The sequence below is a fragment of the Parasteatoda tepidariorum genome, chromosome 3 (assembly GCF_982258835.1).
Source record: "Parasteatoda tepidariorum strain Cologne lab strain chromosome 3, Ptep-v5.0, whole genome shotgun sequence".
Lineage (NCBI taxonomy): Eukaryota > Metazoa > Arthropoda > Arachnida > Araneae > Theridiidae > Parasteatoda > Parasteatoda tepidariorum.
The window spans coordinates 37,075,695-37,216,831 of NC_141757.1; the positions used below are offsets into that span (position 1 = coordinate 37,075,695).

The 141,137-nt window shown below is 30.7% G+C and overlaps 2 protein-coding genes across 4 annotated transcripts; one reads left to right on the forward strand and one right to left on the reverse strand.

Moving 5' to 3' along the window:
* The first annotated feature begins 6,244 nt into the window (after window positions 1–6,244).
* On the forward strand, window positions 6,245–67,856 carry LOC107445366 (nose resistant to fluoxetine protein 6). The gene is made up of 16 exons (XM_016059746.4): window positions 6,245–6,374; window positions 7,621–8,042; window positions 16,488–16,702; window positions 19,433–19,547; window positions 21,287–21,383; window positions 22,151–22,251; window positions 24,616–24,774; window positions 29,055–29,148; window positions 29,959–30,042; window positions 33,376–33,541; window positions 36,890–36,969; window positions 40,683–40,805; window positions 45,616–45,736; window positions 60,005–60,194; window positions 63,613–63,755; window positions 67,649–67,856. The coding sequence occupies exons 2-16, from the start codon at window positions 7,721–7,723 to the stop codon at window positions 67,787–67,789; spliced, it is 2,151 nt and encodes a 716-aa protein (XP_015915232.3). The 5' UTR covers window positions 6,245–6,374; window positions 7,621–7,720; the 3' UTR covers window positions 67,790–67,856.
* Window positions 67,857–73,771: 5,915 nt separating this feature from the next.
* LOC107445357 (nose resistant to fluoxetine protein 6) lies at window positions 73,772–129,611 on the reverse strand. 3 transcript variants are annotated; one of them, XM_087159089.1, is made up of 16 exons: window positions 129,483–129,611; window positions 126,500–126,877; window positions 122,470–122,657; window positions 120,166–120,271; window positions 116,134–116,224; window positions 115,694–115,794; window positions 110,220–110,387; window positions 108,376–108,469; window positions 104,727–104,810; window positions 102,577–102,742; window positions 99,947–100,026; window positions 97,785–97,907; window positions 88,008–88,128; window positions 82,582–82,771; window positions 80,220–80,362; window positions 73,772–74,082 (listed from the first exon to the last, which is right to left on the reverse strand). In XM_087159089.1, the coding sequence occupies exons 2-16, from the start codon at window positions 126,801–126,803 to the stop codon at window positions 73,924–73,926; spliced, it is 2,118 nt and encodes a 705-aa protein (XP_087015215.1). In that variant the 5' UTR covers window positions 126,804–126,877; window positions 129,483–129,611; the 3' UTR covers window positions 73,772–73,923. The 3 variants fall into 3 exon arrangements, with proteins under 3 accessions (XP_087015215.1, XP_087015216.1, XP_087015217.1); XM_087159090.1 differs by lacking the exon at window positions 129,483–129,611 and adding an exon at window positions 127,170–127,312; XM_087159091.1 differs by lacking the exon at window positions 129,483–129,611 and adding an exon at window positions 127,008–127,193.
* Between the last annotated feature and the right edge of the window lie 11,526 nt (window positions 129,612–141,137).

Genomic DNA, 141,137 nt, shown 5'->3' on the forward strand with positions numbered 1-141,137 from the left:
GTTCGTGAAAATCCAATCATTAGAACGAAAGTTATTCGGGTTTTTTTTTTTTTTTTTTTTGCGGACTGTACAATAAAAAGAGTAGGCAATTTGAATTTGAATTTCAAAGAAATATTTCTCATCTGACAATAACAGATTTTACATCAGGCTAGGTTTTAAATTTCCGATATGTTATAGCCCTGAATACAGAACACTCTGTTTAATTTCATATATTAATCATTAAAAAAAAAAAAAATTCTATAGAAAAAGAATTTCCAATCAAATCATAAAAATGTTGCCTTAACCTTTGCTATTTTAATTCATGCAAAATTTGTAAAGAAAATGCTTAATTTTTCGCAAAAATAAATATATAATTATCGTTGTTATTCAAAAATATGTAAAATTTTTTTTAAGAAATTCGAAAAGTAAGTAAAATTACCAATAAAATCACTTATTTCAAAAGGAAGTTTTCCGCTCCGAATTATTTTCTTCCGTTTAGCACAGTCAAAACAATTTTTATATGGATGTTTATAACACCAATATTAACAAATATTAAAAATATTAATTGATACGAAATATAAATAGCATGAATTTTAAAATGAGTTTTCAGTTTTGACACGCAAAATTTTTCAGGGTCATTGTGTGACGTTCGATTATGCTTCAAAATTAATAATTACAGTTCCAGTTCTTAAAATTCATAGATCACTATTACGAGTAGTTAGAAACATACAAACTGGACTCCCCTCTTTATTTGGTCAGATGTGAGTTTTGAAAAATCTTTAAGAAATCGACCACAATCCTAAGAATATATTCCCTGATGAGGGTAGTCAGATGAACAGTAGAAAAGATATAGGTCTCTTAATCTACTTTTTAAGTTAGTGTTTATCGTCATGATTATAAAAGGGAAAACTATTTATAGGCTATATTAATCTCACTATCAATCTCTATCATTGTAATATATCTATCTATCTATATCTATCTATCTACACACACACACACACATATATATATATATATATATATATATATATATATATATATATATATATATATATATATATATATATATATATATATATATATATATATATATATAATGTCTCATGCGAATCTTTGTATATTAAATCATAAGCTTAAAATAGATTTCGTAGAAATCGTTCTTTCACCAAGAGCCTTAAAAAGTCAAGATGCCAATTAAAAGATTATTTTCTGAAGTTAATGGGTTCTTCAAAAATACTCATTAAGAAAATCCCAAAAATTTCCTATAGTCTGAATGGCGTCATGTTTTGAAACATATCAAATTCCGTAAATTTTCCCGAAGTTAAGGATATTATTGCAACCAATTCTCTTTCAGAATTCCTAGTTAATGCAACTAATATAGAGTCTTTAATTTTTTTTATCTGTAGGCGTTTCTCTCAGTAAAAGTGAATAAAAAGTAACGCCTACTTTCTACTAGAAGTGCTAACTCGAATGGAAACAATTTGTTCTGATGATTTTTCTGGTGTACAAGGGCGTGTGGTAGGATTTTTTCTTTTAACTTTAATTTTAGGGTGCAAAAAAAATTATAAATATGATTTAAATCATAATCAATTTATTTATAATCTCCATACTCTCTTAATTTTTGTTCGTCTGGAAACTATGTAAGTTCGGTATTATTGCCACATAAATTATGAAACAAGATCTAGATAAAAAAGGGTTTGCATAATCCCGTGCTTAACAATAATGATAGAAATGGATATTTGTGATATTTAGTTTTTAGTAATAGTTAATATTTTTATAGAAATAAAAAATCACCGCAGTGAACGCCTAAATAAAAAAATTATAAAGAATTTTGTTAGAAAGTGTTCTAAATTTTACTCCCATGTAAATAATTGTATATATTTTCTCTATTATTTTCTATTTTATTATACAAGCGTAAACATCAATATTATTCATCCCTCTGGCAGTATTATTATATTCCAAGCTAGTTTAATCTCAATTATGTTTAATTTCCCATCGATTTCATCAAGTGTTCAACAGACCACTCGAACCACTCATGACTTTACTTTTTGGTGCTTGGCAACCTCTCTCCCCCTAATTCTGTTACCATCTCACACATTATCCTAATATATGTGTCGAGCGCACTGACATTTCAGCTATGTTTTAATGATTTTATTCCTTTTAATATAGTATTTCTGTTTTTTATTGTTCACCATTGTCTTCATTTAAAAGCAAGTGTATCATTCTTGATTGACGGCAGCCAGGTGGCCGAGTGGTTAGCGTGCCTGACTGCGAAGCCAATGGCTGCTGGTTCGAATCCGGCTCTGGGCATGGATGTTTCTCTCTGCGTTGTCTTCTGATGTGTGAATGTGCCTCCCCCCCCTATGAACGGGTATTTGTGGCAGTGTCACGTGGGTAATGTTGCTCGCTTCCCTGACTTTGCCCACTGGGTAACGATAAATGAGCAACACTTCCGACATCTTCTAAAGCGAAGAACGAAAGTTCAGTGCCTGCCGTTATTTAAAAAAAACAACTCTTGATTGACTTGATATGAAATTTCACAGAGTACTTGTTCACTAGCGCACACTTCACCCCTTTATTTATGACGTGCCCTTGATGGGTAACTGAGACAAAACGGAGCGATAAACGAGTCACATTTCGTTGTTGTGGAACTGGGAGTCTGAGGCCTTATACGAGTCACATTTGGAATCAAAAACTATATAGGCTAGCTTCCTAGAATACTTTAAGTGGTAGTCAAAATATAATTTAAATTAAATAGTTTATCTCTGCTTAAACTTTAAAAAAAATTACTACAGAATTTATTGTTCTTACACGAACGTTTCAGTTATTCGCATGTAATGGTTAAAAATATGATTTAAAATTTAACTAATTAAGACGATAACAAAGTGTTAAATAATAAAATTTACTACCACTAAAAATTTTTCAAATAAAAAGTTCGTACGCATGATATCTCAAAACAGTTAGACATTTGCCTTTTTTGATGCATATGACTTAATAGACTTATGGAATATGATAAACTATGACTTTATAGAATACCATTGCATTTTGGTACAAACAATTTAAAAAAAAAAGTGAAAATGGTTGTTGCTTGTATTAAGATTAATAAACTTTTTCTATTGACCGTGTCAGACCTAACTTCAGCAACTTTTAATCTTTACATTTAAAATATATATATACTTAACAACTACAAAGTAACAAGGTATAACTAGATCAATAAGAGTTGGTTAAGGGAACGCTATTTCGCTTGAAAATCCATTTATGGCAAATTCTCCTTCACTTACTAAGAAGACGCTACACCAAGGGAAAAACTTTTTATTGCGAATTCTCTATCACCTCCATAACTAATTCAAAATTTAAAGTACATACAATTGAGTTTCGACATACCTTGAGTGAACCATGAAGTTTCAAATATCGAGACGAAATTTTCAAAATATCAAAATGAAAATAAATTATGAGAAGTTCTTTTCCAACAATTTGTTTGCATTTTTATATTTTGAACTTTTTTTCCCACATTAGAAATGTATCAGCAGCAAAAATACTATTTCGGACTAGATATTTCTTGATTTTCAATAATTTGAATTTAGTTCATTATGGATCGAATGATTTTATGGTTTTGTTAATTTTTCTGGCATAAAAACTAAATTTAAATTGCCAGTTGGTGCATTTACCCGATCTCGCAGTTCTACATTGTCTTCAACCTGAACGAACTTAGCATTTCCGCCAACGTGGAAGTGTTAGCTCACCAGAATAATTAAACTTAAAGCTGTATAACAATTAAGGTAAACTGAACCAATTAGCACCCAGCGTCATTTTTATAGGACAGTTTCATTATTCAAAAGTTTATTTAGCGAAGGGCTCGAAACTTCCACGCTCCTGCTCATCTTTGGTGACCGAAAATTTATCACTGGAAAATAAATTACATACTTAGACACTAATGAGACAGAGTTTGACTCTAATGTAACTGAGTTTGACTAAAAAATAACAGAGTCAGAGAATTACTGATTTTGACACTAGAGCTGCAATCCACAGATTGTATTCGTATTAACGTGTGGTGTTAAAGATATGGGAATATTTCAGGTATTTTAATTTTCTGAAATTTTCTATTTTTATTTTAATGATTTTAAATGATGTGTAAAAGCAGTTGAAACCGTCGAGACCTTATGACAATCTTATTTCAAGTTATTATTATTAGTAGTATTATTTTGCAATAAACATGTTTGCATTTTTCAGCTTCTACGCGCTTTTTAGGTTTTGGTCACTAAGTTCTTTACAGAAAATCTGCAAACATTTAAAAATAAATATTTTTTTTTTCGTGTTTAACCCCTTGGGGACGGGTGATTCAGAAAAGCATTCGTACAAAATCAGGATCAGGACGTAATTAAATAAAAAAACGGCAACCTAAATGCAGTCGTTTCTAATTTGACAGACTTACTTTGCTTTTACTCTAATTATTGTTAGTTTAATCATATATATAATCAATGTTAATTCAGAGTATAACTAAATAGTTTTATTTTGAACAAAGTAAGGGTGAATTAAATAAATCAAACAATTATAACTCCGCCCACAAATAAACTGCTTAAGAATTACTTTGATTACCAGTTTTATCTTTTTACCCTGGTTGATACGATTTTATGCTGTCACGTATTTGTGACAGTCGGCGCGAAAGGGTTAATTGTGGTGAGCAAGAGTTTAGTAGATTCTTTAGAATTGAAAATTGATGCTCTGATATAGGGGTAGGTAGGACTATTGCCTCTAAACTATCATTTGTCTGTAAGTATCAAAAAATATTTATCCGCTATAATTTATTAATGATTTAGGTGTTGAAGATAGGGTATACAAAGTGCTAAGTGATATAATAAAGCAAAACAACACAAATAAAGAATATGGTTTATTTTCGGTTCTATTAACAAGACCCATCCTCTGTTTTAAAATGCAAAGTGACAGAAGGAAATACAAAACAAACAAGTTGCAATCAGGAAAAAGTGATTTTACAAATAGGGAAGAGGAACAATCTTGAACAAGGAAATATAAAGAATGGAGCGAAAGAAAAAAAACAGGTGTGATGATAGGATTGGATAGGATCTCAGTTGTGCAAAATGTAGAAATGAAATCGAAATATATTTCGAAACGCTAGAAAAGAATGGGATACTACATTAATAAAAATATTTAATGATTCGTAAAAAATCGGTTATAAAACAATATTAAAAATATTTTCGTATTATTCTGTCAAAGAGCATTTTTCCTTTTTGAAATTACTAACAAAATATAGCATTATATTTAAGTTTTCAATTCATCGTTTTAATAATCTCAACTCTATGAAGAGATTTCTATACTTTATTTCATGTTTCTTTGAGCAGGTAAGAAGTTAAATAAGAATTATAAAAATTCAGTTATTTCTCCCTTTAATAAAAATATAAGAGAGATTACGTAAAATCTCGCATGCATTATCATAATTTGTTATGGAATCAATTTTACTGATTCCATATTGGCATTTTACTGATTTTAAATAAATTGAATATAATTGGACATTTAATATGTAGATAAAAAAAACTATACTTATTGAATATTAAATGTTGGTTCTGAAATAAGCGTAAAATAATAAAAATAAAAATAACATATTGCTGTATTTTACAAACATAAAGGAACTTTGAAATTTCGTCTGCAGTATCTTACTTCATTAAGGATAAAATTCAATTTCATTATTTATAATCTATAACTAAAAATTCCAAACATTGATATAAAAAGTCTGTTTTTTAATTAGTGTTATGTAAGAAATATAGAAAAATACTATCCTACTCTATTTAACAAAAATATAATGCAGGTACGTCAAAATGCTATGTCTATTACCTTAATTCATTAATTATCCAATTCAATTTTATTTTCTTGAACGTATAGTAAAAATTCTACACATTGATATCGAAAGTTTGTTTTCGGATTCGTGTTAAATAAATAATATAAAAAATACTATTTTACTCTATTTAACAAAAATAAATGAAGGTACCTGTAGAACGTCGAATGCATTATCTTAATTCATTCTAGATTCAATTCGTAAATTAAATGTTTTTAAAAATATATACTAAACATTCTATTCATTATTATCACATGTCTGATAACAGAGAAGTGTAAAAAAATATAAAAATACTATCTTGATATATTTCAGAAAAATATTACATAGATATATGTAAAAAGTCGTGTGAATTATCTTAAATCGTATGATATACGTATTTAATTTAGTATTGTAACAGGTGTACTGACATTTTCTAGAATAGGAATTGTGATAGAAGAATTAGAAAGTTCACGCAGTTTTTATCTTTCCTTTCATCGAAAATAATATAGATTGAATCTTTCGTTTTGGAGATGGCCTAGAAAGTACTTATGCAATAATATCCACGAAGGTAAGAAACATAATTGTTTTCATAATTTCATTTTTTTAGGAGTTATATTTGTACTAAAATATGAACTAAAAAAGTAGCTTGAATTTTTTTTTTTCATTCTTTCAAAAATTTACCAATAATTGATTTTGTAAACTAAAGAAATTTCAATGATGAATTACTGTTTCTCTTAGATTTATACAACTGCAAATAAGCGTAAAATTGAAAAATTATTTTTTGGAAGTGAGCTGTGTTAGGACGATCATACCTTTAACGCAGAAAAAGAAACCGGTTTTTTATGATTTATTTCCTAACCATAAATTAGTAAAATGGTGAATATAATATTTTTCACTTATTTTGAACTAAATTTATACAAAATATTGAAAAAAGTATGGAAAACATGCTCAATGTTTATGATTTATTTCCTAACCATATATGTTCATGAATATGTTCATGACTTACTTCCTAACCATAAATTATTAAAATGTTGAATATAATCATATATTTTTCACTTATTTTGAACTAAATTTGTACAAAATACTGAAAAAAGTATGGAAAATATGTTTAATGCTCATTATTTATTTCCTAACCCTATATGTTCATGATTTATTTTCTAACCATAAATTATTAAAATGTTGAATATAATATTTGTCACTTATTTTGAGCTAAATTTATACAAAATATTGAAAAAAGCATGGAAAATATGTTTAATAAATATTCTGTGTCAAACTGCGTTATAACTGAAAAACACAGCAAGAAATTTATGTATTTTTCAAATTTCATTTAAAAATTGGATTTTTTTCTCATTCAAATAGTTACTGTCGAAAATGGAACAGAGGATAGTTATAGATGAATAAAAAAACTATAAATATTTCAAATTCTCCAATTTTTTTAAAGCTTTTATGTGTAGGTGCTAATTTTTGTGTATTTTACGTAAGTACTGTTACCGTTAAGGCACCATTTACATTAAAGTACCACCCAGTAAAAAAATCACAGAAAAATATTTTCTTTTATAAAATGTATTTGGGCGAAGCAAACTTTAGAATATTTAAAATTTAGAAATATAAGTTTTGATGTGATATCACAATGTTGAGATAAACGACAAAAAAACAAACAAAAAAAGACGTGTTAGGATATTTTTTTTATTTAAAACTTAAGAATAGTGGTCTAAGCAGCAAAGCGAATTTATTTTTAAACCGAAACAAATAGCATTTTTGGAATACCTTGTAATTGTCTTAATACTTTGATAATATATTTTTCCCCCCAACAGGATCTGTGAATCAACAGACTGAGGAACTCCGCAATAAACCTGAATCGCATTGCTATCAACCTTTTTTTTTGTCCCTATCGATATTTACACTTTAGTAAACATGAAGCTGGTCTTCCTATTCGCTTTTTTCCCTTACGTGCTAAGTGCTGATTACAGACGAAATGTTTATCCGTCTTTCGAAGGTAATATCCAGAACAACCATGAGTATCAAACACAAAGTATTCCAGAAAGCGTGGACATTGTTGTGAAAAGCTGGTTGGCAACAGATTTAAGCCTGCGAAAAATCTCCGAAAAGTTAGTACAAACCTTACTACCTTCCGCCTTTAAGTTGCTCACAACATCGAAGCTAACTACGGACTGTTCAAAGGATATTGTCAACTTCCTGAGGGGTATTGCTGAAACCAAGATTTGGGCCTATCAAAGTAAGTACCTTCTTGTTTACCCATCGCTATGAATAACAGATATTGGTTCTAGTTTCAGAATCAGGTCTATTGCAGGCTTTTAAAAAAATTTTGTAATCAACGTATAAATCATATTGATATAATGTAGGTACTTCAAAAATAAAAATTTTATAAAAGTGGCAGAGAACTAAAATATATAGTTTGCAGAATATCGGATGATTTTGAAAATATTTCAAAAGCGTTAATTATTGAGGACAAATAAGTTAATGCCACTTCGCAGCAGTGTACTGAGATAGTTACCCTATACCAACACTATGTTTGTACATTATGTTTCAACACTATTTAAACATTATACCTCAACATGTTTCAACATTATGTTTCAACAATATTTCAACATTGTGTCAACATAATTTTTACATTATGTTTCAAGATTACTTCAACATTATATTTCAACATTAGATTATGTTCAAACATTAGTTCAACATTATGTTTTAACATTACATTATGTCTTAACACTACATTATGTCTTAACATTACATTATGTCTTAACATTACATTATGTCTTAACATTACATTATGTCTTAACATTACATTATGCCTCAACATTATGTTTTAACATTATGTTATGTCCAGCATCATGTAATTCCAACGCTATGTTATCCCAACTTTATATTATGTCCAGCATTATGTTATTCTAACATTATGTTATTCCAACATTTTGTTATTGTTGTTGTAATGAAATTCCGAGATCAGTGGATCGGAGAAAGACATGTTTATTAGAACACAGAGAGTTACACAGTTGGAACATACATTGGGAAAGTAGAAAAGGAAAAGAACATCTGATAAACAAAGTTACTGGTATTTATAGCCTTTTGGGCTCAAGAGTTAACGGCCAATCAGAACAGTCTGATAACTATAACATGCGGAAGTAGAAGAAAACTGCTTCAGAAAAGTGCGATTACTGTTTTTCCTCAACACCCGCCCTTAATCGCACAATACATAAATACAATTAATATATAACATTATAAAGAGGCAAAATTTCTGACAGTCTTACTCTAGGCAAAGATTTTGTTAACATATCAGCAATCTGAAAATTAGTTGGTATATAATTAACTTTAATATCATTCTCAGTAATAGTATTTCGAATGTACTTCAATTTGATATCGATATGTTTCAGCCTGCCATGAGAATTTTCATTGGTTACATATTTAATACAAGACTGATTATCTTCGAAAATGATAATATTATCAACCTTAATAATTTCATTTATAAAGTTTGTTAGTGGTAACAAATCTTGAACACCTTTGCATAAAGCAAGTACTTCTGCCTCTGTTGAAGAAAGAGCTATACAATTTTGTTTATTACAACGCCACAAAATAGGATTATTACAATACATAATTACATAACCAGTTATAGATTTTCTGTCTTTTGGATTTGATCCCCAATCTGCATCAACATACATAGATAAATTAGATTCTTTGGTAATGCTTCTTTTATACTCAATTTTAAAAGCTTGAGTTCCCTTCAAATATCTCAACAATTTCTTTAAAGCACACCAAGCTACATCAGTAGGATTTTCCTGAATTTGACTAAGACAATTAACTGCAAATAAAATATCAGGTCTAGAAACATATGCTAAGTATAATAAAGAACCAATTAATTCTCGATATGGACCTACAAATTTATCTCCTTTCATAAAACTAGCAGATGTAGATTTGGGTTCAATTGGTAGAGAGCAAGGATTGCACTCAGACATGTTAAATTTATCTAGCAATTTTACTATATATGATTCTTGATTTAACAACATTCCATTAGAAGTTAATTCAATATGAATACCTAAGAATTCAGACATTTTTCCTGATTTAGACATTCTAAATTCATTAGATATTAAAGAAATAATAGTGTTTACTTCAGTATCATTCGATCCCGCAATTAAGAGATCGTCAACATACAAAGCTATCAAAATTCTCCCATTACCAGAATTTCTTTCAAATATGCATGGTTCATTAACAAATTGTTTGAAATTTAATTTCAGAATAAAATCAAGAAATCTTTTAAACCATTGGCGAGGTGATTGTTTTAAGCCATACAAACTCTTATTAAGCTTACATATCTTATTACTGTTATCATTATAACCTTTCGGTTGTTCCATAAAAATAGTTTCATTTAACTCACCATTTAAGAAAGCACATTTAACATCTAATGTATAAAAATTCATATTCTCATTTAAAGCAATAACAAGCAATATACGTAATCCAGATAAACTTACAACAGGAGAAAAAGTTTCTTTGTAATCTATGCATTCTTTCTGCATGTAACCCAAGGCAACAAGCCTTGCCTTGTACTTACCGTCCCTTTTTTTTCGTAACACCCACTTACAGTTTATAGTTTTTCTTCCGGGTGGAAGTTCAGTTAATTCCCAAACTTTGTTTACTTTCATGCTTTCCATTTCCTCGTCCATAGCTCCCTGCCACAACTGTTGTTCTTGTGGGGGGAGGGATGCGAGGTCATCATAGTTCAACGTGTCGCAGAGAGTGAACATAGCGAATGTCTCAGGTTTGGGGTATCTCACTGGGGGTCTTTTATCCCGCTTGGATTTTCTAACGGTTTCTTCTTTAGGGGTGTCATCCTCTTCTTCGTCATTCGAGGGGGAAGGGTCATCAACCTCGGAATGATCACTTTCACTTTCCTTCTCGGAAACACTAGAATCTGAGTTGTAGTGCACATATTTTTCGTAGATCACTTTACCTTCATTGAATTTCACGTTTCGCGATACTGTTATACGTTTTGTAACGGGATTCATTAGGCGGTATCCCATAGTGGAATATCCTATGAATAACATTTTACGGGATTTATCATCCAATTTCTTTCTTTGTGATGGTGGTACGAGCATAAATGCATCACAACCAAACACTTTTATGTTGGATAAATCAGGGTGACATCCATATTTTAAATTAAAAGGCACATTGTTGTTAAGTGAATTATTCGGCAATCGATTTGTTACGTAAGCTGCAGCACGAATTGCTTCACCCCAAAACTGCTTTGGAAGATTAGATTCCATCAGCATTGCCCGCCCTTTATCTAATAGAGTTCTATTCGCCCGTTCTGCAACACCATTTAAAGATTGCGTATAAGGAGGAGATGGATCAATTAAAATTCCAGTTTCTGTTGCAAAATTCACTATATCATTAGACAAATATTCCTTGGCATTATCACATCGTAATTTACGTACTGACGGATTAGCCTTTAGGAAACATTTTAATTCTTTATTTACATCACTTTTACTTTTAAGAAGTCGCACCTCCATAAAACGCGAATGATCATCAATAAGAGACATAAAGTATCGCTCACCTGCATGTGTTTTGGGTTCAATGGGACCACAAACATCTGTATGAATCATAACCATAGGTTTATCTTTTCTTTTTCTTGGACCTTTTCCCATCGGGTCAGCACTCTGCTTGGCACGTACACAGATTTCACAAAAGGATGTTGGAACAGGTAATCCCATCTTTTTAAGGACTCTATTTGAAGGATGACAGAGACGACGATGCCAGAGGTCACTTTCACAGGCAGTGGTCTGCAGGGCAATTTCATGCTGTGGCACAAATTCACTAACATATTGTCCACTTTTATCCCGATATCCAAAAGGGATGTATTTTCCTGAGCTTTCAATATACACTTTTTCACTTTTAAATGTAACACTGAAGCCTGCTGCTTCAATATTTCGCACAGAAATAAGTTCGCAATTTAATTCTGGAACGAAAAGGACATTTTTAAGAGTTATTTCAACTCCAGTTGAAATTTTACCTTTAATTTCTCCAATTCCTTCGATATTGAGAGAGGATGATTTCGACGCACATTTCACTGTTCCAGACATTGGTTTAAGAGACGAAAACCATTCCTTATGCGAACACATGTGTGATGTTGTTCCCGAGTCAATGATAAACTTGTCGCAAATGACATCTCCAATGACAAAGGAAAATGCTGCCGATGAGCTGGCTTCATTCTGTTTTAAGTTTTTGCAGTCTCTCTTCATATGACCTGTTTTGCCACAATTAAAACAGGTAATCTTTTTACGACAATATTTGGCAGTGTGTCCTTTACGCTTGCAAAATGAACAGAGCAAGTCACAGCGTTTGTTGGAATTTTCAGATGATTTCAGGGAAAAAGTCACATTTTCCGAAAGAAACTTATCTTTTTTTATTTTACTTTCCCCTTTGAAATCAAGCAATAAAGCTTCCGCGTCTATCAGTCTTTGAGAGACAAATTCCAAAGAAAGACTTTCATTCGGTTGATTCTCTAACGCAACTTTAACGTTTTCATATTCCTGAGGCAGGGACATCAAAAGGTAAACAACTGTGTCTAAATTGCTCACCTCAGCACCGGAGATTCTCAGATCACTCACGAGCTTGTTGACATCATCAATGTGTTGTCTCATGGAAACATCGTGGCTCTTCCGCATCGTAGCCAGGCGCTTCCGGGTGAGTATTTGACAGACTGCACCCTTCGCCTCATAAATTGAGTGGAGCTTTTTCCATACAGCTGCAGCTGACTTCTCACTAGAAAGGGCGGCAAGGACTTGATCATTCAACAAGGAAATCAGCATGGCATATGCTTTCTTTGACTTTACGACCTCAGTTTCTCTGGTTGGGTCGGGTTCTTTTTCTAAAAACATCTCTAATTCTTTAGCAGAAAATATGGCTTCTACACGTCTACACCACATCGGAAAATTTGTACCATCAAAGGGAACAACACCGAACTGCTCTTTGTGCAGTAGGTTTGCCATTGCTCGAAAAAACAAAATAAAAACCCTCGAGCAATAAAAAGTCCTGAATTACTTTTATTCAGCTGCTATTTTTTTTTGGAGATAAACTAAACAGTGTTTTGGAACCACGCTCTGCTGTTGTTGTAATGAAATTCCGAGATCAGTGGATCGGAGAAAGACATGTTTATTAGAACACAGAGAGTTACACAGTTGGAACATACATTGGGAAAGTAGAAAAGGAAAAGAACATCTGATAAACAAAGTTACTGGTATTTATAGCCTCTTGGGCTCAAGAGTTAACGGCCAATCAGAACAGTCTGATAACTATAACATGCGGACGTAGAAGAAAACTGCTTCAGAAAAGTGCGATTACTGTTTTTCCTCAACAGTTATTCCAACGTTACGTCCTTCCAACATTATGTTATTCTAACATTATACGTATTAAGTCCAACATTTTGTTATTCCAAGATTATATTAAGTCCAACATTTTGTTATTCCAAGATTATATCAAATGGATATTTATTTTTGTTCCTTTACCATTTTAGCTTCAAAAACAGTGTACTTTAACTTCAGATCCAATTATATATAATTATAATATATTACAGTCGACCAGACTAACTTGTTTTTGAAAAAAAATCTAATAAAGTAAAGCTAATGCTACTACTTTTTTCTTTTTTTTTTACAAAAATTTAACACTCCTTTTAAAAGTATCTTAGGTACAAATGAGTCAAGAAAGCAATGATTGTTTCATATTTGTAACTGAACATTTCAGTTTATTAAAGCGTGTTGGAACCATGTAGATATAATTTTTTGTTTGCAAAAAATTAAAACCCTCCAAGAAACTGTATTTGTTTAAAAATTATTTAAAAGATTTAATTGAATTTATTTAAAAGATTCAATTTAAATTGTTTAAAAAATATTTAAAAGATTTAACTGAATTTATTTAAAAATTATTTAAATTATTTCATATCTTAAAAAAATCACTTTCGAACGATTATGTTGTGTTAGAAGTTTTAAACCAAAAATAAAAAAAAACATCGTAAATGCACAATTTTTGAAAATTAAAATAAGTTAAATGGTATACGTTTAAAGCGAGTTAATATTTTCTAGTGTTGGCGACCACTTTATGCTTTGAGCTAATTTCATTAATATCCAATTAAATGTATCGGCTAACCTCTTCTAGAACGCGAAAATAGTAATTTTATTTATTAGTATACATACGACAGCAGGTTTGTGAGCTCAATTACGTAAGCACCGCTTATAAGCTTTTGTCAAATCGAAGAACAAACATTGGTATTTTTACTAACGCATGTATCGGATTCACGCAATTCTTATGAGGTCACACGAAATGTTCGTAAATATTATGAGGTCGCCACACCAAAAATTTTAAGAAACTTTGGTCTAGCACTTTACTCTAAAATATCTCAGATTCAAAATTGCAATTGTAATTAAGGATATTTAAATTATTAATATATTATGGTTAACATAAACGTCTTATTTTCCAGAAATCAATTTCAAGAATGAAATAATTGATTCTTTTATCAATAGTAGAGCAACCAATAATTGAGCTTTAGTACTTAGTAGTACTTTCGTTTTCACTTAAATTTGATCACAATATATAATGCATCTCATTTAGAAAATATACGCGGTGATTTAAAAACATCATCGCTGTCTTACTCCTTGCTTAATTTTATAACAAAACAGTTCAGCCAAATTTTTTGTTGAATTTTAGCCTGATAGTCGGTCTTGGAATTGTTGTAACAACAATAATAAAAATTCGTGTCATGAAGCATTAGTTTCAATATTAAAAATATGAGTCATTAATATCAAATACATATGACACATCAATATAAAAAAAAAAATTCGTGTCATGAAGCATTAGTTTCAATATTAAAAATTTGAGTCATTAATATCAAATACACATGACACATCAATATATAAAATTTTCTACATTTTTATCTAAATTATACTATATTTAAATTATGATATTTTAGTGTCATTGTATGAAATATCAAATGTAGGTATGTATAAAATCTTAGTTAAAAATATGACAAATGAACATAAAATATATATGTCAATTTCAAAAATTTGTTTGATATATTAATATTCATAAATATTAAAAAATTTCAGTATTTTTTTTTACAAATTATGCTAAACTTTTAAATCATGATACAAATGCACCATAAATATAACATATCGATTTCAAATATATGAGACATCAATTTAAGTAATTTTCTTTTTTCTTACTCAAGTAATGTTACACGTAAATTATAATATTTCATCACCGTAAGTGCAACATATGGATTTCAAATATATGAGATATCAATTTAAGTAATATTTTTTTTCTTATCCAAATTATGTTATATTTAAATATTCAGTATCATAAATATGATATAAAATTATCCAAAACGTATTATATTAATTATAAAAAATATGATATTTCAGAATAAAAAATGTATTACAATTATATCAATATTATAATATTTTAGTGTAATGATAAATTGATATAGAAAGTATGATAAATTAATATCAAAAATGTTGTTTTACCTCAGTCTCAAATTAGTTGCTACATTTTAATACTTTTTTTATTGATATTGATGATTTTATTCGAACATTTTTCGGAGTTTTTAGGGTGCTATGCTATTATTCAACAACATTTACTTACCAAGCATTCCCTCCTTTCCAAATTAAATCAGTACCAAATTAATTTAAAAAATACAGGGTTCTCACACTTATTGGCCACGCTCTATTTTATAAGGCCCTTTTCACCAGTAATCGCATAAAACTATCTTCTAGATCAGGGATGGGCAAACTGCGGCCAGCGGGTCAACTGTGGCCCGCTGAAGGTTTTATTCGGCCCTGGGATAGAATTTTAACTTGTCAATCCGTGACGAATATTAACAATATACATCCATTTTCTTGTCTACTTTGTTTAAAGCTATTTTTGTTCTTACTTCTTTAACAAAGTATTGATGATCTTTTTACTTTCTCTATTTTTGTTCTACAAAACATAAATTGATGGAAATAGGTAGCTTCAATTGGTAAAATGTTGAAAGCAAACGTTTTTTATAGAATAGCCGTAGATTGGCGCCATCCATCTGAAGCAGTTGTTTCTAAATATGCCGAAGTTAGAGTGTTACAAATCATTACTAAAAGCCAGTTTCCCAAATTTTATATTTTATGCCCAGAAAATCAGTGCTGTGTTTGCTTCATCTTATATATGTGAACAAGTGTTTTTAACCATAAACCTTTGAAAAAATCATTTCAGAAGTAGACTAACAGGCAAACATTTAACCTTGAGTATTAAAATAAGTACATCTCACTTGGAACCTCAATATAAAAAACTTTTAAAAATGAAATCGCAATTTCATTTATCTCATTAAATATTTAAATTAAAACTTGCATATCGTTTTTCTATTTTAGAAGTTTTTACTTGGCCACCAAACTTTTTTTCTTCGTTTTTTCGCCCTCGGTCAAAAAAGTTTGCCCACCCCTGTTCTAGATGATGAATCGTGAATTTATTAACAGCAATATTTTAATAATGTCGATCTACTAAACGGCATTGAAAGTTATTTATGTCTCCCCTTTAAATGTAGCAATTGGTTTGGGAAAAAAAATTTTCGATCTGAATGTAGCAACTGATTTCGGAAGGAGTGGATATTGATTGTCTAACAGTTTCTTACTGCTATATTTTCTGACAGTGGTGGATTCATTCGGGAAAATACCTACTGGAATGGTCATGGGAACCGTGAGCTCATTGGGTGACTATCAGACCTGTTTGAATGCAACTGCCCCTGACTTATTCATTGGAAAATACTGCCTTGTAGACTTCGAAATACCTCTTCCAGAACAGCGTTACTTTCATCTTTGGAAACAGGATGTTATTAAAGCTTTTAATCTCTCACATAATGACTCAGTAAGTCCTTATTATAAATTATTATTGATCTATACAAATATTTTTCTTCGTAAGCCAGCACCTCATAGAAGTGAGAAGACCTCAGCACAAATCAATTCAGTTGTCCAACGTAACGAATATAAACTGTGCAGTGGAAGCAAAATAAGAGAGATGTCACTACGCTCGGACAACTAAGCTACGCAGTGGGGGTTCATGCAAAAGATGTCATTAGGTTTGGACTATTAAGGATCAAAATATCTTGTTTATGGTAATCCGCGATGAGGCCTTGTCTCTTCTAGGAGGTAATGCTTAAACGCACAATTAAATCTTGAAAACCGACAGTTTAAACCATAAAAAACGACTTTGAAATGTAACACTCTGTTGTTTGTATAGAAAGAAGGCAAAATGAAATACGATATAAAAGTAAATAATTCTCGACTAAAATCCTCGGACCAGATTTACTAATAGAAAGTCTTGATGGTTCAAGAGAAGCATTGCAAACATGATTATTAATTAGTGTACACGAAAACTTAATAGTACTTTTTTCAAAAAATATTCCTGTTCATGTTTTTTTTATTAAAATGAAAACCTGCAAAGACTATAGTTATTGAAATGCTTTTTTTCAGAAACTATTAAATTATTGTTGAAATTTTAGCTTTAAACTTTAATCATATAGAATTGCGCTGAAAAACATAATGTAGATTAATACCTTACAATTCTAAATTTTATTATCGTATTTAAAATGAGCATTAAAATAATATTAAAAAAATAAATTTTTTATGAAACTGTTTTAAATCTAAGTATAACTGTGTTCAAAAATAATCCCAAACGTACAATTAGTTGGAGGAATACGGTCATTCCAAAGATCGCATTCATATTATCATTCTTCCTAACAAACTGTTACAAGCATTTTTTCGACATTGCTTTAACCGAATCAGAATGCTTTTTCAGAAAAAAATTAAGTTTTTGTGTCTGATTTAGTAATTGAAATTATTGTATCTTCGACTTAATCAGCATATTTAATTCTATCCCTATCTCTATCTAAGCACCTTACTAACTAGCTTATACTTAAAGTGATAAAACCAACTGAATTAGAAAGGCTCTGGCCTATATTAGGCAGTAATACTTATAAAGAAGAAGAATCTATACGATTGATAGTTTTGAGGGCATTGCTTCGTTTATCAAAAGTTTCATAATTATCTATTTATTTCTCTATGTTAGCATGGAGCTTTTTCATGGTTAAGTTATGGTGTTAGTGCTTATAATTAGGTTATGATATTTTTCATGTGTTATTATTTTGTGTGTGAACATTTATGCTCTAAACATTTTTTTAAAAAAAAGTAATCCTGTTAAAAGAAGCTAATTGTATTATTGCTACTAACGAGTATCAAAATTTACAGTATCAACCTGCAGTCCAATTTTCATGAATTGAAATATGTCTGCGAGCGAGCATAACACAGTCAGCCAGAGATTATTATACTAAAAAATTAGATATAATGTAACATATAATGATTTAATATTACATTAAAAAAATTTTGTTAAAAAAATTGTTATTCTTGTTAAAAGATTATTTTGTTGAAACTCTTGTAAATTAATGGAGTAATTTAAATAATGACATTCTTCATTTTTCAAAATTCTTTTAAGTAAAGAACAACGTTTTGAAAATTATAACTCTTCTTTTGCATATCTGCAGATAATGAACTAGCTAATGAGAAAATATAGCAACACAAATTTTGTTAAAAATCTGTAACAAATAGTAGTTATTGTGTTTCATAGTTAAAAGGGATTTTTCTGTTTCACCCATCAGTTATATTTTAGGATTGCTTAATTAAAGGAGATGAAAATTAATTTGCAAATTATCTAGTAAATCTGTAGAGCCCGCTGCCATGCAGGATAATCATTCGGCGTAACTAAATACAGCTATACCAACCTGCTCCAGACAGCGGATAAATATTTTCAAGTGGCAGTCATTCAATATTTTATTCTTGGTTTAATAAATTCGATTTATAGTGTTTTTACTCACTACTACTTCTAAATAATTCAAAGACTTATGTAATATGCCGCCGTGTTAAATTTTTTAAAAAAATACCAAAATTAGCAGAAAATCTGCAGATTTTAGTTTGCAGTTCTCTACCGTTGTTTAAAATGTTTGGTGATATCCGGAAGACTTGGTATCGCTGTGGATAACTACATGTAATTTGGATCTATTCTACTGTCAACCAATCAGCCCCAACTTCATGAAAATCAATCCTATTCAGGAATTTCACGAAAGTTAAGAGAAATCAGTCCAATTTATTTAGCCTCGTAATAGTTCTAATTTTGCAAACTTCCAAAAATCGCTTTAATTTAAGATCGAAAACCGTACAAGTTTTATAGTGCATACGTTTTCGTGAATGACTGAAATCAAGAAAATGTCGACATTCACCGGTAAATGTCAACAATCACACATTCGCTTTAGTGAATGTCTGAAATATTTGTCATATCCGATTTGATACTAATTACTTCGTTGATATAATTATTCGATATTTTAATATATGCTGAGGATAGATTAGAAGAAATATCAATGTTCGGAGTACCGGGCAAATGTATTACACCGGGAGGTGGCACTGAGCCTTAAGAAACATAAGTGTAGGGTATACAGGGCAGCGGCACTTAACTTTATATATATATATATATATATATATATATATATATATATAAAATAAATTTATTGAAACGTAATTTTCTTTATTTTTTTGACAACAATTCTAGATTGCGAATGAATTTTTAAAATTTGGAGAGAAGCTATACATGCTCCATCCTCGGACATCTATTTGTATTCCTTCAACATGTACAGACGAAGACGCTAGACTTATTGCAAGAAAAGGTAAAGTATACTTTAAACTATTAAAAACTAAACAAAAGCTAACAAGTTCAAACGACCGGGAACAAATGCAAAAAGTGTCGGTTAATTTAAACAAAAAATAAATGTTTGTCGTCTTTGTAACATATTATTCCCTTTAGAAAAGAAAAACATTCATGCATTCGAATTTAACATTTCCCGGTAAGGTCTCAGTTAAGCCTCTGTTACCCGGTTAATTAAGTCTCATCTTTAGACATTAAAGCAAAGGTTATAATTGATTCTCACTAATCGAAAAATTGCTTTATTTATTTAAATTTTTTTTTAGATGGCCTCGATAAATGTAGTTTGAAATGATTTGTACCACCGCGACATGCTAATGTTTTAAATAGGATAATTCAGGATATCTGTTAATCATGTTGGAGGGACGGAAAGAAATCGCAGAAATATCTGTGACAAATTTTGCTGCTATCTCACATTTGCACTGAGAAAAAATTCTAACATACAGCATAAAAGTTGATTGCTGTGGTTTCAGTAGTGGCAAGTTTGAAAAGGAAATAATTGTTGCTATTTGCTGCATTTTATAATTGTTTTACAATTGCTTTAATCCTTGGACGCTAATGGGATTCCGGTGTACTATGGGGACACCGGTGTGTATTTTGTTTTCTGATGCTCTTATTACCAAAAAATATATTTAGGTATTTCCTTAATTATGTATGACAGTCTAATAGTTACTAAAAAAAACTGTTAGATTATTGGAATTTTATTTGTACTAAAATATAAAACCTAATCCCCCAATTTTTACCCTCCTTATCCAGATAATGCAGCAATGGAGAAAAATTTGTAAAAGTTAAAAAATTAAACCACAGTGCTTTTCATTTTTCCGAAATTGTGACTTGCTCCTGTTGATGCTTTGCGCCATTTTCAAAATAAGCATAGAGTGCACAGGTGACATAACAGTCATGAGTAGCTGTTGCAAATAAACTCACAGCAGTTATGAAAATAGCATATGATTCGCAAAAAAAAAAAACATCATTTCATACAACTGGCTCATCTCGTTTAATGTTCAGTCCCGTTTTCTCAGTTACTTAAAGGGTTAAGCACAATTTGGCTACCACTCCTTAATTTTTGATAGGATGATGTGGTCAATTCTTTTATGTATAACTTAGGAGACATCTCCAGGGGAGGCGAGGTAGTCTGCCACAAAAACCCCTTCTCTTTCTTAAATTTGTTTGTTTAATCTCGCTAGTTCATTTTAATTTTCTTTCAGTAAATGTTACTGAACCCCAACTTTCACCTTTCAGTTGCGCTTCGGCGATTTATTATTTATTCCCACTCAGATGAATTAGTTAGAGCCTCTATCGGGGCTGATGCTAAGATAACCACCACATATGAGATATGATGGATAACTTAGGAGAGATGTTTATCAAAACGTTTACTATAAAAACTTAGTTTAGTTTATTTGGTCCTTTTAAATCTATCAAATGCGAAGAAGAGATTTGACAACTACTCCGCATTTTTCAAAATATTTTGAGTCAACAAGTAAACACTAAAACTTTTAAAATTTTAGTTAATTTTGCCAACATTTCAAAAGCCACAGCCCGAATGAACTTGAACGCAGAGATGTTTGCAGCATTCACTTATAAAGATGTGAAAAATAACTTCAAATCAAATTTGCTAAACAAAAAATCATGCATTAAAAGATAAACTTTTCCACAAAGAAAGTTGCAAGCCCTGGAAATATTGATTTTTTTTTTATTTTTTAGCCATTCAGCTTGCAGGTCTTCAATTCAACACTAATATCAAGAACTGTGAAACGAAACTAGATCCATTGGAAGTGACGTTTCTTGATATTTTGTTAGGGTGAGTTGACACCAAAAGATTACAATTCCTTACACTTATTTAAAGAGACATGTGTTCGAGAAAAGAAGATAAAATTATTAATCAATAGCAATTACTTCATTTGGTGAAAATATGGATATTGATGACAGCATAAATGCATATTTAGTTATCTTTTTTCCGCTTTCGTCATTATCATACACTTAGCATATTTTTATATTTCCAGTGATTATTTTACACATGGTTTTCAAAAAAAAAATCGAGTGTTACCTATTGGGAAAAGGGATATCATGTCTTTATTAAGTTTCTAAATCTTTGTGGTGATCAAAAAAATGCAATGTTTTATTTATAAAATCATGAAATATATTTTACAATATAAATTTAGCACAATTTGAATATTTTTGGGAACTCCGTCTATCAAAAGTCGGTACGAACTTATCGGACGATCCAATGATATGGATTAAAAAGTCTTCTTATTTAAGAATCACAATGCCTTATATAATGCTGTCATCCTTTCCATAGCATTTCAAATTATATTTAAATGGTAATCAAATTTATAAATCATTTTAAATATTGATAATTGAATTTGATACGATTTTGACCAGCGCTACAATTAAATAACTTAATCATCGTTACAAATGCTAGTTATAACTTAATCTGTGTCGAATTTTAAAAAAAATATTTCGACTTTAATTGCATTATAAAAATCTATTTATTACTAAATGTGAAATTCTCGAGAAGAGTTGGCAGATTTGCCAATGGATTTGATATGTTTCTTTTCTATATGGTAGGTTATTGCTGATTTCCTTGGTTCTTGTTGTGTTGGTAGCCACGATTGTAGATTTCTACCAACGAGTAACTTCCGATATTTCCGAACGAGAGGAAGGACTAAGTATGTATTTCTTTATCCCGCAGCTCGTTTTGTTCCATTCTTTACCTAACAACTTCACCAACACTCTTGCATTTTTACTCCGTTCAAATATTTATATATTTTCCTTTCCTATCATCTTGTAGTCACTGACATCTTTTTTTAGAAAAAGTGAAACGAAAAATGAATTAAACATTGACATTAAACTCAGGACCAAAGAGGTTTGCCGAAATTATTTAAGCTGTTGCAAAATTTGTAATACAAAGCATGCTCTTGTTTTATATATCATCAAATATTTCTGATCTACACACTTATCTTTAAACACCAAACATATGCGTAGTGATGTGGTACATTTAAAATTAAGTGATTGCTATCAGAGAATATAAATATAAAAAAAATAGGGTTAATGAAATAATGTTTTATTTGCTTTGATTGGTAGTTTACTACTATTTGAATGTTTTTGGTGGATTACTGCACAGATGCCAGCTTGCTCTGGACAGTGAATGAATATTTTTGAGTGGTAAATTTTTATGTACGATTCTTGGTTTAGTAACTTCTAAATAATCAAAGGATTAAGTGATAAGCCGCTTTGTTACAGAGCTGAGTTGAGTCATTTAAAGAGTTGGCAAAATTGACCGAAAGTCAACACATTTTAGGTATAAAAAGAAATAAAAATTTAAATTTTAAAATATTTTGTCGTATTTGGAGCAGTTGACATCTCTGATTACTTGGAGCTCTTTTAACTAAACAGGGTGGAAAAGTCGAAAAACTTAAAACGATGGAAACAGTTTTGCTATTTTTAAAATGTATTAGGGGTTACATGTCTGTCTCATTTAAATTGCAAATATATTTTGGTAGATAGGAATTGTGGCCTCCCTGCTGTATGTAATTTTCTTTTCGTGACTTAGTGTTATATATATATATATACTTCATACAGAGACGTCAACTTTTCATTGCGAGGAAAACTTATGTTCGTAGTCCAAAGAATGTGTTCTAACGTAAAAAGGGGTGATTGATAAAAACCAAAAATGTATTCTAAGAGATTAAAATTAGTAAAGATTTTTAGCATATTTTTTTTAAAATTTACTATTGAAGGTGGTTACATAAAACCTTTTTGATTTAAATATGAATTATTTAAGCGGCCTCAGGTGCCCAGATGTTTCTAATACAGATCAGTTCTGTCATCACCTCCTACATCAGAAAGCCTCCACATGGTTTCTTATAAGTAGTCTGCGCAGACTGTTTAAAAAGTGAGCAGTTTGAGCGCATGAAACCAAATTCTATATTAAAATTTGCTTGCTTTATTTAAATAAACTGGGCACCTTCTATCTCATTCTTCATTAAATTACATACAGTAAGGTAAAATACATTGATTTGTCAAAACATTGTGGTAGCCATAAAAAATTAAGCCGTTTGCTTGAGGTAATAATAAAAATTCAATATGACAAATTGACATTTTTAAATAACATTAGAAATATAGCTATATTAAAATTGACTGAGAGGAATTATCATATATATTTGAGAATTGAATCTGTAGTGGTAGACAAATAAGTAAGAAAAACTAATAATATTTATAAGTTAAAAAATTTTTTAGGCATATATTTGCTACTACTTTCTTATTTTTACTAGATTATCCATTAAAGGGCTCTTTCGTTAACTGGTTTAGCTTCATAATGATCTGATCGGACTACTTATAAAAAACCGCGTGGAGGCTTTCAGTTGTAGGAGGCGTTGATTCAGTTAATTTGTTGGCAAAATCAGTGTTCTGGCATACTTAAGGTTTTAAACGTCTTCTACTTGATAAAATTTTGTATTCATAGAGGAGCAGTTGGCATTTCTTTACATTCTCCGAAATTTGTCAATCCTTATAAAAATATCAAGTATAATTCAAAGATGCTATCTTGCTCCGGACAACAGAAAAATATTTTTCGAGTGGTAGCAATTTCGATTTATTGGTTTTTTATGTACCGCTACTTCTTAATAATTCAAAAACTTGTGTCATACGCTACTTTGTTACAGTTAGGTCATAACCCCTCATCTAACCATTTACTTCTGTTTAATTAAACCTATAGAGTCAGCAACTACCATATAACTACTGAGGTGGCCTCATTAGCTGGATACTCGTAAGCATTATTACTTAGTTTCCGCAATTAAGTCGTGTTCAGTCATTTAAAAAGTTAGAGAAAATTAACCGAAAATATGCACATTTTAGTTACTTTAGTATTAACTCTACAGTTTTTTAAAGTATTTTGTTGATTCCGGAGCAAGTTGGTATCTTTGATAATTAAAATTATTCCTTTTGAATACCAATGTGTTATTATTAATCTACTGTTGTTGTAATCTTTATTTTGATTAAATTTATTACGATTATAATGATCTCTTTTACAGGTCCATTTCTATCCTTTTCATTTTTTATAAATGCACAAAGATTAGTCAAGAATGATGATAGTCCTGATTCCATTAGAGTGTTCTATGGCTTACGAGTGATAACAATGATTTGGTTGATCATGACTCATGTTGGACATGTTGATCATGTCGAAGCATTTGGTATGGAAATAAGCAAAACTATGTAGCATTAAAGGCCTTGGAGCAGAATACTGATAAGCCACATTTTTTTTTCAAAGGTGACCTTCTTACATCGAATTGTTCTTTAACAATGTTTCCAGATAGATACTTTTCAATTTTCCGTAATTTAGATGGATAACACTACAATGCATAGAAACATTATATTGCCTGTCTGGTAATTGGGGTATTTAAGGAAAAAAATTTTCCCTTAAACAATTTTAAACCGTGGCTTATCAATATAGTGTTCCAAGTCTTTCTAATGTTATTGATAATTACACATATATGATGCTTACAAATACTGTATTTCACATCTTTTTCTCTGAACGATGTTAAATCATAAACGTTAAAGTATATACAGGGCTGGATTATCTGTTAGGCCAGATTAGACCATGGCCTGGGGCCCCCAATGATTAGGGATCCCTTTAAAAAAATTTTTTTGAAAATAAATTTTAAAAAATTAAGAAAAGCAATGATTTTTTTAAAAAAAAAATCAATTTCAAATATATATTAATAAAATACAATAATTTTTTAGTTCTAATTTAACAAAATAAAATGTAATTTAATTTATTATTATTTATTTTAATTTTAAATTTGCTTTCTTAAATGAAAAGATATATAAATACTTTTATATTTGAATAAATAAAAAAAAAATTTAGTCTAAGGGCCCCAAAAATTTGAATGGTCTAGGGCCCCGCTTACGTTTAATTCGGCCCTGAGTATAGATAAACTTAGAAAAAAAATTTTGTTCCAAGTCATTAGTAAAAATAAACTAATTAAGATTTAAAGTTCAAGTCACAAACAATGAAGAAACAAATAGCAAACAATGGTACCTAAAAAAGTCATATATTACTTTAAAAAAATGCCGTACAAATGTAATTACGATACAGTTCTTGAAAATATATTTTATAATGCCATCTAACTATTGAATTGCTACTTAATTATTAGGACAAAAAACTTTTTATTTTACTTTAGATCTTTTTTAAAGATAAAGAAATTATTGCATTGTAATAGTTTACATTCGAAATCTGAATTCATTCTTATTTCACTTGATCAGTCATAGAAAATTTGAATCTAAATTTCTTCTCTTCAACATTATAGTTTCAATGCATGTATTTCGAAATAATAGTTTTTTGTGTGTGCATAAGATACTTACATATGCTTTAATGTGAAAGTACTGAACGAGGTACCTGCCTTGCGGCACTGCCTCTTCATTTAATAATATTTGCCAAAGACAACTGAAGTATGGGGTCGAGAGTAATTAAAGATATTTATATTTCTCAGAGTTGCCAACTTTTAAAGCTTTTTGGAGAAGTTTCTTCGAGCGGAAGCTAAGTTTACATTTCAATGTATTAATCGCTGTTTTGTATGCTTAATTTCAAATATTTATCCATATCATTACAGTGAAATGATTCGAAAGTTAATAAGAAACGCCATTTTGTTTCAGCTCTACCACTCTAAAAATATTTTACGAAAAACGTAGTAGTTAGCAGCAATGACGTATGAAAGTAAATTATAAATTGCAATTTTTTTTTCACGTTGGCAATAAAGCACTGAAATAACAAGGTAATGAACATGAATAATTATTTCTGGCAAAAGTTTTTTATCACGTGGTCAACAAAACTCACCTCATCCTCATTTCAAGTGATAAAAATAGAATGTTTATACTAGGGAATAGGGCACCTGTTATTCTAACATCCTGTTATTGCGTGAATTTCTGATCGTCTGCAAATACTGCTCTCTCCCGTTAAGAATACGAAACACGGTCGAGAATAAAGTCAAAAGGGTGACAATAAACTTTTTACCTTTTCTGCTCATGATAACCAAAGAAATTTGTCGCTCAAGTGGTTGAACATGACGATTTTTTCTGTTACATTTTCACTGTTAGTAAATCATCGCGGATAAAATAGCTCCTAATTGGTCATGCGTGATACGGTACAGTGCTTTTATTTATGTCACTAGAACTGCACAATTTGCTATTGGCGACTGTCTAAACATCCCTGAAGATGATCCGGTGACAACATTCTAAAGTCACATACCGTATTACAGGGAGGGCAAATTCGCACACCATCCAGCCACAGATCGGAATTTCAACCTGAACCAGAAAACATTTCAATCTCCGCTCCAATTTCAACAGTGCTATTAATTTGTTCAGTGGTCGGAAAACTACATAATTTTTACTATTTACTACAACTGCTTTATTCCAAATGTAATTAACAACTACAAAAAATATTTTTTTTTAAATACAGTGAATACAAACTACTATGAAATTAGTTACTATTCACTACTTTAAGGAGGCGAACTTTTACTGGAAAACTATATTTACACATATGTTCAAAATGGTTTTGAATACGAAATTGGCTTACATTAAATATAAGGGAATAATTAAGAAATGTTTATTCAAGTACACATGAGCCAGTTTGTTATTCCAAAGCACCTTTTTTTCTCATTTGTTCACTTAACCTTCAACTTTTTATGCCTTTTTCGAAAGCGAATTTTTAATTTAAGAAAAGCGAAATTATCAAACATTTGCAATTTTTTTAATTGTTTATTACTCTTTAATTTCCTCTAAGAAATTAAATACATCGAAAATACGTTCCCATACTTTGAAAAAACATCAATGTTTCACCAGTGTGCATTGGCGTGTGAAAGTGTAACCAAAGTGATAAATTATCTATTTTTCGCAATGGCTAGTTTAAATGTTAGCTACACGCGATTTGAAATACGTAATTTCTGTTAATGCTCAACTGCAGCCGCAGGGTCATTTTCATAGCATCCATTGTTGGACCCGCAAAGATTCATGCCCATCAAAATCGAAAAATAAAGTTGTGTTGGAGCCGTGTTTCTTTTCTAAACTAACGTTAAAAGTAGTTGCCAGGAATCGCTACAAACTACTGATTAATTGTATCGCATTACTCACTACACTACTTTTTCAATAAAGTAGCACACTACACTACAAACTACGAAAAAACGTAGCGACTGCAGTAGTTTCACTACTTATAGTGCGCTTTTTCCGACAACTGGATTTGTTATGGAAAATCGGAGAACTTTGTGAATCTAACAGATTTAGACTAACGTTAAAAGTAGTTGCCAGGAATCGCTAGAAACTACTGATTAATTGTATCGCATTACTCACTACACTACTTTTTCAATAAAGTAGCACACTACACTACAAACTACGAAAAAACGTAGCGACTGCAGTAGTTTCACTACTTGTAGTGCGCCTCTTCCGACCTCTGGATTTGTTGTAGAAAATTGGAGAACTTTGTGAATCTAACAGATTTAGACTAACGTTAAAAGTAGTTGCCAGGAATCGCTACAAACTACTGATTAATTGTATCGCATTACTCACTACACTACTTTTTCAATAAAGTAGCACACTACACTACAAACTATGAAAAAACGTAGCGACTGCAGTAGTTTCACTACTTATAGTGCGCTTTTTCCGACAACTGGATTTGTTATGGAAAATCGGAGAACTTTGTGAATCTAACAGATTTAGACTAACGTTAAAAGTAGTTGCCAGGAATCGCTACAAACTACTGATTAATTGTATCGCATTACTCACTACATTACTTTTTCAATAAAGTAGCACACTGCACTACAAACTACGAAAAAACGTAGCGACTGCAGTAGTTTCACTACTTATAGTGCGCTTCTTCCGACCTCTGGATTTGTTGTGGAAAATCGGAGAACTTTGTGAATCTAACAGATTTAGACTAACGTTAAAAGTAGTTGCCAGGAATCGCTACACCAGGAATCGAGCACCAGTCATCATTTTGCACAAGGGGAGTTTTCGGCCGACGGGCTATGAACTCATGACTTCTTGGAATTGGGCATAAAGCTTTATCCTGGCTATTAAATCTGCCACTGCTGGATTTCGAACCTTTGACCTTTGAGATGGTTATTTGCGATAATTGCTTTAGATTTTATAGCATATTACAATATAATTTTACATTGCCTTTCCAAGAAACAAAACACACTTCGAAGCAAAAAGATGTGATAAAAAGAACTTTAATATAAAAATTCATTGAAATTTTTGAAATAGAACGTCATTATATCAATGAATGATAGAGTTTAATTAAAAACATTTGTAGCATTGATTATCAGTTTTGTCTCAAAAAAGCACGAAAGTTGGCGAAGTAATAATACTTATAACGAAAACAATGAGTTTTTTCTGAACAAACTATCAAATGAGTATTGCACTTAATCTTCAAAAATGTTATTAATAACATTTACGTTGTTTGTGCTGTTAATATTTTTAGGTGGTTTGAGAACATACTTTGATCTGACAACAAAATTTTTGGCGCAAATTGTGCCGAGTGGGGTTGTAGCTGTGGAAACCTTTTTCTTTATGAGGTATAATATATCAGTTTTTATTGTCTATTAATTTTTTTAAGTATGTTAGTTATTATTTAGTTATTAATTAAGTAAATAAGTTATTAATTTACTTAAGCAAGTAAGTTACTATAAATTTTTATTTGTTGTTATTTTCGTCAGTTTTCATATGCTATCAATTATTATAAGAGTTTCATTTGTTATTTAATACTATTTATTACTTTTGTTTTGCATTTATTAGCTATTAATTACTTTTGTAATGTATATCTGCTTTAACATGCTATTAATTATTATATTACATCAGTTTTTTATTTGCTAATAATTTAAATTTTTCTTTTTAAATAAGCTACATTAACGAGAAGAATCTTTATGTTACTAATGAAATTTTTTTTTAAAAAAAGGGGTAGTAAATGGAAGAAATTATTGGGATTTGTTGAGAGTAAATTAGACTGAAAGTCACGTAGAACAAACTGAAAACTTAACTTTATTTACTTCAGAAAGAATATAAAAACAAGAAAGATGTTGCCAACACAGGAAACTCAAAACTATCTAACTAATCTCGAACTCAACCGGGTTTCGGCACCAAATATTGGGATTCGTTGAGAGTAAATTAGACTGAAAGTCACGTAGAACAAACTGAAAACTTAACTTTATTTACTACAGAAAGAATATAAAAACAAGAAAGATGTTGCCAACACAGGAAACTCAAAACTTTCTAACTAATCTCGAACTCAACCTCAACAGAAATTATCCATTTATTCTAAAGATATCTATAAGCTTGTAATTTATTGATTTTTTTATGTGTTTTTATTATTTTTTTTACCATTACAGTGCTACATTATTATCTTATAATCTTGTGAGAGTATCGGACCAGAAGATGAATTTTGGTTTGATATTTCTAAGGCGTTATGCTAGGTAAAACATTTTATTATATTTCTCTCTTTTTTGCGCTATTATTATATTTATAAAAAAAGTATTGTAGTTAGAGTGAAATAAAATGTTCACATTATTTTAACCCCTAAAATAGTGGTTAAGCGTTTAAAAATGCAAAATGTAGTGATTAATGAAAATCGATTGTGATTAATGAAGATGAATAGTGATTAATGAAGACTTAAGAATTCGCAATTTCTTACTGGCACATTTATTTCAATTTATTATTGATAGTGACTGCGAAGAAAAAACTTCAGAAGTTGAAAAATAGTGCCTACGAGTACCCGGCCAACGAGGCCACCTCAGTACTTATGTAGTAGTTGTTGACTCAATAGGTTTAATTAAACAGAAATAGTTAATTAGATTAGTGGTCAGTCGTTGATTGTGGAAATATGGGCAGTGAAAAGAGGAGAAAGAAAGGACAACGCAAATATAGAATCAATACAAAAAAAAATTTTAAGGGTAAATTAATAGATTAAAAAACAAATAATGCATTTTTTTTTATAAATATGTAAAATAAAGGTTAGTAAAAATTAGTGAATTAGTGAAAGACGCACACGCACTTTTTATAGATCAAGGAATTAAATGGTTTTACGTCTATTTTTTCTCATTACACTTAAAAATAGTTTTTCTGAGTTACTAACACAAATGACCTTTGTTGTTTCCTTTGCGTTGGGCACCATTATTAAAAATGTCGATATCTAGGATCAGGAAATTCACAGGGCTGCCAACTTTTTAAAATTTTTGCATAATTTTCGTCGTGAAATAGAAAACGAAAACTTATGTTTTTAAGCGTGATTCTTTGTTTTGAAAACTTAATTTAAAGTCGAACTCTACCACTGCATGCAAACGAATATATAGTTCATAAATAACACCACTTAATCCCAGGTAATAACTGATGACGCTTTTAAAATGCCAGCAAAACTGTCAAAAATTCTGAAATCTTTAATTTCTAATTGTCGACCTCTGAATAAAATACTTTGCGAAGAAATTAATAACTCTCATATCAAATTTCATATATTTATTTTGTTATCTCGTGTTGTGTACGAGCCTGGTAACACATTTGTCATTTTTTTCTTAGTATTTCAAATAATTTATTTTACTAACTAGTAACTTGCTTTTTTAAAACGAATGAGTTAATTCTCTTTCTCAAAAGAAAAAGGAGTGAAACTTTTTTAGAACTTGCATTGAGTTAAAAATGTCTTCCTTTGAGTTAAATAGATACTAGAATCGGATTGGAGTCGAATAATTATTACTTGAGTCATTTTTGATTGACCTTAAGGAGCGATTAAGCCTAAGGAGCTATATATTGTAGAAATTACTTGTTTACTAACACTGATGGAGCAAAATGTATCATAAAATCTCGAGGTTTTTTTTTCTTTTAAACTAATCTGATTTTTGTTGTTGTTGTTGTTGTTGTTGTTAATTTACGTCGCACTAGAGCTGCACAATGGGCTATTGGCGACGGTCTGGGAAACATCCCGGAGGATGATCCGAAGACATGCCATCACAATTTTGATCCTCTGCGGAGAGGATGGCACCCCCGCTTCGGTAGCCCGACGACCTGCGCGCGAAGTCGAGCACTTTACGGTAGCACAGTTTAACGAGGACCAATACCGCACACCCTCGGTCCCTACGCAGACTGATCCAAGTGGTTACCCACCCGCACACTGACCGTAGCCAGTGATGCTTGACTTCGGTGATCTGCTGGGAACCGTGTCTTAACGATCAGTCCACTGCGGGACTAAACTGATTTTTAATTTTATAGTTAAAATGTGGCAAAAGTGCTAATGAAAATAAATTCTCCTATTTTAATATATCAGTATATGGAAATAAAAATATTTCCTGAATAATTCTCGTGTATTTCGATTAAAAATTACTTTTTATTTGGAAATAATGAAGTACCAGTAATAAGAATTATTTCATCTTTTCATGATGAATTTCATTATGAATATAGCTTTTGTTCGTAAAATTACTGCCAAGTGAACATAGATTGTAATTGTTAAAATGCTGTGGTGTTTAGTAACAGTTTTATTCTCTGAAACAAAAGAAGTGGAAGCGAAATATTCTTATTTTCAATTTATTATTTTTAAAGATTTGATAGCAGAGCTACTATGAAAATCAATTGAAAATATAACCTCAGTGCTTCACGGTAGATTTCGAGAAAAGTGGCTTGGCAACTATTTTTTTCTATTACTAATGCTATAAACGCTAAAATTGCATTTCAAAAAACTGATAAAGCAAAATGTACTTTTGAAGGAAAAAAAAATTTTTTTGTTGCCATAAATAGCTTATAGGAAAATGCCAAATATATGAAAATCTCAATTTTGAATATTTTGTCGCTTACATGGATTTTTTTTCCTATCGTATAGCAGCGTTGTTATAAAGTGACCATAAATTCAACGAATCATTAAATTATTGGAAACTTTGCATATCCACCAAAAGAACAGTTAAACCAATTGAATAATAAAACATGAGTCATTTCTCTAATTCAGAGCCGAAAGTTCATTATTTTTCAACAGGCCTCGTACGGACCTTAGAAAATTTAAAAAGTCGTGTTATTATAATAAAGAAGTTGCAAGTCACTTTTTGCTATCTTCCACTTTAAAATTTTGTCACAACAAATTTCGCGACTAATCGTATTTGTTTTTAAATGTTAAGTACAGTAGTGAAAACAAACTTATTCAGATAATGTTTTTTTCCCTGTAATAATACCCCTCAATAAATTCTCTAAGGATCGAATTAACCCTAATTTTATTGTCCTGATACTGCGGGACGAGTAAAATATCCATGACTACGAAACTTTGTTTAAAAAAGTGAAATTAAAAATTATATAAGTCGATTTTACAGTATTATTCATGTTGTGCTAACAGTTATAACATGATTCAAGGTAGTTATGAATATTTTACTCCTAAATGCCAGAGATGAAATGGTATGAAACGTTAAGCAATGTTTATTCCATCACTTTTTCGAGAGTTATGACTACGAAATCCCACATACGTTTTAAATTCCTGATATTTTTAATTCCTTAGTCTGATATACTAATATCGAATGGCACCCGTGAGTAATCACTTTTTGATTGACACGACTTGCAGCAATTCTACTGTATATTTGTAGTGTTGTCAATCGCTTCTACGAAGATTACTCTGCTGACTGCGAAAGTGATCAAAACTGCAAAAGTGATTGCCATTTTGTATGACATTAGGAACCAATACCAACAATTCATAATTGTCTATCTAGACCTCTACCTCTCAAGCATGATAATCTTAGAGAGAGTCAGTTTATTGAATAATAAATACGTTTTCGGAAAATTTTCAGGACCACTATTCCTCATTTAATGATGATTGCTGTCACCTCTATTCTGACATTTGTGGGTACAGGACCTCTTTTCAAGGAAATTATTGGAAAAGAAGCACAGAATTGTAAAGAACGAGGATGGATGAACCTACTCTATATAAACAATTTCATACCTTTCGATGATATCGTAAGAATTAATATTTATAATCATGTTTGCAATTTAATCATTCCATTAACAGGATTCAAATTCCTATAATTTCATATAGAAATAAAGGCAGATAGTTTTAAACAATGTTTACGTGTGATTTACACTTAATCCATTTTTGTTACTATCATGAGTTTTACTCTTTTAAAAGCTTAAACTTGATAAAAATTGTAATTAGTGTGATAATACCAAGACTTATTTTCAACAAAAATATTTTAACAAAAATATTTTGACAAAAAATATTTCAGCAAAGTAATTTTTTAGTTGTATTTAAGTCTGAAAATAACGATTGTTATGAGGGATTTGCAAAAATGTTATCTTTTGTGCATTGTATTGATTAAAAAATTAGCTTCCTTATGCTATTTTCGTTAATTATATGTAATTAGATTAGGCTTTTCGAAATAGCTATCACTTTAGGATTTAAAATTAAATGCTAATGTTATTTTTATTTAAAAGAATAGACTTTAAGTTATCTTCGCCATTGTATAGCAAAATTAAATTCTGGCTTCTTTTATACGGCCGAACAATGAAGCAAAACTATTTTTAACGATCATTTTCAATTTGGCATATTATTAGCAGTCATCAAAATACAACTTACCGCAAATTACTTCTGTAGTGGTGCCTCTTTCTCCAAGATACAAAATACATATAACTTCACTCGTAGAGGAAAAATGCAACTCTTCTACTCCATTTGCATTTCGACAACCACACAAGATACAAAATATATATAACTTCACTCATTGAGGAATAAGGCACCTTTTCCACACCATTTGCAGTCCGACAACTGCACAAGATACAAAATATGTATAACTTCACTCATTGTGGAAAAAGATACCTTTTCTACACCATTTGCAGTTCGACAACCACACAAGATACAAAATATGTATAACTTCGCTCATAGAGAAAAAAGGCACCTTTTCTACACCATTTGCAGTCCGACAACCACACAAGATACAAAATCCGTATAACTTCGCTCGTATAGAAAAAAGGCACCTTTTCTACACCACTTGCAGTCCGACAACCACGCAAGATACAAAATATGTATAACTTCACTCATTGAGGAAAAAGGCACCTTTTCTACACCACTTGCAGTCCGACAACCACGCAAGATACAAAATATGTATAACTTCACTCATAGAGAAAAAAGGCACCTTTTCTACACCATTTGCAGTCCGACAACCACACAAGATACAAAATCCGTATAACTTCGCTCGTATAGAAAAAAGGCACCTTTTCTACACCACTTGCAGTCCGACAACCACGCAAGATACAAAATATGTATAACTTCACTCATTGAGGAAAAAGGCACCTTTTCTACACCACTTGCAGTCCGACAACCACGCAAGATACAAAATATGTATAACTTCACTCATAGAGAAAAAAGGCACCTTTTCTACACCATTTGCAGTCCGACAACCACACAAGATACAAAATTCGTATAACTTCGCTCGTATAGAAAAAAGGCACCTTTTCTACACCACTTGCAGTCCGACAACCACGCAAGATACAAAATCCGTATAACTTCGCTCGTATAGAAAAAAGGCACCTTTTCTACACCACTTGCAGTCCGACAACCACGCAAGATACAAAATATGTATAACTTCACTCATTGAGGAAAAAGGCACTTTTTCTACACCATTTGCAGTTCGACAACCACACTAGGTATAAAATACTTTACTCATTGAGGAAAAAGGCACCTTTTCTACTTTAATAGCATTCCGATAACTACAATGTCGTGGGAATAGGATAAATGGGTGATGAATGGAAATAGATCCCCTAAACAGGCCCTAGATACCCAATTGAAGGAATATCGGAAAAGAAGACCAGTAAAATCAGAAATAGAATTCACTCCTAAAGTAAAAGCTATTAGAAATAGAAGATCTTTGTTACAATATTAACACCAAATTTTATGTTCTTGTGAAACTTTTTTTCCAGTAGTTGTGAACTAAAGCAAAAAGGTCGAAACCTTAAGGTTCCTTGCAACACCTTTTCAAATCCTCCTTCTGGCATTTCTAAACGCAATTCCCTAGATAGTTATAGAGTACAGGGTAACCATAGTCTTGAAAAATATTAAAAGTGGGGGGAAATGTTTCATAAGATTGTTGGAAATTTTATCGATTTTAATTTTGAGAATTCAAGTGATTGGTTTTAACATCCAAATATATTTCCTAAAACGTAAAAATATTTTTGGTAGATGAGAATCATATGAAAAAATTTCTCTCCACGAAATTTGTCTTCCACTTTGAAATTTTTTCTTTTCTGGAGAAATGGGAGGAAATTCCCATGTAGCCGATAACCATAATTTTACGTAAGCAAAAAACGTTTATTTAACTATTAAATTTCATTTAGCATTCATACATTATTTTTTACATTTTATTTTAATGGTAAATTTGCTTCGTCAATAATACGTAAAGTACACAGAAGCATTTTTGCTAAATCTAAATAGTAAATTCACTTCATCAATACGTAAAACATACAGAAATATTTTTACTGAAATGAAATGGTAAATTTGTTTTGTCAATATTACGTATAGTATACGGAAGCTTTATACCGAAATCTAAATGGTAAAATACGAGCTGATTCATAAATAAAACAAGATATAGATATTTTTAACTTATGAGCTGTCATTTGCTGTTACGCCATTTTCTTAAATTGAGTCAAATTTCAATAGGTCATTCAAATATCGTTTCTCATCGCAGTTGACGGCAGCGAGATTTTTATTTCAGTTGATTTCGCTTAGAATCTTTTAGCCCTGAGTAATAGCGTGCAAGGATTGAAGACCCCTAGTTAGTTATATGAAAATCTCTATCTATACAAAAATAGATTAAGGTTGAATATTTTAAAATCTATTCCATTATAATCAGCTGGGTGACGCAGTTGGTTTGTCGTCGGCCTTCTGAGCCCAAGTCTGCGGGTTCGATCCCCGGCCCAGACACCGGACTTTCGGGATGCAGAAAATCCTAAGCGGCCATGTCGTATGTTTATGCGGCATGTAAAACATCCCTGGAGTGCCTTATTGGCTCTTGGCATTTCCGGCAAAAATTAAATACCTAGTGCACTTTAGCATCCAAATAAGAGTCTCGGTGCTGCCATCTAGTCTGGCAGAAACTAGACGTCCAAATTAACATGGCCTAAGGTATCTCCCATTGTGGTGGTCCTGAAAGAGTGGATACCACTTCTGAAGAACGCACTAGGTCTGCTCATGTGTGCGCACTTGTGCAGCTCATTGGAAATAAAAAAAAAATAATCAGCTTATTTCGGTGGATTCAGAAAATAATTTATTCTATTTGTATAGCAGATGTTTTATATATCTCTTTTATTTTGTCTTAGTGTATGCGAAATTCATGGTATTTGTCAGTGGATATTCAGTTATTTCTTACAGCAATTTTGGTCATTGTACCTTTCAGGAAGTGAGTATGAAATTCTACTGTTTATTATATTGACGAATGTTAAATCTCTTTTTAAAATTATTTATACTATAAGAAGAATCATGAGTTTCAATCAAAAAAGTATAATTAAAATACGTAAAGGAATCAAGTCTTATACTTCATTTTTAGTATAGTAACGTATGCTAATGTCGCACAATGTTGCAAAGGTAGAAAAAGGAAATAAAACTAGAAAAAAATATCATAACATTGCTTTTTATTTATTTTTATTGATAAAGGACTGAAAGTGAGGTATTAAATTTGGCGCCTCTGCATGCATCAAAGGGCATACAAACTTAACTACACTAAGCTACTCATTGACATTGATTTCTCTCAATGGTCGGCATCAGAAAGTTATTTCTGCAAAACAAATCATCCGAAGATGCTTTCAAGTTCCATAGGTTGCCAGAAATTTACTCCTTTCAGAAATTTCAGACAGAAATTACATTATCTTTTACGTTACATAATCTTAAAATTATTTAAAAGAAGGTTATAGTTTGGTAGTCTTATTGGAAATCTAACTTGGTGACACATTTCGATAAATAGGGAAAACATTCGTTTCGGAAAAAAATCCCCAACTATTTGATGTTGCTCATTTGATTTGATTGGATCACTAAAAATGGCGCGTCTTATGCTGACAGGCCCTTAACAAATCAAAGTAGAGATGAAGAAATTTTTATGTTTCGTTCACTGTTGTCGTCAGTAAGAAATGTTTGTGAAATCGTCAGTAAGAAATGTTTTGTGCATAAAGAATAGCAGTTTTTATTTTAGAATTATTAGAATTAGAAATAATAGAATTATTATTTACTTCAAATACACATTCTGATTCATTTTCAGAAAAATAATTTCAATGAAATTTAAATTTAATGCAATATTCTAATTTTACGAAAACAGAACAGATTTTATTCAATAGGTTTTCATTTTTTCATTTCAAACGATTGAAGAGAGCAGGCAAAAAGAAGGCTGCGCAATGTCGATTCAACAGTTGGCGATGTTGATATAGGTTCGCGCTAGTAGAGCTTGGCATTCATTGATCCAAACAGGCTCCCCTTACTAAACTTTAAAGTATTTGTAAGGTTTATTTGAGGTTATTTTGAGGTGTCAATGTTGATATGAGGTTTATTCGAAGTTGATTTAAAAAAAACCCTTAAAAGATCAATCTTCCAGGGTGTATAATCAAGGTGTATGAAGTTTTTTTTATTCATGATTGACATTGTTTTGAGGTTGATGGAAATCTATTTTAGAGCAAGTAGCTTAAAGAGGTTGTTTTTGAGGAGTACGGATTATTTTTTCTTCATTTCAAGCAAATAGATGTATTTGAGGTGTGAATGATTTCACCTGATCTAAAATAAATTATTTCTGAATTATATATGAGGTTGATTTTGTGAAGCGTAAATGAGGTTTATTAATAAGGTTAATCTTGGTGTAAAACATAACCTCATTATCTATTTTAGATGTATTTTTTCACAACTGACAATTTTGAAACAACTTGAAAAACACCTCATTTTTTTTGTAAGGGTCTTTCCATAGGGATAAGGATTTGTTCTTAACTTGCAACGGGGTATAGTTATAAGAGAGTCCCTGATTTTTTATTTTAGAAGAGAGTTAAATTTATCTGCAGTTGAAATCTACTTTCAGTCAGTAGAAATGGAACGAATAATGGATGAGAGTTTATTTCATCCATCCTTTTTTAAAATATTAAAAGACTAATCTAAAACAGAAAAACTACTGACCTTGTTATAAATAACGCCAGTGATAAAAAGTGAAAAAAAAAACCGTGGCAGTTCTCATGCACTTAATTACCATGTTAAACAGGGTTTTCAGTTGCTACTGTCTTAAAGAAAACAAAGAATTCCCCCGAAAATAAATATTGAAAAATAATAGCTGCATCAAGTTTACAAAGCTACATCAAATTTAATACCTTGATTTGAGAAGCTAAGAAATGAACAGTATGTTTACCCAATACCCATAACACTAAAGTGCTCCACGTCTGTCGCGAGTCTTTGAACTGGTTGGGATAACAGATTACTTTTCTTTTTAGCTTTTAATTTTAAGGACATTATTTTTTCCTCTATATTCTGAAGCGGCGTTCAAATCGGCAGCTAATTTTTTCGGATCAATATTATCCTAAACTTCAGAACCATGAGAATCTAGTTCTTTTCAATATTGCTTTAGAATTTCAAAAGGTTCCGCTATGACATCCAAATCTACTTCATTTTTCTCAAGTTTTTCTAAAGATTTTAAATGCCTTGTAATATATGCTAGTATACCTATCTTTGAGTTCAATCTACACATAGTATATAGTCAGTGATTATTCTCATAAACTTATACAACACTGCTATACATTAGAAGGTGAATAAAATATCAAACAACAACTCATTTCGTATCCCGGCAAGGATGTCAATTGTAATATTTCATTTCTTATAAATTTAGCTTTATTAAAAGTATCTGCTCTTTTTCTACAGTTTAACACAGAAGTCTTAAAGTTCAGTTCGAAGAAAGCATGTCTGACTTCCAACGAAAGGATAAATGATTCTTTGTCTTGCTGATTTGTAAACTAAAAACACCTGCACTGTGTGTTAATTTCATAAAATGAAAACATTTTTTGACGACCACAAAGTTTCTATCTACAAATAAAGAAAATTAATAAATAAATTAAAAAAAACGTAATTCCTAGATCCAAAGATTCAACTAATTTCTTCCGCTTCCGTTCAGTTCTTAAAAATTGTTCAAATTAGAAATAGTACTAAGTAAAAAGTACTAGTTAAAAATAGTACTTTCATATTAATTACACTTCAAGTATTTGAGTAGATTTTGAGTATTAGCTGCTTTAACTATGTTTATATTCACCACTTACTGGTGAAGTACTGGTACAGTCTTACTGAAACATACATTATATGTATGTAATTAACATTAGACGTAATCAAATGTTATATGATTGGGTCGTTGTGAGACAATCTTAAACTCCGGAAGAGTGTTAAACTTTAAAAAGCTTTAAACTTTGAAAGTCATTTACTAAAAATCGAAATATGTCTATGTCGTGATTTTATAAAACTCTCAGTATTGATTAAATAGAATTAAATATTAAATATTGATAAAATAGTATTGATGAAGATGCTGATGCAATATAGTTTGTCTAAGCTAAGAACTCCTCCCGCCATAAAGTTTGAGACCGTCTGGTGCTATGGAAGCAAGAATGGCACATTTTAGGGAGGGTAGCTTCACCCTAGGACTAACACAATAGACCGAAGCAAGAGATTCCCTTTCTCTCGCCGATCCAAATCAAAAAAGTGACCCCGCACCCCTACTTGAAATAGTTATACCTCGTTACCATAGTCACCGCCACAGGTCCAGACGAATGTCTGGGGGAGTTCTTATTTTAGACAAACTATACCTCCTAGAAGAGAGAAGGCCCCAGCATGGGTATCGAAAAACAAGAAATTCGATCCTTTAGTAGTCCAAACGTAATGACATCTTTCGTATTTTCCACCGCTGTACAACTTAATAGTCTGAACTTAGTGACATCTTTCTATTTTACCTCCTCCGCACAGTTTATCTTCATTTTGTCTTATAACTAAGTTGATCCGTGCTGAGGCCTCTCTTCTAGTAGGTGTTGGTAGATGTTGCTTAACTATTTTATTTTAATGATACTTGCTTTTAAATGTTATAGTGATTTACAGAATAATTTTCTTGTTTAGCAATCCAAGGGCAGCTATTGTTTGCATTGTGGCTTTACTATTTAGCGGAATATTTGGCACTTTCATATCACACATACTATACAACCTTCCTCCAACGTTTCTTACAATTAATCTCCAAAGCGAGTAAGTTCCGAATTTTTTTTTTTTTTTTTTTAAATGTTTTTCTGAATGTCAAAAAATTATTTTCTATTCATCAATTTTTCTTATTTTCTAATTCATTATATCTTTTATTATCTGTGAGCCAGTTATACGTTTGATTTTATTCTGCTTTCTAATGTGAATTAATTGCATTGGAAAACGGTTTTAATTGATATAAGAGAGATAATTGATATTGAGATAAGTTTAATTGATATAAGTTGGTGTGGACAAACGAAATATTTTTGTTGTTGATCACTTAAAACTCTATCACTTGTTATATGAAAAGTAACGTTTCGATGTATTACAGAATAGTCAACAATTAAATGCTTTAGTACGCTTTGTACTCTTTATTCCGAATTCCAGGATTTTTGAGCTAATTTTCAAGATTCAAACTAAGTGCTGGTTATCCAGTACCAGCCCTGGTATGCTCTCACTAATTCATTGGATCTGATATAACTCAAAGAGACAAAACAATGGCATGAATAGGCATGTAGTCTAGTATATGGACGACACAAACATTAATATAAAACGATAATAATAATAATGGCAACACAGGTGCACGGTTCGTGGATCCACTTCCTCCGCTGATTCTGGTGGCTTGCTTCCGGGCTGCGTCTGAAATGAAATGAAATAAAGGAATGAATGAAATAAAGAAATGAATGAAATAAAGAAATGAAATATGAATGGAAAAGAGTTTACACTCAGTGTTTACACTCTTTGCAAATTTCTTAGACAGTAGTATACCATCCGATAAGAAAAAAACTGCCAATGGGCAGTGTGTAATATTTTCCTTTAAGAATTCTTCGCTGAAGATATCATTAAATTTTGCTCCGTCACATTTTTCTGATTAACTGAAATTACAATTATGCAGGTATAATGAAATAGAAAGTAATAGAGAAAATAAATATACAGCTATTTACATATTTACACGAGATTGAGAAAATTTTGTCAACGACAAAGAAAAGGTTTAACAAGCATTAGTCACTCAACTGCCTTACCTGTGGCTCTGCTTTAGTGACGACCCAGGCGTCCTGGTAATCACACTAAAGTTACCAATTTATCGTCCCCACAAGTATACCGTTCGTGTCGTGTGAGGTTGGGTCGATGGATTAGCGTAAGATTACTCCAATGGTAGAAATCACATAAATCTCGGCGCGCTGCTGCGAAGTGGCATTAACCGATTCGTCGGTAGTAATAAATCGATGATAAGGAGTAGTGAGGAGGAATGAAGATGGAAGGAGGAGGGGGTACTCAGGACCAAAAAATCGAGAGGGGGCTCGTGTGACATGGACAATCAAGAAATGTAGAGTGGCATGGGGTATAATTAAACGACAATATAATCATAAACAATATAAAATAAAATAATCATTTAGATTATGATGATCGATAATATTAAGATTACTCCAACAAATTTGATATTGAGCATTAGGAATTAGTTTTTGAAAAGGAGTGGTAAATTACAGATCCGATAAATGAGATGCTTTGTTTGAGACGGTAGATGCTTTCCTGACGGTTGTAGTTGTCATTTGTTGAGATATTGCCACAAAATATTAATGCTTCTCTCGATTCTAAGAAAAATTTTACTGTGCTAGTAAGTTCACGTTAATTCTAGCTAGAATTTTTTTTTAAAGATACTACCTTAAAGTTTAGAAATCTGATAGATCTCAGTTCTCGTACAGATGTATTTTCCTCTTGAAAAAATGCATTGTGGTTGTCACAGATTCATGCAAATGATCGAGGTGTTTCATATATCCATTACCAATAACAAAACCCTTTCTATGATAGTAATGATTGTTTATTACAAACACATCACTTATTAGGCTATTTATATTAATTAAAATATTTTTTAAAGACTTGCTTCATTTATAATTATTTGGGTTTTTTTTAAAATTTTTATTAAATTTGAATAGGGATAAATTTTTGAAAAATTTATTCTTTAACACATTTTGAGGTTTTTTCTAATGCAAAATGGATTAATTTAATTACCTTTGAAATTTTATTAATTACATTGTAATTTACGAAATCCTATTAACTGACGTCAGTTAGCATTTAGCATTTATTTGCTAAACTACTTTGCAAGACAAAAACAAAATTCGATTGAATTAAAAAAATACAATATTTTGTTTTTCGATCATAGGTTAGAAATATACATCTAATGCAGTAACTTGTTTTTAAAGCAGTTCTTTTTAAGCATAATAAAGCTTAATTATTAATTAGACATCAATCTTTTCATAGTTACTAACCCAAAAGTTATGAATTCCACAATATTTAAAGTTGTTGAGTATTAATAAAATGTAAGTAAAGTTCGTTCAATTTTTGCCATTGCAGACCTTTGGATTCTTATGCTCAACATAAAACCTTAATTTAAGATTATTAATTATAGAACAATGAAAAAATTTCGTTCTTCAGATTATAAGTATCCGAATTAATTATAACCGTCGTTAAATTGCCGACCCAATTTTGGGTTTACTACTACTAATGTTCAACTCCGTAGCCTTGTAATTTTGAACCCAATTCAGAAGACAAGGGAAATCCTAGATCAAGTATAGGGACCAATTTACTTTAATGGTGGCTTTTTTTAATGGAACCCCGGCTTTCAAACTAATTAGTAGTTTTTATTTATTGATTTGTTTAATTATTTTGCATATTCCTTGCTTCTACACAAATTTTTTTTAAAAATCTAGGTTCGGTCAAAAGAAACTCAATCGCTTAGAGTTCCATAGCCTAAAAAAATAGGGGTTCACTGCACTAATCATTTCAAAACTAACATTTCTGCAATTCAAAAAGATAAAAATACGAGAAAATTTAAGAGAAAAATACTAGATTAAAAAAAAAAAAAATTATTACTCACCTTTTTTTTCTTCAAATATATAAAAATAGTTCCCTATGTGCTGCAACTCAAATTGCCATTTAAAAAATGTCAATAAAAGACATTGCTCTCATTTTTTTTATCCTATTTATTATTATAATTATTTTTCTGTGTCAATTTACTATTATTTAGATTTGTTTCCAAGTTCCTTCTCTCTTGGAGGTTTCTCTTTTTCCTTCAAAGCTTATATCAAGTGATATCGCTTGAGAACTTTGCTTCAAAACTGGTAGTGCTTTAAAATTTGATTTTTTATTTAAAAGAAAATTCCCATAAAATAGTTTTGATACGAATAAAGTTAAAACACGATGCCATACCCTTCAATAGGATTTTCGTAGCAATAAAAAACTATTCGTCGAAGAATATATCAAACTCGAAGGGTAAAATTTTACTTACTTGCAACCCCGAACAAACCACTCTATAGTACAGCAAGTATTTGGACCAAGTACTGGTGTTTAGTGAATTATGATCAGTAATTAGAAAAAATTAAAAATATTAAAAGAAAATTAATAATAATACCACTATAATTCTTTTCATTTAAAATAATATTATATATATTGAAATAGTTCCCTTAGGGGCGGGGTTGGGTTGCGGTATTCAATTTGCTGTTTAAAGACCGCCCACACCGTCTGGCGGCAAGGATTATGGCCTGCACAATTGGTGATAAGGCAATTTTCGTCGTAAAAGGCGTACTAGCGATTCTAACTACAAAAAATAATTAAAATCATCTTAATGAACTAAATAAGTAAAAGACAGCCAAGCAATACCCAACCAGACCCTTTTTGTCTAAGCTTCGATGATGTCTTGAACAATGCCATAAATTTTTGTAAAAACATAATTAAATTTCAGGTAATTGAAGGAAATTGTAAACAGAAAATAGTTACATGCAAAAAAAATATCAATTGTGTAATTTAATTATAAATTAATTATAAATTTGCGTAATTTAATTATAAATTCCTACCATTTAGGTAATAAGTTACTGAAAACTAAATATTTTATTTCGGTGGGTTTGAGGAGGTTTTTCAAGAATTGCAAGCAAGAAAAACATGACGTTTCTTGTTCGCATCATTTCAATTTAAAAGAAGAAGAAAAAAAAATGATCTATCAAGTAGGGTTAAATGGGATAATTATGACTGCGGGGTTATTTTGACAAGCTGTATTTTTGTTAAAAAGATCCTTTATCATCAATTATGGGGCCAACCAATCACAATTTAGAAATTGTATTAGGATTTTACGAACATTTAAAATCAGTTATAAAGGGGGAAAAAAAAAAAAGAAAAAAAAAAGACATCGTCAGATGGAACTTTTAATCACGTCGTCTGCCGTGTGCATGGAATAGTTTACCTATTCCATGCACACGGGAGGGAAAGTACTGATTAGGGAGTTAACAACAGTTCTCGAATGAGTATCAGCTAATGGTCATAATTCCCCCACATGTAGTCTAAATAACCCAAATTTTTGCCTTTTGAGAAATTTAGTGGGTTAACTATGACCAGCCCTTTAAGACCGTAAATATGTTACTTATAGGTTGGTTAGTTTTTTTTCTACATTCTTAAAAAATCGAAATACCCTATACCACTAAAATATTAGCTTACATTTTTACATTACAGTTCGAAATAAATAAAAAAATTCAAAAGTGGTCATAATTACCCCAATTGACCCTAATGGGATATGAACAAAAGAAAAACTTTTTAAATTTCATTTGCATTAATTACTTTATCTTTAATTTCTTATCTTCAGTTATCGACCGATCTAAAAGATCTCTCTGTTTGGCAATAGTTAGCTATAGAAAAGTGCTTGGTGGTAAGGCTTGTACTCAGGCGCAATACATTCGGTCGGCAAAGTGTTAAGATAAAAAATAATATAATTATCTCTTTAAGGCTAACAATGGACACAATCCAATCTTTTAATTTTATTAAATCCTTCTAGGTACATCTCAGACCTTTTCCAGAGAAGTTATTTAATGCCGCACTTCCACCTGCCAACGTATTGCATTGGATTGCTGGTAGGATACTTTTTGGCATTAAGAAAGTATGTCCGTGTAACAAGGGTAAGTTAATGCAAATATTATCTCCAATCTGAAACTAATATTAATTTAACTGCAGTGAACGAATACGATAGGTATTGCCATCATATTCTCCTTATCTCAACTATGTTTTTGTGGAGCAATATTGAAGATTTAAAGACAAAATTTATTTATATAACCCCAAAACCATCGCTTAAACCAAAGCTGCTATTCAAACAAGGTCGAAAACATTGATCCACCGATACTTCAGAGAATTATACAGAATTTTGTTCTACGTCTGCTCCACGCTATGGATGGTTTACTGAATGTAAACAATAAGCAGCTTCCTAAGACTGGAAGAAATGTAGAAAACTTCCGGTGTATCCCCCCGCTTATGTTATGCTTACAACGAGATGTTTAAAATTTACGCGTAATTTTACCATTCATAGGAGTTTTCTGTAGTCGTAAGCCTACAACAAATTTAACAAAACTAATATCACAGCATAAATAAAGTGTAAGGTTCGCCATGTTTTGAGTGTTATCTCTTATTTGGCTATTTTTGTCTAAAATAGGTAGCACTGTTTTTTCATTTGAATATCACAGCATAAATAAAGTGTAAGGTTCGCCATGCTTTGAGTGTTATCTCTTATTTGGCTATTTTTCTCTAAAATAGGTAGCACTGTTTTTTCATTCGAATATCACAGCATAAATAAAGTGTAAGGTTCGCCATGTTTTGAGTGTTATCTCTTATTTGGTTATTTTTTTCTAAAATAGGTAGCACTGCTTTTTCATTCGAATATCACAGCATAAATAAAGTGTAAGGTTCGCCATGTTTTGAGTGTTATCCCTTATTTGGCTATTTTTGTCTAAAATAGGTAGCACTGTTTGTTATTTTTTGGGTAGTATCATAGCAATTTTGTAGAGTTTTCCAAATTCATTTGTTGTTTGTTTCATTGAAAGTTAGCTTGAAAGAACGTGTTATATTAAAAACACTACACGTATAACAATATTGAATGGTGCGTTTTTTCAAAATTAGGCGTAAAAATCAGTCATACGTAGTAACCCGGAAGTTTTACAACGAATTTTTACCCTTAGCGCCATCTGCGCTTAGTTTCACACGGTCATTCCATCCATAGTCAATGATGGGAAGAATATCGAACATGTCATAAACTGAACCCGAATGCCTGTTGTTAATTTCAAATTTTGTAAAAAAATTTTAACTCAGTAGTTTTTGAAAATTTTATTTTCTGTTTCATTTTGTTCAATAAGATGCTACAAGAAAAGTATTTAATTTTACGCCATATTTGAAAAATAAAATTTAACGGAAGAGAAAAAAAAATGAAGCCGCACACTGTATTCGATTGCTACTTATCAAACCATTACCTTTTTTTTCTGAAAGATAGAGACTGGTATATATATATATATATGTGTGTGTGTGTGTGTGTGTGTGGATGAGCTGTTGTTACAGTATTATGGTGTAATAACTGCGAAGATCATCTACCATCTTGAAATATTAAAAGAAGTTGCATCATCCTCTTTGTCATTGAGAGGCGCCAGCCAGTCCCGATGGGGAAGTCCCGAATTTATAATTAACTATTAACGCTCTTCGATAGAACAATCTAATTTCTTATTAACATGCATTTTGGTGATACTGCGAGAAGGCAGCTCTCACCAATCATGTCATTGCTTTTTCCTTTTATTTCTATTAAATGTTAAGTTTGCTTATTAAATTACCGTCGTAATTTCATCTTATGTTGCATAAACTCCTACACACACACACACACACACACACACACATATATATATATATATATATATATATATATATATATATATACAGTGGAGCATCGTTTATACGACGCCGAAGGGATCACCGAAAAACGTCGTATAAACGATAGCGTCGTATAATCGATTTTTACTTCTAAAACTGAAACTAACTCTGTTTTCAGTTAATTTTAATGTTTAACGTGTTGATTTACATAAATTTCTAAATTAGACAAAGCAAAACAAACAAATAACCAAAGAAGAAAAATTGCAGTGAGCAGTTTGAATGTATGTTACCTTTAATTATATTTTCTTGCTATTAGTCTCTACAATGCTTTGAAAAGCAAATTGAACTTATTGCTTTCTATGATGCAATTTTAGATTTCTTATCACGGCCAAATCTAATGGCTGAAGCGCACTTGTGCAATTTGCAGGAAAAAAGAGAGCTTTTACATTTTCCAAAATAATTAATATCGATGGGTGCTCTGGACATTGGTCGATGAATAGCAAAGTTTATCGTTTTTGCCTCTTCATAACATTGTCTAGTTTTTTCAGTCATCTAGTAAAAATTACGGTCGTCATCCAAGCATTCTAGTTGGCACCCTTTTCTGTATCATTCAAGTTGGCAAATGCCGCCCTTTTTTAAAATACACAAGAAGAAATAAAAAATTAAATAAACGTGAACAAAATCTAAAAACCGACGTACAACCGATTCTGTGCGTCGTATAAACGATATATTTTTACATTAAAATGAATAGGAATGATTTGGGACCACACTAAAACGTCGTATAAATGTAAACGTCAGTAGGGGAAAATTGAGCGTTCAACCCCACTTTTTTTACTATGGGATGAGCGTTCAACCCCACTTTTTTTACTATGGGATGAGTGTTCAACCCCACTTCGGGTCGATGACCTCTTTTACTATAGTTCTATGGGATGAGAGCTACACCCCACTTCGGATCGATGACCTCTTGTCTACGAGATCCCCTCTTTAGATAAAGTTTCATCAAAAGGAAGATTTTTATTATCTCTTCTTTGGAAAGTGGAAGAATTATTTTTATTTTCGGGACATAGAAATTTTTCGCAAACTAGTATATTTTATTATGCTTTCAATATTTAAATTAATTTGTGAATTATTATTTTCTCAATTAAGCATTATAATTTCAATGATTTAATTTTAAAAATGAGCCTTCAAAGATTACATTTTTATTAATTTTATACTATATAACTAAAAATTCTAAACTAATTAAATAGTTTCATGATCAGAATGTTTATATTTAATTAGTTTTCTTCAGTGAGTTCGCTAATGTGAAGAGGAACGTTTTTTTTTCCCCAAGGACTTAGAAATTTTTCGCAAGCCAGTATATTTTTCCTATGTTTTTATTATTCAAATTAATGTGGGAATTATTATTTTCTCATTAAAGCATTATAAAAACATTAATTTAATTTCTAAATGAACCATTCCTTAGAGATTAAATTTTTACCAATTTTAAATGATATGTCTAATAATTCTAAACTGATGAAATAGTTTATTAGTCAGAATGCTTGTATTTAATTAGTCGAGATATAGTAAATATGTAATAATCATTCTAAGAGTTCTAAGTATATGTAATAATCATTCTAAGAGAATATGTAATAATCATTCTATATATAATCAGTTGAAGAAAATGGTTTAAGAGTTCGAAAAAACTTGATGAATTTGTCTACTCATTATCAGTTATAAAGTGTAATTATTATTCATTAATATTTTAATGAAAACTAATTAAGTCACTAAAACTCGTAATTCATATTTTAATGAAAATCCGTTAAAACTCGTTTGATTAAGACAGTTCTTGGAAATGTCGATGAAATACTAGCGTCTTTATCATTAACCTAAGAAAGTTAAGTAAACTCATATCGTCACTCTGAAACTGAAGTTTTCGATAACTATGTCTTGTTTTTAATCATCTGCGTTCCAAAACACTTCAGATTGGTTGTTAATTTGAAGTTAGAAAAATATTCAAAATGTTTGTACTTTGAAAATTTCCAATGTTATTGGTACTTGGAAAATTTCTGAAGTTCTTTGTACTTTGCATAACTTTCAAATTGTTTTGAGTTAGAAAAATTTAAAATTTTTTTGTACTTAGAAATACCCTGAAGCTGTGTGAACATATAAAATTATTTTAGTTGATTAATATGGTACCCTGGTAGTTATAAATTTTCATTAAGCTTGATGGGAATTTGAAAAACTTTAAATTCGGATGTATTGTTGGTAGAAAATTTCCGAAGTTGGTTGTGCTTTGAATTATTTTTAAATTGTTTTAACTCCAAAATATTTTCGAAATTTTTGTCCTTAGAAATATTTTGTAGTTTTGTAAATATGTAAATTTTTGAAGCTGGAAAAAATACATTTAAAAAGTAGCAAAAGTTTACATTTTAAGTAATTTTCAATTTAGTAGAAAAGAAACGCGTTTATTTAAAATCACAGAAGTTTAGTCACGGAAAAAATTCGAAACTGTTTCGGATTTTGTAAAATCTTCTAATAATCTGCAGTTTTCTTCAGTGAGTTGATCGCTAATGTGATGAGGAACGTTTTTTTTTCCTCAGGAAATTTTTCGCAAGCTAGTATACTTTTCCTATGTTTTTATTATTTAAATTAATGTGTGAATTATTATTTTCTCATTAAAGCATTATAAAAACATTAATTTAATTTCTAAATGAACCATTCCTTAGAGATTAAATTTTTACCAATTTTAAATGATATGTCTAATAATTCTAAACTGATGAAATAGTTTATTAGTCAGAATGTTTGTATTTAATTAGCTGAGATAGTATATATGTAATAATCATTCTAAGAGATAACTATACATATTCAGTTGAATAAAATGGTTTATGTTTTCATTACTTAAATTAATGTTCGAATTATTATTTTCCCATTGAAGCATTATAATAACATTAGTTTAATTTCTAACTGAACCCTTCTTTAGAGATTACATTTTTACCAATTTTAAATGATATGTCTAATAATTCTAAACTGATGAAATAGTTTATTAGTCAGAATGTTTGTATTTAATTAGCTGAGATAGTATATATGTAATAATCATTCTAAGAGATAACTATACATATTCAGTTGAATAAAATGGTTTATGTTTTCATTACTTAAATTAATGTTCGAATTATTATTTTCCCAGTGAAGCATTATAATAACATTAGTTTAATTTCTAACTGAACCCTTCTTTAGAGATTACATTTTTACCAATTTAAAATGATATGCCTACTAATTCTAAACTGATGAAATAGTTTATTAGTCAGAATGTTTGTATTTAATTAGTCGAGATATAGTAAATATGTAATAATCATTCTAAGAGATAACTATATATAATCAGTTGAAGAAAATGGTTTATGAGTACGAAAGAACTTGATGAATTTGTCTACTCATTATCAGTTATATAGTGTAATTATTATTCATTAATATTTTAATGAAAACTCGTTAATTAAGTCACTAAAACTCGTAATTCATATTTTAATGAAAATCGGATAAGAGTTTGGTGTTAAAAAATGTTAGATTTGATTCGACTTTTCAAATAATTTGCACTTTTAAAAAATTCCGAAGTTGTTGGAACTAGAAAATTATTTTAGTTGGAAAAAACAAGTATACAAGAAGTAACAGAATATATTTTTTTTCCAAATTGTTTTGACTTTGAAGTTTTTTAAAATTATTTATACTTTGAAATTATTTTGAATCGGATCGTGTTAGAAATATTCTGGAGTTACATGTACATAAAATTGTTTTTAGTTTGCAAAAATGGCTATATATCTAGCAGCAGGTGTTTGGTCGTGGAAAAGTTTTTGTAATTTGGAAAATTTTCAATTTCTTGGTTTTAAAAAAATTCTGAAGTTGTTGGTATTTCTAAATTTCTGAAGTTTTTTAAGAACAGGTATATTAAGAATCGCAGATGTTGTAAGTAATACTGTCGTACTGTTTGTAAAAACTCTTTGTACTTTGAAGAATTCTGATGTTGTTGGAACTTAGAAAATTTCTCAAGTTGTTTGCTCCTTAAAAAATTTTAAAATTGTCTTGACTTTGAAAAATTTTAAAATTGTTCGTACTTTGAAAAATTTTTACATTTTTCGTACTTCGAAAAGTTTCGATGGGAAATTCTGATTTCTTGAAAATTCTGAATTCTTCTTGTTTTGTACTTAGAATTGTTTTTGAATTCTTTGAACATAGAAAACTATTTTAGTTGGGAAAAATGGGTCTATAAGAAGTTGCAGTATATTTAAAATTGTTTAGACTTCGAAAAATTTTCAAATTATTTATACTCTGAAAAATTCTTACTCTGCAGGTTTTAGAAATATTCTGAAATTGTTTGAACCTAGAAACCTTTTTTTAGTTTTTTTTTTAAAAAAAAAACCCAGATAAATAAAGAGTCGCAAAAGTTTGAAGTCTGAAAAATTTTCAACTTGCTTAGATTTTGAAAAAATATTCAAATAGTTTATACTAAGGAAGATTTCTAAAGATGAGTGAAGTCTATAAAACGTTTCAAATTTTTGTACTTAAAAATATTCGTAAGTTGTTTAAATGTAGAGTTTTCTTTTCCTTTAAGTTGGAAAAAAAAAACGGATTTATAAGGAGTAGCAGGTGTTTGGACGAGGAAAAATTTTTGAACTGTTTCGACTTTTAAAAGTTGTCAAATATTTCGTGCTTTGATAAATTCTGAAACTTTTGATTTTAGAAAAACTCTGAAGATGTTTAGAATCAGGAAAATTCTGAAGTTCTGAAAAAACGGATAAATAAGGAGTCGCAGAAGTTTGAAGTTAGAAAAAGTTTAAACTTTTAATACTTTGAAAATTCTGATGTTTTAGGTATTTAGAAAATTCTGAAGTTGTTTGTACTTTGAAAAACTTTTCTTTTTTTTTGTACCTAGAAATATTCTGAGGATATGTGAATTTGAAAATTTCTGAAGTTGGCAAAAAGAAAATGTATATAAGGAGTTGCAGAATTTTAAAATTAAAAACTTTTTTTAACGTGTTTCAACTTTGATAAATTTTCTAATTCTTTGTACTTTGAACAATTCTTAATCTGTTGGTTTTAGAAAAGTTCTGATGTTGTTTGAACACAGAAAATTTTCTGAATGTGAAAAAAACTGCTGTATAACGTATAGCAGAAGTTTGTTCTTTGAAAAATTTTCTAATGTTTTGTAATGAGAAAAACTCGGATATGTTCATTACTTAGAAAAATTCAGAAAATGTTTTACCTTTGAATAATTTTCAAATTCTTTTGGCTTTGAAAAATTTTCAAGTCGCTTGTATTTTGTTTAAACATAGAAATTTATCTATGTCGGAAAAAGCAGCTTTATTACGCCTAGCAGAAGTTTGGTCTCGGAAAAGTTTCAATATGTTTCAGCTTAGAACATTTTTCAAATTACTTGCACTTGTTGGTTCTAAAGTTGTTGGTACTTGAAAATTTTTTTAAATTGTTTTAAGTTAAAACATTTAAAAAATTTCGCTACCTAAAATTATAATGAAGTTGTTTGCACTTTGAATAATTTTAAATTGCCTTGACTTCGAAAAACTTTAAAATATTTTTTCTCCGAAATATTCCAAAATTGTTTGAATATAACACAATTTTTGAAGTTGGAAAAAATGGGTATATAGCGAGTCAAGATGTTTGGTCTAGGAAAATTTTTCAAATTGCTTCGATTTTTGAAAATTTTTTTGAATTGTACGTACTTTGAGAAATTATGAAACTCATGGTATTTTGAAAAATTTTAAAGTTATTTGTACCTAGAAATTTTTTTAATTTGTTTTGATTTAATTTTTTGGTGATACTTTTAATGTTTTTGGTACTTTTAAAAATTCTGAAGCAGTTTGTACTTTGAATAATTTTAAAGAGCTTTAAGATTTACAGAACTTTCAGACTGTCAGTACTTAGAATTATATCTTAAGTTGTGTGAACTTAGAAAAATATTTCGAACTATTTGGACTTTAAAATATTATGATATTCTTTGAACGTTGAAAACCTTTTAAGTTGGAAAAAATGGCTATATGCTGAGAGTAATCAGTAATACCTAACGAGTGGGGTTGAACTCTGATCCCTGCTAGGGAAGCGGATTGTAGCTCTTGAGTCATTTTCAAACTGTTTTGACTTTAAAAACGCTTTCGAACCATTTGTATTTAGAAATATTTTGCAAATGTTGATACACAGAAATTTATTGAAGTCGGAAAAAACAGTTATATAACGAGTAGCAGAAGTTTGGTCTTGAAATGACACTGAATAATTTTCAAATTAGCATATAAGAAGTCGCAGAAATATTTTCAAATTATTTTGTCATCAAAAAAATTTTCAAAGTGTTAGTACTTGAAAAAAAAAATTTCTGATGTTATTGGAACTTTGAAAATTTCTAAAGTTGTTTGTACTTTGAATAATTACAAATTATTTAGACTTTCGTAAACTTTCAAAACTTTTGTTCTTAGAAACAATTTGAAACATTTTCCTAGACCTAAGCAAGTATGAGTCGTTATCTGCTAATTTTTCCAACTTCAAAAATTGTGTAAGGTCAAACGATTTCAGATTATAAATTTTAATAAAATTTTTTTGTAAATAAAATTTTTAAAAATATATAAATTTTTTTTTTGATAATAAAATTTTTTTGATGACAAAATAATTTGAAAATATTTCTGCGACTTCTTATATGCTAATTTGAAAATTATTCAGTGTCATTTCAAGACCAAACTTCTGCTACTCGTTATATAACTGTTTTTTCCGACTTCAATAAATTTCTGTGTATCAACATTTGCAAAATATTTCTAAATACAAATGGTTCGAAAGCGTTTTTAAAGTCAAAACAGTTTGAAAATGACTCAAGAGCTACAATCCGCTTCCCTAGCAGGGATCAGAGTTCAACCCCACTCGTTAGGTATTACTGATTACTCTCAGCATATAGCCATTTTTTCCAACTTAAAAGGTTTTCAACGTTCAAAGAATATCATAATATTTTAAAGTCCAAATAGTTCGAAATATTTTTCTAAGTTCACACAACTTAAGATATAATTCTAAGTACTGACAGTCTGAAAGTTCTGTAAATCTTAAAGCTCTTTAAAATTATTCAAAGTACAAACTGCTTCAGAATTTTTAAAAGTACCAAAAACATTAAAAGTATCACCAAAAAATTAAATCAAAACAAATTAAAAAAATTTCTAGGTACAAATAACTTTAAAATTTTTCAAAATACCATGAGTTTCATAATTTCTCAAAGTACGTACAATTCAAAAAAATTTTCAAAAATCGAAGCAATTTGAAAAATTTTCCTAGACCAAACATCTTGACTCGCTATATACCCATTTTTTCCAACTTCAAAAATTGTGTTATATTCAAACAATTTTGGAATATTTCGGAGAAAAAATATTTTAAAGTTTTTCGAAGTCAAGGCAATTTAAAATTATTCAAAGTGCAAACAACTTCATTATAATTTTAGGTAGCGAAATTTTTTAAATGTTTTAACTTAAAACAATTTAAAAAAATTTTCAAGTACCAACAACTTTAGAACCAACAAGTGCAAGTAATTTGAAAAATGTTCTAAGCTGAAACATATTGAAACTTTTCCGAGACCAAACTTCTGCTAGGCGTAATAAAGCTGCTTTTTCCGACATAGATAAATTTCTATGTTTAAACAAAATACAAGCGACTTGAAAATTTTTCAAAGCCAAAAGAATTTGAAAATTATTCAAAGGTAAAACATTTTCTGAATTTTTCTAAGTAATGAACATATCCGAGTTTTTCTCATTACAAAACATTAGAAAATTTTTCAAAGAACAAACTTCTGCTATACGTTATACAGCAGTTTTTTTCACATTCAGAAAATTTTCTGTGTTCAAACAACATCAGAACTTTTCTAAAACCAACAGATTAAGAATTGTTCAAAGTACAAAGAATTAGAAAATTTATCAAAGTTGAAACACGTTAAAAAAAGTTTTTAATTTTAAAATTCTGCAACTCCTTATATACATTTTCTTTTTGCCAACTTCAGAAATTTTCAAATTCACATATCCTCAGAATATTTCTAGGTACAAAAAAAAAGAAAAGTTTTTCAAAGTACAAACAACTTCAGAATTTTCTAAATACCTAAAACATCAGAATTTTCAAAGTATTAAAAGTTTAAACTTTTTCTAACTTCAAACTTCTGCGACTCCTTATTTATCCGTTTTTTCAGAACTTCAGAATTTTCCTGATTCTAAACATCTTCAGAGTTTTTCTAAAATCAAAAGTTTCAGAATTTATCAAAGCACGAAATATTTGACAACTTTTAAAAGTCGAAACAGTTCAAAAATTTTTCCTCGTCCAAACACCTGCTACTCCTTATAAATCCGTTTTTTTTTTCCAACTTAAAGGAAAAGAAAACTCTACATTTAAACAACTTACGAATATTTTTAAGTACAAAAATTTGAAACGTTTTATAGACTTCACTCATCTTTAGAAATCTTCCTTAGTATAAACTATTTGAATATTTTTTCAAAATCTAAGCAAGTTGAAAATTTTTCAGACTTCAAACTTTTGCGACTCTTTATTTATCTGGGTTTTTTTTTTAAAAAAAAAACTAAAAAAAGGTTTCTAGGTTCAAACAATTTCAGAATATTTCTAAAACCTGCAGAGTAAGAATTTTTCAGAGTATAAATAATTTGAAAATTTTTCGAAGTCTAAACAATTTTAAATATACTGCAACTTCTTATAGACCCATTTTTCCCAACTAAAATAGTTTTCTATGTTCAAAGAATTCAAAAACAATTCTAAGTACAAAACAAGAAGAATTCAGAATTTTCAAGAAATCAGAATTTCCCATCGAAACTTTTCGAAGTACGAAAAATGTAAAAATTTTTCAAAGTACGAACAATTTTAAAATTTTTCAAAGTCAAGACAATTTTAAAATTTTTTAAGGAGCAAACAACTTGAGAAATTTTCTAAGTTCCAACAACATCAGAATTCTTCAAAGTACAAAGAGTTTTTACAAACAGTACGACAGTATTACTTACAACATCTGCGATTCTTAATATACCTGTTCTTAAAAAACTTCAGAAATTTAGAAATACCAACAACTTCAGAATTTTTTTAAAACCAAGAAATTGAAAATTTTCCAAATTACAAAAACTTTTCCACGACCAAACACCTGCTGCTAGATATATAGCCATTTTTGCAAACTAAAAACAATTTTATGTACATGTAACTCCAGAATATTTCTAACACGATCCGATTCAAAATAATTTCAAAGTATAAATAATTTTAAAAAACTTCAAAGTCAAAACAATTTGGAAAAAAAATATATTCTGTTACTTCTTGTATACTTGTTTTTTCCAACTAAAATAATTTTCTAGTTCCAACAACTTCGGAATTTTTTAAAAGTGCAAATTATTTGAAAAGTCGAATCAAATCTAACATTTTTTAACACCAAACTCTTATCCGATTTTCATTAAAATATGAATTACGAGTTTTAGTGACTTAATTAACGAGTTTTCATTAAAATATTAATGAATAATAATTACACTATATAACTGATAATGAGTAGACAAATTCATCAAGTTCTTTCGTACTCATAAACCATTTTCTTCAACTGATTATATATAGTTATCTCTTAGAATGATTATTACATATTTACTATATCTCGACTAATTAAATACAAACATTCTGACTAATAAACTATTTCATCAGTTTAGAATTAGTAGGCATATCATTTTAAATTGGTAAAAATGTAATCTCTAAAGAAGGGTTCAGTTAGAAATTAAACTAATGTTATTATAATGCTTCACTGGGAAAATAATAATTCGAACATTAATTTAAGTAATGAAAACATAAACCATTTTATTCAACTGAATATGTATAGTTATCTCTTAGAATGATTATTACATATATACTATCTCAGCTAATTAAATACAAACATTCTGACTAATAAACTATTTCATCAGTTTAGAATTATTAGACATATCATTTAAAATTGGTAAAAATGTAATCTCTAAAGAAGGGTTCAGTTAGAAATTAAACTAATGTTATTATAATGCTTCAATGGGAAAATAATAATTCGAACATTAATTTAAGTAATGAAAACATAAACCATTTTATTCAACTGAATATGTATAGTTATCTCTTAGAATGATTATTACATATATACTATCTCAGCTAATTAAATACAAACATTCTGACTAATAAACTATTTCATCAGTTTAGAATTATTAGACATATCATTTAAAATTGGTAAAAATTTAATCTCTAAGGAATGGTTCATTTAGAAATTAAATTAATGTTTTTATAATGCTTTAATGAGAAAATAATAATTCACACATTAATTTAAATAATAAAAACATAGGAAAAGTATACTAGCTTGCGAAAAATTTCCTGAGGAAAAAAAAACGTTCCTCATCACATTAGCGATCAACTCACTGAAGAAAACTGCAGATTATTAGAAGATTTTACAAAATCCGAAACAGTTTCGAATTTTTTCCGTGACTAAACTTCTGTGATTTTAAATAAACGCGTTTCTTTTCTACTAAATTGAAAATTACTTAAAATGTAAACTTTTGCTACTTTTTAAATGTATTTTTTCCAGCTTCAAAAATTTACATATTTACAAAACTACAAAATATTTCTAAGGACAAAAATTTCGAAAATATTTTGGAGTTAAAACAATTTAAAAATAATTCAAAGCACAACCAACTTCGGAAATTTTCTACCAACAATACATCCGAATTTAAAGTTTTTCAAATTCCCATCAAGCTTAATGAAAATTTATAACTACCAGGGTACCATATTAATCAACTAAAATAATTTTATATGTTCACACAGCTTCAGGGTATTTCTAAGTACAAAAAAATTTTAAATTTTTCTAACTCAAAACAATTTGAAAGTTATGCAAAGTACAAAGAACTTCAGAAATTTTCCAAGTACCAATAACATTGGAAATTTTCAAAGTACAAACATTTTGAATATTTTTCTAACTTCAAATTAACAACCAATCTGAAGTGTTTTGGAACGCAGATGATTAAAAACAAGACATAGTTATCGAAAACTTCAGTTTCAGAGTGACGATATGAGTTTACTTAACTTTCTTAGGTTAATGATAAAGACGCTAGTATTTCATCGACATTTCCAAGAACTGTCTTAATCAAACGAGTTTTAACGGATTTTCATTAAAATATGAATTACGAGTTTTAGTGACTTAATTAGTTTTCATTAAAATATTAATGAATAATAATTACACTTTATAACTGATAATGAGTAGACAAATTCATCAAGTTTTTTCGAACTCTTAAACCATTTTCTTCAACTGATTATATATAGAATGATTATTACATATTCTCTTAGAATGATTATTACATATACTTAGAACTCTTAGAATGATTATTACATATTTACTATATCTCGACTAATTAAATACAAGCATTCTGACTAATAAACTATTTCATCAGTTTAGAATTATTAGACATATCATTTAAAATTGGTAAAAATTTAATCTCTAAGGAATGGTTCATTTAGAAATTAAATTAATGTTTTTATAATGCTTTAATGAGAAAATAATAATTCCCACATTAATTTGAATAATAAAAACATAGGAAAAATATACTGGCTTGCGAAAAATTTCTAAGTCCTTGGGGAAAAAAAAACGTTCCTCTTCACATTAGCGAACTCACTGAAGAAAACTAATTAAATATAAACATTCTGATCATGAAACTATTTAATTAGTTTAGAATTTTTAGTTATATAGTATAAAATTAATAAAAATGTAATCTTTGAAGGCTCATTTTTAAAATTAAATCATTGAAATTATAATGCTTAATTGAGAAAATAATAATTCACAAATTAATTTAAATATTGAAAGCATAATAAAATATACTAGTTTGCGAAAAATTTCTATGTCCCGAAAATAAAAATAATTCTTCCACTTTCCAAAGAAGAGATAATAAAAATCTTCCTTTTGATGAAACTTTATCTAAAGAGGGGATCTCGTAGACAAGAGGTCATCGATCCGAAGTGGGGTGTAGCTCTCATCCCATAGAACTATAGTAAAAGAGGTCATCGACCCGAAGTGGGGTTGAACACTCATCCCATAGTAAAAAAAGTGGGGTTGAACGCTCATCCCATAGTAAAAAAAGTGGGGTTGAACGCTCAATTTTCCCCTACTAACGTCGTATAAGTGATCGTCGTATAAACGATGCTCCACTATATATATATATATATATATATATATATATATATATATATATATATTGTGACTTAAAAAGTGTTATCGGATTGGGTGGACATACACCACGTGGAACATTTTTATTATTACATTATAGCTATTGCATCGCCTGAGAAAGAGTCCGTTCCATCACAGAACTGCTCCTAGTATCTATTTGTTCAATTTGCATAAATCCTTCGTGAATTTATTTTATTAGACTGTACGTTAAAATCCAAATGTAGGAAGTAACCTAAAAACAGCAATTATATTTTGCCACGTCATTTTCTTTATTTTCCCCAGATTAGTAATACCCTCTGTAACTTCCGAAAGAATTGAAGACCTATGTATTTGTTTATTTTTTTAGAAAGTCAACTTAATTTTATGGATTGCAGCTATTTCTACTCAGTTGGTAGTTGTATTTCTCCCGTATATTTGGAATAAAGGCACAGAGTTTCCAGGACTTTTACCTTCACTTCTTTTTGGCTGCTCACATCGTGTCTTGTGGGCGCTTTCTCTTGCCTGGATTACAATTGCATGTCAGTCTGATCTTGGAGGTAATAGTTAATAATTTCTTTTATATGTGTATTTGTCAAAGTATGAAATTATGAATTTTATGGAGTGCTTAAAATTGACCGGCAAAGTATAAAATGATTAACGTTTCACACATTGCCAAGGCATTCTACAAAATGACTGAAGAAAAACTTACAATTATTCTGCACAATGACAAGGTATTTCATTTATTAACGAAAGCTTATATATCTCCTTTTTGGGCAAAACGGCTTACGTGAATACAAGTTGAACCAATTAATACCCAACCTCATCTGGGTCGCTTTTTTTCTCTTTTTTTTGTTTTTGTTTTTGTTTTAGAGAGTAAGCTAAAGCTATTTCCCTCTGCTTTTTTTACGAAATTGATAGTTTATCTGATTCTCTAACAACTGGACCGAGTAATCCAGTGGTTAGGGAATCAGACTCCGATTATAGTGGCTCTGGTTCGCTCCTCTACTCCAATAAGGGCCACCGAGTACATGTGATTTACGGGCTCGTAAAATCTGAGGAATCGAAAGTCCTGTGGTTCATCTCCGAGCAGTACCATGGACACAAGGATTTGGTGAAAATTTTCTTCTCCTTTAGATCTACGTCTAAATTGAGGAAATGATCTCACAAATGAGATCCCCTCTGCAGAGTATCGAAATTGTGTTGGCCTGTCTTTGACTCATCCTCAGGGATGTTTCCCAGATCGATGCCACCAGCCCATGGTGAAGATCTGGTGTGACGTAAATAAAGTACCTACATAACAAAAGAAGTTGACACCGATTTCGTATTCTTTCAGATTGGACTAAACGAGTTTTTTGTTAGTTTATGTGCAGAAATATTTTTGCTAGTTATGTAAAGGTTATGCTCTACTATTATTAAATTTTTCTAAGATCCAAGGAAATTTTGATCATTCTCTTGAATTATGGTCTCATTCTGATTCTGAAGTCAAGCTGGGAGAATCGGAGACGATGAACCAAGTTTTCATCATACTTGTGACGTCATGCACCTGATCTTAGTCTTCATGCAACTATGTTGTTGGCATTTTGTACTTTTTCTCACGTAGATTATTTATATTGGTAGCGACAGCACATTGAACTTACAATTGTAGGAAGGAATTATTTTAATATTGAATGCATTCTATAATTTAACAGAATTAGTAACAAAGCATTGTTATTGCCCAACAATTATCCTGGGCGCTGACATGCAACGGATAGCACATAGTGTTTCTTGGACTAAAAGATTATTATGAAAAATATTAAAGTGAAAAAACGTCCAATGATTTCACAACCCACTGTTAGGAACTTAACTAAACTACTCATCAGGGGTGAAAGCGAGACGGAAAAGAGGAAAGGCTGGTTGTAAAACCATTTTACTTTTCTTTTTTTAAACTGTGCAACAATATCTACTTTATCTTACATAATCATAATAATTAAATTTACATATCTAAGAATTAAAAAGCAATTTATGAGATTCATTACCTCTGTAAATAAATAAAGATAATATTCGAAAAAAACTGGAAGTATTAGCATTAAAGCTATTGTGGAATATTGTTATCACAGTCAGTCGAGTAAAGTTTGTGGACCACCTTTCGGCATATTATCAGAGCTCTTTATGATCTGGAAGAGATAATTAGCTGGTAGTAAAACCGTTTCATATCTACTGGACTAAAAACTTCTTTGGCCTCAAAGATGAAGACGATAATAAAATACGACGTGTTTCAAGCGCTCAAAAATCGGCTCCCATTCTCAAGACTTACCATACGTGAATGAGGAATTCAAAAGTGATTTATCAGTGTCAAGTGATTTATCAGTTATCAAGAGTGATAAATCAGTATGATCATATTTTTTGAAGCCAATTGAATTGAAGAGTATAAATTCACTTCAATTTCTTGGGATTATTTATTAAACATTTTATATCTAGCTTGTTTTCTGAAGAAAAAAAATAATAAAGAATCGTGGCTACCAAGACTCGTTGAATGTTATAACATATGTGAAAGATTGCTTTCTATTTTAGAAAATAACTGTTGATAAGTCTTTGCAATCAAAGCATTCCTTTTCCATCCAAAAACAAGTCAGAAATCGAAAATTTTTCAATTAGTATTTTCTCTTCTCCGGTATTCAAATTGATCTCACTTTGTGTTGCATCTACTAGAAAATTCTGTTAGCGAAAGAGCACACCTGTGGGCAATAGGTACAGGTAGCAAAATTTCTAAAAGAACATTCGAAAACTCATCTCTTTACGTTTTTGAAAATATTATTTCTGTTAGAGAATCCCTGTCAGGGATTTCTGTTTGGGAATATTAATTTGGAAAGATAAAACAGATCGTTTTCATAAATTCGTATAGAAATTTTACTAAGAGTTTTTTTAGTTTCTGGAGGTTAGCTTACCATTGTGTTAAAAGGTAAATATCTTACCACTTTCTTTTATAAAAGCACCTTTTGCATTACTGTAAAAGGAGCCGTGTACTTTCGTACACTATTCACAAGCAGATTCAGCTTATTCCTGCGAAAGAGCAACCCCTCGGGGTCTGATATGGGTAAGCTAATCCCTGTAACTTAAGTGTAGAGAGCAACCCGGCACGAGTGGTAATTACTAGGACAGACGGGTCTCTACCTTAAAAGAGCCACACTTACTTACACATATACACACATCCTCACATTCTTTAAACTCGCCCCCCCCCCCTTTTGTATGCATTCCCGAACTGTAAATAATGTAAATATTCATTAGTGTTTATTTTCTCATTGTACTTTAATTTTACTTTCTGTCATATACTTTTTTATTACTTGCAATTTTGCTATTAACTAATAATAGCAAAGTGCCATTTTTTTCTCTCTCACGAACTCCATTTTACTCCCCAAACTTAATTTTGGTCGTGTATGTTTCTTAGTCTAATTTCAGGATGAATGGAACAAGGGTCGTAAGGCCTCAGACGCCCAGTTATATTACAACGAACGAATACTTTCGCACACAAAACTCTCTAGTCGACCTGTTATAATGTTTATTGTATTTTCAAAGAAATTCTGAAGAGTTAGTAGAAATTATTTTGAAAAATTATTATTATTTTCAATGTTGAATCTCTGTGAAAATTTAAGCCGCTAACCGTTAGGGCTCATTTTAAAAAAATGGCCCAACTTAGCAAATTCAACTGTATATGATGCTACGAAATCACGTGATGGTTGCGCAGTAATTATTGGCTTTTGAAGAGCATTCGTGAAAAGGGAGTGGAGCCCACAAATAGCTCAGAGGATCACATAAGTAGAACTGAACTGAGAACTGTATGAAATGCTTGGGCAACTGAGGTCACTTGCGGCCTTTTCTCCACTCATCTTTAACTTGAACTTGTGGTGTTTCGACGAGGTCGTGGAATGCAAGTGAAATCTAATAAGTATCTAAAACCAAATATTCATATTTTTTTTGTAAAACTTCATTTTGTTGCAGGTATTATTGCGAAAATTCTTGGATCACAGAGATTTGAGCTGGCCAGTCGTCTGACGTTTATGGCCTACCTGACGAATTTTACAATAAAGTACTTATACATTGGAACAGTCTCAAATGTAATAATATATAACTCAACTATGATGGTAAGTACCACTCGCTGTCCATATAAGTATGATTATTTTTAGATTTCATCAGTAAAGTAAATTAGAAGTAGCAAAAGAAACGATGTGGGAAGAATTTTTTTAAACCATACTCTTAGTATTGCCTATAGTAGTACCTTAGTATTGCCTTTTCTCAAAGTGCGGTACGCGCACCACCAGGGGTACGGGAGCAGTTTAGTTGGGGTACTCGTTCTTATGCGAAATATCTTGCAACAAACGAAAATTTCAAAAAATTTTATTTCACAATAAAACTAGCCATGAAAATTTATGATTACATATTTTTCTATTGGCTATTTTTTTGCAGAGTTAACAGTTGATAATTAGTGATATCAACAGTCAGTTGTGATTTTCAACTTTTTTATAGTAAAAAACCTGTTCATTTTTTTATTAGTGGCGCACAGCGTTACGAAAAATTTAGAAAGGGCAGACAAAAGTCATAAGTTTGGGAAACACTGGCCTAATGTTATAGATTACTTGATATTTAATAATTATCTACGTACATATAATTATAATCTACGTATCCAGGCCTTTAGTATCACCTAGTGTTGTATTTAAAAAGCAGAATAAGTTTTTACTTTTTGTTTAAAAAACATTGCTGTTAATTTCATCACTGATTGATACAACATACAGCTATTTTATACCCGCCGTTGAACTGCCAACCCAATTACGAGTTTACGACTACCAATGTTCAATTCCGCAATCTTGCAATTTTGAACCCAATCCAGAAGACCAGGAAAATCCAGGATCAAGTATTGGAAGAAACTTGCCTTCGTGGAGGACTTTCTGATGGAACTAACTGCATTACATAGCGAGGAAAACCCCCTACAGCCTTAGCCAGGTGATAAGACGACTTAAGATCCCCTTGGATAAGGTGATTAGCCTGAAGGCATGATCCGACTATCACTGAGGATATTTTACGTCAGCACTGTGATGGGTGCCATCCGGGTGCTGAATTCGTATCGACCAGCCATTGTTGGGATTGGAACCCGGTTCACTTCATTGGGAGTCGAGTTCTCTATTTCCTGCGCTACCAACATACAGCTATTAATTTTAGGTACAAATTTTAAATGCTGTTGATCTAAAAATGTAGGTTTTACTCTTTTAAATAATTACATAGAGCCGGGGAACAGCCTCTTTCTATTAATGCCGATCCTGCACAAGATAAATGTGTAGATGGAACTGGTTTATCATTTAGATACGTTCCAGGTACATAGGGGTGCACATATTGAACATGTACTCTGGGAACATTTATTCTTGTGGTTTTCAGGCATGTGTTTTAATGTGCGATTCTTTGTTTTAATGATTTAACTCTTCACTGCATACCTGCAAAGCTGCAATTTGAATTGTATTTTCTCATTAGGATTTTTCATAATTCACTCTAATGAATTCTAATTTCCCCCTCTTCTGTGCTACTTAGGAAGTGGTTGGAAGAAGGTGATACTTTAAGGTCATGTATTTGTCTTACGTGTCATTTTCAAGGAAGAAGTTAAGTGCATACATATGCATATTAACCTATACGTTCTTCACAAACTATTACATTCAGACAAAAATTAAATAATCTGAAGAAAAGAATTTTCGAATGACTCTTGGATATTTTCGCGTCACTGATTTCAAATCTACATCTTTACTAGTCTCTTTACAATCTACAGTCTTTACGCACTTTCATAATATAATTATAGCCAACTAGGATTTTTCAAAAGTCACTCAAGTGAATATAAAGATCCCCCATTTCTCTGCTATTTAGGGAGTGGTAAGAACAAGGCGAAGATGCATTTCTGTTTAGGATGTGATAAGTTAAGATCACAGATTTTTTTTTAAGTCTCAAGCGTTATTTTTAAAGGAAATACAGAATTTGTTCAAAAAATTCTCTTTGACCTTCTTTTTGGGATTGAAGGGAATATATATATATATTTCTTTTCGTAGAAAAAACCAAGAATTCGCCAAACGTGGTAAAATCGTAAATTTGGCCAAATGAATTTGTGTTTTATTGATTGGTTTGCGTTTGGTTTTTTCTACGAAAAGAAATATATATATATATTCCCTTCAATCCCAAAAAGAAGGTCAAAGAGAATTTTTTGAACAAATTCTGTATTTTTCATTCGATTGCAGTATTTTCCGTTAAGTACGTCGCATGACCAATCAGAATTATATTAAGTCCAGATAACGTAAGTAACAAGAGATACTATATAAGCATGAAACAAAATACCGTAAAATACAGGTTACCACGTTCGTTGCTGGACCACGTGATATCACGTGAAAAATTTTAACCTACAGTGTCAATAAAACAGAATATGTAGTAGCAAGATGCATATTATCATCCAAATATTTATACGTGAAAAATTTTAACCTACAGTGTCAATAAAACAGAATATGTAGTAGCAAGATGCATATTATCATCCAAATATTTATACGTGAAAAATTTTAACCTACAGTGTCAATAAAACAGAATATGTAGTAACAAGATGCATATTATCATCCAAATATTTATACGTGAAAAATTTTAACCTACAGTGTCAATAAAACAGAATATGTAGTAGCAAGATGCATATCATCATCCAAATATTTTTGCGGAAAATATGCCTTCTCGTGACATAACATAATGTTGCCTAAGATTTATTTTTGTATTACTGCCTCTAGCCTAAGAAGTTATCAAAATAAATAACCCCAATATTTTCCTATTTCTTTCTCTCAAAGACGATTACAACAGCTAAATTTTTTTTAATCCTCTCTCTCATTTATTGCTCCTTTACTCCTCCCTAACTGCAAAATGACTACCTGAATTTGCATTTTATAAAATAATTAAATTTATAGTAAATTTGCATTTTGATTTGAAGTTTTCTCTGTTGAAAATCAGTCACACGTAAGAAATTGTTAAGATTTTCCTTAGGCTAATACTTTTGATGTTTAGATAATTTACAGATAATATTTTGAAATCCTTAACGCGGGTCCTGTGTATGTATATAAAACTATATGTTCTTTCTGAACCTGTGCATTCAGAACCATAAACCAAAAATACAGTTTCGAAAAGAAGAAAAAAAACTGTAGCTTTCCGAACAAAATTCTGATTTGAAATCCCCATTCCCGAATAAGGTTTTTTTTTTTTGTATAATTTAAATTATGCGAAAAAATAATTTGTTTTTCATGGTCATTAATGTTTATAGAAACATAATTTGCCATGAGCTTATTTACTGTGCATGTTTAGGCCTGTATAGACACATTTGTGTTTAGCGCCTCTTTAAAATGGCAATTAAAAAAAAAAAACAAGTGGTAGTCCAAGTGTTTCACTATTTAAATATATTTTATGGAAAAAATACAGTCCTACCATAATATAGGAATGATATAAATATTTATTATATTATTATATACTACAACCAGGCTAATCCAGAAGTCTTCTGGTTCTTGTTTAAAATTGCAAAGCTGCGGAATTGCACATAGTAGTCGTAAACTCAAAAAATTCGGTCGGCAATTCAACGACGGTTATAAAATAAATTAAAATCGAAACTTGCTGTCCTCCACGGAGGCAAAATTTAACCCAATACTTGTTTCAGTAATTCCCTTGTCTTCTGGATTGGGTTCAAAATTACAAGCATGCGGAGATGAACATGTGAAGTCATAAATTGAATGTTCAACAACGGTTATAATAATAATAAAAAAAGAAGAAAAAATTCTTAATTTTCTGTTCTGGACTGTTTTAAAATACAATTTTCACAAGAAAAACTATTTTGTTAAATATTCTTAAAGCCTTAATAGTGCAGTACAAATTAAAACAGAAGCAATTTTCACCCTTGTACTTGATTTCACATTTTTACGCATTGTTTGATTTATTTTTATAAATATTAGGTTGATTAAATGATTTTTTTTTCTTAAAATTTCAGTTTAATATGTTTGCGAGCATCCTCACAGCAACATTCTTGTTCTCATTTGTGCTCACTCTACTTTTTGAAGCTCCATTCACGAATCTTGAGAAGACAGTGATAAGGAATATGAGATGGCGAAAGTTGGGGAAAGGAATATGATAAAATCCACAACGATTTCTTGATAGACTCTTACTGTTTTTTATAATAAAAGGAAATACCTGGTTTACTGTTTTAAATTATTTTGCATACGAAAATGCAGTACCTGAGAGCATAAGACAACACATTATAAACAGTGCTGTTTGTGCCCCGACAAAGCGAAAAAGGCTGGGAGTAAAACCATTTCCTATATAGGTCTTCGGGAGGTGTAAGAGATACTTGGTTAACAAACCTTTAACAGTTAAAACGTTAAAGGACAGAGATGACAACTTGCTCCGAACTGTGGATAATTATTTACTAGAGGTAGTTTTATAAAGAATTATTTACGGTTAATAAATTTGATAAGGTTTTTAATCACCGCTGTTTTCAAATAATTCAAAGGCTTACGCGAAGTGACACTTTTCAATTTAGGCTATTTACAGCAACCTCACTTCCTGCTGATCATTAAGACTCAACACAAGCTGAACTTAACTTTGCGGCCCAGGTGCCCAGATAAATCGCACCCCTATACCTAGGATTTATGCCATTTGATAGAATAAGGGTGTGTCGCGCTCGAGCTCTACGCTACTATGTCAACTCATTGTTTTAGCTGCCGCAGTAAACGTATGTTTGCACCATCGCCTACACTTGATCATACATTTTTGCGACAACGTGCGTACAACTATGCTAGAAATTCAGCACTGTTCAATCCTGATAATATTGTTCACAAGATCTATGATGAAGCTACTAACTTTGAAACTACTGATAGTAAGCCTAGAAGATTTCAACATCATGCGTATGAAAATCAACACAACACGAAATATATGTATGAGACATTACTGCCGCTGAAAGAAGAGTGGAATGCTTGGAACGCTGTTAAAATGCTAGAGCTCCTGCAACCTGCATCGACTTCAACACCAGTGAATTCCCAATATTTTCCTGTTTTAGAAGGGACTGTCTCCATTCCCATCCCTGAGACTGGAAAATAACTCCAAAGCTCTGAGAAAACAGAGATTCCTATAGTGCGGCTTTCAAGAGAACTCCTGCGGATACCCGTCTCGCGTCGTGGCAGGTACTATGGTTACGAGGAAAGGTCATTTCGAATAGGGGTGTGGGGTGAATAGTTTAGTCTTAATCTTAGCGTAGGTCGTCGAGAATAAACCTATCGACACCTTCTTTCCTCTATTTCACCCCATTAGAAATATGCTATCGCTTGTTACCGTGTTATTTGCTCTCGATTGTCGCTTGCTTATAAATTCCCGACATTTGCAAATAAACAGCAGAAAAAGAAGAACAGAAAGAAAACTCTGAAAATGGTGGCGAAAACGTCCGCCCTGTTAAAAAACCAGATGACGCTCTCCCAGCGGAAACTACTTTAAAGATAAGGTTAGACCCCGCCCACATTCCTGATGAAACTTCTACTGAGATTTCTAAAAATAAAAATTTTACAATCTTTTCCTAGAAAGATGAATACTCCCATCCGGGAGTTGAAAAGCGGTACCAGTACTTAAAATCTGAAATTTTTCTTCTCAGAAATTGGAATTTCTCCATTGAAAATCAATCAACTAAAGTAAAGGTGTAGCCTGGAGAATAAGCTCCTCCTACTTTTTCTTTAGATACACCCTGATTTGAGCTCCGATTGAAGCATCGTTAACATCAAATTGTTACTAGATTTACCAGTACAGATTGAATGTCATCGATTAGACGTTTTGAAATTCAATGTTACAGGTGCCAAAAGTTTGGCCACAGTCAAAGAAACTGCTCTTCACCAGAATTTGCCTGTATGAAATGCATACCTGCCAACTTTTAATCCATTCCATTATCATTTTTCCCAGTGGTATTAAAATGGAATTAAAACTTCAATTTTAAGCAAACAAATACATTGTATTTGAGAAAAACTTAACATGACAACCACGATAGTAACGCATATTAATATATGTGCTTCATTTTTGTAAGAATAGTGGTGATCAAAATCATTTAAAAATTAAGTTTATACAAGAAAAAATAGTATATATTTACTACCACTTTAAATATGAAAATAAAATCTTCCGGAAAATCCGGAAAAGTTGGCAGGTATGGAAATGTGCCATTATTCCTTCGCCTGTTCTAAAGCTCAGCATAAGCAAGTATTTATGCCATGTTGAGTCTTTTAAAAAGTTGGTAAAGATGACCGAATATTTTTTTTTTGAATCCGGAGCAGTTGGCAGCTTTTAAAGGGCAGTTTATGATGGAGAATAATAACTGTTTATATGCCTTGGCAATCGCGGATCATAAGACAATTTATTCCTTCAAAAACAAATTAATGAAATGGTGTTATTACGAACTTTTCTCACTTTTCCGGAAGACAAAGAGCCCTACTTAAAAATCACTCTTTTAATTACCACTCTCAAATGTTATTGATGTTATACAATGTTAAAAACTTTAGAGAATTTTGAACCATAAGTTTCAATTTGTCTGTAATTTTAATATGGTGCGAAGTTGAACGATATTATCAGATTTATTAAATTTAATTACACCATATTATGCTTCAACTTGAACAGAAACTTCGTTAAATTTAACAATTTATTAAAATTTCAGCAAATTTGCACTGTATTATGGGTCAAAGTACCGATATTATGGATCATGTTGAATCGATTCTTCTGAGAATGTACCCTACAATGCTCAGGGTAAGTATAGGGTCCGTCCATAAATGCACCATTTTTGACGCCACCCTTCTTTGTCACCAAGTATCACTAAACCATGCCCCTACCTTCTTGTCACATGTCACTCTACATTATATAAACGTTTCCTAGCAGCTCAGAAACAAAACACTTCTGATTAGGTAGGTACTTTATTTACGTCACACTGGAGCCGCACAATGAGCTATTGGTGACGGTCTGCGAAACATTCTAGAAGATGATGCGATTTATCCTCTTGATTCACTGCAGAGGGGATGGTTATCGTCTTTGGTAGCTCAACGACCTGCTAGGTAGCTAGACGACTTAAAGAGGATTGATACCACCGAACCAAAGTGGTCACACCTACGCTTTCTGACCGCAGCTAGTGATGCTTGACCTCGGTGTTTTACCGAGAACCATGTAAGATAAGTCCACTGCGGACACAAAATATTTGTAACAGATAATGCATGTAGATTAAATTCTATAGATTAGATATGTAAATAATAAATTCGTAACCAAGTTTTAATTTCTATAAAAATACATTATTCGAAGTAAATACTTAATGTATAACTACCTGTTCAACACTATTTAAGCTATCAATTAAGACTACCTAACAAAATGAATCTAAATAAGCGCTGAATTTTCATTTAATTATTTAACATTGCTTTATTGCTTTAGACATTCTAACAAAATGGGTATAAACAAATACTTAACGTTAAACTAATTAGCTTCTTACAACTCAAGAAGAAGAAAATCACTGATTCACTGACACTTGACATGACCACAGCGTCAGCTTGTTGTGTATAAACAAGATGGTTTGTTAATATTCTAGATACTGCTGATCAAATTCTCTTCATAAATTGTTATTTTGTGTATCTGGCAATTTCATTGCATAATTACTTTGATCGTGTTCCCGGCTTCGTGTTAAGTAAGAAATAAACCAAATCTTTCACAAGTGAAGGAATTAAAATGTTCCACGTAAGAGAATTCATATTTGACGGGCTAGAGGCTAACTCGAAATAGAACATGACGAATGAATGCTAAACGTAAACAAATGTCACGTTGCAACAGCCAATCAGGATCAATACTCACTCTGAAGTCACTTGTAGGTACTAAATATTTAACAACGATATTAAATATTAAGACGATCTAACCAAATGAATTATTATAGACAACTTTAGTATTATTAATTTAGGTAGAGAAATACCTGTGTTTTTGGTGCCACGAAAGCGAAATAAATATGATTAAGATTTAGATGACTAGAATTTTAATATAAAGTTGACTATCACGTTGTTTTTACGACGAAATAGTGACGAATACTTTTAAGAAAACATTGTTTTATGCAGTGATAGTTTTATATTATTAGTACAACGTGATCGAAAGGCATAAAATTGATGTGGGTGGTAAACTAAAGCTCTTTTATTTATAGTATTTTCAATAGAATACATTTATTGATCATGATATTTTAATTCACAAGCAATAAATAAATTATGGAAAATATCCTTGAAAAGGACTCATTTCATGTAGCTTGAACGATATATATATTTCCTTTCTAGCACAACATTTTGCTTTGCCTTGGCGTACAATGAGGATGGTAATGGTAAGAGGTGGTGAGAGAATGGAATTTTTTTAAAAAAAAAATTGCTTCAATAGGTCAACTGTTGAACATAAATTCAGTTCACTCTCTTTCTTAAAAACTTATGATTTTCAGCGGCGAGACCTTTTCAAAATTCACAAAAATATATTTACAAATACGTTTTACATTAGGGAAACTAATATGTTTAGATAATTACTCCCGATTAGTGTTCAAATTTAAATAAAAGTATTAGGTCCAGTGGAAGAATTTGATATAAAGTTATTTTCACATCACTTACACGTGAATGGTCCAAATGTTGATGTGAAAAGCTACTTTTCAGTAATCCCAAAGTTATATATATATATATATATATATATATATATATATATATATATATATATATATATATATATATATATATATATATATATATATATATATATATATATATATATATATATATATATATATATATATATATATATATATATATATATATATATATATGTATATATTAAATTGAAAAACTTGTACAAAAACGATAATTACGCCTACTTTCTAAGAATGTCATCGCAAAATAACTGCAATAAGGTTCATGGGTGAAAGCGAGACGGAAACGAGGATAAGCTGGTATTAAATCCATTTCAGTTTTATCTTGTATTCGGGGGGAGTAAATCTATTCTCTTCTTCAAACTATTCAACAATACCTACTTTTTCTCAGGTTGCTTTGCTTGCTTTATTTAAATAAACTGGGCATCTGGGCCGCGAAGCGGCCCCTATCCCATTTATCATTAAATTACACACAGGTAAAATACATTGATTTGGCAAACATTGTTGTAGCCATACAAAAATCAAGCCGTTTGCTTGTGAAATAATAAACCAATGAAAAAATTCAATATGACAAATTGATGTTTTTACGTAACATTAGAAATATTGATTGTAGACTTAGAATAAAGATAAAACATGATTTGATATGTACAATAATTGATTTTTGAAAAATGAAAGACAAAATTACTTTTGCTCAGGAAAGAAGCAGTTATATATATATGCTATAAATGTAAAAAGAAATCTCGGTAATTGCAGAAATTTAATGTTTCTCGAAAAAAATGCTAGAATGAAATGTCTTTCGCACCAGTTTTTGCTCTTTTCCGTCTCGGTATATATAGGGTTTTCAACCATGATAAGGTTATGCCAAAAGTACCAGGTGCCCTAGGGCAAGTCTCAGAATAAGAGTTCATCGTCGATAAGCTTGCTTTTCATAAAAAAACTTAGAATCTTTGAAATGTAGAGGTGGAAAAATTACGTAAATTGAAAAATACTAAGCGAAAAATAAATTTCGTTACCAGAAGAAAATTTTATAGTTTAGAGTAAGTTGGCTTTTCTGCATCAATGGGAGAGGAAGAGTATTTTCGAATTCAAAAATCAATAACAAAAGTGTTTTTAAATGCAGGATTTTAAAACTTTCCTGGTAATATAGATCTAATCAAGCTTTGTTATTGAGGTATATAATATAAACTTCTAAAATTGAAATCGCATCTAAAATGAGAAACTATAACATCCACATTCATCATGAATTTGTCCAAATTGTTATTATTTTTTTTATTTTCTGTTAAAACACTGTCAGGGCTAAATAATTTTATTATTGCTATTATTTAATATTACTTTAAAACGTGCAACCAATATCTGGAAATTTCAAAATATTCTCGTTTGAAATTAAAAATTTATTTGAATTTTTTAACTCTATAATTCTTAAATCAGAAGAGAACAAAATGAAGAAACAACATTAATTTATTTTCTTGTCTCTAAGAGATTTTACCATACAAAACGTGCATTTCAACTGTATTTAAAATATATATGAAATAAGTACAAAACGAAATTCGATCTCTAATTGGTCGTAAATTAAAATGTTAAGCAATAATTATTTTTTAATCATCTTTATGTTCTGTGTCTTTCTTCAGTTTCTTTTTTTCAGAGAGTTTATTTAATAAAGCTTTTTCTATACTCAAAAATGGTGATTCAAAGATTAAAGTCAATATAGCAGATACAATGAATGTTATTGTAGTAAGTGCAACCACCATAATCCCCTATAAAAAGAAGAACAACAAGATATTAGAAACTTGAAAATTAATATTTGTTCATATTTCCACCTAAATAAAATACGTTTTATTTTCATATTTATTTCATTAACTTATAAAAATATTTTCAATTTAGTTAAAAAACTACGTTATAAATAAATGCTGAACAGTGTAAGATAAAAAAAAAAGATGATCGAACACTTAAAAGTTTTTGATCGGATTTTCATCAGGTCTTAAAGATAACTTTTCTCCTGATTAAATCGGGTGGTTCAACGCATTTTATTTTTAAACAACAACTGTTGGAAAAAGTTGTAAAACAAAAGATTTTAAAGATAAGAGAATATACTCTTTGAATTAGCTAACTTCGGAAATTAAATTAAGTTAGGAAATTACAATTACAGGATTTCAGACTCAAATCATAAATTTAGCTGCTAAGTTATACGTTTTCTTTATGAATTTCCTGTGGTTTAAAACTTATGTTTTAATATTTTATTCTTGATTTAATAAATACAATATAACTTTTTTTTTACCACAATGCAGAGTGGCAGAGATGCCAACTTGCTCCGGACAGAAAATAAATATTTTCGAGTGGTAGTTTATTAATGTATGACTCTTGGTTTAAAAAGTTTAATTTATTAGATTTTTATCCACCACTATTTCTAAATAATTCGAAAGCTTATATAATTCGCCACTTTATGTTAATTTACACGTGCTAGCTGTACCGTCTAAAAAATAAGCAAAATTAGAAAATTATATGCAAATTTTAGTTTGCAGTTGTTAACCGTTATTTAAAAAATAATGGCTCGTCCGAAGCAGTTGGCATGTCTGCAGTGGGCCAGAAGACCATGATCTTAGGTCAAAAATTAAATTTCAACTAAAATATGTTTAGGCAGCTTTAATATTGCCCAAATTAAGTATTCATAATCATTCCAAACATTATAATTTACTTTTTGGATCGACGAGAGTACAATGCAGTGAAAAATATGTTAAAATTTTTTCTTTTAAATTTATATTTCTGAAATATATATAGGAATTTCACCTTTCTGTTACATTTTTATCAGAGTAATTAATTAGTCTGAAATTATTAATTGATTTTTTGGATTAGTTTAATACTCTTGAAAAAAATTTAAAATTTATATCTTATTCGACATTTTACAATGTTTGAATCACTTTCGAAACTTATCTCCAAAAAGTTGCACGAGGTAATTAGCTAAACTTTTTTTTGTTGTCTTCTTTGATATTTCTTCTTTCGAAAAAACCTGCCCCATTTTACCCATATTGCAAAAGTGGACTAAATATACCGAAATACAAAAATCATGTTTTTTTTCTTTCTTCATGTTTTCGCGTTATTTTGTAATTAATTCGCGTTATTTTGTAATATTACTTCGGAAATATAATGTGCTTTTCATTTTTAATATAAAATTACGAAAATTATTATATTTTCATTGCTATATTTAATTATTTAAACGTACTATATATATATACTAGGAGGCTTCGCCCCCTGCTCGCTGGCGCTCACCAACCCCCAGAACTGTTTTCGCAGTTCATTTCGGATTGCTTCGCAATCCGATGCTCGCTTTGCTCGCTCATTGGATACGTTCTTAACGTCTAGCTTTTGTATACTTTTTTGAACACTGAAGTTCCGAAAACTTTTCACTGTAGAAAATTCTAAACCTGTGCATTTCAATATTAATTTGAAATTGCAAACAGTTCGCATATTTTTCTTAATCACACTATTCTAAATTTCAGTTGTTGAGAAAAGTAACTGTTGTAAGTTTTGTTTTAAAGTCTTTCCCACCAGAGGGCTAAGACCATGTGTTGTAAAACAATATGAAATAGTACTGAACGCCGGATGTAAAGCATCGACTTCGATGAAGATAATTTTGTGAGAATTTTTTTGATAATTCGGTGAGAATTCACCCAACTAACCATATGATGCTCACTACGTGCTCTTGCCCGCCGAAGCCTATCAATTAAAACGTATTAGTGTTTTATATAATATAGATTAGCCATATGATGCTCAGTACGTGCTCTTGCGCGCCGAATCCTATCAATTAAAAATAAAAACTGTTGCCTACGCGAGAAAAGAAAAATCATCGGTTTTATTGATACATAGGTACGTATTAGCGTTTTATATAATATAGATTTTTGCTCGCCATATTTCAGCCGCCATCTTGTTTTTTTGTTGATATTTTTAGTGTATTTCAATATTTCAACTATGAATTCAATTTACCTGCACATGAAAACCCTAAATAAAAAACCCCAAATTTTATCGAAATACTAATTTTGGCCACGAAACCTTGGATGCTGGCCCACTGTGCAATGGTTAACATATAGTTAAAACAAATATATTAAGAAATTTATAATTACGAGGTCCTACATCGATTTGTTGAGATGTTTTTCAAGTGCTAACAAACTTGATAAATAGATATAGATATTACTATTTGAGGTATTAATACACTTATGCACAAAAGAGTAAAAATTAGCAACTATGTGACTTTGTAAAATATTAGTATAGCCTGGTGTATTCAAAGATCTTGTTTTATATTTCTAAATTTTAATGATGCAACAATTTGCTTAACACTTTTTAAGGAATTATAGACGATTTTTGCAAAAACATGATGGAAAATTACAGAATAATGAAAAAAGAGAAGAAAAAAATTATTTTTTTAAAAAATTCAATAAAAATCCGGGAAACAAAAAAAAAGATAATCTCTTCATTGGCTTACACGGTTAAATCCGCAAAAAGGAGTGCTTTCTAATATTGTATCAATATAGAGAAACCAAACAAAATATATCAGTGAAATAGTGTGAGGAGCACTCAAAAAAGTTTTTTAAAACAAAATAGAATAGAGCACATTAAGTAATATAAATCACATAAAAAGACAGAATATAAAACGTAAAAAAAAAAAAAAAAAAAAAAAAAAAAAAAAAAAAAAAAACAGGTGTCCTCTAAACTTTCACATTTTTTTTTTATAACATTTATTTCTATTTTTAAATTATTGAATATATTTGCTGCTAAATATAAACCAATCTTTATAGATTTTAAATTTATGCAGTTACGACAGCACAGCATGAAAGAGAGAAACGTTTTTAACATTCTTAACTTTACCAAAGCTAATAAATTTTTACTCATTGCTTACGGGGTGGTAAAAATAAGTTTTGAAAATTTCTGAGATCGTAAAACTTATTCGTTTCCACTCTGTTTTTCAAAGGAATAACTCATCCGTTGACCCTTTACTTCAAAATGATGCTTGAACAAATGTAAGCACTAAATCATTTAAATTTCGTGAAATATATTTTATTTGAAAATGTGAACGAGGTACCTAGCCCAACGGGATATCTGCCTCTTCATCTAAGATGTTCCGAAATTCGGGAAGAATTCCGTAGCATGTTAAATAGCTCGAAATCTTGGGAAGGAGCAGGAAGGAGAAGGCTTGGTGAAAAAGCAAAGGCGTCACTGGACAGGAAAGTTTTCTTGAATGAAGGATTTATTAAAATATTGTGATTACTAATTATTAAGATTTTAATATTTTTAATTTTAGAGTAGTAACGGTGTATAGACATCGTCTCAGATGTGCTATCCGAGTGAAACGGGTTTATAGCACAAGTAAAAATAATTCTTAAGATATGTATTTAGTACTAAAATTACTCGCCCCCAAACAATTTGAAATTGAAGTAGTGTCTTTAAATGCTACATTTTAGTCAGAAATGATAAAATCCTGTTTACTACTTCTTTAGCTGTTAATCTATAACAAGCAAATTATTAGGACAACTGGAAAATTTTATCCGTGAAAATACAAGCATACAAAAAGAGCGAAAGTGATAGCGCAATTTCCCTTAAATATATTAGGTGGACTGGAAAGTAGTGTCGTTTCGGCGCATTAACTATTAATTAATCGTAGAAACCAATATTTTTTTCTCCATCCATTTCGATTCATTTTCGATCCAGCATTGTAAGGTTGTTGTTAATGAGGGTGAATACATTATTGATTAAAAATAAAATCTTGATTACAAATATCAAATGAACTGAAACGACAATACTTTCCGGTCCATAAATAAATACGAAAAGGTCAAAAAGAAAATTAAAAAAATCAATAAGTTTTATTTTCTGCACATAAGCTGCAAGTATATAGAGCTCATAAAATAAGTTCAAAATGTAGAGAAAACAAGGAAAAAATTACAAAATAATAAATAAAAAAAAGAGACAAATATTATTTAAAAAAAGGAATTTAAGAAAATTCAATACAAATCCGGGGAAAAAAGATATAATTTCTTCATCAGCTCACATTGAAAAGATTTTCAATCAATCTTGAAAATTTTCCAGTTCATGTTAGAAACAAGTACTGAGTATCCAAAGGATGTGTAATATTTTATTAAATTCGAATTAATCCTTCACTACTTCTAAAATTTGAAATTGATGTAATAAAGGTCGGATAGGCAAATTGAAATCCAGCATCATATTTATAAGATGCAGCTTCCTTTTTGTCAAAAAAAAAAATTGTAATAGAAAAATTATTTCAGTTTTTTCATTAGTCTTAGAGAATTAAAAGATTCTGTTCCATTCTAATTTATTAATTATTTAGGCTTCTGTGACTAGATCTAGTACTATAAGGAGCTGGCACATTTTGAAATGAAACGATGAAAAACAGTGGAAAATAGTCTCTTAGTCTAATATATATATACTAGGAGTCTTCGCCCCCTGCTCGCTGGCGCTCACCAACCCCCGGAACTGCTTTCGCAGTTCATTTCGGATTTCTTCGCAATCCGCTCTTAACGTCTAGCTTTTGTATACTTTTTTGAACACTGAAGTTCCGAAAACTTTTCACTGTAGAAAATTCTAAAACTGTGCATTTCAATATTAATTTGAAATTGCAAACAGTTCAGATATTTTTCTTAATCACGCTATTCTAAATTTCAGTTGTTGAGAAAAGTAACTGTTGTAAGTTTTGTTTTAGAGTCTTTCCCACCAGAGGGCTAAAATCATGTGTTGTAAAACAATATGAAATAGTACTGAACGCCGGATGTAAAGCATCGGCTTCGATGAAGATAATTTTGTGAGAATTTTTTTGATAATTCGGTGAGAATTCACCCGATTAGCCATATGATGCTCACTACGTGCTCTTGCGCGCCGAAGCCTATCAATTAAAAATGAAAACTGTTGCCAACGCGAGAAAAGAAATATCATCGATTTTATTGATACATACGTATTAGCATTTTATATAATACTATGAGGTTTCGCCCCCTGCTCGCTGGCGCTCGCCAACCATCGGAACTGCTTTCGCAGTTCATTTCGGATTGCTTTGCAATCCGATGCTCGCTTTACTCGCTCATTGGATACGTTCTTAACGTCTAGCTTTTGTATACTTTTTTGAACACTGAAGTTCCGAAAACTTTTCACTGTAGAAAATTCTAAACCTGTGCATTTCAATATTAATTTGAAATTCCAAACAGTTCACATATTTTTCTTAATCACACTATTCTAAATTTCAGTTGTTGAGAAAAGTAATTGTTGTAAGTTGTGTTTTAAAGTCTTTCCCACCAGAGGGCTAAAACCATGTGTTGTAAAACAATATGAAATAGTACTGAACGCCGGATGTAAAGCTTCGGCTTCGATGAAGATAATTTTGTGAGAAATTTTTTGATAATTCGGTGAGAATTCACCCGATTAGACATATGATTCTCACTACGTGCTCTTGCGCGCCGAAGCCTATCGATTAAAACGTATTAGCGCTTTATATAATGTAGATTAGCCATATGATGCTCACTACGTGCTCTTGCGCGCCGAAGCCCATCAATTAAAAATGAAAACTGTTGCCAGCGCGAGAAAAGAAATATCATCTTTTTTATTGATACATACGTACATATTAGCGTTTTATATAATATAGAAGATAGATTATAAAATTTTTCACTCAAGTAAGTTTTTATCACTTCAATGTAAAAAAAAAACTGTAATAATTTTTTTAGAAAAGCGTGATATCTTTTTGAAAGTGTCTGCTCTAGTACATTATCAGTGGAAAAAAGTTTTTCTTAAATATTGAAGCCTATGGTTAAATAGCGAAAATTTCCAAATCTTAATGTACCTAAATGATTTTTGGCAACAGATTACTGCAGAGAAGATAATTAAATAGCTTAATATTGCTTACCATTGTTCTGAAATCATATATTATCATACTTCTTGTTGTTCCGATGTAAAAATGCTTTATCGTAAAATTCGTGAGATACGCCATGTAAGTAATACGACTTAAGGGGACGAATGCTTCTGAACCTAAAATTCTTGAACATACATCTGAAAGTGAGTTAAATAATCAATAAGAGAAAAAAAGTATTACAATAAAATTTTTCAATAATCATATTTTCATATTAGACTATAAAAAAGGCAACAATTATAATTTTTTTTTTAGTCAGATGTAAAACGAGAAAGGTTAAAGCGCATCATAAAATTCATTATTTTATTTACATAAGACCATGTAAAATATTACTCCCATTGATTTGCATTTGGTTTCATGTTTATTGATTTTATTCAGCGGGGAAAAAATATACAAGGACAATAATACTTAATTTTTTTAGATAGGAAAGTAAGATGTGTGAATAGCATAGCTGCCAACCCAAAAATCTGAGAACGGTCTGCCCAGAACTTTTAAAGCGGGGTCAAAATTGCAATTTACGTTTAACATAATAAGTTTAATTTTGCATAAACAATTTTGTGCATTCAAATGTCTTGATAACAAAATTTTTATTTAAATACAAAATATTTTCCTACGATGCACCGAGAGTATTTTTCCCCCTCATTTTTTCATCAAAATAAAAATTTATTTAAAATATACATTTAGAAATTCATAGATATGATTGGCTCATTTATAGTAGAATGTTCCTTAAGTTTGAAAAATTCGTGAACAGTATTCTTTAAGATTTTAACTTTTTTTTTATAGTAGCTTAATTTTATGATAGTAATATTTAAAATATTGATAAAATAATTATTATAAAAACAAGAATAAAGACGTCACTGGAAAATTATTGAACTAAATCAATAAAGAAATCAACAGTTAAACGTTAAGCGATAAACTCCTCAAAATTTGAAGCGGGCTCCAACAGCTCCGTATCGCAGACAGAATGCTCTGATAAATCGGAACAAGTTGGCTAGAATGGAATAAGTACAATTCAAATTTTGTAATTTTTGTAAGCAAAAGCATTATATTTTCTAAACTCTTAGTATTATTAGTCTTGAAAATGATTTCATTCGATTCAGCATAAAAAATTACATCAAACAATGTTGCATTTGAGTAAATAGCAATATTTAAGTTTCCTCTTCCGATTTTTTCCTTGCTCCCACTCAAAATAGATACGTGAAGGTATGCAACTTTTGACGCCTTACTAAGAGAAGGACATTACACCATCTCAGTCACGAAATGCGGCTAGTATTTGTGTTTAGTGGTGCATATTTTAGAATGATTCGATGAAGTTTGCAATTTATAGGAAATAACGCAGTATTAACCGATGAAGCCACTCAAAAAGCAAAGATGATGTGGCATTGCCAATTTAGGTAGAAAAATACTTGCGATTTTGGCATCAAGTACGACAAATTTGTATAAAGTTTAATGCTATTTTCAGTAGTTCTAATTTTGGTTATAGTAAAACATGATAGTTACAAATAATTTTTTTTATGGTTATTAATAACCACGAGGGGGATAATTCTCCCAGATAGTGATTAATAACGTAATTTGATAAAAACTTATAATGCTGTGCCACTTTCACATTTGACGAATTACTTAAAAAAAAGGAAATTATAAACTGAAATAAATAAAATTTATTATGGAGCTAAAATAATCTAATTTATGATTGACCTAAGATAATCAAGTTCATAATGGGGCTAAAATGAGGTATCTTATTATCATTAATTTAATAATGCAAAGTCAACAGGAAGGGCAACAAACGATTTAAAAAAAAATAAGTGGTGGTGTTGGTATTTAATCCCATGTTTTAGATTAACTCTAAACCAGGTCCTTGTGTAACTACTGCATTAACTTTGAGGCAGCCACTGATATTTTTAGGAATAGATCCTCCATAATAAAACAGGTAAGTTGTGGTTAAAGTGCATAAGTCATTAAATACGTTTAGTGATTAGTATGTTTTTAAAGCAGGTTTTTATAAATTAACTATGCAAAGACAATGGGAAAGGAACTATAGACAGAAGTAAGTGATAATAATGATAAAATGAAGCTGAAATTTGGTACTAGGTACCAATTGAGAATCAGAGCAAAAAAAGGTGCCATATTGCTTTGATCACCAAGCATGAATCACCAAGCAAGAACATAATAAAAACGCAATAATTCAGATCATTTAATAACCTGCTTTTTTGACGCATGTAACAAAAATTTTAATAACAAGTAAAAAATAACGCTTTCTGTAATTTTGCGCAATTTTTTATGCATAAAAAACAGATTATTTTAAATAGTAAAATCAATGTTAAAATTGCTTAAAACATCGTAATCAGAGTTAAATAATTACTTTTATCATTTGCTTGACATGAAAATGTAATCCATGCTAATGTTAATGACCACAAAATTCGATGAGATGCCCCAAATAACAAAGAAGGAACTAAACCGGGAGGATCTTCGTCTGAATTCCAAACATACACTCCAAACACAATAGTAAGTTGAATTAAAATTGAAGCTATCCATAAGATAGTCGAAGTCATCTGAAAATAAAATCATTTAATTTTTTTTTAATAAATAATTTAAAACAATACTTAATCGAAAACTTAACCAGTCATTTAAATTTCCGATTTAGTATTTATTGTTTTAAATGCATATTTTAAAACATTCATTGTAATGTTTGAAATAATGTAGTTAGATATTTTTTTTTGTTTATCTCATTAACCCTTTCGCGCCGACTGTCACAAATACGTGCCAGCATAAAACCGTATCAACCAGGGTAAAAAGATAAAACTGGTAATCAAAGTAATTCGTTAGCAGCTTATTTGTGGGCGGAGTTATAATTGTTTGATTTATTTAATTCACCATTACTTTGTTCAAAATAAAACTATTTAGTTATACTTTGAATTAACATTGATTAAATACATGATTAAACTAACAATAATTAAACAAAATCAAAGTAAGTTTGTCAAATTAGAAACGACTACATTTAAGTTACCGTTTTTTATTTAATTACATCCTGATTCAGATTTTGTACGATATGCTTTTCTGAATCATCCGTCCCCAAGGGGTTAACAGCAGTGTCTTCTTGGAAGACAGTTCTTACTTCCAAAATGATTAAAACTGGTAGCACTATTATTTCATCTTTGGTTTTTTATCTTACAACATGAACATGCCTGTTTGCCCCAATATAAAGCTACTAATTTCGATTTGTAATCAGGAATAGTGAGTTTTTTAAAATCCGTCTCAGTCAAAAATTACTGTACTACCAATCTTTCCATAGTAGCACTTTTCCACTCTTTTTATAGTAGCTTAATAGCATTTACAATACTTTTTTAACAATATCAAGGAGCAACCACGCCTACTGCAAACTCCCATGTCTTCAATTCAAAGCTTTAACAATATCAAAATGAATGGAATGGGGGCGCTGAGCTATACAGGTGACCAAATCCCAAAGCATACTAGAATCAAGATAATATCAAGGATACCACGTGTTCGTAAAAATATAGGAAGTGGTGGAAACTTAATTCATTTTATTTATTTAATTGCAACTACAACTACGAGTTACGGTGCAAATTGTATAAATTAAAACGAAAAGTATTCTTTGCATTTAATTGCAATCATCAAAATAATCCAAGTATGCCTCTCAAACAGAACTTTCCAAATCAATCTTAAAAGCGCATTATCTACCGAAAGATGCATACTAACAGAAGTTCCGCAAGGTAACCTATTCTTGATATTTTACCTAGTGTCCTATTCTTGTAATTTTATACACAAATGATTTCCCTGTTGACAGAGCTGATTACAATAGTATCACAGCAATTCATGCAGATTATAACGGATTAATTGTAAAATCCAAAGATCTCAATTTAACCTTGCAGAAAATGCAGGATAAAATCTGTGACACAAAAGAATGGTGTCTAGCTTGGAAATTTCAGGTCAACGGCCAGAAATCACAGCTACGTATAATTCATAAGAAAAAAACCCTCAATATTCTACCACAGAACCAATTAGTACTCTTCAACGAAAAAATCCCAACAGTCAACAAAGCCAAATACCTTGAATTAACTCTCAACCGGAAATTCAACTAAAAAGATTATATACATAATATTACAAACAAAGCACAAACAGCCTGCAATAAATTGCAAAGCTTACTCTACAACTCGGATATGCAATTAAAACGAAAACGTTCACTACGTCCATAATCAGACCCATATTAACATATGCATCCCTTGCCTGGGCTAATATATCTCTAACTCCAATTAACCAGCTAATATATGCCAAAACAAAACCCTACGTAAACTCCCCAAGGCTCAATGGTTTATCTGTAACAAAGAAGTTTATAAAGATCTCAAAATGAATACTATACAGGTAGATCAATTCATTGCCATACTAAATTCTAACTTTTTTGTTAAGGCATCCAAGTGTAAGGCCGCCAACTTCAATGAAATTCTTCTTTTCGAAAATCTGAGAGAAGACATCTTAATAAGACTAATAGAAGCTTTCACCCGCAGTGACTTCTCGTTTCTTAAGTACCAAAATATGCAAGTAACATCTATTTATCACCTGTATAGATCACATAATTATCACTTTTTCTCCTCATCTTCATCCACTATTCAGCTACATGATATATTATGAACATAGAGACATTATTCTAATAACTTGTTTTCATGACAATGTGAACTTTACAGACCCAAAAAATTTACGTTATTAATTCCTTTATTTGTAATATTGTATGGCGATAACTGTCCTGCCTCTTTTCTACTGTAAAATTATTTTAAATTACCGAATTGTTTTTTACACATTGCTTGTAATTTCATGATGAATGGGAAAAGGGTCGAAAGTGACCAGAGTTGCCTAATTAATAAATTCAGTTCCTTGCATGTTAACTTGAATGTTAAACTGAAAGAAATATGCTACAAAAAGTTTCAAATTTAAGTCTTTTTGATAGAATTTTGATTTTATAAGTCATCTGTTTTTCCAGCTTTAGGTGCACGTGGTGTCTTTGCAATATGAAACTGTTTGGCTTTAATAGCTTAGAATTTGGCGCTAATAGCTTACAAATTTGGCGTTACCAGCTAAGAGTTTGGCGAAAATAGCTAAATGTTTGGCGTTAATCCAGAGCTGCTATACCGAAAATTTCGAGCAGTAGTGAAGCAGTATTTAAGTAAGCAAGAATAAATTTAGCGTGCATTTTAAAGCATCATAATAAGCCGTTTTATGTGTTTTATTAAGGTTTCTACATTATTTGATGATCGTGGTCATCAAAATCACTTTAAAACCTTTATATTATATGATATTAGGCTACATTTCTTCATTAGCTCGACAACCCTGAGTGGGTTTCGTCTTCTCCAAAAATTTTCTCCCGTAACACAGTCTCTCATTTTCACATATAAAGCAAAAAGAGTCGTGGTAGATCATAGGATAGAGTTTTCACCTTTCAATGAGGTGAACCAGGTTCGAATCACAGTGATGGTTGTTAGATGCGAATTTCGCACCCGCCTGGCACCGACCCCAGTGCTGACGTAAAATATCCTCAGTGGTAAAATACCCCTTGCCGTCAGACTAGCCGTGGAAAGTTTTCGTCGTTTTTCTCTCCGTGTAAAGAAAATACGGGTTAGTTCCATCAAAAAATTCTCCACGCAGGCAAACTTCTCCCAATGCTTGATCCAAGAATTTTCTTGTCTTCTGGATTGTGTTCAAAATTACAAGGCTACGGAGTTGAACATTGGTAGCTGTAAACTCACACTTGGGTCGGCTGTTTAACGACGATTTTAAAATAAAATAAAATATAAAGCAAAAACCTTTATGAATCAGAAATTGTTTTTTTTTTAATGTGCTAAGTTGTCTATATATAGAAATTCTTTGTCGTAAGATATTCTTCGCTATCCGTTCTTTTGAACTTCGATGAACATACAGAGCAGAATCTTTCCCTCAAAAATCTTCACAGCTTCCTCATCACGGAAAGTCAGGGCCCAAGCCTTTGATATCAGGACAGATCTAATGAGAGTTTTGAAAATAAATAGTTTAGAATTTAAATCGAGATAGCTGTGTGAAATTTACGACCGCTTTACGTGTTTGATAAGAATCTATGGGTAAAAGCTAAAAAATTGAACGAGTTTAACTATTTATGATTACCTTCGTTTCCATTTCATGGTTAAAGAACATACTAGAGCTACTAACCCAAAAGCTAAGGCACTCTGCTATATTTAAAGTGGTATTAAAATTGCTATTAAGTTTATAACAGTGTTTGAAATTTTGCAGATTTACCGGGTTATATACTTATCATAGAGCCCAACATACTTAGGGTTGTCAGCACCCCAGAAACGGGAATGATAATGAACGGAAATGGTAGTAAAACCATTTTTTGTAAGATTATTAATAAGGTTTTTACAATTTTTCAATAATAAACTATCCATCACTATTTATTTTTTCCCAGATAAAAGACAGTCTTGCATACATATAATATAGCTTTTGTATTTGTGGTCCAGGATATTTTATTCGTCCCGAAAACAATGTATATATGAACTGATTTTGCTACCAATTTTTTCTCTTTTCTGGGATACAAACAGTTCTTCATATTGCTCAAAGATTTTGAAAACCACATAATTTGCAATTGTAAGCATTATCGCCAAGTACCTTCATAGTTGATAGTGGCTGGGTGGCGCAGTTGGTTTGTCGTCGGCCTTCTGAGCCCAAGTCTGCGGGTTCTATCCCCGGCCCAGACACCGGATTTTCGGGATGCAGAAAATCCTCAGCGGCCATGTCATATGATTATGCGGCATGTAAAAGATCCCTGGAGTGCCTTATTCGCTCTTGGCATTTCAGGCAAAATTAAATTCCTAGTGCACTTTAGCATCCAAATAGAGTCTCGGTGCTGCCATCTAGTGTGACAGAAACTAGACGTCCAAATTAACATGACCAACGGTATGTCACCCATTGTGGTGGTCCTGAAAGAGTGGATACCACCTCTGGAGAACGCACTAGGTCTGCTTATCGGCAAGACCGATTGTGCAGCTCATTGAAAAAAAAAAACTTTATAGTTTCTTTTTTTTTTAAACAAAGATCTTCATTTGCCTGCCAGACAGACTTGCTTTACGGTTTGTACCCTTGCAATTTCCTTTCTTTTTTAAATCAAAAATTCTTTTACCAACGTCCTCACTTGACTGACCCAAATTTTTACAACCAAATTAAACCTAACTCTTTTGCTTCAAGCGCCGGATTTTGCCCGAATCCTCACTATGACCTGCGAGTACGAGCGCCAAGTTTAACTGGCATCTACGCGATGATCACGCAGGTCATCGCGTGGATGACCTACGACGTACGACTTGCCGTATTTAACTGGCGTAAGCGTGATACTATAAGTTAATCGGTCAAATCTGCTTTAAACTGCCTCTGGCTAATATTCTATTGACCTATATTGTATTAATACCATTAAAAGCATAATTGAATGAGCTTAATATGTTTTGTAAGCCGATTGCAACTTTATTTATAATGCTTGCAAATCTTCGAATATATTGTTTGTTATGTGACACATAACTCACTAGTATTTTTTAAGGTAAATAACATGCAATGTTCAAGGGGTAAAGGCACACAGTGAAGAATTGGGGTTTGTCTCCAATTGCGGTTTGAAGCTTATACAGCTTCAAATCGATTAGTACCTATTTGTCTCGGAAGTTAAGCTGACAGTTACGCGTTGCTGAAAAAATATATTGCCGCAGTCATGCAACTAGTCAAGAAAAAGTGGTGTTAATATAATTTCATTATTTATTTGCTTACCTTTGACACCTTTATTTCCCTGTTAGAAGCTAACATGTAACCCACAATCATTCCGATACTGTAAGTTGACAAATGAAAAATCGGAGAAAAGTAGCTCAGCCGCCATACGTAGCTCAAATTCCTGAAAGAAAATTATTTTTATACTTGAATCCAATTCATGACTGTTTTGTTATTGACTTTAATCATTACCTTGTTATTATTGTGGTAGAAAAATTTGAAAGAAAATTTCATTCGAGAAGAGCCGTAAAAGAAGTGATTATCGTGGTTGCGACCCAAAATAAAACTAGTGTATAAATTGCCTAGAGAAAAACCTACCTATAATACGTAAGCGTCTTTTTGGAGTAATTTTAATTCCTTTCCTCCTGTAAGAAACTTAAACCGCCTATGCTTTAGTAAGTTTTTACGTTTTTGCAATAATGATGCAATTTACAAGAATATTTATGATAATTTAACCCTCTGATTCCGATCGAGTCCTAGAATTTGTGTCCCTTCATTACGGGAGTTTTCTGAAAGCAGTTTCTATGATTGAACTCGTCCAAAACTATCTTCCTGTGAGGGGTTGAGGAGGGGTCATCGTTTTCTCGCAGTTGAGTATTCAAAATCACTCATGCGGCAAAGGAGGGGAATTGTTGACAAATTAGAACATTTACATGAAATATAAGTTTTCCGAAAATAAAAGTTTAGCACCTTATTGGCGATTTTCAAGTAGAGGAGTAATAAATTATACTTTAATTTTTTTCTTTCTTTTATTTATTTCGTTCTTTCTTCCTTTTTTTCTATTCTTTCGACATTTTAAATAAGAGAGGAAGACTCTTTTGATAAGTGCCGAATATTCAAATTATCTCATCCGTTTAATTTTTGTATAAGTACAGCGATTTATTAATTTTATTTAATGCAACATGGTTTATGAAATCTAATATTATGATTGTGTTATCTTTAAATTTATTTCTTAAATAAAGAAATTAATACTAAACGGTTCCGAGTTATATTTTAGTAAATTTAAGAGTATTAGCTTTTAAAATAAATCAATAATAAGAAACGGCTTCTGAAACATATCTTTCATTTTATTAAGTGTCCTGACCGAAAAAAAAAATTAAGATGCATGCAATATAATTGTTTACGACTTGCTTCTTAATTCAAATCAACAGTGTTCAAATTGACAGGATTTGCAATCATAATTACTTTGTAATAACGTTACTGAAGAATACAGTTGAATAAAAATATAAAAATTATAAGTAATTATTATTCTTGTATGTTCATAAATCAGTCATTCATATGTAGCGGGATTGATATAATTAAAAGTATTTCTTTAGAATAAACTATTTTTATAGATTGTCATAATTATAAGGAGTAAAATCTACTTACTGAAGTTAAAAAAGTTTTTTTTTATAATTTCGACAGTAATTTATACTGAAATATAAAACATTTTAAGCATATTTATTTTGTGCGTTTTTTATTTTATTTTTCTCTGCATCTATATTTATATGGATCTATATTTATATGGATCTATATTTATATACACCTATAACTATCAATTTATGAGTTTGTGTTTCGTATTAATTAGGACTGTTAGTGCATTTTAAAATTTGGATAGAAGATGAAAGAAACTAATCTTCTACTCATCTTAAAAATTCTCTAAAAAATTTAATTACATCGTTCTAGAGTTTGAAAAATAGAATTTACTCATTGGTTTTACAGATACCTTTGCTATAAATTAAACAATAATTCAGCAATTTTAAATATATGTATTTTTATAATATATATATTTTAAAGATAAATCATCAGTAATGTTTGCTAGCTCATAGCTCTATTTAATTATAAAAAGAGTTTATTGCACGATATTTTCAAGTGTTATCTTTTAATGTCAGATAAACCCAATGATGAACAAAACTATGGTTGACTGCGTCTCGAAATTAGTAAGTTTTCCGAAATCGCATGTTTATTTTGTTCAAAGTTATACTTTTAAAATATTTTTCTATAATACAAAATAATTTAAAATCAATATAAGTGGAACAAAAAAAAAGATTATGTTCTGAAAGTCACAATAAATGAAGAGAACTACGTAGTATGTTTAGGAGAAACGTAAAAAATCGCCTTAATATTATTGATACCAGTTATAATTAGTCAACTTTATTAATAGATACTTATTGAAATAAAAAAGAATAAACTATGTATTAAAAAGTACAATGGATGGAGAAAAGGTTCTTCTATTTTGGGGAACCGTATGACGCTTAAATAATTTTGGTGACTTAATTTTAGTATGAACCAATTACGATTAATTTTATTTAGTAATATGCCCAACTAATATTATGCAATTGATACACCGCTAATCTAGATATAGTTGAAATAGTTTTTTGGTCTCTTGAAAGGAATAAGTAAGTATGCTTTGTTGATTGTGTTAAATTTTATTTTAACTATCATTATAAGTTGGCATCGAACAACAGAATATATATATATATTAACATAATAATAATAATTAACTTAACTTATATAGAAATGTTATAATAGATCATATTTTTGGGTTTTTAAGAAACTTTTTAGGAACAAAAAAAATTTGAATATTGTTTCAGGAAATTCTAGTATTTTCTTTCAGGACATTTAATTTTTCCTAATTTTTCGTTAAAATGTATTTTTTATTTTAAAAAAATTGAAAATAATGTGACTATAATATTTTTTGTAAACATTGCTCATTGACCTCACCCCTTTTGTTAGAAAAATGAGATCTCAAACTTCCTTCTTCTTCCTTTCGTAATACTTAATACTTTCGTAATTACTTCGCTTACGTAATACTTAAACAGAATATTTAGCCTTAGTCGTTACATTTAAAGCTAAGTTACATTAGCGGTTGATTTATAATCTAAGATTCAATTTTGATTAACAAAAAAAGCTGTCTTTAGTTACTGGTTGATTTTCTAATAAATCTCCAAGTATGTAGAAAAGAAGGAAATGTGCAACGTGTTTTTCTACAATATAGTGTGACAAAAGGTGTCATGTTATAGTGCTGCCTTTTCAGGAACACGGCTGGAATTCACCGTTTAGCTTAGGTAAAAGAGGACCGCTAAATATTCCCTGCTTCTGTTCTCAGAAAAGTTGAATGGGCTCTTCCTTCCATCTGTCTCTCTCTCTCTCCTGTCATATAGTCTAAGAGCAACTCAGTTTTAGAATTATCAGTTTCTTACCGAAACAGAGATAATATGATAGATAAAAAAATTAAAATAATCTGAATATAAATAAAAAAAATAGAAAGATGATTGGGAGAATAAAAGAAGAATCGGAATTTTAGCAATTTTTCTCGAATAGGAAAGATGGAAACGAATTTTAAAAAAATCGTTTAGGTGCTAAATATCTTCAATAAATTTTGACGCTTTATTGAGAATTGTTACAATACGAAATAAGTTTATTAAATCTAATATTCAATTCCCCATATTATAATGCCATCAGGAGAAAAAGAAGTGCCATTAGGAAAATATTTGTTTGGAGTGGAGGGTCTGACCACAAGGGGGGCACAGGCTACTCTATATAAAACATAAAAAGACATGTTCATTTAATTTTATTTTATTTATTATTCACACTTATATATTTTTTGAAAAGGAAAGCTTCTAACATCTTTCCAAAAATATAAAATGTTTTGAACATCTGGTGGAAATTTGACAATTGAAACATGTATAAGGCGTAACTTCTCTTTATATATATGATCATAGAAAATAAAAATAGTTTAAAAATAATTAGACTTTAAATTTAAAAAAAAACTGAAAACAAATTTTGAAAGTAAAATAACCTAAAAGTCCAAGTCACAGGGAAACATTTTTTCCAAGATTTGTGATGTTAATATTAAAAATAAAATATTATGTTCATAAATTTGGCATTATGTTTATAAATATTATGTTTAAAATGGGGCATCGAGGCAGATAAAGTTTTAAAAAATGTACGTATTTTAGAATCAAATACATAGTTAATGAAGCTCACGAGCTGTGTTTTGTCAGCGATGGCATGATCGCTATTACTATCATTAAAAATATTGCATTTTATTTTTCATTTCAAATCTAAAAAAATTAAAATGCTTTATTTGCTGAAAATTGTCAATTTTTAGATAATAGCGCATTTAGTTTTTATTATAGCAAAAGTTTATTACATAAAGCTGGTTAAATTTATTACATGAAGTTCCCCGGTATTAGAAATATCATTTATTGCTACAGAAAATTTAAAATACTTACTGAGATGCGGAGAAAATTTAGTGCTTTCGTATTTGTCTTGATTCGTCCCTGTCTATATTGATTAATTATTTTTTTTATTAATTACAGATTCTACAGTCCGGGTAAAATAGAAATCCTTTTGTCCTAATAGTTTTCTTAAAGCGAATGAAAATTACCTGAACTTACAACTTATATTTTAAAAATCATTTTATGATTAAGATGAATATGGTGTAATACTTTTTTTGTGTGGTTATTTTTTATATGTTGATACATTCCAAATGTTTAAGATTTCACTGTTGATAATTATTTTATTTTGATAATTATAAAAAGTAAGTTACTAAAACATTAATTTACTTAATTATTTCAAACCAGACCATATGTTATAATAAGGTCGTGTAAGTTTTACCCAAAATTTCAATTGGGAAAAACTTCAATCTTTAACATAACAAAATTCCGTTTTTTTCCCCTATGAAATATGTAATAATCAAAGTAATATGCTCGCTAATACTTAATGAGTTAGCACACGATTTCACTGTAAATGCAGAAGTATTTCCCTTTCTGTGATGCCGATAGCACACAAAGGGGAGTGGTGGATGGTATAACTCGGTTATAAGTGTCAAGAGCTATATTTTGTTGTATATTGTTAACCTTTCAAGAACGTGTATTGTGTAGTTTTTACAATACTTATTTACTTGTTGACAGCCTGTTTAAAAATAATGATTCCGGTGAATTCTATAATATGATACAGGAAATGCTTTCGTATTGCAAGGAATTAGTTACTTTCTTCCATTCGCCATGCTTTTTCTTTCTAGTAATATTCTCTTGAAGTGCTTACTACAAGAACTCAAGAACAATAGATGGTTTATTTTTAATTCTATTTATCAATTTATTTTCACATTCAATGTAATTGCAAAAAATATTTAATATTTACGGAAACAGGGGAAGTAAGATGCAACAAATAACTAACGAGGTTTGTTTTCAAAATATTTAGGAAAATTCTAAAATTAATGAATTTATTTTCATGTTGATTTTTATTCCTTATATCTTGGTCTTACGATATAAAAGTCCATTCATTCTAAAAAACAAAAGCAAAAAAAAAAAAAAAAAAAAAAAAAAAAAAAAAAAAAAAAAAAAACAGGTTTTTTCTTTTTAAATATTGTACTTACACCTAATAATATGAATTGTGTGAATAAATAATTAAGCAGAAACAATTTTTTTCATAGTTTTATGTTTTCATTTTGATTTAATCCGTAATCGTTATAAATATTATGATTTGATAATGACAAAAATGCTCTATATTTACCCATTTGTAACATCACTGATTGCTAACTTTAAAGTCAGTTTCGGTGGTTAATGTAATTTGTTGTTAAAAGTTCTTTTTCCCTTAAAAAAATCCTTTTTAATATATGTATTGGAGTTTTAACTGTTGTTTTCACAATTAAATTAAGCTGTTTATACAGTAGGATGTTTTTTTCCCAAATAATGAAAAATAATAATTAAGTAAATAACTAAAAAATAATAATTTACTACAAATTTGTGCAATCCATGTCCTGTTTTTTTTTAAAAACTAAATTTAAGGATTATAAAATCAATCAATAAAATCAATCTGCTCAATTTATGTTACACTTATAATAAATTTTAAACATATTTTTTTAAATAGTACTGATGCAAATGAATCCGCATTTGATTTAATTTTTTACCAAAAATAGTAATAATAATCACAGAATAGCATGGAAATTACTTCATTTTCTCTTTTAATGCAAAAATAGTACTGTTGTAGCATGAATAATAGTACTGTTATTGTTCTCGTAACAAAATATTTCTAGATCTCAACCATGTTCTTAGTATACACTCAGTACTTCAAATTATTTGTAATCGCGATAGTATGATGGTCAATCTGAATTCAAATTATGCTTCCTGTTCATTCTGTATTGTTACTATTGATGCATATTTTTTAAGAACGAAATAATTTCCACTGAGCTTTTAAAATTGGACTAATCAGGAATTCAAGCTGATCCAGACTTGATTAATTTTTAAACCACATTAAATTATATATAAAAAGACCAAATTTACGAAAGGCTAACTTTTAATTGTGTAATAATATGAATATATTATATAATAAATAATAAATCATATTAAATTGTATGACTAAGTCTGTAATTATATGATTATATCAAGTTATTTATACTTTTTCTGGTACCCTGAGATGCTTACCATGATTTAGCAATTCTCGAATTTTAAAATTTTATGTTTAAAACATCTAACTTATAGTTAAAGAACAAGTTTTTTTCCCCCCTTCTATAGTGATTAGAAAGATTAGTCGAGAAGCTTTTTCGTATCAAATATTCGTGGATTTTAACTATTCTGGTTTTAAACAACTTTTATTTGATTCTGATTTTAAATAACTCTTATTAATTCTTCGCTGAAGGTTCGTTTGAAAAAAGGCAGGTAAAATAATTTAAAAAATAACATCCCTTGTTCCGTTTAAATTTTTTGCCTTTAGTAAATCCGTAAATATAATATTAATAAATTTATTACATGCATTGAAAGAAAATAAATATAATGTAAATATGAAGTAAAATAAAATGAAACTTTTCTTAATATTTCGCGCCATATCTATTAATCATTATTTTTGTATTTCTATTAAACGAAAAAATCTTGAAAATTATAAAATTGTGTAAAGTTCTTATAATCAGATTTTTTGTTTAATATTTTGATGAATAAATCCTCGATTAATAAAAATTTAAAGAATCACTTATCTGATAAAATGGAAGGAAAATGAAGAAAAAATGTATTATTCAAAGAATCTTTATTATATTCTTTGCCGAAAAACTATAAAAAGTTTTATAACAATTGAAATCTGTAAAAATTTAGGTAACTAAAACAATATAAAAGCACTGAATTTTTTTAAAAATATTATTATCAATTTTTTTTACTTTATTTATTTATTTATTTTTAATGATAACAAAATGTTGATAAAAAAAATAAAACATTATTTGAAGTAGATTATTATCGAATAATCATAATCTTAGATTACATATCTTTAATAATGTTATTTAAGAAAAAAAAAACATTTCTTAAGAAAAAGCTTCTTAGTTGTGCTTTTCAAAATAGTTTTCAATGTAAGTAAAATGATAGTATTGGCGTTTTTCTTGAAGGCCAAATTTCAAAGCAAAAAGCAACCCATTCAGAAGAAACTTAGGGGAAGGATAATAGTTTGAGTAATAGAGGTAAACTGCCAACCCTTCTCTTTGTTCGTCCTCCCCTTAACTGACCCCCATTTCTTTCCCCACCCAAGAATCTCTTTTTCTACTCTCCCTACCCCAAAAAAACAAGACCGTCACGAAACGACACTTGCCGTAGTTTGCTTGTAAATGTCTTTTCATGACGCTTCGGATGCAAGGGGTTAAGTGAAATTTGAAAGAGCTTAAAAAATTAATGTTGAAAATAAATTTATCAACATTGAAGATTTTTTAATTGTTTTTTTTCTCTCTGTCAAACGTACTTTTTAACGAATTTTATTATCTGTTTTAGGCATGATTTTTTTTCTTCAAATTTATAAGGAATTTTTGACAATAAAAGAAATTGAGTGTCTTATATAAGAGCATTAGTCAGATTCCCAGCTCCCCCCCCCGCTCTCAGCAAAAATAAGCAAATTGAGAACCCTCTTCTTCTTATGTGCTTACATAATATTTGAAAAGCATTTTAGTAGTTTACATTATGTGCTTACGTAATGTTTGAACAGCAGTTTAGTAGCTTACATTACTGTAAAATATGAGTAAGGAGTCATGGTGGCGTAAGAGATAGAGTGCTCAACTCCCAATGAGTTGACCCTGCTTCGAATCCCAGCGATGACTGGTCGATATGAATTCTGCAGCCGACTAGCACCGTCCACAGTGCTGATATAAAGTATCTGAGTCTCATTGCTGCTTATTGTAGAGTTTCCTTGACATAAGGTAACCGTGGAACGTTAGTCTGACCTCCATGCAACGCAAATGTGGGTTAGTTTCATCAAAAAGTCTACTTCGAAGGCAACTTTAGGATTCATTATTCAATCATTTAGGATTACGTTTGATAATAAACTGAACTCTAAATCACACTTGAATCAATATCAAACTGCCCTGGCAGCAAAATAACTTTGGCCCCATTGTGCCAATATTCATGAATTTTGGCTCAGTAAGGGTTCAAAGGGCCTTTATTTTTTCGATATTGCCCCTATATAGAATTTTACAATTCACCCTATATTTTACAGCCACTTTACAACCAGTATTGGCATTATATAGAATTACCAGATTCACCCGATATTTTATATCCATTATTTAGCCAATGTAGGTTCTATATTGACCGATAGGCCTTATATAGGCCATTCTAGGACCAATATTAAAGAATCTAGACACCCTAATATTGGTCCCTCGGTGCAGGCTCTTATAGGACCCTTATCAAGCCAATTTTGAACCCAACTGGGGCCCAGGGTAAAATTGTTGCTAGGGAGGTTTCAGAAGAGAATGGGTGTTCTGAAGTGTCTAACTGGATCTCTATGGGGATGTGTTAGATCTACTCCAAATATTACTTGTAGGATTTTCATCCTACTTTTAGTAACATATTATTGAGAATCCTTAATAACAGAAAGTGATCAAGTCTTGAAACTAGGACTTTTACAAAATCAATCAGTAAAACTCGTTTCTGGAGTCGTCAAATCAACACCAATAGATGCAATGCTTTTATTGACAAACAATAAACCCATTAAAACTATAATTGAAGAGAAAGCGCCGCTGATTCTTTAGGGTAAACTAATTAGAACTGCAAATTCTTACTGGAGTAACTACGTAACAAAAGATAGAAATTTAAAATTTGAAAAAGGTTTTGTTTAATTTCATAAGTTTAGGTTCATGTTTTTCATAAATTATTCATATTTTATTCAGTTCTCTGAGTTTCAGTTGGGATCTCAGGCAGAATTTTGAATTGCTAATTGACATTGAGGAGGTAACAGAGCCTTCTAAGCCACTGAATATGGTGCAAGTTGAAACTAGCTTGTGCATTTCAGACTGGCTTCTTAAGAAAAACTAGTCCTAATATGTTGTTTTAGCTGCTATCCCATTCATCATAAAATATTGCACAGTTTGAGGTTGATCGTTTTAATTAGCAGGCAGTGGGGTTGCTTCTTAAGAAAAACAATTCTACTGATGTCTTAACGTGGTCTTTTCTTTTGACAAGTAGTACCCAGAATCTGAGGGGTTACATAGACACAGAGGAGTTTTTTTCCAACTTATTCTTCTTTAATGATCATGCAGGAAAATGCCGAACAATCTTTGATAGAGATGTAGAGGCTATACGAATCGTTCTTAAGCACCATTCCCAAACTACAATTTCGGCGATAAGTAAATCTATGCCGCCGTCGTCAAAAGAAATCTTCGTCGGCAACACTTGCAAAATTTGCGTCTAAAAATGAAACTTTGTTATTCTTCATTGGATACATGTCCATTGCGGCATTTATGGGAACGAGCAGACTGACTGTCTCGCCCACCTGACACAATAGAGTATTTCAACAACAGTAAATTAACAATTCAATAAATCGAAAACTTACTCTAATTGTGGGTTTAACATCAGAGATGTGGGTGGTAAATTAAAGACAATGGTACATAATATCTTTCCAAAGATTCCAAAAACAAGTAGGCTCATTATGAGTTTAATTAGTGTTCTAGAGTTGCTATAAATAAAATAAAGAATTATTAGCAAAAAGCTACAAGCTGGAAAAAAATAAAAAAAAGTTCCGACAAATGTTTTTGATGCTATTCGAAATTTCGTAAGTATTAACTTCATTATAATTTCAAAATTCAAGTAGTCAATTTTCAGATACAGATACATTTATCGTAGTTTGCAAATATTTGATGGCAAATACAAATTCGTTAAATTATTCTTAATATGATTACCTTCTTTCAGTTCTTTTTCTAGAATCAGTGGGAGCGTAACGTTAGTCTTGATGATTAAAATATTTCACCATTAATGGTAGCAAAGTACTTATTTACGCTTTTATCAATGAGAATGTTCGAACTCAAAAATTGAAGAAAATCTATAAATTGGCCTCAAATTGCTTTAGCTTATATTCAGGCATCTTGATCAGGAAAATTTTAAGTTTGTTGATTAAAGTTGGAGATATATTAGCCTAAGCTAGGGATGCATATGTTAAGATTGATCTAATCATGGACAGGTATAGTACGCGTTTTAGCTTTTGCATATTGGAGTTGCCGAGTAAATTTTGTAGTGTATTGCAGTCTGCTTGTGCTTTGTTTGTAATATTCTGTATATGATCCTTCCAATGGAATTTCCGATTGAGTTTTATGGAATTCATGCTTTCATATTACATATATACAATTGATTTCAAAATGTGTTGGGGTTAACGAAGAAATGAGAAAAATCATTTTTATTCTCCAACAAGAAAAATTTTAAAATATTTATTCGCTACATCTTTTTTTGAGGTTATGTCAATAAAAAATATGTATAAAGTGCCTCATCAAGCTCAAAAAGTATCTGATCTCTAAATTGTGCTATTTCAGAATGAATATTATAGTACTCATGTTGATTTTTCTCAAATGCTTCAATTTAGAGTTATGAGACTGTTCTTGCCGGGGAACGATGTACACCGAAGAACCATTACATTATGACCACCCTGCTAATAACATGTAGGACCATCTTTAGCCCTCAAAACTGCTAGCACCCGCCGTGACATTGATTCCACAAGGTGCTGATAGGTAGTCTGAGGTATCTGGTACCAAGCGCTCACCAACTGGTCCTGCAATTCCCTCACATTGCGAGGGGGTAGCGTGGCAGCACGAATTTGGTTTTCCAAGTAGGACCACAAATGCTCTATTGGATTAAGGTCAGGTGAATTTGGGGGCCAAGACATGACTTGAAAATCACTGGGATGTTCCTGGAACCAATCCATGACGATTCGACCCTTATGACATGGTGCATTATCCTGTTGGTAAACACCATCCCCTGTAGGAAAAACTGTTGCCATGAATGGGTGAACTATGTTCAAGTAGCTTACAGACGTCAGGGATTGTTCTATGAGGATTATGGGTCCTAGTATGCCCCATGAAAGCATTGTTCCTGGGCAAGAAACGATGAAAATCTGGGCGATCCCATTGTTATAGATGGAGGGTGGTCATAATGTAATGGCTCTTCGGTGTATAACTGGCTCGTCTCGAAGAACTAACTCTCCACGCGTTAAGCGTGTAAATAAGCTTACGCAGAATATACCCATTTGTAAAACCATTTCTTAAATAACACACTGATTTAATCTGTTACGAAATTAGATTAACGCATGAGATAATCTGGGTCAAATATTTTCTCGAAAAAATATAGCAGGTTTTCCAAAGATCGGTCGAAACTATAAAAATTTGTAGCAAAATTTATACAATAAAATACATTTCTTATTTTTTAAAAAAGGATCATTATTTCGTTTTATCATCACAAAGGTTTAGAAACTTAGTGTATATGTAGAAGTCCGATACTTGCTAGATAATCTAAATTGAAGTGGTTGCAAAATTAGGAAAATTTGAAATTGCTTTGATGAGTAGTTTGCTACCACTTGAATACTTTTGACGGATTTTTAGCTGCCCTGTTACAGTCATCAAATGGATAGTAATATAAAATAGCATACGGTTTTCTTTAAAAAGAAGTGTAATTTAATTGAAATCATCAATAAAACGTTTTCAAACCGTCATGTTCGCTGTATTTACTTACTTTCGGTATGGTACAAGAATAAAAAGGCTTAAAAGAAATAGTTGAGTGTCTGCCGCCAAATACCACGAAGAAGCCATACACTGGAAATACAGAAATATATATATATAAAAATGATATTACACATTTGACCTTATTGTAAAACAATCCGAAGACAAACCTCTTTCTGTTTGTCCTAAAAAAGACATTAATGACTATCCTTTATTTTTAGCATTATTACTAGCATCAAATTCTAATTGATTTGGCAGTAGTAAACAAAATTTCATTCATTTTTTAGAATCAAAACTGATTATCACAGAATGCTGATACTATTAGGTCTGCCAGTAAGTTCTGTCAGCGAAAGCACAGGCTTCCTTTTACAGTAATGCAACAGGTTCTTTATTCATTTAGGTTATTTTCCACGCAACTACAAATGAATGATTCAAAAATTCATATGTAACGCCACTTTGTTCCAGCTGTTTCTTGGTGAGGCCTTTTAGTTGGCAAAATTACCAAAAAATCTGAAAGCTTTGGCTTTAAAATGCCTACCACTTAACAAAAAGTGTAGTAGTTGGCAGGATTGTAGAGGTCGCGAAAAATTCTATGATCTTAATATTATTAGGTTTTACCAGAAAGTTCTGTCAGTGAAAGCGCACGCCTTCTTTTAAAGTAAAGCTAAAGGTCAAGAAAGTGGTAGAGTATTTACCCTTTTTCTCAATGATAATGTTCTAGCTCAGGGGTTTCCAACTTACATGAGGCCCGGGGCCACAATTAAAAACACAAATCAAATGGCGGGCTGCAACTTTATCAAAATTTTATACAGGACTCTTTTATTTTTGAATGAACATTAAATATTACTGTCAGATTTTTATCAAGTTGTACAAAACAAAAGTATTGAATTACAAATTAAAATGAGTAGATTTTTAAAAATATTTAATTGCATATTAATAAATCGGGCTACAATAACTTTAATGTGCACCCATGTATTAAACAATTAATGTGCAACAAATATCTAATTGTTAAGATATAAAACTTTAATAAGGTTTATATTATAACTTACATAGTAGCACACGAAATGTTCAATGACAAAATTGAGGTTTGTTTGCCGCAACCGAGAAGAGATATTTACATTTAAAATTTACAAATGTGTATGTAAATATTTTCGTCCAAAATAAGTGGTTTCAAAAAGTTAAATCGGAGAATTTCTTCGAGAAAATTTCTGATAAACACATGTTATTCACAAAATACAAAAAAATTGAAATAGAAAAGAGCAACATGCACGATTATTTTTTTGTTTGAATAAATATTTTCTTGGATGAAATACCCGAGAAATAATATTTTTTGCACCGTTGGTATGATAAATTTCACAGACGCGAAGAAATTAGGATTTTAACGAGAAAAGTATTTTAAACCCATATAGATATTTTACGAAAATTGTCCGCAAAAAAAGACAACTAATATATTTTAGTTCGCGAGCCTGATGCGGACCCTGGGCCTCCAGTTGGAAACCACTGTTCTAACTTAACCCCTTGGGGACGGGTGATTCAGAAAAGCATTCGTACAAAATCAGAATCAAGTTGCAATTAAATAAAAAACGGTAACTTAAATGTAGTCGTTACTAATTTTACAGACTTACTTTGCTTTTATTTTAATTATTGTTAGTTTTATCATATATACAATCAATGATAATTCAAAGTATAACTAAATAGTTTTATTTTGAACAAAGTAATGGTGAATTAAATAAATCAAAAAATTATAACTCCGCCCACAAATAAACTGCTAAAGAAATACTTTGATTACCAGTTTTATCTTCTTACCCTGATTGATACGGTTTTTTGCTGTCACGTATTTGTGACAGTCGGCGCGAAAGGGTTAAAGAAACACATAATACATGTGTTTTTTCTTCCATCTACTACGCTTTTTGCCAACTATTTTATAGAGTGGTAGACATATAAAAGCCAAAGCTTGCTGAGTTTTTGGTAACAATTTAAAAGTCTCACAACGAAAGAACTAGAACCAAGTAGGTTGCATAAGAATTTCAATTGAATGAATTGCTTTTAAATTAATTATGAGTAGTGTTATGAAAAATAGATTCAAATGAATAAAAAATAATACATTATTATATAAATGTAGGTACCACTGGAATAATAGGTACCACTGGCTGCAATGCAGATATTTAGATTCTCTCAGAATAAAACAATTATCATGAAGTGTCAAATAATAACATAATCGTAGATACTAATCACGAAACAACTTCTTAATCTTAGAAAAAAAATTGCATTAACTAACTCACAATAAAGCCAATCCTCTCGTGTAGCTGTGTACTTATTTTGAAAAAAAATTATGAATTGGTATCCTAATTATTTAATTTTTCGGTGAAACAAAGACAATAGTTTTTACCAAAATATGTTATTAATATGAATAGTTACAATTTGATTTGAAATTATGTGTTAGCAACATAATAGTAATTGTCACAAGTAATTGTCACATAAATTATCTGTTTAACTTAAGAATTAGTTCACTCCTGTTACCGAAAATGTATTTTGAACATCACTACATACTAAAACGCAACGTCTGTGGAAAAGAGATAAAGACTAAAATATAAAAAAACAAGACAAGTTTGTACATGGATTCCTTGGCAAAAATATTCTTACCATTTCCTGGGATGATATAAAATTTTGCACGTAAAAAAAATTTATCCAGCCAAGTTGTTTACATTTTTCAGCCTCGTTACCAACAATTTCTTTGTAAAGTGGACCAGAGCTTAGGAAGGGTAGGAGACAGATACAAGCAATCATAAGGGCATGAGGTATTGTGGTCCTAAAATATATGGGTTTGCAGTTGAAACAGAATTAAAAGTAATAATAATTATTATAAAAACATTCATGTTTTATTCATATTACAATTAATTTTAAAACTGATTAAGCAGTTTATCATTGTTGGTTTTCTCAGTACTTCTTTTGTCATAGTAATGTAAATTGAAAAAAAAAAGTCCATGTCTTTGAAAGGAAAAATATTTACATCCGAATTATGTCGATGCATGTTTTTTTATAGAAAAATAAATAATCATTTTAAAAGTTTCGTCTTTTTTAAGATTTTGTGTAACAAATATACGAAAACTTAATTATTGGCCAACAAAATTATCTCCAAATAACTTCCGATCAACACTAAATCGCATTTTAAGTTAAGAGGATGGAAATAATTGGGTAATTCCACTTCAAGAAGATCACGGATACCCCACAAGCGCCTAAAGACTTCAACGCCAGCTGATCGTTTTGATCACATTTTGCTTCTGTTATTCATGCTGTCCCCCAAACTATCGAACAGTACATGAAGGATATTGTTTTATTCCTCTCTCAAGGCAGTTTTCAAATTTTGCTCGTTTTGGAAAGGGCGTATCTTTTAAGAGACATGTCTGCAAAGGCATACTTTATATGATTTAGGTCCTTGGAGAACACAGGCCATCGCATACGGGCAATATCTTTACTTTCTCTTGAGTCCGATACTTCAACTCGCCTGACTGGTCGTGCATCGTTGTTCACAAACTGAAAGTCTGGACCTATCACACCCCTATAAAGGCTAACAAGATCCAGAATAATCACTTTGCAATACCGCTGCAAAGTAACGCTTACTCGCTCAAAGATCTGAAGTGGTATTCAGCCGTTGTACATGATGTCTGCCCACGCCGGAACGCCTGAGCCATATCGGTAACGTTCATGAAGCTATTGTTGTGCACAACGTGTTCCGCTCTCTCTCTCTCCATGCCAACAAGTAGTCAGAATCATTTGTCATAGTGAATCGAGATTCATCGGAGAATTTCATTCTGGACCCTTGCTTGTTATCCCAACCAATACATTCCTTACACCAACGTTATTTTTCTGGATGATGGCGTGGTTAAAGCGTGATGCATCGAATTGGTTTACATGATTGGAAACCTATACCGGTAGTGGTTTCAAGGCCTGGAACTATCTGCCTAGGAGTGGCAGTTCTGGAGTGGCAGACGTGTCCACGTCTGGAGGAAAGGAGTGGCAGTTCTGTTCTTTTTTGATATTGTGGTATATATCACTCCACTTAAGGTGTGGTGTTTCTACAAAGACCACGGGCAAGCCATCGCATAGCATTTCCACTTTCAGTGGTCCTTTTAAATCTCAAGATAACATTTTTGGCACTCCCATTACTGCGGCCGCATGCTTGGCATTTTGACCATCTTTCTGTCGTCTAACTACTCAACCACGATCGTAAGAATACAAATGACATCTTGGTATTATTTTGCACTTAATTATTGTTACATCACACTGAATTGCACAGAAATAAGTTAAACAGCCTACGGTGTTATTTTGGTCAAACACCTAACAGCGTGAGTTTTCGAACGAAGGAAGAGATTGTGTGCACTTTCTTTTATACAGATAACGGGTACTAATTTATCACTCTCTCTGCAATTAATTTTTCTTTTATTGGTCGACTGACAAGAACGCTACTTTGCACAAATCAATTTTTCCTTAGCAACTTGTCAAGCAGTGTAAATTGTCTATGCCTGAAAAGTAATTATCTCATATTGCCGGGTTGCCGCAACCAAGACAAAATGTAATGAATGTTTGAGAAAGTTAAAGAAGCAAGTTGTTTTTACTAATTTACAAAATGTATTTTCAAATTAAAGGAAATATATCTGGAATGTGAAATTGACAAAAATTAGCCCTCCTAATTTCAAAGAGTGTGAGATATACACACGGAAGGAAGAGCAGGCATCATATTTATTATTATATGCAAAATTTAAAGAAAAAATCATGTAAAAAAAAGGTTTTACCTTATGTAACGTCTTTGAAAAACCAAACTCACAGAAAGTGGTCGATCCTTGTTCTTTATAATATTATATGACAACAAAACAGCGCTAAAAAAAGAGGACATAAAATTTTTATTTTAAATAACATAATGCCAGAATCGCAATGCAAGGTAATCATTAAAGTTTGGTGAATGGAACCATAAGACGAATGGAACGAAAATTCATCTCAAAATACCTTTATTCATCCTCTAAGTAACATCAGACATACTTTTTATATTGTCGATAAAGCTTCTGGACGCTGTACGGCGAGACCTCTTTTGGAATTAATCGGAAAAGGGGAATAGAAACAGAATATGCGCAATTTTCAAATCATTGTGTTGTTGTTGTGACTATATTCTATGTCTGACCGAGTTAGACTAAATCCATAATATTCTCAAGAAGTCAATATCCATCAGTGGGTACTCAAAAAGATCATGCTTTGTGAAGTCTAGGCAATCAAGAATAAGTTCTGGAGAAGCCTGGCCAGCAAGGCACCCACTACAGGTCGGAAAACCGTTTTTATTATGGTAAGTCAAAGTTATATGGTGTTCACTGTGGTAACGGAAAATGCCGTTTGCTCTAGCCTACTACTCTGAAGGGACATTGCACCACCTGGCGTTTACTTTCATACCAGTGGTAAACAGGTTGAGTGCGCATTACTGTTGTAAGCGAAATGCAGCTCCAAATAGGTAAGAGAGATCTAAGAATCAACGGGTTGAACTATGCTGCATTTTGGCATTTGCCACAGTGTCAAAAATCTCTTTGCCAGTTATGTTAACGTGCGAGGGAAGTCATTGCAAGTGCATCTTGTGAGAAGAGGAAAGACGTTTCAGTTTGTCCAAAAGAGCCACTTCTGTATTCTCTCCAAACCAATGCCAATTAGAAAGATGCTGCATGGTATTTCGACTGTCAGTTAAAGTCCAGATGCTACAAGAACTAGAAAATAATATTTTTGAGTTGGGGTTGATTCTGTTCTTTAGAGAGTTGCCACGAATAGTATAGATTCGTCCTTTAAGAGAGTTCCCACGGATAGTATAGATTCTTCCCTTAAGAGAGTTCCCACGGATAGTATAGATTCTTCCCTTAAGAGAGTTCCCACGGATAGTATAGATTCTTCCCTTAAGAGAGTTCCCACGGATAGTATAGATTCTTCCCTTAAGAGAGTTCCCACGGATAGTACAGATTCTTCCCTTTAGAGAGTTCCTACGGATAGTATAGATTCTGTTCTTTAGAAAGTTACCACGGTTAGTATAGATTCTTCCCTTAAGAGAGTTCCCACTGATAGTATAGATTCTGTCCTTTTGAGAGTTCCCACGGACAGTACGGATTTTTCCCTTTAGAGAGTTCCCACGGATAGATTTTTCACGGAAGTAATGAAACAACAAAATCAGTAGAAAGAATTTTTTCTCATTTTTTTTATAAGATATTTCTTAAAACGGTAAGAGCTTTGTCAGGTTAAAATTCCAATTGACTCACATTTTTTTTAATAACATGCTGATAAATATTCTGAAGCATCGATGGTTGTTCCATCTTTGTTACCACTTTTTTAAAGTACTGAGACCCTTTGAACTCTTTTAATTATGCTTTTTAATACCCTCTTATAATTCCTTTAATTATGCTTTTTAATTATTCTTTTTAATTTATGCTCTTTTAATTATGCTGTCCACACCTGAAGATGAACTGAGATTTTCTTCCTTATACAGGAAGAAACGGAACGTAATAGAATCGGCTGAATGGAATGATACATTATAGTAGAGAGAATAGGAATAATACATTAAAAACATAAACTTAGCTACCACTAGAAGTTCTTCCAAAAAGTGAAGAAAGTTGGCAACCTTGAAACTACTAAGTATTCGTTTCTTGCGTTCCTTCACTATCATTGCCTGGGTCTGCTTTTGAACACTCACCCGGTCGCCTTTTCAGTTCAGGTTGTTTTTGTTATGTCATTCACCGAACTTTTTGGAAGTTCTTCGTATGTACATAAAACTAGCTTAAATACCCATTCGTTTTGCAGGGTAAAAAATTCAATCGTTAATAAATTGGTACTAAGCAGCACTACACAATTATGAAAAAATACTCCAAATATATTATCATTAATAGTAGTATTAGTTGCTTTTCTCTTTGACTTTACGTAATTATACTAAGCAAAACCCATTTTATCAATTCTTCAAAATAAATACTAAATATGTTCAATATCACGCGGCACTAGAAATAATTATATTCATAATTAAAAGCTTTAGTGTTACTTATTGTTGCCAATCTTTCTTCACTTCAAATACAATTTATTTTTCATTACTTCGATTAATCGAAACACATTTAAAAAGAGTAACTGTTAACAAAATAAAAGCGTGATTTAGGATAGCTTTATAAAAACTGATTTGTAATCGTCGCTCATACGCTTACTCGATATAAGGAATCAGAAATAAATAATTATGGAAGAAAGTGTGATAAACTCTCACTGAAACTGGTAAATGATTAAATTGAGCTATAAGCAAACAGATATCTCGGATGTTACATTTTAAAGAACTGAATAAATAGAATCATCTGCAGTAAATGTGAAGTAAAAAATCAATGCAAAAAAGTGTTTCTTAGGACGCATACACTGGAAGTACAAGCTGGAAGTACGAGACATACGAGAGGTAGATTCCCATGTGTTAGTATCAGCTTGCACACATCACCTCTGCGAATCCTAAAGAAAAAGTATAGAATTCGCCACCAGTATGTCTCTTTCTTTTTGCTTGCCTTCTCAGTGTGTGGCCAACCATTACTCCTTCCCTCCGAACGAAATGTTTTAAATTGCTTCTGATACTCGTACAAGTTGTCCAAGTTTCAAAACTCAAGCATAAACGGTTCTTAATTTGTTGTTAAAGAGACACACAAACGTGCATGCTTATTTTATTATTATATAAATCAGTTAAACTCGTAGCTAATGCTTTGTTTTTTCCCTTAAAAGCGTGTAAGATGTTAGTGATCAGCACAATTAATTTGTAGTGTTTATATTTAAAAACGTATGTGGATGACATGATGATATTTTTATGATTATGGTCCCATATACTTCCTTGTTTTATAAACATCCAAATATTGTTTTCTAATCAGTTTCTTAGAAAAATAAAACACATTACACATTCTTGATAATCAAAAATTAATTTAATTGGAAAATATTTCTGCCTAGTGTACAGAAAAGTATTTTGACATGACCATTTGAAAAGGAAATGATAGAGGAAATAAGAAGTTATAAAACTATCTTAATAACAAACTTAACTGTTACATTTTACTTAATAGATTATTGTTTAGCTTATTATTTAAAATACCGATTTAAATATTTATGCCAGCATCCACAAGTAATAATAAATAAATTCAAATTGGAAAAAAAAATATCTACCGAAAAAAGGTTTCATATCTGCGTGAATTTTGTATGTTTCTTTTTTAAAATTAACGTGCAATTTTTGTCATTGCTACTAAGCAAACATAATTTTTACTGTTTAATTTAAGTCAACTAAAGCGAAATATCTATTATTTTGAAATTAGATAACTGATTTATTTATTTCATTACATTTTACAAATTATAGGAACAAAAAAGTTTACTAATTTTAAAGTCTTAAAATGAAAAGAGAACAAGCAATGTAAAATGTACCTCATAAAGAAGAACGTTTCGACAGCTATTTGGGAGCTAGGAATGAGCTGAGCCCAGATGGAATGGCGCAAACTATAGAATATGTGCAAACCACCTATGAACAAAATTATGGTAGCAATTATTGAGCTGTATGAAATAAAAAAATACAATTTTCAAAACTGAGCTCAAAAATGGCATACAAATTTTAAAAGTAACTTCAGACTTACGACAGGCTTTTTTTTACATGTTCGATAAGCTTGCCATTGATGCAGACAAACAACAAAATTTTGTAAAAGCCATTCAATATATCATTGTTTTCTACGTAATTGTTGCTCTACGCTAGGTGACTCTTTTCACTGTATTGACTTGTTTATATGATAAATGCCAGTTAAGATGTCCCAGTACCATGCAAAAAAAGTGGTCGCGAAATAAGATTTATCGTATGCTTAACATGTTTATCTGGTTAACATGTTAACCGCTTACCTTACCAAGTGTTTTGACCAATTGGTAAGGTAACAAAATTATGTATGATCAATTGTTGTATTGACCAATTGCTCAATATATCATTGTTTTCTACGTAATTATTGCTTTACGTTAGGTGACTCTTTTCACTGTATTGACTTGTTTATATGATAAATGCCAGTTAAGATGTCCCAGTACCATGCAAAATAAGTGGTCGCGAAATAAGATTTATCGTACGCTTAACATGTTTATCAGGTTAACATGTTAACCGCTTACCTTACCTACTGTTTTGAACAAAATGCCAAAAGTCAACATATTTTATTTATTTATTTATGAATACAACGAACTAAAGCAAAACATAATACACAAGTTTTAAGTTGAAATTTTAATTTTTTATTTGTCCAAAAATATTTAATTTAAAACTAGTTTACTATTCCGAGTTATCTCGGGCAAATGAAAAAAGTTAAATATTAGTTTTTGTATGATAGTTTTTTTGAAACGAGGGACAAGACAAAGTGATGCTTTCCGAACGCCATTTTTTTAATACTCTTTTTTCTATGTAAATTCAGCAACCATTATATATACAATTGCACAAAACACGTGAGAAGTCCCACAATCCAACAGCAAAACTCCAAAACAAAACTTGGCAATCACAGCAGATTTTTTTTTGGACGAGTAAAAACGTGTTAAAACAAAACATACTGACACATTCTGCTTCGCCCGAATTTTCTCGGGATACACACCCGAGAAAACTCGGGATAGTCAGGGAAGTGGTTAATTGTGCCAGCACTTAGTAACTTCACTGCATGATTATTAGGTGATTTTTTTCGCAATATTGATTTGAATATATATACCAGCCCAGAAGACCCAGCGTCAACCACTGGTCGTAAAATAACATTTCTCGTAAACTTAACATACTTACTTTTGCCTTCACGACATGATTATTAGTTTTTATGTATTTGTTTAAATTTTTCTCTCTATAGTAATTATTAAAATTATTGTAAATCAAATCCATTAAATGAAAAATAAAATAGGTGAAGATAATATTTACTATTACTTTAAATATTCGAAATTGCTTAAAATAAAAACTTAATATTTTCAAAATTACTGATATTTAAAAAAAGTAAAGAAGCTTTTAATTCCTTCCACTTATTATGTTTGATACAAATTTTTCATGTCTAAAAGTGGCGCTATTTTTAATGGTGCCGTGATTATGAAAATGATCATGATTGTTTGAAATGCGGAAACAGTTTTACTGCGTAAGATTTTCAAAAACTTGGATGAAAAGGATGCTTCCATGGAGATAATTAAGACTTGCATACATTATTTTGTCCAAAAACTATACCATAAAACATACTATACATACATTTTTAAAATAAATAAATTAATAAATCACTACATACCAAAAGCTTGATCGTACATAACAGTGACTATGTGACTTGCGATCAGCCAAATAGTTGTTAAAACTCTTATACCATGAAAAATTTTGATGGAATCGGGATTATTTTCTTTTTTAAATAATCTTTGAGCATTTCTGAGAAGTGAAAAATGTTGAAGGGTGCCGACATGATCTGAAATATTAATGGTAAAGTTTTAAAATAATGAAGAAATCAGTGCAAAGTAATAACACTCTACGAAAAAGAAAACAACCTACAAATTGAATTATGTTACATTTATTCCTTGTGTTGAATTGTTTTGCGTTTTAGTTATAACTAACCTTTCGGGCCGTGTTAGTCTAGTGGTTAGAGAATCGAACTCCGGTTCGGAGGTGCATGAGTTTGATTCTTGATTCTCTTAAGACCCACCGAGTACATGCGATCCGTAAAATCTGTGGTCCAGTGGTCGAGTGTAAAGACCACTGGTCGGTCGTTGAGCAGTACCAAGGGTGCAGGAATCTGGAGAGAGTTTCCTTCCCCTACAGATCTATGCAGTGGCGTACGCAAGGGAGAGGTTTAGGGGTTTAAACTCCCCCCTTGAGCTCAGACAAAATGGTAAAAATGAAAGTTTTAGTAGAAATTATGCGAGCTATTATTTTTTAAGACTATATATTTTTATTTGCCTTATGCCTACTTTTTTTTCTCACGGTATTTCTCAGAATACTGAAAAAACATTTACTATAATAGGGTTGTACTTTTGAAACCAAATTCACCTGATACTGTTACGGACTGGTTTCTTTCCGTCCTGCCAGTCGCAATAGTTTTCGAGACTGGCTTTCATTCGCGAAGTCTTTACGCGATGATTCTGGAATTTTACACGTTCTGTCGTGTTTGAGACAATTCGAGAATTTTGGAGTTGCGGTGAAAATTTATATAAAAGAGGGAACGGAGAACAGTGGAGTTAGTCAGACTAAGAGTTATCTCCTGCCGTTTGTCTTTCGGAGCTAGTTGCTAAATCTGATTTGATTTGTCTTAACAAAAAGTTCATTCAATCGCCGAACCCGTCGTCGTTGTTATTTCGACTAGTGAGGAAATCAGTAACAATACTATTGGAGATACTGAGCTCGTTGAAGTTATTCATTCCAGATTGAAGCCTTAAGATCGTAGCATAGCGGATATTTCTGTGCCAATATATATATTTGCTGTTCTTGGATCTTTAGGATGTCAAAACGCAAGAATTTAACAATTTTTAATTTTTTTGAGAAAAAATAACGACCTGAAATTAGTTAGGTGACAGCATCTAGTACCAATGTAAGTTTCTCTATTGAACAGAAATGTGACACTTCCGTTGAAGAAAACGTTTCTAGCACATCAAACTCTGATGAATGTGAAAGTGGCCCACAAAGTGTTACTTCCCACCCATATAACATTGGACTTTTTTCAGAAGATATTACATGCGAGAAGATATTACATTATGTTCTTAAACTTAAAAAATCAAATCAAAATTTAACTAAACAATGTTGTCGAAATAAAAAGTCAAATTATCCAGCTGCCTAAATTAGGGACATAATAGTGCTTTATTACATACTCGAATTTCTTTTAGTAGTTTCAGAAAATCATGAACACCCCCCTTGAAGAAATTCTGCGTACGCCACTGGATCTATGTCTAAATTGAAAAAAAAGCCCTAGGAATGAGTGATGCTGCCATTTATCTGTGAGGTTCTCCGCCAAGACGTACTTTCGCCCTTGCGGTGCTCTCTTGTCAAATGAAAGGCGTACCTTGCTGACTTAAGTCTCAAAAGTCCAGTCACTGATGAGGTTGGCTTGTCTAAGCATTAATAGGAACAACAACACTGTAACTTTTAAAAATTAGTCGACCGCTCATTAATATTTTGTTTCAATTTTCCCAAGAATACACTAATATTATCTAATCAGCCATTTTTTAAAGTGTTGCGAACACGTGAAGCATTTCATTGGTTAATTTCTCCAAATTTAAGTATCCAACGCGATTCCAATTCGTTGAATAATCACCTAAAAATAATTTAGGCTTGTAATATTTACATCTCAAAGGCATATTTAGCAAAATATATCACGAATTAATATATTTTGCTAAATATGATACAGTGGTCAAATTTAATTTATTTTTTCTAATATTTTTGCATTAGAACGTTTCTAAAACGTATGTTTTTTTGGTTTTTACGACGACATTTATATACGTAAATAAATGGAAGAGCAAAAACAATGTAAATATTGCATTAAATTAAAATGGGAAAGCTTTTAATGGAAAATCAGAAGAAAAAAATGAAGAGGGAAATTAATGCGTGATAATTTAGGTTAAGTGGATTAAAAAAAGTTCCACGTTTATTTTTATTTAAAATATTTTGTAGTAGATATATATATGTTACGGTTAAAGTAATTAATCCGGTTATTATTAATGCTAATTATCCGGTTATAATTAAAATCAATATTAAAGAAAAACCCACTTCTTTTGGTCAAAATGAGAAAGATCACAAATTATTAACTTTAACCGGTTATTATTATTAATAACCAATGAAGTTTAGTCAATGTCTTTAAACGGTTTACATTACATAAGACAATGCACTGCTTATTTAGTTGGATACTTGTTCTTCAAAGAAATGAAAATCACAAATGTCCACATATGTGACCAATGATGTCAGCGCCAGCTGATCGCTTATAGGCAAAATGGTGAGTTAAAGTTGAGCTAGAGTGCCTGTATTGAAAAGAGTGAAGACAATATCCAAGAGCGCATGCGCTGCTGTCATATTTTTGTCCAAGGGGGTTGCCAAATGATACACCGAAATTGGAGCCACTCGCTCATTTGGTGTTATTCTGAAGGTTCTTTTATTCTAAGAGTATATACTAAAGTATCAATAATATAAACTTTAAGATTGGAAAGCACATGATATTACAGATTTTTTAAGAAACATTGTCTAGCATCTGAAATTGTTAAAAAATTAACGTCAATGAAAAAAAAAAGACTTATGAAAAGACTTCAGCTTTTAATAAATGCCTTAAATAAAATATAAAAATTAATAATGATTATGCCATTTATTTCAGAAATAATAATTAATAAAACAAATTATATAATTTATTATTATTTATTACTTTTTCAGGAAAAAATTATCGCATATTCACCTGAAAAGGTATTCTTTATTTCAATAAATTGTAAACAAAAATTTTCATCATTAGTTGAAATTTAAAACAAACTAGCATTTTATACAGTTGGTAACGAAAAGTAAACAAATGCTACTTTGTAACGCGCATTGTTACATTGTAACGCGAACATTGTAACGCGCCAACATGTCAAAGTAATATCGCCAAACTCTGCACTTCTGAAGTTTTGATAAAAAAATGCTCAAATCTTAAAATTTATAAGTAATTTAGATAGAAATTATGTGTATTAAAAGTAAATACATTTATTCTTATCTAACCATTAGTTATTTCATCACCTTGTTCTCTTTACAATGAGATAAACATAACTTAATATGCACGCAAGTAAGTGATAATAAGGATAAATTCGAATAACTAACAACTATCCAAATTTTCAGCCATAATTTTAACATTTACTGTAACTGTGAAGTTTCTTATTGAAAAAAAAGTAAGTAATGAACTTATTACATGCATTTATTAATAAAGAACATAAATTTTTTGAGTCATATAATTTTCACTCCGTGTAATTCTAATGGCGAATTTTCCACTCTCGCCTCCGGCGGTAAAGTTTTTCTTTCCACCAATCAGGAATCGTTTCTCCCTTGTCCACACTCTTTTACTCTAGGCACTCTAAGTTGAGCTAAGTTTCTCCACATAAGTTAGAATGTTAATTAACGTGATTAATTAAATACAGATCGGTATCAAACATCAAATTTGTTGAAATTTAATTCTTCCTCGTCTACGTCTTATACTTAATTAAGTATTTATTACAGTCAATTCGCTATAACTCGAAGTACGATAACTCGAATATTACTATAACTCGATTTTTTTAAGGGGTCCCGACCCTTTTATCTTCAATTTCATGCTAATTATTCTCGATTACTCGAATTTTACTCCCTTTAACTCGATTTTTTGTGTGGATCTTTTAATATTTTCAAAATTGATGAAATAGGTTATTTTTTAAATGTCTTCCAAATAAGACTATGATGTTTAAAGATGAGAACTGCTCAGGGGGTAAAATGAGCAAGGAACGTTTGACTGTCCTAGTTGAAGGAAATGCGTCTGGGACAGAGAAATTGCCCTTACTTGTTATCGGAAAATACCGAAATCTCCGATGTTTCAAGAATGTGAAAACTTATCTTTTGGATTACAAGTCTAACAAAAAGTTTTGGATGACATCAGTTTTATTTGAAGACTATGTAAGAAAATTGGATCGGAAATTCTTCGCTAAAAAAAGAAAAGTGATACTCTTTATGGATAAATGCACAGCGCATAGTGATCCACCTAATTTGAAAGCAGTAAACTTGCAGTTTCTCCCGCCAAACACAACAGCAAAGTTTCAGCCGATGGACCAGGATACCATAAAGTGCTTCAAACAACCTTATCGTAAATGGCTTGTCAAAAAAAATGATCTTAAATATTGTAAGCATTTAGAAGATTTGTAATTAATAAGCATTAATTGAATAATCCGACAATATTTTGAAAGACCAAAACCGAAACTAACGGTAAGTCGAACTTCCGATAGGTCGAAGTTTTTCGTCAGTCCTATCAGATTCGAGTTATCGCGAATTCACGTATTTGCTTATGTCTTTTATTGTAACAGTGATATATTTTTGCTTTGGGTACCTGGCAACTTCGATACATAGTTAGTTTGTTGATGTTCTACATGGTTTCATGACTGTATTTGTGTTAAATAAGAAATATATAGTGAAAGAATTGAAATATTCATTTTAGAATATAGAATGAGCCACTTAAGAGAATTGATACTTGACGGGTTTGACGTACTCGAAATAGAATGGAAAGAACAGCTGCTATGGTAAACAAATGCCACATTTTAATAACCAATGAGGATTGAGATACCCACGCCATTACACTTGCAGGCAACCCATTATAGTGATATAGAAAAAGGATAAAAAAAACTTTTAACTTCCTATGCTCATTTTAGTCGATGAAAATTTCGAATCGGTATAAAAGGCACCTTTTCTGAAAGGTTCAAACATGATCTTTCAAATTGTGCCAACAGTTTCTTCATTTTTCAATAAATTTGTTGTGAAAAGAAAGGTTGTTTACCTAGAGCTTACAATATAATTGCTGCCATATATTTGTTCATCTCCTGCATCCTTGCCTCTAATGATGATCGCTTTTTAGATCATATGCTTTTTACAGTAGTTAATTTTTATTTATTTATGATGACTGACATTGCAGCAATATTTTTAAATAATTAATCTTTTCGAATATAAATTTATGCAATCGTTTCCTAAACTATTTCCTTGATCACTAATTACTCCTCTTAACTCCTTACTCCTCCACATTAATCACTAATTACTTACTTTGCTCCTCTTTTTCTGTACTTTCTACTTTAGTAAATTCTTGTACCAAATGAAGAGCAGTTGCGACGAATACAATCACAAATAGAATAGACAAGAAGAATCTGTAAAATAAATAAATAACCATTTTACGGAAATAAATTTAATGTTATCACCAAGGTAAGAAAAAAACCTGTAGAAGAGTTACAGAATGAACAGTGAGCAGGTAAATATTTAGACTAAAACTTCTCCATGGAGGAATTTTCCATTCAAACTAGCCGGCACTTACGTTACATGTAAAAGAAAAAACTTAAAAAACTTTTTACTTGGGTTAGTTTTGCCAGCAACTAGATTTAAACCTCTGATCAGTCGATCTCGGTGAATATTTTCTGTTAGCTATTGCGAAGATTCGGATATTTCTGCAACAATCAAATCGTGTGAAAAGGAAAAACAGAAATACTTACATAAGAAATAGTTCCGATGTCGTAAATTTTACCGCATCATTCAGTGCTTCACATGTTTTGACCTTTAGATCGAGTCCAAGTGTTGGCATTACTGTGAAAGTAAAAAGAAAATCACGAATTATGCGTGTAAAAAGTATTTTTTATAATATTAGCTTTACCGGAAAGTTCTGTACACAAAAAAACAGTGCGCCAAAAGGGACCCAATTGAATAACTTTTAATCTAATGATCAGATCTTCATGGTCTAAGACTCAATATTAATGATTCAAGTCGGTAATCTCAAATACTATGCTGATTAATTAATGAAGATGATATTTTAGGCTACGAAATCAGACACAATAACGCACTTTCTGAGAAAACAAATTTTTTTCGACGAATTTGATTTTCTGACCCCCAAAATGTTGGGGGCAGCCGCAATCCGGAAAATATGGTCCCTATAGTTAAGTCAGAATTAACATGCCTCTTAAGAATGCCTCTTAAGAATAATTTTACTCTTTGCGTATTTTGCTATATCTCGAGAGCTTTTTAAACGAATTGAAACATTTTTGTACATAATTATAAAATTCGTTTATACAAAGAAAATTCCACGTAAAAAATAAATTGTAGTAAATATTTATTATTCTTTGTTATTTTATTAAAAAATAGTCGAAAAAAAATTTGAATTGCAGGATATGCTTTTTTTTACATAATTTAAAAACATATAAATTAACATTACAACAAAATATTTGAACGAAATCGGTTTTAGAATAGTCATATAATTAAAATTCAATTTCTCAGGGACTATTCTGCCGATTTCACTCAGATTTTGGATTTTGCCATGTAAAATTAATGATGCAAAAAACTTATGAATGTGTAAAAAATGCATACCTAACAATTCAAATTTTTTCCGACTATAAAATAATAAAAAATAATAACTAAAATTTATTTTTCACTTAAAATTTATTTTTCACATCTTTGGATAAACTAATTTTATAATTGTGTGTTTAAAATTTGCTTAAAATGTGTTCGAGATATAGTGAAATAGGAAAAAAGTAAGCATTGAGGAGTCTACGCTCTCCTGAGTAAACCATGGGAACCATATTTCCCAGATCGTGGCTACCTTCTATATTTAGGGGGGTCAGAAACCCGAATCCGTGAAAAAAAGGTATGTTTTTTTAAAGAAAGTACGTTTTTGTGTCTGATTTCGTAACTTAAAGAATCGTCTGCGCTAATTAATTAGCACATTTGAGGTCACCCCTCTTCAACCATTTAGATTGAGTCCTATAACGTCAAGATCCAATCATTAGATCGAAAGTTATTCAGAATAGGTTTTTTGGCACACTGTACATGCCTTGTTTTGCAGTAATGAAGGTTCTTTTATAAAAGAAAGTTGTAGGATATTTACCCTTTTGCCTCAATTGACTAGTTAAAAAAAACACATGATGTAGAGCGCAAAAGTATTCAATATGGCAATCAAAGTATCCGTCAGATTTAATATATATATATATATATATATATATATATATATATACAAAGATGCCAACTTGCTCCGAACAGAAAATATATATTTTAAAGTGGTAGTTTATCAATTGTGATTCCTATTTTAATAAAATCAATTTAGTATTTAATGGATTCCACGACTATTTCTAAATAATTCGCAGGCTTATATAATTCACCACTTTACGAAAACTATGTCATGCTATACCTTTTAAAAAGCAAACAAAAACAGTCAAATATTTGCGAAATTTACTTTGTATTTATATACCGTTATTTTAATTTATTTTTCTGTGTCCGGAGCAGTTGGCATCTCTGTATATATATATATATATATATATATATATATATATATATATATATATATATATATATATATATATATATATATATATATATATATATATATATAACAGTAAATGCCTACCACTCTTATTTTTTTTTTCAAAAATGCACCTTGGCATTCTTACATAATGGTGCGCATTCTTAAATTGACGGAATTTTCCAGCAAACGAAGTCTAAACCAATGCGTGTAAACACTAGGACTAATAATTTTCGGATAAGATAAAATACTGGTCTCAAGAACAAAGTAATTTCCAGACTACCACAACTTATTAACATATCATGTGCGTTAACTTGTAAAAATAATTGACAAATATAAGACTCAAACAATAATAGTTACATGGCAGCCAACTATTACGCTTTTTGCGAAATATTTTACTAAGAGGTAGACAATTAACAACTAAAACTTTCAAGAGATTTTGTAATTTTGCAAACAAAAAGCTTTTCCCCTTGATATTTGAAACAAAGCGGCTTTTAAATCATTTACATGAAATGGAGTGGAAAATAAATTTAAATCAAATTTACAAATAAAATCCTACATTGAAACATTAACTTAGCTACCACTAGAAGAAATTTTCCCAAACAGCGTAGCTCCTTGTTGTAGCTCTATAAAATTTATAATATACCATGAACTATATATAAATCCAAATATAACTTGATACTTCATTAGTGTGCAAAAATTAAGGACGAAATGCAAAAACTGACATAACAAAACAGGCAGTTACAGCGGAGGAAAAGGTCATTGAGAAGACTAACCACGGTAAGGAAGAATAGAAAATTTGCACATATGCACCATGCTGTACCGAAGGGCGAGTCGTAAGGAAATAAAACAAGTTGGCGGTGGAAGCTCAGTAGTTATGTGAATGTTATTGCACGGTATGTAGCTTGTAGTACTTGATATACAACACATCGGGTGGTAAGTTTCCGGTCTGACATACAAATGGGGCTTTGTGCAGAATTAGTATTTTGTTTAGCAAGTCCTAACCTTCAAATGAAAGGTGTCAAAATTTTATAACGATCTGTAGATTGATTTTAAAGTTACAGTGATTTTAATCGAACACCAATTTATATTATTGAAGCAACGAATAAAAAAGAATTTCGCACGTTAGAAACTAAAGTTTGGCTCGATGAGTGTTATCCGGGTTCTTCAGCAGGAAAATTGACCATTATTGACTGGTTTGCTGATTCTAAACGTGGTCGCACAAATGTTGAAGGTGCGCCACGCTCTGGACGCCCTAAAGATGATGTTAATCCGGAAAACATAATAAAAGTCCACAAAATTGTTATAGAAAACCGCAAAGCGAAGTTGCATGACATAGCTAATACTCTAAATATATCAAAAGAGCGTGTAGGCTTTATTTTGCACGAACATTTGTTTATGAGAAAGCTGTTTTCGAAGTGGGTGCCGCGTATGCTTAACAGTTGACCAAAAACAACAACGAATTGATGATCCCGAGAGCTGTTTGACGTTGTGTCAGATACCCCCTATTCACCCGCACCCACCCTATTCACCAGATTTGGCTCCCAGTGACTTCTACTTGCTTGCAGACTTGAAAAAATTTTTCGTGGGTAAGAGATTCAGCACGAATGAGGAAGTGATTGTCGAAACAAACGCCTATTTTGAGGCCAAAGATTAAAATAACTGTAACTTTAAAACCAATCTGCAGATCATTATAAAATTTTGACACCTTTGATTTGAAGGTTAGGACTTGCTAAATAAAATACTAATTCTGCATTTAGGGCGCCATCTTTATGTCCGACAGGAAACTTATCAGCCGATGTGTTAGTTTCTGTCCATGCCAGCTGATAATTCACTTCATCTGAATTTCGCCCTTGAGCAACTTTGACACCCACCGTGTTAGGCACTAATTGTAAGGAAGGCGGTTGGCGGCTATAATTAATTAGTTAGTATAGCTACTAACTTGTACGATCGTTGGGAAAGACTTAACGTGTGATAGTAAACAAACAACTTAAGTAGAGAGAATTTTCTGAAAACTTCACTATCTTTTGAGGATATAACTTCTTTGTATGAGATATATTATAGATATATTTATATTATTGATTTGCTGCTGTCAGTAAACTATTTCTTTTTGTTGTTTCAATTTTTAAAAAAAGTTTTTTAATATGCAGAAAATGGTGCAACTGAAAAACATTTTCCACAAACATTGTTTGAAATTGTGTCATAAGCCTCAATATCATGACAATAAAAAAAACCTTACTTTTCAATAGCAGATTTTGGACATCGTTCCTATTGCATGTCGAGGGTATGCAGATAGCTGTTTGAGGCAGGAGTTTCCTGGAATGTTGATTTGGCTGCAAGAACTTCTGCAATGAATAAGAGTTTTGTTGACTTGATTTCAAAATAATAGGAATAGATGTATGTGTATAACGATTTCCTTAGCCAATAACACGTATAATTTGCAGATTAAATATATGATCATGCATTGGAAACAGATCGTTAACACATTAGATCGCATTTCATGCATTGAAAACAGATCATTAGCACGTTGCCGCAAATGACGGCTACAGCCGTCTGATTCGTAGCGATTTGTAAAGAAATGTCGGCAGCCATCCTGAGAGTTTTTACCATTTGCATACGCAAACCTCTTTTAGTGGAACCGTTAATTACCGTTTCTTTTACGAAACTAATTCCTCCTTCTCATTATCAGATTTCGTAAATGTATCAAGAGCTTGGTGCAACATCTCCACATTACTCCTTAAAAAACTCAAAACGTGCCAGAACAAAATCCTCAGGAAAATAACAAAAGCAAGATGGTTTATCAGAAATAAAAACATACATCGCGACCTCAGCATAGATTCTTTAGATCATCATATTGCAAAGCTAAATTTCAGATTTTTTGAAAAAACCATAATTTGTGACACCGCAGGATTCAACGAAATCTTTACTTTCGAAAACTTAAGAGAAGACGTAAACCTCAGGCCTATGGCAGCTTACTTCAGTGACGTAATTTTATCTAAAATTCAAAATATTTAAATTCCTTTTACTTCAATTGCATTCCAATTACCAGAAAGAACCACCCTAAAGATCAATTTAAGACGAATGGGAAAAAGGCCGCTAACGACCCCAGGCGCCCAGATAAATATTGATGATGATGATGATGAAATGTATCGAGATCCATGAGAATGAAAGATCTAAGAAAAGATTTAAAAATCAACAAGATAGACGAACACATAGCTGAACTATGTGCAAAGTTCTTCAGCGATGCTCTCTCCTGTGATACGTGAACTTTGATTTTGAGCTCATCAAAGACAACATAAAATATAGCCAGGTAACCTATTCGATGGGGTATTGTTCCGTAAATTTTGTAAATAGTTATAAATACTTGTAAATATTTTTGAGCATTTATTATCATGTATTTTACCTATTTCTCTGAGGCTACTGTGTACCTGCGAAGCTTGGAGGTAATACCTCGGGGGGTGATGAAGCAGTCTGACAAAAACCTCTTCTCTCTCCTAAATTTGTTTGTTTAAATCACGCGATTTCATTTTAATTTTTACTCAGTAAATGTTAATGAACCCAAACCTTCACCATTCAATTGCGCTTCGGCGATTTATTATATCATTCCTACTCAGATGAGTTAGTGAGAGCCCCTCGCGGGGCTGATGCTAAGATAACTATGAGTATGAGTAAATGTATCAAAAATTTTAGGAACATGATGCAAACTTGTTCCTGCACATTTTAATTAGTAAAAAAGGAACATCATTAGTACGAAATGATTTGTTAATTGTAATGTGATCCTTCGAGAAAAAAAACTATGTTCCATATAGCAAATAAAATGTAACTTTTTTTATTGGATGAAAAACAAATTTGTTGTGATGAGCAAATAATGATTAAAGCCGTCGAGAGCTTTCATGGAAGAACTGTGACAAAATGTGATGTGATAATTTTTTCTTCCAAACATATGTCTTATTCTCCATTTTATATGGCAGTCATAAAATTTAAAAAAAAAAATGTGTTTTTGAATGAGTTCGACAAATTAAAAGAGTAGAGCAACATATTAGCTCATGAACTCACGGTCAGTCAAAATGGTCTATATACAAAAAACACCAATATAAAAAAAAACTGGTACGTCACATTTGTTGACACCAAGTAAATATTTCGTATTTTTTGAACCGCTTTAGCTTCGAAAAAAATTTATGTTTTGACTTTCGATCCAAATATAAATATTTATGCAAGACAGAATGCAATGCTAGACAGAAAAGAATTGTTTTATTTTTGAAAAATTAATCCTAAAGATTGACAGACGTACTACCACTTTAAAAAAAAATTACTTTAATTTTAAATTAACGTTCCGCACAAGTTGTATTTAAAAGTTTGCGAGAGATGGAATAGGCTGGTTTTAGATAGGCTAAACTTGACCTAACAGTCACGGGTAACAATTGCAAACTCACAGCAGTTATAAAAGTAGCATTGTATTCGCAAAAAAGCATCATTTCATGTTACGACGGAGCCTTCCAAAACAGCCTTAACGCAAGTCAACGTGTATATTTTGCTCGCTTACATTGTTAAAATAATTCGAAAGTCCAACTTTACTATCCAGAGGCAGAACACTAAGTAGGCAGTATTTTCCTTGAAATTGTATTTTGTTTTGCTTCTGAGCAGATACGTGAAGGCATGCATCATAATCTCCTAATGCACCAACTGTTCCTCTTGAGACACCACTTGGAAGTTTCCCATAAGAATCCAACACTGTAAACAAAATCACTCTGATAATTATTTGAATAATGGAATTTATATTGATTTGTATATATATATATATATATATATATATATATATATATATATATATATATATTGTATATTATATTATATTGTAAGGTAGAATAGATAATATTAAAAGAATTAAGAGAGAGAGAAGAATATGGAATATGCTTCAGAAAAATGCTATCACACTTTTTTTTTAAAAAAAAGTCTCATAAAGGTACATTTCCTTTAAAAAATAGCCCCGGAGAACATTTTTTAATTCTGTTGCGCGAGATTTTAAAAACTTTCACATCGCTGATTTCAAATCTGCAATTGGTTTCTCTCTTCAAGCTTCAGTTTTCATGCAATTTAATAATATAGCCAAACGTAGAATTTAAAATTCAGTCGTGAGAATACTAAATAACCACACTTCTCTAGTACGTAGGGTGTGGTAGGAAGAAGGTGATAATACATTTCTATTTATGATGCGATGCAATAAGATCATATGTTTTTTGTCTCAAGTGTTTTTTTTTTCTTTTCAAAGAAGCAGACTTGTGCAAGTACATGTATAAAAATCTATGCGTTTTTTATAAGCTTGTACATTTACACAAAAAAGAAAAAATTTAAAAATACCATTTTGAAGAAAAAAATGTAGCTTTCGGAACAAAGCTAATTTCATATTTAATATCCCCACACCCAAGTTAGGTAAGTACTTGTATAAATGCAGACACTTCAACTATTTGAAGCTATTGTGAATTATTTTTTCCTATTGATAGTGAATTAAAGCAGAATTTTTTAAAAAAACTGGGAACTTAAAAGTTAAGCTATCAGACCCTACATGTATCTGTTTAAAATATTTGTGTCTTGCGATGGACAAAATTTTCTTCAATATTCAAATTTTTTAAAATCTAAATATCCACTAAAATCTATTACTACCACTAAAAAAATATTTTCAGAAACTATCAAAAATCCACAGTAGTGGGAGTCTCTGGAAATGAAAGTAGTGCAACAAAACATTTGTTCCCTAGTGTAATATGAAGTGGCAGCCGCAAACATTATAAAAAAACAAGTTTAATTAAAGTAAAATTAACAAATGAACTCAGCTATAATAAATTTAAAAATGAGACAGAAAACTTACAAAATGTATTAAATAATCTTATAATTAATTTATAAAATCATATTATTTAAGCATAAGCCGTCAATCATAGTTAAGATATGTATGGCTTGTTGTAAAAAAACAAAACTTGAATGATGTGAGCAACTGACAACAGCTTCTTAACCTGTTCAAAAATAATCCATTTTTAGGTCAAAAAATGTTAAAAACGTTTAGCTATACTTTTAAGAATTAACCCTTTTAGAACGAGATTTTCTATTATTTGTGGTCAAAAATAGCGTGGTATACAGGAATCTAGTAAAAAGTAAACTTTAAATTTTTTAAAGAACCTTTTAAACCATGTCTCGTGTTAACAGCAAATAATTTCATGAAATGGCATTTCACATTCCGTTGATTTAACATGCTTTTGATGATTACTTCTGGCTAGATAGATTCAAGAACGTCAATTGTTCCACTTGCTGCGAACATTTTAATAAATCAATAGTGAGGAAAAAAGTAAGAATAAGATTTTCGCCCTCGCTTAAGTCTCACCACCAGCCAATTGCAACTCTACTGGAACACTACAAGTTGTACTCTACATGAGGATTTGAATTTTTGAAACGTAATGCTAAAAAAATAATTTAAAATCAAATTTGTTAAATTAAAAATTACTTAAATTTTGCTACCACTTTAAAATATTTTTTACAAAGTGGAACAAGTTGATATTTGGAGATTTTGAGGTGCGAGCAGTGTTGTTAACTGCCTCGTTTTTTTGCAAAAGTTTTAATATATTAGTAGCGAATTAAATAGTAAATCTTTTAGAAAAATGATAAATACGCTCACGTTTTTAAAGTGTCACCACAAGGTAACTGCTATAAAGTTGCATATCAGACAATACTTTGGATTATTTACATGGTGGAAAAATTACTTAAAACGAAGAATAGATTTTTACAAATTGGTCCACTGTATGAAGCAGGTGAAAGATTATTATTGTAGTTAGTTATTTTAAAATAAAAACAATACCAATCAAAAAAAGGAATTTAAATTTAACATTTTTTTCTCAAATTTCCAATTTTCCTTTAAAATTATAAGAAATATTCAGAAAAAAGTGTGCAAAAATCTTATGAAAAGAAATTTATTGTGGCCAAAACTGTAAGTCAGGCCTCAGGCAAACCCTTTTTGGAAACTGTATTTTATGCTGGTGAAAGTCGGTACATATATTCATTTTTTTATTAGTATTATTCATGCCATTTAAAAAAAGAAAAAATTTGATATCTATTTCATTTTTACTTCTACGCTACTTAATTTCCCTTTAAAAAACAACAAATTCTGCAGCTTTGATTTGATTATAAATCACGATTTTTAAGTTGTCACTATCCTGTAATCCTCCTTTAATTTATTAAGCCTTTATATTATTTCCACAAATTTTTAAGAAGTTTTTCTACCATTTCTCCTATATTATTGTAATTTTATCCAAAAATAAAAACTGAATAATTTCATACCTTTTCCGGCGAAATACACAGTTTTAGATGGTGGGATATATGCAACCCTAAGTACGGCTGATAGCGATAGGTAATCTTAATTGTGTGGTCATTATTTTTAAACTTCAAACGCCTGCTTTAAAAAAAACATGTGTCATGGAAAGGTATGAAATAACGAGTCACCGGAAAAATACGATCCGAGGGTAAAATTAGAGTAATTTAGTTTTGCTACTAACTTTCGCCATTACTTTACATGTTAAAATCTAAGTTCAATTTTAATAAGTATCTTAATATCTGTATGCTATTATAGCTTAGAAACATAGTCTAATAATCCAACAGGCATTTATTCAGGCATATTAATCTTATAATGTGGAAATGTTTGACAAAATTGTGGAAACACTTCCATTCTTATTCTAAGTCAACAATCTTTCTTCTAGCTTCAAATGTTAGTGAAGATTTTACATGACAACTGTCCATACAATTTAAAATATCAAGGTTGAGGCTTTCCGAAATAATGTTTTTTTTACCCAGGCAAAATTCAGATAGAACAAAATGAAGCGAGGGTGTTTATAGTGCTTTTTAAATTCAAATCTTGAACCGATATACCGTCGTCGTCGTTGATTTGGCCGAGGCCTTCAGGCCCCGAAGGGGCCTTTTACCTCTTCATCTTCAGCTTGTTGGTCATTAGTTGCTTTACGTCTTGATGTGGAATCCGATATATATAAGAAATCATTTATCATATTTTGATACTTAGAAATATAGTGGTATTATTAAAGGAATAAAGTCTTTACCTACTACATTCCTTTTGGTCGATGCAAATTTTGCATGGGTAAAAGGACACCACTTCTAAAAGCTTCAAACATGATGTTTAAAACTGAGGTAACAGCTTTGTCATGTAAAATCTTCTAAAAAATTTGCTTCAAAAAGAAAGGTTGTTTGCATAGAAATAGTATTGAAACGTTTTCATAATTATGTAAACTTCTGCTGATTTGTTTTTCAAAAATAATGTTAGTCTATCTACTAAAAAACATTCACTGTTTATGAAGTTTTTTCTCTTTCAAATAAAACATTTCTTCAACGTGATTTATCACTTTTATAATTAATTTATATAATAAAAATAAATAAATAATAAAAATAAGTAAATAATAAAAATAAATAAATAATAAAAATAAGTAAATAATAAAAATAAATAAATAATGAAAATAAATAAATAAATAAATAATAAAATAAATAAATAATAGACATAAAAAATAATATAAATATGAAAGAATTACTTTGCATGGCCCAAGGTTCAGCTTCAAAAATCCCTTTTACAAATTCCACCATATCTTTCACACAGTTCATGCTAATATTATATTTATCTAACGAATTCGTTGAGCTGTGTATAACATACTTGCCAACTTCTTCAGCTAATTTTTTCCTGACATTCTTGTTCATTAAACTGTTGCTCAAAGCCATCGCCAGTAACTGTTCGTTCAAAGTCTGTTGAGCTTGTAGCTTATCAATATCAGGCTTTTTCTGTTTGGCACACACAATGGTCAAAATGCAGAGAACAATAAATAATAATACAATCCTCATATTCCCAATATTTATTTTTTACTGATTACAAGATAGTTTTGAAAATTAAATCACATGTTTTGAAATCATGTAAACTGGAATAAAAAGAAAAAAAAATTAATTATACATACTAATAAATTATTTCAATGAATTATTACATTTCTATGGAAAGAAAATATCAATGCATTCGTTAATAATAAAAATTAATTGAATTATATAACTAACATTAAAACGAAGTTATATTTATTTATGATTCCGTCGTTTCTAATGTATTGGTAACAACATTTCTAATACAAGACATTCATATTTTACTTATAGACTAACGTTTAAACCTACAACATTAGTTAATGTCTAATGGGCATAAATAAATTGCAAAATTACTCTCACCTTTAAGAAAAATTAATGCAATGCATCATTTTTACACGAGAATAACGGGATGTTGAATTGGTAGATCGTGATGCAGATATCATGCAAAATTAATACAGCATAGAATATATCATAATGTCACGCTTGTTAGTTTTAAAGACAGTATTTTTGCACCTGCCACGGATTTGAGGTGAATAGGTTATACACGTGAAAAGTTTTAATTCTGAGACAAAAATTACATTTGTCATGCTAGCCAAGCGAAATTATTTGAAATTTTTTTAATAACAATGACTTTGCATTATCATAATTAAAATTTGTGTGAATAATATAATATTATTAGAATTTATTGTTTGGTTTGAAATTATCATTTCATTTATTACTAGTTGTATAATGTGAATTTCAAGTAGTCTTTTTTTATTTTTAGTCTTTTCAGTTTCAGTCATATCATGATTATTCTACGAAAAATTGCATAGTCTGATTATGAACCTGATGAGGTAGAATTCATTTGAATGCGGTTTTTTTTACTCTCAATGTGTGACGACTGGTCCATACTAACATACATTTTTTCGCAATATTACTTAATTATGCCTTTGATGTTTTTTCTCTTTATTTTTCTGAGAAAAACTTTACCATTTTGTGGTTTCTCGAAAATTACAATGTGCAACATTAAATTAATTTTTGAATTAAATTTTTGAAACTTAGATGGAAAGAAAAACGTGAGAATTTTTATGCATTTTGTATCATTATATGTCGTTGGCAAATTTAAAAATAAGGCTCTTTGAAAACTGCCGACTATACTTTGCAGTGCACCAACACATTAAACCTTGCAATAAACCAATAAATTACAATATTTTCTATTATTTTATTTTAGATTTAATAAATTTGATTCGCAATGATTTTTATGATCACTATATAGAAATTTTTTTAACAAATACTATATAAGACCTGACAAGTCTAGTGTGGAATGTTCTATTTGCTGGTAATCGTTAAAAAAAAGTTGAGTTCGTCTTAGTTAATATTTTGTTGTATACAAGGTGTTCTACAGTTAATATGATCTCAAACAAAAATCTTACTTAATGTTTTTGTTATTTACCATTTCCTTCTAGCAACTCTTTCTTATTTATTTCTGATTCTTTTCACAATGGGGTTCGATCGGTATTGTCCGCCAAACGGTCTGTTAACCCTTTCGAGCCGACTGTCACAAATACGTGCCAGCATAAAACCGTATCAATCAGGGTAAAAAGATAAAACTGGTACTCAAAGTAATTCTTTAGCAATTTATTTGTGGGAGGAGTTATAATTGTTTGATTTATTTAATTCACCATTACTTTGTTCAAAATAAAACTATTTAGTTATACTTTGAATTAACATTGATTATATATATGATTAAACAAACAATAATTAAAGAGAAGGCAAAGTAAGTCTGTCAAATTAGAAACGACTACATTTAAGTTACCGTTTTTTATTTAATTACGTCGTGATCCTGATTTTGTACGAATGTTTTTCTGAATCACCCGTCCCCAAGGAGTTAAGTGAAGAGGTGGTAGGTTCGAATCCCACTGTAACCCTATATGTTTTCTTTGTGATGTCCTTCTCTGTATTGTGCTACCTGTATTTCTACTTGACCAAGGCATATAAGCCTTAATCGAGGACACAAGTCTGCAAATGTATGTTTATTGTACCAATTCAGAATGAGTATTCTAAAAATTAGTAAGAAGTCAGCGAATTTGAAACAAAAGTCGTGAAAATTTTGGTATTCGGTAAACATAGGCAAATGTATATAAAAGAACAAAATTATTTTGTATTTGTCTCATCATTTTAATAAGTATTATCAGGCATCCATAACTTATGCTGGCACAATTTTTGTTGAACTAGAAAATCTTACTGTTAAGAACTAGAAAATTTTGTTAACTATTAACAATGTTTTAGTGGGTCTCATTGAAATTTAAAATATTACAAAAATACATTATATTTAGCCCACAGTTTCATTAAGCTGCATTAGGGCACCATCTTTTACATATATTTGTTCTCACATAGTTATTTACCATATGAAATAGTTGGATTTAATTACGAAAATTCAAACAAATGCAGCAAGAACGTAATTGTTTTCACAGAACAGCGTTTGTAAACGAACAGCAGATGGGCACTCAACCGTTCTGTTAAGTCAATTCGTAAATGAACAAGTGTATCTCCGTTTCAGATTAAAACGAAAGTAGGCATTTTTTGCTTAAAAGTAACTACATAACATAATTAGCACTCTTAGAAAAATTGTAAAATGTTTCCTCGGAGTTTTGAGAAATTCTGAATGCATTATGATTTTTTAAAAAAACTTACTGTAAATGTCCATTGTTCTATCTGTAGTTCTATTTGACAAAGGTTTATCAGCCTGATATGAGCACACAATCCTACAAATGTATGTAACCTCAATACAGCAATTCTTTAAACAATATCAACGAAATCTTCTTATTTAAAAACGTAATAGATGACAAAGACATTAGGCCGATTGCAACATACTATTGCAGTGACGCATCATGTTCTAGACATCAATAATATGTACATAATCTCATCTTCATCATACAAGCTTTAATTTCGTTCAAGTAGAACTTTTTATTCATGTTGAACTTTAATTTTATATTATTCAATGCACTATGGATGATTTTGTAACCACATTGTATATAACTAATAGTCATAATTATGTCATAAAATGATACATTTTCGTAAATAAGTAGATAAAAAAGAATAACAGAAATATACTTCTTGTAAGAAGTTTGTCAAAAATTTAATTGTACATCCCAGGTACAATTCATTTTCTCTCTTTACATTCTCAACATTCTCACTACACATTTCACAGTTCACTTCTACTAAAGCATAGTAAAGTTTGTTACACACACACAAACACACACGCACGCACATATATATATAAAAGTTCAAAATGAAGATAAAACAAAGGAAAATTACAGACATATGAAAAAAATGGGGAAAAGAAAAATAATAATAAAAAATAACAAACAACTGGGGGGAAAAAAGGCTAAAAAATTTTTAAAAAATCCGGAAAATAAAGGATATAATCTTTTTATCAGCACACACGATTATATCCGCAAAAAAGAGTGTTTTCTGATATTATTATATCAATATAGCTAAAGCAAAATATATTAATACAATAATGTGCGGAGCACTCAAAAAAGTTTTTTACAAAAATTACGACAAATAAAATAGAACACAAAAAGTTCATATATATATATATATATATATATATATATATATATATATATATATATATATATATATATATATATATATATATATATATATATATATATATATATATATATATATATATATATATATATATATATATATATATATATATATATATATAATTTGTAAAATGGGAAGGCAAAAGGGAAATATGACCAGAAAGATATGCACAAATTGCATTAAAACAGTGGTTACCAAAATTGATGTTACTACTTCTCCCTTAAAAATATTTAATCATTTGGCGCCCCCCCCTAAAGATTTCATAAAATAAAAACACAAACATTTTTACTCTTATAAAATTTATTCATGCAAACTAATGGAAAACGATATTTTATTATTGTTTTTAATGAGATGGATGTGCTTGTCTATTAGCACAAAGCTTATTAAATCTTGTTGTTTGAGACGATAGAGCTACTCGTAGCTCTTTTTCTACAACTAAACGAGATCGATATTTGGATTTTATTGCAGCCAAGGCAGAAAATCCCGTTTCGCATAAATATGATGTTGCGAACGGCAGCAATACTTCCAAAGCTTTGTTTGACAAAGTGTTATATTCTGTATGAAGCTTCAACTAGAATTGAACCAGAGATACAGTCTGAAATTTATGTTTTAATGTAGTATCACAAAATAATTCAATCAATTTTTCTTTTTCAATACTTGTCAATCCAAATTCATCATCTTCTTTGTCGATAAATGGATTCTGTATCCACGCAAACTTTGTGAAATCAAGATCACCAAAATAATTCGAAAATTGAAGCAACAAACCTTTCAAGTGTTCCACAAAGAGATTTTTGTTTGCTTCTATGTTATCTCGGGCGCATAAATTTAAACGTGGAAACATGTCAATCTTATTTTTTTTCAAATTTGATTTCCATAGCTCCAATTTTTTAATAATTGCTTTCACTTTGTCTTTTTGTATAAGCAAATGCATTTGCGGTCCTTGCGTTGATTTATTAAGAACACTCAATTTTTCAAAAATGTCGACCAAATATGTAAGTTTAACGATAAAATTATCATCCCTAAACATATTGCCGTCTTCATTATGATTTGCCTCGAGAAACATAGCAAATTCTTCTTTGAGTTCAAGTACCCTATGAACCACTTTTACACGAGATAGCCAGCGCACTTCACAATAGTACAGAAGTGACGTGTAATTAGCTCGTATATCTTCACACAGTTTTGCGAACAACCTTGCTTTTAATGGACTGTTTTTTATGTAATTTATAACTTTCGTTACTTTTGCAAAAACATTGTTAAGTTCCTCGCTTATAGTTTTTGATACGAGAGCTGCTCTGTGAAGTATGCAGTGCGTCCAGAGAACCTCAGGTGTTTTAATTTTAACTAGTATTTTGAAGACCAGTTTTGTGTCCCGCCATTGATTGTGCACCATTAGTACAGAGCCCAATGCAGTTATTCCACATTATGTCGTTCTCATTAAAAAAATCTGTCTATTATTTCTGTTTACAAGTTGTTAATGATTAAAAACTTGCCAGGAGCACAGCTTCCAAAGCACTGGTCATACGATTTGCCACTCATGGGTAGTCTCAACACGCATAATTACGTCCACATTGCAAACCCTTATTTACCAAAAGATTTATAAAATATGCTTTGATTATATAAAAAAATGAGATAATTAAGAATTACATTTAGTTGAGTATAGCATTTATTCACTAATGAGATATCAGTAAGTGACGGACTTTGGTTATCTCGATCCAGATTGGTTGTTGAAGCGTGACATTTGCTTACGTTTACAACTGTTCTTTCTATTATTCTATTTCGAGCAAGCCAAGCTGGCCATGTTTCAATTCTCTTAAGTGACACATTCTATATTCTTTCACGAAGATTCGTTAGCAAATATTTCTATTTATAGTTCTTATTTAACACAAAGACAGGCCACGTAGAACACAAACAAACTAATTTTGCATCGAAGTTTCCGAGTGCACAAAACAAAACAATATCATGGTTACAGTAAAATAATATAATAATAAATCTAAGTTAAGTAAAAGACTTAGACGAAAATTGTCTTTTAACAAATTCGATGTGCGATTCGGTGTTGTATATACTTAACATTAATTAATTATATTATTGGAACGATTATTATTTATATTATTAATTAATTACGTAAATATTAATTATATATTCTGCTAGGTATGTACTTCACATTAAATTACATTCTATCTTATGTGGAGAACTTAGCTGAACTTAGACACATCTTGCTTATAAACTATCAGATGGCGCTGAGGTCATGGGTCACGTGTCTGTGTATCAGTGATAGCAGGGCTGGATTACCCTAGGGGCCCCCTTAAAATGGATTTTTTGAAAATAAATTTTGAAAAATTGCGAAAATCAATGATTTTTCAGATTTTTTCGAAATGTTATGATTATATTTTAGTTACAATTTAATAAAATAAAGCAAAATTTAATTTATTATTATTTATTTCAATTTTAAATATGCTTTCTTGAATGAAAAGATATATAAATACTTTTATATTTGAATAAATAAAAAATATACGAGAAAAAAATTTAATCTAAGGGCCCCAGAACTTTGAATGGCCCAGGGCCCCGTGCACGCTTAATCCGGCGCTGAGTCATCGTCTTCTTCTCGAGTGGCAAATATTAAATTCGAATAAAAATAAATGATAGGATAAGTCATTTAATCTTAAGTTATTGTAATAATTCATTTTTAAAGTCGAACTTAAAAATTAGCAAATACTAAAGAATTTTTTTCTTTGAATTGGCATAAATATTAGGGAGTGTGACATAAGTTAGAGGAAAGTGACCATCAAATTCGAAAGTAAGTTTTTACATATTTAAGCAGTTAAGTTACTTATGCGAAATCGAGTATAAATAATCATTTATTAAATTGGTATGTAAATGGATGTGCACAGATATGCTTCATAAAAGGTTAGGCAAGCGGCATGCTTTATTGCAGTTTCATATTTCTTTTTAGAGAGTTTCTTTTAAACAATAAAGATAATTGTTAAGGAGCAGGCTCATAATTGAAATTGCCAACAGCTTTGTGGCTGTGGTCTGAACCAGTTGCCACCCGCAGGCGGACTCAACGCATGTAGTCACGCCTTCTTGCCAAACCCAATAACTTACACTGTGGTTTTTATAGATATACCCTGATGATATAGTAAGAATTTAAAGTGGTATATATATATATATATATATATATATATATATATATATATATATATATATATATATATATATATATATATATATATACACTGGTTATCATAAATTAAGGAAAAATCACAAAAATAGCGATAACTCTTTCAAAAGTAAGCCAAACCGTGCAAAATTTGCATATGTTGTCCACTAAGAGTAGCTGAGTAAAATTGCAATATGCAAATTAGTGGCGCTGCACTCGGCTTACGTCATCTGCCTGGAGCATAAAAGTCCAAGTTTGAGAGAAAGCACACAAATTTTACTGTGATTGCGACATTGAAAATCTGAGATAGCCAATTCGTAATAATGACCTCTAGGCATCATTTGCCTGAAGAACTACGATGGAGAGCCATCGGGAGACTAGAGGCAGGGCAGAGTCAATCAGAAGTGGCCAGATGGCTAAATGTGAGTCCATCTGTGGTTCATAGACTTTGGAGGCAATTTCAAACCACAGATTCGGCATCTAGGAGGTTCAGTCAAGGACGGCCAACTGTTACGACCAGTGCCGATGACCGATATTTGACATTAAGTGCACGCAGGAATAGAACCGCTACTCCGACACATCTTAGATCCTCTCTTGCTGCAGCCACCGGAAGGTTGGTGTCAACGTCAACTGTGCGCAGAAGGCTCCACGAAGGTGGTCTGTATGCGAGACGACCAGCCATTTGCGTGCCGCTCACATCACGCCATAGGAGAGACCGTTTGCAGTGGGCCCGACAACATGTCCACTGGACGTCAGATCAATGGAGGCCTGTTCTCTTTACGGATGAGTCCAGGTTTAGTCCAGAAAGTGACAGTAGACGTTATTTGATGTGGAGAGAACCTGGGACCCGTTATCATCCATCAAACATCCGTGAAAGAGATGCATACGGAAGAGGCAGTGTCTGTGTTTGGGGAGGCATATCCTTAGGAGGGCGCACATACCTCCATGTCTTTCCAAGGGGAACCGTGAATGCTCAGGTTTATCGAGACAACATCCTTGATGCTTATGTGCGCCCATATGCCGGGGCAATTGGTGATTGCTTCCTGTTACAGGACGATAATGCAAGACCACACAGAGCTCGCATTGTTGATGATTATCTTCAACAGGAAACAATTACTCGCATGGAGTGGCCAGCTCGATCCCCGGACTTGAATCCTATCGAGCACGTTTGGGATGCTCTAGGGAGGCGTGTATCTGCCATCAATCCGCCCCCTCAGACCCTTGCCACGCTTGCAACTGCTTTACAAGAGCAATGGCTCTCACTTCCTATTGAACTGATAGACCGCATAATTGAAAGCATCACACATCGCTGTTTGTGCTGTATTGCTTCTAGAGGCAATCATATTCCATATTAAAGGTACTTTTTCTATTGCAAACCGATACTTCCAATTTGTTTATTTTATACATGTGCTAATTTCTATACTACTATTAATGTCTGATAATTTCTTTTTATGTTGTTTAACACCTTACTATGTGTTGTATATTGTGGGTAAGTTTCATAAAATTCCATGTGTAATTTCTTGAGTTATCGCGATTTTTGTGAATTTTCCTTAATTTATGATAACCAGTGTATATATATATATATATATATATATATATATATATATATATATATATATATATATATATATATATATATATATATATATATATATATATATATATATATATATATATATATATATATGTATATATATATATATATAATATGATAAGTTGATAAAAATATAAAGTTGTGGATAAAAATAAATATTTATTGTCATTACGATTTTAGTTTCAGAATTCCTATTGCTTTAACATAAGCTCAATGGTGGACACATACTTTGATAGTTCAATACACTAGTGATCACCATTCTATGTTTTTTAGTAAAGGAAGTAAATCTATTTGTATGGCAACTTTGATCTATCGGATATTTATAAGTTAAAGTTGAAACGTTGCTTTTAGTTAAAATATCTAAAAAAAAAAAGAATTCTAACATTAGCGTGAATTTATACCACGTTTTAATTTTTCTACATTTGTAAGAAACTTGCACAGATTATTTAATTAGAACAAGACAAACGGTTGTAAAAGTATACTAGTTTTAAAATTGTTTTTGCATACCTTTGTCATTTCTTATGCAACCATAGATTGAAAATAGATGAAGTGTAAAACTTTTAAAAGATAATTCATTGTAAATGTTCGTATGTAAAGAGAAACGACAAGCTTAACAATACAATTTGATCTCTGGACTTGGGATTAATATGAAGGTAGTGATAATAGCTGGTGGAAATATGACAGTTAAAACCACAATATGGGGAAGATTTGATTAATAGAGATTAATAGAATTTTGTCTTTAGAGAGACAAATAAGTAACACCCGGAAATTCAAATGTGGATGATCATTACTCGCTTAACTTAGTTTTGACTTGTTATAAGCTTTGACTTAAAATATGAGCTTTCAAAAGAACTAGTGTTTTTTTATTATTATTATTTTATTTTAAACACCAATGTTTTTGAAAATGTATTCTTTTTAAAAGTATAAGGATTGTAAAAGTAAAAAATTGGTAACTTATTAATTTCATTGCTGGCATTAATTTGTGACGAGTAAATTATTTGTACTTACCAAAATATTTTAATACGAGCAACACTAAAAGGTAAATTTGACTCTGAAACTTATTTATCAAATATTTTTAAGCCAAGTGTTCGTGAATGAATGAAGAATCCTCTTAGGTCTTTCGCGCCATTTGACCAGTGAAACTCGTTATACATGTATTACCAGTGAATAAAAAGTGGTGACTAAAATATTTTGCTCTCAGTCTATTCCAGAAAGAAATAATCTATACATAATAATAAAAGCGGCTGTGTGTGTGTGTGTGTGTGTGTCTGTAATCACAATATATCGCCCCAGAAGCCTCGCTCAGGCACGAAACTCGGCACATAATTGTGTTTTGACATAATGAAGAAGTATTTTTTTTCTTTTTCAAAAATTTGGATTAGTTTCTTAGTTATCAGTCATTTTGTAAGAAAATCTATGCTTTTTCGTCTTCAAAGAGCCATATTCAAGAAACTATTAAAAAATGCATATACTTTTCTCCACTCTTATAAATGTATGCTAATGCGAACCTTACAATTGAAATATTAATTTTCGACAACTTAAACCAATGATATACGAAGGAATTAGTAATTTAATTGTAAGATTCGCATTAGTTTACATTTATCAAAGTGGATAAAACTTTAACTTTTGTACTAAAAATGTGGCAACATATTAGATACGTAAATAGATCGCTACGCTTTGATATATTTATCGCTGTTCATAATTGTTATAATAAGTTTTTCTTCTTCTTTCCACGCTCTTTTTTTTTTCTTAAGCGAAGACGATAAGGTAAAATTATACTTGAGGATGCCCCTTGGCGAAATTGGTGACTTATGTTTGGCGCTATTCCTGCTTGCGTGGAACACCGTGGTAACAGAAATAACTGCCAAAACATAATGATATTTCAAAAAACATTGGAAATTTCAACAAAACATCGGATAAAGCTTGCAATGAACCCAATATAAGCAAAATTAATAAATCCAATAAAAAGGATTTTGAATCGAAGCAAAGATTAATGGAGTAGGTGCAGAAAGAAAAGGAAAAAAACAACAACTCACTTCTTCATTAAGCTTGAATATACTCAGATTTAGGTGCACAGAATTATCTAATAACAGTTAGATACTGTCTAAATTTATCGTGAATAGAATCTGTGTACCTCCATCGTCACATAAATTCGGCTAAATATGAATCGAAAATGGCGTTTGTGGTACCGATCTGGTGATGACATTTTTTTATAAAGTCCCTTTTTATGACTGCCCACATACCTTCGATCTTATTGACCAGAAGTAAAAGTAACCTTACCAGCCGGTATCTAACGAAGAACTAATGGACCTCTGAAATTACGCATACCGTTGAACATTAATAACGCTAAAATCTAAACCGTTGAGAATCACGATTGGGTTTCAACATCGCCCAGCTTGGCGATCAACCGCGATCACAACTTGGCGAGAATCAAGGGGCACCCTCAAATATAGTCTACCCGACGTTAATTTTTGTAGCGATATAGAAATAGAAATTGATACCATAAAAAAATTATAGAGAAATAGATACCATAAAAAATTATTTCGTTTTCGTGTTCTTTTCATGTATTTAAAGCAACTTTTGTATGCTTTTACAATTTCTGAGGCCTTTTTTTAAGAAAAAAAAACAAGTCTCCACCTGATAGTTATATTATAGGTTAGGTTACCATAGCAAAGTTACATCTTCAAACATCCTCAAGAGCTATAACACATCTGCAGCAGAACTGGATATGAAGACAAAATTGCAGGACAGAAACACTTTAATTGTCCACTAATCTTCAGATTTCCTGCTATATTTTAAAAAACTTTATTTGTGGAAACCTTTAGCGTGGCGGACAGATGGCCGCCTTAGGCGGCTAGTGCATTGATAACTACCACATCTTATAAATGCTAAACATTTAGTGTATCGGCGATTGTATTGTCTCTGACAATCTTAAAATAAGATGGAAGTGTTTAAATTGTATATGACACACAATTTTAAAAATTGTTGTAAGAGCTAATCATTAAAGTAAGCTATGCAATTAATAAATAAACTAACAAAGGATAACTAAAAAAACAAATATATAAAAAACAAAAACAAATTAACAAAGGATAACTAACAAAAATTAAGCTAACAATTAATAATTAGCAAAAAAAAAGCTAGTTAACAAGAAATCACAAAAAAATAACAGTTAATAATTATAGAAAACAAGCTAGCAATTAATAACTAGCAAATAATAGATAACTGTTAGTAACTAATAAAAAATTAGTCGAAGAAATAATTAATCCCTTAAAAAATGTGCTTTTGTAGTACATATTATTTTATTTCACATTCAAAATTATTATCACAAACTATTTAACACAGTGTAAAATAGGTAACTAAACAACTTTTAATCTAATTTTTTTTCAGTGTGTGCCGTCAAATTTCGAAATCGTTAAAAGTGTGCCGCAACAAAAAAAAAGAAAGAAAAAAGGTTGAGAATCTCTGATATAGAAAGCATACATTTTGCTACCACTTTAAATACGGAAATCATTCTAGAAATCCTTAAATTTTACGCCAAATGCGTAAAAGTGGGCAGGTATGTTTGGAAACTATTTAAAAAAAAAAGTTAAAAATAAAATTTTTACTTTTTTAATAAAAAACTTTATATTAGGTTCTTAATTTGGTTGTTTCCTCTTAGTTCGGAATTTAAATAAATCGGATTCCAATGGGTTAATTTAACCTCAAAGTTTCTGACATATTTATTTTAGGGGGAAATAAAAAAATCATTTCTCTCATTTGTACAAAACTTGCAGGAACCATTAAAAAGAGCTTCTTCAGGGCATCTGTCCTCTTTCGTAAAGTAGCTTATTTATTTACTATATGTTTATTACTGTCTCGGTTTCCCTAGTGCTGGTTAAGATTATTACCTAGTGCTCCATTACCAAGCAGAAACTCGGTTTTAAGATTGCCGCAGTGAGGGGCGGTCTGATACCGAAGAAGGACACACCCTAAAGAATCTCCAGCACTATAAGAGCCAAAATCAATTTATAATCTTTTGATATATCTACAAATAAAGTAGTGGTAGAATAGGGAAATTGTTTTTTTCTTTTATGTTTAATCTTATCATTCATTTTTATTTATTATTTAACATATTTACTTAAAATGCCTGATTGATATTTTTTTAGATACCTATTAAACGCGTTTTACTTTTTACTAATAACCTATTAGCTTACGAATAAATATTAAGAGTTGGTAAAAGTTTTAAAATTGTTATTGTATAAGTTAAATGTTAAAGTTAGAAAGTGTAAAAGTTTTAAACGTTTAAATATGTCGTAGAAATATTATTCTTTTAATGTAAATAAGCAATCAGCTCTAAGCTTTGTTTCAAAAGAAGCTGCATATTATTATTATTTTTTTTTAATTGACCTCCATATTTTTAAGAAATACTTTTATTACAACAAATTCCCCATAGAGGCGTGAAGATACTTACGTATTATCGCAACCAGGTTGGCGCGATTTGTAAGTTTGAGTAAGAAAGTATGAATAGAAAGAAAATGTACATTTATTAATTACAGATAATTTTTAATACAGTTTTTTATATTATTTTATTCATATAACATAATATATTATTATGTTATATATAATATATTATAATTATATATTATATACCTATCGCTAGAGAAACTTCATAAACTTTTTCCTCATTGCAGACGTTTTGTAGCTGACTCTTATTTTTTATTTTTATTTTTTTATTTATTTAATATTTTCTTTCAAAATTCTTGCTATCCAGCCTCCTTGAGAGCCTTACACTTTCGACAGCTGTCAAAATAATCTACTTATGTTTTCCAGTTACTAATCTACATTTACTTTCTTGTACTTAACAAGTGTATCAAAATTCTTATGCGTATCTCGATGTCGCAATGCTCTGCATTTATTCTTTCAAAATTCTAAAATATGCATTTGTTTGAGGCATTTCACTATGCCTTTGCATTTAATGTTGTAAATATTTTCATACTTTAATTTTTTCTTTATATGTCATTTATACTTGCTGAAAATGTAATTTTTTGTGTTTTATGTACGTTTTGTCTGTAGAATGTTTGTTCTACTCTCGTGTGCCCTGAATAGGGCGGGACGAGGTATCAATAAACAATATTATATAATATAATATAATAAAATATTATAATATATTATAATAAAATAATATACTTTATATTATTTTATTCATATAACACGTAGGGATGCCGTAAGTAGGGTCGCCAAATTTGGCGATTTCCGCGAAATTTGGCCTGGTTGCGTTAATACGTAAGTACCGGCGTGGAATTGCCACTCTTTTGTATGGATGTGAAAAGTGCATATATAGTGGATGAACATATATAGTGGAGAATCTACGCTTAATTTAAGAGAATGTTTTCACTGTTAACTGCTTTGAAATCGACAAACTATTTTAGAAAAACTATAGAGACTTTCTGGTAGAGTCTCGTAACATTTGTAATGAGCAAGAGCGTGATTTTAAGAAGAATTTCAAATTTAAAATAATGGATGAAATCCTAAACACTACAGATGGATTATTAGAACCTCTTTTACACGATTATGTTATAGGGAGGTTTTAGCTGATATATAATCAGAAGAACCCCGAAAATTGGTAGTCATTGAAGCTGAATTCAGACATAGAAAATAAAGAACTTCAAAATTCAGGCATAGCGAATTATTAGATTTTATGTTGCTGTCCCATAACTTTAACACTAGGTTTACGGGACGCGTCATTTTGACGCATTTCGAATTTTATAAGGAAAATCACAAAACCCGTTTGCATTTTTATTTTATCTCTTGTAATGACTTTTATCCATTGTAAGCAGTTAAATGTTTCAAGAGCGAGCATAAGTATGACTTGTTGCAGCGTGCGTAAATATTGTTTTGGAATTATTATGTTTTTATGTCGAGTTTGGATTCGAATACGATTAAATAAAGATGTATTTAAAATATACGTTAAATATCAGATAAATGTTTCAAGGGCGAGTAT

Coding starts and splice junctions, on each gene's coding strand:
- LOC107445357 (XM_087159089.1), bottom strand. CDS start 126,803: ATGAGGATTGTATTATTATTTATTGTTCTCTGCATTTTGACCATTGTG. Junction 122,658..126,499: donor TGAACCTTGGGCCATGCAAA/GTAATTCTTTCA, acceptor TTTTGTTTACAG/TGTTGGATTCTTATGGGAAA. Junction 104,811..108,375: donor GAAACGTTCTTCTTTATGAG/GTACATTTTACA, acceptor CTCTTTTTTTAG/CGCTGTTTTGTTGTCATATA.
- LOC107445366 (XM_016059746.4), top strand. CDS start 7,721: ATGAAGCTGGTCTTCCTATTCGCTTTTTTCCCTTACGTGCTAAGTGCT. Junction 33,542..36,889: donor TCATACCTTTCGATGATATC/GTAAGAATTAAT, acceptor ATTTTGTCTTAG/TGTATGCGAAATTCATGGTA. Junction 60,195..63,612: donor ATGTCAGTCTGATCTTGGAG/GTAATAGTTAAT, acceptor ATTTTGTTGCAG/GTATTATTGCGAAAATTCTT.